The sequence below is a fragment of the Scyliorhinus canicula genome, chromosome 12 (assembly GCF_902713615.1).
Source record: "Scyliorhinus canicula chromosome 12, sScyCan1.1, whole genome shotgun sequence".
Classification (NCBI taxonomy): domain Eukaryota; kingdom Metazoa; phylum Chordata; class Chondrichthyes; order Carcharhiniformes; family Scyliorhinidae; genus Scyliorhinus; species Scyliorhinus canicula.
In genome coordinates, this window is record NC_052157.1 from 1,840,261 (window position 1) to 1,972,017 (window position 131,757).

The 131,757-nt window shown below is 47.7% G+C and overlaps 1 protein-coding gene across 2 annotated transcripts; it reads left to right on the forward strand.

Annotated features, from left to right (window-relative positions):
* The first annotated feature begins 11,605 nt into the window (after positions 1-11,605).
* Positions 11,606-94,323, forward strand: pde8a (phosphodiesterase 8A). Of its 2 annotated transcripts, XM_038813225.1 has the most exons (21): positions 11,606-11,662; positions 18,024-18,214; positions 23,796-23,855; positions 29,889-29,946; positions 35,143-35,231; positions 43,249-43,327; positions 48,259-48,399; positions 49,517-49,605; positions 50,806-50,854; positions 50,947-50,995; positions 52,832-52,906; positions 56,411-56,481; positions 56,805-56,969; positions 62,853-62,898; positions 67,026-67,161; positions 70,830-71,028; positions 78,926-79,143; positions 82,526-82,664; positions 89,096-89,263; positions 92,039-92,168; positions 93,480-94,323. In XM_038813225.1, the coding sequence occupies exons 1-21, from the start codon at positions 11,636-11,638 to the stop codon at positions 93,584-93,586; spliced, it is 2,286 nt and encodes a 761-aa protein (XP_038669153.1). In that variant the 5' UTR covers positions 11,606-11,635; the 3' UTR covers positions 93,587-94,323. The 2 variants fall into 2 exon arrangements, with proteins under 2 accessions (XP_038669153.1, XP_038669154.1); XM_038813226.1 differs by lacking the exons at positions 89,096-89,263; positions 92,039-92,168; positions 93,480-94,323 and adding an exon at positions 86,378-86,932.
* The last annotated feature ends 37,434 nt before the right edge of the window (positions 94,324-131,757 follow it).

Below are 131,757 nucleotides of genomic sequence, written 5' to 3' on the forward strand. Positions count from 1 at the left end.
GGAGCACTGTCTGGGGAGGGGAGGAGAGCTTGCTTTTTATGGGTGAGATATTAACCTCAATTCACCAGACTGTGGCAGGATGTCAGAGACCCAGTGGGAAAAGGCTAGCAGCCTGAGAGAAGTCTGTTTTCCTCGATTCAGCCACAAAACCCATCACCCTGGAGGCTCCCAGGCCCCACTGGACCTCTACCCACCACATCTGGAGTTTTGTGCATCTCCATGCAGCAAATTATGTGGTGTCGCTCTGACCCTCTTTGTGAGCTTTTCGCTCAGGCTTGTTGAGGTTCGGCTTCCCTCCTCTCAATCTTCCCTCTGCTTCCCATTCTTCCACTTCATCCACCACTTTGCTCCTCTATCTGTCATTGTGACTCCTCGTGCCCCCACACCCACCTTGCACAGCCCTCCTTCCCATATCACCCTCCATGTCTTCGCCAGGCCTCCACCACTAGCACACACAGACATGCCATACGCCCCACTCCTTCTCAAACTTCGGACCTTTGTTTTGGTGGCTGTGTGAATCTCTTAGCACAGTGCTGTCCAGGTGGACACTATTGTGGACGCAGTACTGATCTGACTTGGTGACACTAGAGGGTCCATGGGTCCAGCAGCACAGTGCTGCCCATGAAGACCAGTTCAACATGGAGATGGCGAGCAGGACCCGTCTGTCCCGGCAGAGTGGTGACCACCATATCAGGAGCGGTGCAAACACAATGACAAAAAGATTTGTTGCGCACACCTCAAATCTCTTGCCCGCTGAGGGCTGCCTTGTGGACACCGAACTTGAGCAGTCAGGTTTGGCTGGAATGTGATTTCCTGCTGGCCTGATGCAGGTTTGGAAGCCGTGACTGGATACTGGCAGGCAGCAGTGTTATGAGCATTCATAGAGATCCAAATGGAATTTGTGTCACCCTCCATTAACCCATTATTGGGAGAATCGTAAGGTAACTTTACACCGACTGGTTTCTGGGATTTTGGCTCCTGGCAGGTTCTCACTGCCCGCCCGCCATGGACTGGGTTGGAAGAATTCCACCCGTACCAGCCTCCCCGAACAGGCGATGGAATGTGGCGACTCACAGTAACTTAATTTGAAGCCTACTTGTGGCAATAGCGATTTTCATTTCATTTCAATTCAAAGAGACACTGAAATTGAGGAGGTTGAGTTAGGAGGTGTATTCTTGTAATGTTTCATTCTGCAGATTGAGCGAAGATAGCTCCAGTATCATTCTTCACCAACCAGGAGGGGGCGGCACGTGGCACAGTGGTTAGCACTGGGGACTGTGGCGCCGAGGTTCAATCCCGGCTCTGGTTCACTGTCCATGTGGAGTTTGCACATTCGCCCTGTGTCTGCGTGGGTTTCACCCCCACAACCCAAAGATGTGCAGGTTAGAACATACAGTGCAGAAGGAGGCCATTCGGACCCATCGAGTCTGCACCCAACCCTCACTTCCAGCCCATCCCAATAAGCACTCCCAACCTTTTTGGACACTAAGGGCAATTTATCATGGCCAATCCACCTAACCCGCACGTCTTTGGACTGTGGGAGGAAACCGGAGCACCCGGAGGAAACCCACGCGCACACGGGGAGGATGTGCAGACTCCGCACAGACAGTGACCCAAGCCTAGAATCGAACCTGGGACCCTGGCGCTGTGAAGCAACAGTGCAAACCACTGTGCTACCGTGCTGCTAAAGGTGGATTGTCCACACTAAATTGCCCCTTAATTGGAAGAAATAAATAATTGGCTCCTCTAAAAAATGTTTTAAATTCTTCAACCAACCAACTTGGCAGAGTAAAGCAAGCATAAGAGTTTGCTGATGTCATGGCCAATATTTATCTCTCAGCCAATATCATTAAAACAGATTATCTGGTCAATATTTCCTTGCTGTTTGTGGAACCTTGTGTATATTGATATTGTGTTTACTACATCTCAAAATGATTACATTTCATAAATACTTGTTTGATTGTGACGAGCATTTTGATGACCTGAGGCTGTTTCTAATCAAAAAAAGTACCTAATATAAATGTGATCTTTACTTTATCTCTACTTTGATCCTTTATTCTCCACATAGCCACACTTGTATCTGCAATTCTATATCACTGCCAGTTATCCCAACGAATGATGGTTCCAGATACATGGTGGTTGATGTGAGAGTATCCTAGCAATGAATCAATCATTACAGAAGCACGTGGCACAAGCACTCAGTGGAGTTGCCCTGAATGACGTTTCCCTTGAAATTGCAGCATTTGGGGGCAGCATACTGGTGCAATGGTTAGCACTGCTGCCATCACGGCACTGAGGGTCCCAGGGTTCGATCCCAGCCCTGGGTCACTGTCTGTGTGGAGTTGCACATTCTCCCCGTGTCTTGCGTGGGTATCACCCCCACAAACCCAAAGATGAGCAGGGTAGGTGGATTGGCCACACTAAATTGAAAATTGCTTATTGTCACAATATAGGCTTCAAATGAAGTTCCTGTGAAAAGCCCCTAGTCGCCACATTCCGGCTCCTGTTCGGGGAGGCTGGTACGGGAATTTGAACCATGCTGCTGGTCTGCCTTGGTCTGCTTTCAAAGCCAGCGATTTAGCCCAGTATTCTAAACCAGCCCCTTAATTGGGAATAAAATTGGGGTCCTCTAAATTTACAAAAAACAAATTGCAGCATTTGCTACATTGGCATTAGTCTGCTGGATGGCAGTGTCTACCAGGCGGGCAGTGTCTGGCTGGCTGGTGGGCAATGTCTGGTAGGGTGGGCAGTGTCTGGCGGGTGGTTGGGCAGTGTCTTGCGGGCGGGCGGGCAGTGTCTGGCAAGCTGGTGGGCAGTTCTGGCGGGTGGGCAGTGTCTGGCGGGTGGGCAGTTCTGGCGGGTTGGGCAGTTCTGGCGGGTGGGCAGTTTCTGGCGGGCGGGCAGTGTCTGGTGGGTGGGCAGTGTCTGGTGGGTGGTTGGCAGTGTCTGGTGGGCAGTGTCTGGCAAGCAGGTGGGCAGTTCTGGCGGGTGGGCAGTTCTGGCGGGCGGGCAGTTCTGGCGGGTGGGTAGTTCTGGCAGGTGGGCAGTTCTGGCGGGTGGGCAGTTCTGGCGGGTGGGCAGTTCTGGCGGGCGGGCAGTTCTGGCGGGTGGGCAGTTCTGGCGGGTGGGCAGTTCTGGCAGGCGGGCAGTTCTGGCTGGCGGGCAGTGTCTGGCGGGCGGGCAGTGTCTGGCGGGCGGGCAGTGTCTGGCGGGTGGTTGGGCAGTGTCTTGCGAGCGGGCTGTGTATGTGACTTGCTGATTGGTGCCCGCTGATCAGAACCACGGCACAGTTTCACGTGGGTTTGGGTTTTCTTGAGGGTTTTTCGGATGGTTTTCTGTACTTGTATGCAGATGGAGACTTGCTGGTCGATTGCTTTGTTCGAGGTGTTTGCACAAGATGATTAATGGCTATGACGTTAATGTCGGTTTATCACAGTCTGTAAGTTATCACAACCCAGTTGATTGGGAGTAAATTCCACGTGCAGTGTGTGCGTATGTTTAAAGCTGCAAGTAAGCAAAGATCTGACTGCTGGTGGTTGTAAATCCTGATGGACAGTGAGAATTACACTGAATATGGAGGCTCCCTCAATGGCTCAGCAGGTTCAGACCGTGAGTAGCAGTTTTTTGGTCTGTGTTATGCTAACTGCCTCAGGCAGTACATTTAAATTAGATTCAGCAAGCTGCGTTTGGGAGGTTACTGCTCCTGGTTGCTCGGTGGCTGCGATGATGTACTGGTGCTCGTGTTAAGAGAGGAAAGTGTTGGAAACTGAAATGCAGGAAACACTCAGCAGGTTAATCAGCTTCTGTGGAGACAACAGATGTGTTGACATTTCAGATGTAGACGCTTCAGAACTGCAAGGAAATGCCTGAGCAGCGTTTCAAATTGGGTAGAAGAAAGGGAAAAGCAGACATGAGGGAAGATGGAGAATATCCTGCAGTGTGCTTACATGAAATGAGTGATGTGTAAATGATATTGAGACATGAGCACAGTCGGAGGAATTGAGGGTTTGTACAAGATGCAGAACTTTTGAATAACCGAGGAGCAGGTGGGAAGGGGTCGATGCAAGCAAAAATATATTGAGGAAAAACTGAGTGGAACAGAATCCAGCAGCTTTGGATAAAACCCACAAGGTTGCAGAGTGATCCAATACCTGTTGTTGTGACTGAGGTTCCCCCGCCCTTGGTGCCAGCCCATTTCCCCACCAGGTATGAAATCAGCAACTCAGCATCTGGCACCATTCACTGGAGAGGAAATACTATTTTTTTCATTTAAGGATGTGGGCGTCGCCGGATGGGCCAGCATTTGTTGCCCATCCCTAATTACCCTCGAACTGAGCGTCTCGCTCGGCTATTTCAGGGCAGTTACAAGTCAACCACATTGCTGTGGATCTGGAGTCACATGTAGGCCAGACCGGGTAAGGGCGGCAGATTTCCTTCCCTAAAGGACATGAGTGACCCAGATGGGTTTTTACGACAATTAACAATGGTTTGATTGCAGATTTGTATTGAATTCAAATTTCACCATCTGCCCTGGTGCGATCAGAATCCAGGTCCCCGGTAATGGATCACTAGTCCAGTAACAAAGCTACGTCACCACCATCCCCAGTAAAATGAGAGCTGCAGTTATGGTCTGACATTCAATGTTAGGGGTGTAGAATCAGAAAGTTTACGGCACAGAAAGAGGCCACTCGGCCCATCGTCTCTGCATCAGCAAAAACAAGCCCCCCCAGCCTACATATTTGGTCCCATGGCCCTGCAGGGAACTGGTAAATGAGGTGTTGTGTTTCTGCCTCTACTTTGAGGCAATGACTTCCAGATCTCCACAACCCTCTGGATGAAAAGGTTTTCCCTAATTCCCCTCTAATCTGTCTATCAATCACTTTAAATCCATGGCCCCTAGTCACTAACCTCTTGATAAAGTAAATAGGTCCTTCCCATCCACTCCATCCAGGCCCCTCACAGTCTCCTTGTGAGAATAAGATTATTATTATCTCAATCAAATCTGCCCATTGCCACCTCTGTTCCATGGAGAGCGACCCCAGCCTATCCAATCTTTCCTCGTAGTTGCAATTTCCCAGTCCTGGCAACATCCTGGAAATCTCCTCTGTACCTTCCCGAGTGCAATTACACCCTTTCGGTAATGAGCTGATCAGAACGGCGCACACTACTCGAGTTGCAGCCTAACTAATGCTTTATACAGTTCTAGCATAACCTCCCGACTTTTATATTCTAACCCTAAGCTAATAACTGGAAGGCTCCATATGCCTTCTTAACCACCTTAACCTGTCTTGCTACCTACCTTCAGGATCTGTGGGCATTCACTACCAAGATCCCTCACTTCCTCTGCACATCTTTGCCACCTTGCTGCCCACCTGACTAGTCCATTGGCATCTCCTGCAGTTGACACTAATCCTCCTCACTTTCAACTGAGCAGCCAATTTTTCTGTTGTCTGCAAACTTCATGATTATTCCTCCTACGTTTACATTTAAATCAAACGGTTGGGGAGGGTTTAAACTAAAATGCCAGGGGGATGGGAACCTACGCAAGGAGTCAGAGAAAAAGGGAGCAAGGACAAAAGCAAAAGGTAGAAAAGTGAATAAGAAAAGTGATAGGTGGAGAAACCAAGGACACAATTCAAACAGGGCAGGAGAGAAAAATATTGGGAGCAAGCGAAGCATTGTGAAAAAGACAAACTTAAAGGCTCTGTGCCTTAATGCACAGAGTATTTGCAATAAAGTGGATGAACTAATCGCGCAGATAGATATAACTGGGGTATGATATAATTGGGATTACGGAGACATGGCTGCAGGGGGAACAGGGATGGGAGCTGAATGTCCCCAGGGTTCTCAGTATTCAGGAAGGACAGGCAGAAAGGAAAAGGTGGTGGCGTGGCACTGCTGGTTAAAGAGGAAATTAACACAATAGTGAGAAAGGATATTAGCTCTGACAACGTGGAATCTGTATGGGTAGAGCTGAGAAATACCAAGGGGGCAAAAACCATTAGTTGGTGTCATATATAGACCCCCAAACTACACTGGTGAGGTTGGGAATGGCATTAAACAAGAAATTAGAGATGCATGTAACAAGGGAATATCGGTGATCATGGTGATTTTAATCTTCACATAGATTGGCCAATTCAAATTAGCCACAATGCCGTAGAGAGGAATTCCTGGAGTGTATACAGGATGGTTTTCGTTGACCAATATGTGGAGGGAACCAACTAGAGAGCAGGCCATCTTAGACTGGGTACTGTGTAATGAGAAGGGAATCATTGCCAATCTGGCTGTATGAGACCCCTTGGGATGAGGCGACCATAACATGATAGAATTTTTATCAAGAAGGAGAGTGAAGAAGTTGATTCAGAGACTAGGGTGCTGAATCTTAATAAAGGGAACTGTGAGGATATGAGGCGTGAGTTGGCCTTGATAGATTGGGGAGAGTTACTTCAAGGGATGATAGTGGATAGACAATGGCAAACATTCAAGGATCGCATGGGGGAACTACAGCAACTGTTCATTCCTGTCTGGCACAAAAGCAAAGGGGGTAAGAGGGCCAATCCATGGCTTACAAAGGAAATTAGAAATAGTATCCAATCCTAGTATGAAGCATACAGATTGGCCAAGAAAAATAATAGGTCTGAGGATTGGGAGCAGTTTAGAATTCAGCAAAGAAGGACAAAGGGATTAAGAAGGGGAAAGTACAGTACGAAAGGAAGCTTGCAGGGAACATAAAGACTGACACTGAGAGTTTCTACAGATATGTGAAGAGAAAGAGATTGGTAAAGGGAAATGTAGGCTCCCTACAGACAGAAACAGGGGAATGCATAATAAGGGACAAAGAAATGGCTGAGCAATTAAATACATACTTTGGTTCTGTCTTCACAAATGAGGGCACAGGGTAGCACGGTGGTGCAGTGGTTAGCACTGCTGCCTCACGGTGCCGAGGTCCCAGGTTCGATCCCGGCTCTTGGTTACCGTCGTGTGGAGTTTGCACATTCTCCCCGTGTCTGCGTGGGTTTCACCCCCACAATCCAAAGATGTGCAGGGTAGGTGAATTGGCGACACTGAATTGCCCCTTAATTTAAAAAAATGAATTGGGTACTCTAATTTATTTTAAAAAACAAATGAGGACACAAATCAGATCCCAGAAATGCTGGAGAATGAAAGGTTTAGTGAGAGGGAAGAACTGAGGGAGATCAACATTAGTAGAGAAATGGTGCTGGGAAAACTGATGGGATTGAAGGCGGATAAATCCCCAGGGCCTGAGAATCTGCATCCCAGAGTGCTGAAGGAGGTGGCTCTGGAAATAGTGGGCGCATTGGTGGTCATCTTCCGGGATTCTATAGACTCTGGAACTGTCCCTGCAGGTTGGAGGGTAGCTCACGTCACTCCGATATTCAAAAAGGGAGGTAGAGAGAAAGCAGGGAATTATAGACCAGGAAGCCTAACATCAGTACTGTAGTGGGGAAAATGCTTGAATCCATTATCAAGGACTTTATAGCGGGACATTTGGAAAGCAGTGGCAGGATCAGTCAGAGTCAGCATGGATTTATGAAGGGAAAATCATGCTTGACAAATCTGTTGGAATTCTTTGAAGAGGTAACCAGTACAGTCGACAAGGGGGAGCCAGTCGATGTGGTATATTTGGATTTACAGAAGGGCGTTTGACAAAGTCCCGCATAAGAGATTATTGTGCAAAATTAAAGCACATGGGATTGGGGAAATGTATTGAGGTGGATAGAAAACTGGTTGGCAGAGAGGAAACAAAGAGTAGGGATTAATGGGTCCTTTTCAAATTGGCAGGCAGTAACCAGTGGGGTACCACAGGGATCGATGCTGGGACCCCAGCTATTCACAATATATATTAATGATGTGGATGTGGGTAACAATATGTAACATCTCAAAGTTTGCAGATGATACCAAATTAGGTGGGAGGGTGAACTGTGACGAGGATGCAGGGATCCTACAGCAAGATCTGGACAGGTTGGGCGAGTAGGCAAATCAATAGCAGATGCAGTATAATTTGGATAAGTGTGAGGTTATTCACTGTGGAAGCAAAAACAGGAAGGCAGATTACTACCTGAATGGTTGTATATTGGGAGAGGGGAGTGTGCAGCGGTCCTGGGTGTCCTTGTACACCAGTCGCTGAAGGTAAGCATGCAGGTACAGCAGGCGGTAAAGACGGCTAATGGTATGTTGGCCTTCATTGCGAGAGGTTTTGAGTAACGAGGCAGGGATGTGTTGCTGCAATTGTACAGGGCCTTGTCTGCCCCTCTTTCTTTGTCGGAACATGTTTACTCTGAACCTGTTAATTTAACCTTTGAATGTCTCCCATCCGCTCTGACACTTTTGCTAAATAACTCCTCAGCTTAATGAATGAGCCCTACCCCAATTTAGAAATTTATGTCCTGTTCTAACGTGGTCCTTTTCCATATTTATATTAAAGCTAATGGAACTATGAAATGAAAATGAAAATCGCTTATTGTCACAAGTAGGCTTCAATGAAGTTACTATGAAAAGCCCCTAGTCGCCACATTCCGGCGCCTGTTCAGGGAGGCTGTCACGGGAATTGAACCGTGCTGCTGGCCTGCCTTGGTCTGCTTTCAAAGCCAACTATTTAGCCCAGTGTGCTAAACAGCCATTAAAAGTTCACTTCATCTCCTGAAAATAAGTTGTACCACACCCTCTCTCGTTGGACTTGCTCGTAAACCATCCCTCCGCAAACCATCTACCAACAGTCCCTCTACCAACAGCCCCTCTGCCAACTGCCCATCTGCCAACCGCCCATCTGCCAACCCCCCCTGCCAACCGCCCCTCTGCCAACCGTCCCTAAAAATATTGAGCAAAATATTGGAAAGGATTCTGAGAGATAGGATTTATTATGATTATTGAGAAAAACATAGTTTGATTAAAGATAGTCAGCATTGCTTTGTGAGTGGCAGGTCATGCCTCACAAGCCTCATTGAATTCTTTGAGGATGTGACGAGACACATTGATGAAGGTCGGGCAGTGGATGTGGTGTATATGAATTTCACTAAGGCATTTGATAAGGTTCCCCATGGTAGGCTCATTCAGAAAGTTAGGGGCATGAGGTACAAGGAAATTTGGCTGTCTGGATTCAGAATTGGCTGGCTGAAAGAAGACAGCGAATGGTAGAAGATGGAAAGTATTCCGCCTGGAGGTCGGTGACCAGTGGTGTTCCGCAAGGATCTGTTCTGGGACCTCTGTTCTTTGTGGTTTTTATAAATGACTTGGATGAGGAAGTGGAAGGGTGGGTTAGTAAGTTTGCCGATGACATGAAGGTTGGGGTAGTTGTAGATAGTGTCGAGGGCTGTTGCAGGTTACAACAGGACATTGACAGGATGCAGAGCTGGGCTGAGAAGTGGCAGATGGAGTTCAACCTTGATAAATGTGAAGTGATTCATTTTGGAAGGTCGAATTTGAATGCTGAATACAGGGTTAAAGCCAGGATTCTTGGACGTGTGGAGGAACAGAGGGATATTGTGTCCAGTTCTGGTTGCCTCATTATAGGAAGGATGTGGATGCTTTGAAGAAGGTACAGAGGAGATTTACCCGGATGCTGCCTGGACTGGAGGACATGTCTTATGAAGAAAGGTTGAGGGAGCTGGGGCTTTTCTCACTGGAGCGAAGAAGGAAGAGAGGTGACTTGATAGAGGTGTACAAGGTGATGAGAGGCATGGATCGAGGGGATAGCCAGAGACTTTTCCCCAGGGTGGAAATGGCTGTCACGAGAGGACATAATTTTAAGGTGATTGGAGGAAGGTATAGGGGAGATGTCAGAGGTCGGTTCTTTACACAGAGAGTGGTGGGTGTGTGGAATGCACTGCCAGCAGGGGTGGTGGAGTCAGAGTCATTGGGGACATTTAAGCGACTCTTAGACAGGCACATGGACAGCAGTAAATTGAAGGGGTGTAGGTTAGGTTGATCTTAGATTAGGATAAATGGTCGGCACAACATTGTGGGCTGAAGGGCCTGTACTGTGCTGTACTGTTCTATGTTCTAAACCATCCCTCTCCAAATTATCGCTCTACAAATGGTCCCTTGTATAGGTTTGTGCCTGAGTGCGTTGGTTATGGTCCCTCTAGCGTTCTCTCCGGCCAGGTTTTCTATAAGGCCCGGTGGTGGTGGAGTCTCAAAGAATTTGGAACCAATTTAGGAAGCATTTATATTGGGGGCAATGTCACAACTGTGACCAATGTGAGAACCAGAGATTTGTGCAGTCCGGGATGGATGCGATGTACAAGATTTGGAGGCGGGAGGGGGTCGATAGATGCAGGGATTTGTTTGTGGAGGGTAGGTTTGTGGGACTGGAGGCAATAGTGGAGAAATTTCAACTCCCGAGGGGGAGTTTGTTTAGGTTTACGCAGCTGCAAAATTTTGGTCGTAAGGAACTGTCTTTGTTCCCTCGCTACCGGGACCTGCACCTATGGACAGGATGCTATGTGAAGGTGAGGTAGGGAAGGGAAGATAGCTGATAATATGGGTGGTTATTGGAGACGGTGAGACCACCGCTGGAGGAGGGAAAGGGGGAGTGGGAGGAGGAGCTGGCCTAAGGCTGGAGGGAGGGGTGTGAGGGAGGGGCGTGGAGGGAGGGGCGTGGAGGGAGGGGTTTGGAGGGAAGTGCGTGGAGGGAGGGGTTTGGAGGGAAGTGCGTGGAGGGAGGGGCGTGGAGGGAGGGGCGTGGAGGGAGGGACGGTGGAGGGAGGGGCGTGGAGGGAGGGGCATGGAGGGAGGGGTTTGGAGGGAAGTGCGTGGAGGGAGGGGCCGTGGAGGGAGGGGTGTGGAGGGAGGGGTTTGGAGGGAGGGGCGTGGAGGGAGGGGGCGTGGAGGGAGGGGCGTGGAGGGAGGGGGGGTGGAGGGAGGGGCGTGGAGCGAGATCTTGCACAGGGTGAATTCCACCTCTTGTGCCAGGCTGAGCCTGATACAGTTTAAAGTAGTTCACGGGACGTACTTGACTAGTGCAAGAGTGGATTCGTCCAGAGGACAGGTGTGCGCCTTGTTTGAAGATGCAGCAAACCATTCACATGCTCTGGTCCTGCCCTCAGCTGTTGGGTTTTGGTTCTCCACTATGTCGGAGATTTTGGGGTCAGGCTGGAGTCGTGCCCATTGGCGGCGATCTTTCGGGTGTCGGAGTCGGCGGCGCTCCTGGATGGGAGGAAAGCTGATGTCCACGCCTTCACCTCTCTGATAACCTGGACACGAGTCCTGCTTGGATGGAGGCCGTCAGCGCCACCTAAAGCTGGGGGACCTGTCCGAGATTCCGAGACTGGAAAAGATTGTGTCATTCGAGGGTCAGAGGAAGGGTTCTATTCAGGTGGGCGCCATTCATCACCTTTAAGGATTTGTCCATTGCCACTAACTGGGGGAGTTGGTTAGGAGCTGGTGTGGGGGAGGGGGTGTAGGTTGTTTTAAAATTTGTTTCCTGTTGGATTGTTATGCATGTGATATTTTGAAAATTTTTGGAATAAAATTATTTCTTTAAAAAAATAGAAAGATTAGAAGCCAATATGTGTTGTAATTTTGCAGGTTTCTATAAAATAAAGAGACGTGTTTCTAATTCGATGTTTCTCTCCTCTCTCTGTAGGGAGCAGTAACTGAAGTTCAGTTTGGACCAATGACAATGCATCAGGACCCCATTCAGGTACGATTAGTGCAGCTATAGATGCTGAGAAACAGAATCTGGTTCTGAAATGGACGTCTCGATCAATCCCTGAGCTTTGTTTAGAACAAGGAAGTCTGAAATATTGTGAGTTGGAATTTACAGAATATCATTGGCATGTGCAAGAACCTTGAATGTAAGTTGACATTTAACAGTCCAATGAGCCGAGTAGTTTGATGGATGTCACTGATTACTGTAAAATAGCCACAAAACAATGTCTCCCAATCTGATGGTACAAGTTGATTATTGTGATCAATACACTCCGGTTAAAATTGGTTTTGAGCTAATAGAATATCCTGTGCCACTCACAATGGGAGGAAATCTTCAGCGCATTCTTTCCTCCTGGAGTAGAAGCCTCTTCAACGAGGTGACTTTGTTTTTTGTATTTTATGTAGAAGCTCAGTAAGCTTATTGTGGCTGAGCTGAGCTTCAGTTGGAAGTGCTAGAATTGGAGGACAGGATGGTTATGTTGGGGGCAGTAGATGTGCTTGCTGGCAGGGTGGGAGATATTTGTCGGCCAGTTGTTAAGACATCTCACTTGGTGTTGACCTTTCAGCACTGCTTTCCCTAACTCTCCCTAAATGTCATAATCTTGAATTAACCCTTCTGGAGGAGTTCAGCTCCATTTGTTTTAGCTGGAGACTCAGGAGGTTACAAGTAGTAACGGTGGGAATATAGCCAAAAATAGACAGTAACAGTCTGTCCTGTGTTTAAACATGAAACAAGAGATTCTAACAACTTAAATGAAAATATTGTATAAGAACATAATTAGCAGCAGGAGTATGGTATATGACCCCTTGAGCCTGCTTTGTCCTTCATTACCATTGGGACTGACCTTTGACTGCCACACCTTTTCCACCTGACTCTTTTTTTTCAAATATATTGTTCACGAGATGGGAGTGTTGCCGGCAAGGCCAAGTTATTGTTTTCCCCGGATCACCCTGAAGAAGATGGTGAGCTGCCACCTTAAATCAGTGTAGTCCGTGTGGTACGATACACAATGCTGCTGGGAAGGACGTTCCAGGATTTTGGACAGCTGAAGAAATGGCAACATATTTCCATGATGTGGAGATGCCGGCGTTGGACTGGGGTGGGCACAGTAAGAAGTCTTACAGCACCAGGTTAACGCACCAACAACAGGTTTATTTGGAATCACTAGCTTTCGGAGCTCAGCTCCTTTACCACCTGTTTGTGCATTTTGGGGAGGAGGGAGAAGCGGGCTGTCCGGAGTTGCGAGATTCAGGTTGGACGCTGTGGATGGAAGATCTCCAGAGGAGGCGAGGTAAGTGACAGTCCTGGAAACAATGATTTGATGTTCGGTGATGGGATCATGGTCCAGGGGAGGTAGGAGGAAGTGTCTGAGAGTCATGAGGTAGAGGTCAGTACGCCACACAAGAGCCCCACCCTTGTCGGCAGGTCTGATGAGAGAGTCAGAGTTGGACCTGAGAGAGCGGAGTGAAGATATTCCGTCTCCGTGATTGTAGCTTTGGAAGATGCTGTTGAAGGAGTATTTGTATGGCTAGTCCAGTTCAGTTTCTTTTTTTAAATTTGTTTATTGGACGTAGAACAAGATTCCTAACCTCTCATCTGCTCTTGTAGTCACAGTATTAATATGGGTAGTCCAGTTCAGTTTTTGATCAATGGTAACCCCCCCAGGATGTTGATTGTGAGGGATTCAGCGATGGTAATGTCATTGAATGTCAAGGGGCAATGGTTAGATTCTCTCTTGTTGGAGATGGTCATTGCCTGGCACTTGTGTGGCGCCAATGTAACTTGCCACGTCAACCCAAGCCTGGATATTGCCCACATCTTGCTGCATTTGGACATGAACTGCTTCATTATCTGAGGAGTCACAAATTGTGCTGAACATTGTGCAGTCATCCACAAACATACCCACTTCTGACCTTATGATAGAAGGAAGGTCATTGATGAAGCAGCTGAAGATGGTTGGGCCGAGGACAAACCCTGAGGAACTCCTGCAGTGATGTCCTGGAGCTGAGATGATTGACCTCCAACCACCACAACCAGGAAAGACTCCAAGCACGGAGAGTTTCCTCCTGATTCCTGTTGGCTCCAGTTTTGCCACAGCTCCTTTATGCCCAGTCAAATGATGCCTTGATGTCAATCTCACCTCACCTGTTCAATTGTAATCTGCCAGGATGTTGATGGTGGAGAGTCAGCAATAGTATTGCTGTTGAATGTTAATGGTTAGATTCTTCTGTTGGAGATTGTCATTGCCTGTATGACACCAATATCCTTTGATTCCCTTAGAATCCAAAAATCTATTGATCTTGGACTTGAATATATTCATGATTTGAAGAGCAAGAGTAGGTAATTCCAAGCCTACACAATTCTCTCATCTCCGTCCTAACTGGCTAATCCTTTATCACCAGATTCTATCCCCAAGTTCCAACTAGGGGAGCATCTACCTTGTTGGCCCCTCTCACTATCTTGTTTGAAGAATCTTGTAAATGACGATAGGCACATTCTGCTCAGTCTCTCCTCATGAAACATCCCTCATCCCAGAAATCCATCTCGCAAACGTTGTTGCATTCTGTATAAGGCAAATATATCCTTGGTATGGAGAGCAAAGCTGTGTAATTCCTCAAATAGTAGAAGCAGCTCAGTTAATGCATTTAAGTACAGGGAATTGTTTTTGTGACCCAATATTATTTTCAGCGTTATATACACTGTGTCCATAAACACAGCAGGAAAGGCTTCTGGACAATCAAAGTATAAGTGAGGCACTAAATGCCTCAGATCTCTTTGTTATTAACCCCACTGAGCTACAGAGGGTCATAGGATATTCTCTATTTTAATAGCCATTGTTGAGGCCCTTGCAGCAATGCCTAACGTCCTTGACATAAGAAAAAAGCCAAAAAATATGAAAATTAAATGAAAATTGCTTATTGTCACAAGTAGGCTTCAATGAAGTTACTGTGAAAAGCCCCTAGTTGCCACATTCCGGCGCCTATTTGGGGAGGCTGGTACGGGAATTGAACCGTGCTGCTGGCCTGCTTTGGTCTGCTTTAAAAGGGGGACATTGGGGTGTGGAAAAGGTCTGGAAATTCCGACTCTTGGAGATGGAAGGAAATTGTTCCTGAGGGCTGCTCTCTATAAGGAAAAATAATTTTTCCTGTTTAGGTGGAGTCCATATCACCATCTCTGAGATAGACCCCGCATCGTCCAGTGACGAGTGTGGTAATCCTGGCCACACCAGCTGACCCTAATCACATTCCTCAGAGGACATGAAAATACCCAAGCTGTGGACCTCAGTCTCTCCTGCACTATGTCTTTATTTGGGACTGGTGGAGGCTATGCTATAATTGGCCAGTTAGATATTCTAAAGTTTGGTGCCAAAGTGTCTGAGCTCCAACAAGGAATCTGGGATTTCACCAGGAGCTCGGCAGGGGTACATGATCAGGACTGCAGATTCTGATTCTGTAATTTCGCAAACATTGTAGGGATGTGACTGCTATTTGTTGTCAGTAAGTAGAAACTTTTTTTGTTTTAGATTTAAAAAAATATATAAATTGAGAGTACTGAATTCTTTTTTTCCCAATCTTAATTGGGCAATTTAGCGTGGCCAATTCACCTAACCTGCGCATCTTTGGGTTGTGGGACTGAGGCCCACGCAAACACGGGGAGAATGTGCAAACTCCACACAGACAGTGACCCGGGGCCGGGATTGAACCCGGGTCCTCAGTGCCGGGAGGCAGCAGCGCTAACCACTGCACCACTGTGCCGCCCATGTCAGTCAGTAGAAAGTAGATTAATCCAGGCATAATTCACTTTGAATATTGTCGGATGGGCCACTTGCAGGTTACTGCTGGGAGCTGATGATCTGGGCTAAGTTTTCTTCCTGTTGTATGTATAATAATCAATGATTAGTATTGTAAATAGTTTAATTTAATGATCTTTATTGTCACAAGAAGGCTTACTACACTGCAATGAAGTTACTGTGGAAAGCCCCTAGTCGCCACACTCTGGCGCCTGTTCGGGTACACAGAGGGAGAATTCAGAATGTCCAATTCACCTAACAGCACGTCTTTCGGGACTTGTGGGAGGAAACCGGAGGACACCAACGCAGACACAGGGAGACCGTGCAGACTCCGCACAGACAGTGACCCAAGCCGGGAATGGAACGTGGGACCCTGGCGCTGTGAAGCCATAGTGCTAACCACTGTGCCACCGTGCTGCCCTGGTATTAATATAGATAGGATTATACCCAAACTGCAGGCAACCATGCCACATTCATTCAGCAATTTAATATCTCAACTTTTTATAATATTTTTCCAATATCTAATAACGAAAAGCTGTTGCTTTGTCTGCTACTTATGTACAATATTTACTCTTGCATCAAATAAATGGGCGCTGAGGTATTTCCCCATTGACCCTCTGCGGATCATGCAGAATTAAATTTGAACAGGAAATGTTATTGATAAATTAAGTGGGCTCTGATCAGGATCTGATGGTGCATGGCCTTTGTACAAGTCTTTGAGTTCAGATCACCTTACTGGGTGAAAACTTAATCCACATGCTCCATTTATCTGGACAGATTACAACAAAGGCTTGGTCAGGTTGTAATTGCAATTCTCATTTAAAAAATGAGTTGCTCAGTTTGCACATGGACCATGTGTGAAACTCAGCCAGCCACTGCTGACAGCGGCCTCGGTCTGACGGGTGTCTGGGATGGGCCAGAGGATATCCTGGTTTTTAATAATCGAACCTTGAACAATGGGCATTTTTCATAATGAGCTTGAGTGACCCTGGCTCTGAACATCCAGACAGGAATGCAGGAGTGAGAATTGGTGCTTTGTGCAGTCAGCGGGCAGGTGGCAACCTTGTGTGGTGCCATTTTCACTCCTGTGTGTAAGGAAATAGTTAAAGTTGAATTCAAGCCTCTGTCCTTTTACACAATCCTGCGCTTCATGTTCAATATTGTAAATAGTAATAATAATCACTTATTGTCACGAGTAGGCTTCAATGAAGTTACTGTGAAAAGCCCCTAGTCGCCGCATTCCGGCGCCTGTTCGGGGAGGTTGGTACGGGAATCGAACCCGCGCTGCTGGCATTGTCCTGCATCACAAGCCAGCTGTTTAGCCCACAGTGCTAAATCAGCCCCTACACAAGTAGTATTGTACCCAAACTGCAGGCAACCAGCCCCCATTCATTCAGCAATTAAGTGTTTCCACTTTTTATAATATTTTTATAATATCTAATAACTAAAAGCTGTTGCTTCACCTGATATTTTAGAAGTTGTGCTGTTTTTATTTTGGCCGTTGTTAGTCTTGTTAGCATTGGGTACGAGTTAGTCTTGTTAGCATTGGGCACGAGGCAGTGAGCGGAAGCGGTAAATCTGCCACTTCACTGTACTGGAACACCCTGAGGGCAAATTGTTTGAAGTTGAAACAAAAAGTTTTTAAAGCCATAATGGAAATATTTATCGTGGGTCTGATTTGAACATCTTTTTTGTGGATTCAACACCACTCACCTACCTGCTCACCATAACCCTTAATTCCTTTACTGTTCAAAAATCTATCTGTCTTTTCCTTAAAAACATTCAACAAGGTATCCTGAACTGCTTCACTGGGCAGGGAATTCCACAGATTTCTAATCCTTTGGGTGAAGAAGTTCCTCCTCAACTGAGTCCTAAATCTGCTCCCCCTTGTTTTGAGGCTATGCCCCCTAGTTCTCGTGTCACCCGCCAATGGAAACGACCTTCGTGCTTCTATCCAGTCTGTTCCCTTCATAATTTTATATGTTTCTATCAGATCCTCCCTTCATTCTTCTAAATTCCAATGAGTATAGTCCCAGTCTCTCCTCATAAAGGGATTAAGGTTTATGGTGTTCGGGCCAGAAAGTGGAGCTGAGTCCACAAAAAGATCAGCCATGATCTCATTGAATGGCGGAGCAGGCTCGAGGGGCCAGATGGCCTACTCCTGCTCCTAGTTCTTATGTTCTTATTAACCAATCCTCTCAGCTCCGGAATCAACCTAGTGAATCTCCTCTGTACCCCCTCCAATGCCAGTACATCCTTTCACAAGTAAGGAGACCAAAACTGTACACAGTGCTCCAGGTGTGGCCTCACCAGCACCCTATACAGCTGCAACATAACCTCACTGCTTTTAAACCCCATCCCTCTAGCAATGTAGGTCTAAACTCCATTTGCCTTCTTTGGACATTTCATCTTGGAAACCTGCCTCATTAGAAACCCTATCCTCTGTGTGTACTTTGTGTGGTTGAAATACTTTCAACAAACCCATTCTTCTCTCCCACTCCAGAGCTGCCATTCACTTTCGATCAGCATCCTTCAGCGTGAATCTTCTTTCCCTCTCTTCAGGTACTTCTAGTCTTTGCCAAGGAAGATAGCCAGAGTACTGGATTCTGCTGGGCGTGTGACAGGGCAGGGTACAGCTGCAATGTGGTACAGACGCCAGAGGCTGCACTGGAATGTTTCTTGGACAAGAATCATGAGATCATCGTCATAGATCAGAGACATTCCTTGTATTTTGATGCAGAAACTCTATGCCGGTGAGTGTTGCTCTTGATTGCGGTTTAGAGACCGTTGATTCATCACTAAAGTCTGGTCAGTTTTGTAAACACAGATGTTGGTGCCAGTGTCAGATTCAGTTTCGACCATTTGTATTAGGTTCAAATACCAAAGTCAAATAATGCTGTAAATACTCAGCAAGTTAGAATGAAAGGTCATAAACCAGAAATATGAACTGTTTCTCACTCTGTGAGTGCCGTCTGACCTGCGTCGTGCTTTCAGTGTTTTCTATTTTGAATTGTATTTGGTTTCTGATTAAACACTTGAGTATCTGTGTTGAGTTATCTGTTGGTGTCACTCAGTTTCATATGCACCAACCAGCAGCTATGGGAATAATTTCATCTTTTTGAGAGATCACTCTAGATTGAAATAATGCAGCAGATCAAAGCTCAAGTTGGCCGGGCTGGTTGGTAATGCAGAGCGAGGCCAGAGGCGTGGGTTCAACTCCCGTACCGGCTGAGGTTATTCATGAAGGCCCAGACTTCTCATCCCTGCCCCTCGCCTGAGGTGTGGTTACCCTCAGGTTAGACCACCACCAGTCACCCCTCCCCCTCAAAGGGAAAAGCAGCCAATGGCCATCTGAGATTATGGCGACTTTACTTTTACTAAATACATCACGGAGTTCCTTTTGTGAGGGCCACGAAAATCCAGCACGAGTTGAAGGATAGAAAGAAATAACATTTATTTACAATAACATACATATACAACAGCAGCAGCAACTTCCCTTGCTGCTCACTCTCTCGCCGGAGCTCATACTCCCGTAACGGTTGTCCATCCACGGCCCGTGGGCCCGAGGATTCCCCCTCTGAGGCGTCCTGTGTCTCCATCTCGGGAGTCGGAGTTTGCTGCCTCCGTCATCTCGGTGTCTCTATCTCCATGCGGTTCTGTAACGACCTGCGCAGGCTTTGAGTGAGGCACCAGAGGAAGATCGTGAGGAATACTCTCCACTGTGTCTGGTCTCTGCGGCTGTAGAAATGAGCGCCGGGTGCGGGGAATCTTTGGAAGGGATGGTCTTCTTGACCGAACATGGTCTACATGTTTGCGCTGGAGACGACCCTGGGCTTACACCTGGTAAGAGATAGGGCCCGTTTGGCGAAAGATTACGCCAGGGACCCACTGGGCACCACCAGCAAAATTCCGAAAGAACACTGGGTCACCGGATGCAAACTGCCGATTCGGCCGATGCCGAGAAAGGCCATGTCCCTGCCGTTCTTGTGTGCGGCGTACTTTTGCGCCAATGTCCGGGAAAACCGTGCTAAGGCGGGTGCGAAGTCTCCGGCCCATTAGGAGTTCTGCGGGAGCTACCCCAGTCACCGCATGTGGAATGGTCCTGTATGAAAACAAAAACCGAGCCAGTCTCGTGTCCATCGACCTGGAAGACTGCTTCTTTAGATCTCATTTCAATGTCTGCATTGCGCGCTCCGCCAACCCATTTGAAGCCGGGTGGTAAGGGGCAGTGCGGATATGGCGTATGCCGTTCATCTTCATGAACCTCGCAAACTCCTCACTTGTGAACAGAGTGCCGTTGTCCGTGACCAGCACCTCGGGGAGGCCATGCGTACTGAAAGACAAACGCATCTTCTCGATTGTTGCACAGGACGTTGTGCCTACCATCTTATGCACCTCTAGCCATTTAGACTGGGCATCGATTAATAGAAGGAACATGGATCCTTGAAAGGGGCCGGCGAAATCCGCATGCAAGCGCGCCCAAGGCCACCCTGGCCATTCCCAGTGATGTAGGGGCGCGGCCGGCGGAAGCTTCTGATGCTCCTGGCAAATGGAGCAGTTTTGGGCCACCTTCTCAATGCCGGTGTCTAGGCCTGGCCACCAGACATAACTCCGGGCCAACATTTTCATTTTGGTCACACCCGGATGCCCATTGTGCAGGTCTCTCAGTATCAGCTCCTGTCCTTTTTCCGGGACAATCACACGCGTCCCCCACAAAAGGATACCGTCTTCCACGCTGAATTCGGACAGCTTGGAGGAAAATGCCCGCAACTCACCTGGGAGCTGTCTATGCTGCCCACCATACAGGACTATGTGCCGAACCTTTGACAGGACTGGCTCCGTCTGGGTCCACTCACGGATCTGTGATGGTGACAGGCAAGGTGTCCATAAAATGTAGGGTTGCAATCACCTCACTGGTCATGGGGGTTAACATGTGCCCGGTCGATAAAGGCAATCGGCTCAGTGCGTCGGCATTCCGTATCTGGGTTCCTGGTTTGTGCTCCAGAGAATACTCGTATGCAGCGAGCAACAAAGCCCAGCGCTGGATCCGTGCGGAAGCAATGGGCGGTATTGGCTTATCCTCTCTGAAAAGTCCCAGCAGAGGCTGATGATCAGTCACGATAGTGAAGTGGCGGCCATACATGTACTGGTGGAAACGTTTCACCACAAAGACCACTGCCAGGCCCTCCTTCTCGATCTGCACATACTTTTTTTCGCTGCAGTCAATGTGCGGGAGGCGAAAGCTATCGGCTGCTCGGCCCCGTTCTCCACCTTGTGGGACAGGACGGCCCCAATACCATGCGGGGATGCATCACATGTGACGAGCAAAGGCTTTCCAGGGTCATAGTGGGTTAGTAACCCAGACGACGACAATTGTTGTTTTACCGGCCGGAATGTGGTTTCTTGCGGCTGACCCCAAACCCAGGTGTGATTCTTCTTTAGCAGAAGGTGCAACGGGGCCAGCGTAGTTGGCAGATTGGGGAGGAACTTCCCGTAATAGTTTACGAGCCCGAGAAATGAACGAAGATGCAACGTGTCAGTCGGGGCAGGGGCCTGTTGAATCGCGCGCACCTTCTCTGCGACGGGGTGCAAACCTTCACGGTCCACCCGTTACCTCAGGTAGACTACTTCCTTCGCCTGAAAGACGGATTCCAGCCTCCGAAAAGCGTCTAAGGACAGCCTCCAAATTTTCTAAATGTTCCTGCTCCGACGTCCCTGTAATCAAAACATTGTCTAAGTAAACAGCGACACGCGGTAAACCTCTCAAAATGTCCTCCATAATGCATTGAAAAATAGCGCAGGCAGAGGATACTCCAAAGGGCAAACGTGTATATTCATACAGGCCCCAGTGTGTATTAATCATTACATATGGCTGGGAGACAGGGTCCAGCTCCAAATGTAAGTAGGCGTGACTCATATCTAATTTCGTGAACGAGAGTCCGCCTGCAAGCTTCGCGTAGAGATCCTCTATGCGAGGCATTGGGTATCGGTCGAGTCGGGAAGCCGTATTCACTGTAAGTTTATAGTTGCCACACAAGCGAACTGTGGCATCTGGCTTCATTACAGGTACAATTGGTGCTGCCCAGTCAGCGAAATGGACGGGCCTGATGATACCCAAAGTCTCCAAACGAGTGAGCTCCCCTTCTACCTTCTCGAGCAAGGCGTAAGGCACCGGACGCACCCGGAAATAGCGCAGCGTGGCTCCTGGTTCGACTTGGATACGGGCTATGGCCCCTTTTATTTTCCCCAAACCGGGCTGGAATACATCTGGGTATCGTCCTAGCCCCTCAGTCAACCCTCCAGAAACTGTTTGGAGGATGTGCTGCCACTGCAGCCGCAAATAACGCAACCAGTCCCGACCCAACAGGCTGGGCCCATAGCCGCGCAACACGATAAGTGGGAAACGCCCCTCCTGGCATCCATAAACAACAGGGGTCATCGTAGTTCCTGCAATGTCCAATGGTTCCCCCGTGCCACAGGCCAACCTGGCCTGTGTGTCGGTTAATGTAAGGGTCTGTATACCCTGCTTGATGCGGTCGAATGTTGTCTGGGCGATCACGGAGACCGCTGCGCCAGTGTCCAACTCCATCTCAAGCGGGTGACCATTGACCCGTACTGTCACCTTAATGGGGGCCACACGGGGAGCTGTCTCACAATGCAGCTGCAGGCAGTCGTCCTCCGTCTCCATGTCCTCGGGAGTAGTCGCCGCAGGTTCATCCAAATGGAAGGTACGGCCCCTGGGCTGGCCTCAGTTTCTGTCGGAACGATGGCGCCTCTGGCGCCCCCAGGACCGGCGTCCGCGACGGGGTCGGCGCCTACAAGTCTGACACGGACATGGCTCCTCATACATTGGTACTGGAGAAGGCTCCCTTTGGGGAGGAATGTCCGACGGCCACTGGCGTCGATCCGACGTCGCCTCGCAGGGGTGTGGGGGGACGCTTTCGGACGGAAGGGGTTGCGCCCCAAGGCATGCACCTCCATTCCCTGTAGGCCCTGCACTCCCCGTTCTGCGCTTTCTCGGGACAATACTATCTGAATGACCTGTTGAACAGTCAATGTTGGCTCGGCTAACAACTTTCTCTGGGTGGCCGCATTGTTAGTACCGCAAACCAAACGGTCGCGTAACATTTCTGACAAGGTCTCACCACAGTCACAGTACTCCGCAATCCTGCGTAGCCTGGATAGAAAGTCAGCAAGGGATTCTCCTGGGGCCCTCTCAGCGGCATTAAACCGGTAACGTTGGACTATCGTGGATGGGGTTGGGTTAAAATGTTGCCCCACTAAGTTCACAAGTTCATCAAACGTTTTGGTGTCCGGCGCAGCTGGGTACGGAAGGCTCCTAATCACCCCAAACGTATGCGGGCCACAGGAAGTGACCAATATGACCGCCTGCCGCTCGTTTTCGGTGATATTGTTTGCCCGGAAATAGTAACGCATCCGTTGTGCGTACTGGTTCCAGCTTTCCAGCGCAGCATCAAAAACATCCAAACGTCCATACAGAGGCATGGTGTAATAGAAAACAACTTCCAACCTGTATCGAAAAAAATCCAGGGAGGTGGCTGCCGCAGTGTAGACATTTTAATCCTCGTTGCCAGTTTTGTGAGGGCCACGAATAATCCAGCACACGTTGAAGGATAGAAAGAAATAACATTTATTTACAATAACATATATATGCAACAGCAGCAGCAACCTCCCTTGCTGCTCACTCTCCTCTAGCTGGTTCCAAACTGGCCAGCTCTATTTATGTAGGGAATCTGCAAATGATTTCTCCGCCCCCTCATTGGGGAAGCTCATACTCCCAAAGGATTGTGGGATTGCCATTAGTCCCCGGCCAATGGTAAGCAGGCAGGTTATAACAGTTCCTAAAAATGGAACATTATGGCGTGAAAGTACTTTTAGTTTTAAATCTCCGTTTACCTCTGTAATTTTTTTAATCTAATGTCTATTTGACCGTGCATGATTGTGATGGTTTTTAACACACCTCGGTCTGTTGTTAGAATGATGTGATGTTTCCCAAACTGCTGAAACCTGTCAGATTGCAGAATAACATCCATCCCATACTCGGTACACAATGTTAGTTCATTTTCTCATAGCTTGTTTAGTTTGTGTAGTGTGTATGCGCGATTGAGTGGGGTATGGGGAGGTTGAGATGCTTCATATGAAATTATTTCAGGATCTGTGCCTTGTGCAAGGTTCCCTGGAATCAAGTGATCAGACTGAATCTTCCATAGATCACTGAGCATCCAATTCTATGGTCCAGCGTAACTGTGACTCTGATACCTGTCTGTACACTATTGTATGTGATGGCAAAGTAATTGTGGCTATTATTCATAGATCCATCAGAGCAACAAAATCGTCAGAAAATGCTGTCATTGTTGCTATTGCGAAACGACCGTAAGTACTTTTTTTTTGAATGGGAGCTGAAAGAAAGGCATCTTTTATTTAAGTAACTGGTCAGGGGCAGCACGGTGGCGCAGTGGGTTAGCCCTGTTGCCTCACAGCGCCGAGGTCCCAGGTTCGATCCCGGCTCTGGGTGTGTGGAGTTTGCACATTCTCCCCGTGTTAGCGTGGGTTTCACCCCCACAACCCAAAGATGTGCAGGCAAGGTGGATTGGCCACGCTAAATTGCCCCTTAATTGGAAAAGATGAATTGGGTACTCTAAATTTAAGAAGAAAAAAAAATGTAAGTAACTGGTTCACATTTGGTAAGCTGGGGAGATGGTGGAATGCTTTATGATATCAGAGAAGCTTAGAGTGGTGCAGCTTATGGCCCATTGTTCATGGAAGAATTAACCCCGAAGAACTGTCATATAGACCGGTTGGACCAAATTGATTAAAGCAGCTTGGAGGGCAAGTTTGTGGAATCCATTCAAGGAATCTTTTTCAAACAGTGTCAAGCAATCAACCAGGCTCATTCTGATCTGTAGTGAGGCAGGTAGTAGCCTTATAGTGAAGGCTGGGGTAAGTGATCATCATACGATTGAATTTCATATTTGTTTTGGGAGTGTTATGGTTACGTCCAAAATTAGGAGCTTAAATTTAATCAAAGCTACTTAATAGAAACATAGAAAAAACAGGAGCAGGAGAAGGCCATTCGGCCCTTCGAGCCTGCTGTGCCATTCATTACAATCATGGCTGATCATCCAACTCAATAGCCTAATCCTGCTTTCCCCATATCCTTTGATTCTCTTCGCCCTAAGTGCTATATCTAACTGCTTCTTGAAACCATACAATGTTTTGGCCTCAACTACTTCCTGAGATAATGAATTCCACGGGCTCGCTACTCTCTGGGTGAAGAAAGTTCTCCTCATCTCTGTCCTAAATGGTCTATCCGTATCCTCAGAATGTGACCTCTGGCTCTGGACACACCCCACCCATTGGGAACATCCTTCCTGCATCTACCCTGTCCAGTCCTGTTAGAATTTTATAGGTTTCTATGAGATTCCCTCACATTCTTCTGAACTCCAGCGAATACAACCTAACCCACCCAATCTCTCCTCGTACGTCAGTCCAGCCATTCCAGGAATCAGTCTGGTAAACCTTTGCTGCATAATGGGTATGAGAGGCAGGTTGGCTGAGGTACGTTTATAAATTAGATCCAAAGATAGCCAATGACAAACATTTAAATAATTCATCATTCTGAATATACATTCCCTTGAGGAACAAAATCTTCACTGGAAAACCAGTCCAACCCTAGATAGAGATGTTAAAGACTGCATAGATTAAAAGTAGAGCAATGTAATTTTGCCAAAATAAATAAGCCTGATGATTGGGAGTGTTTTTAAAAATGAACAAAGAAATGGATAAAAATAGGAGAGTAAACTAGCAGTAAATGTAAAATCTCTTATCTGTTTTTAGAAGTACAGTAAAGGGAATATGGGTCCCTTCGAGATAGTGGTATGATAAATTACAATGGGGAATAAGAAAATGACAAAGATATTAAACAAATATTGTTTGTCTTCATAACACAAGACACAAAGACTATACTAATGTTAGGGGGGATTGGCTGGGGAAATGGCTGCCAGGATGTAGCATTAAAGACATTAGAAAGGATTAGGAAGGTGGATAGCTCTAGGGTTAGAAATTGTTAGGTGGTTTTAGATGTAACAAGCAATGCAATAAGGTTTAAATTGGGTTTACTATGCATGTTGGTAAATGCACAAAGTGTGGGGTGGGATGTGATGTTGTGATGATGTAGCAGGCATATTTCAAAGAAGGGCAGAACTGGGTGCTAAAGAACCTTGGACAGGGGGGTGTTCTTTAAACTCGATAGAGCGCCAAGCAAAGCCGCCGCAATTCACAAAGAGCGGGAGCGCAGAGTGGTGAACTCACTATTAAACAGCGCTGGGAACGCCACGTGCAAAATGGAATCTATTTTTCTCAGTGGACCCAGAGGTCAGTGCCACCCTCATGAGCTTATGAGCCACCACTGCACTTTATACAAGGGAGAGAAGCCCCGTGGGAAGGAGAAAGGAGGACAGTAGGAGTATCAGAGCTTGTACGTCCTGTTTCCCATGCAGTGGAGCCTGGTCTCCAGTCTTCTTGGCTCCCCTTGCCACTGGACCACGGCTTTGCTCCATCAAGCCCATGTGGTAACTAATACGTAGTAACCACTCCACGTTTAAATAACTGGCATAGGAATCTTCCATCCCTTAAAATGAAGTTTGGGACCTGGAACATCAGCATCCAGAACATCAGAAATCGAAGACACGGTAAGAATATCTCAGAATTGATGTAGTGCAGTAGGAGGCCATTTGGCCCATCGAGACTGTACTAGCTCTCCAAACGAGCAACATGACTGATTGCCATTCCCCTGCCTTTTCCCCATACCCCTGCACATTGTTTCTATCTCAGTAATCATCTAACTCCCTCCTGAATGCTTTGATTGAACCTGTATCCATACACTTCCAGACAGTGCATCCATACACTTCCAGACAGTGCATCCATACACTTCCAGACAGTGCATCCATACACTTCCAGACAGTGCATCCATACACTTCCAGACAGTGCATCCATACACTTCCAGACAGTGCATCCATACACTTCCAGACAGTGCATCCATACACTTCCAGACAGTGCATCCATACACTTCCAGACAGTACATCCATACACTTCCAGACAGTGCATCCATACACTTCCAGACAGTGCATCCATACACTTCCAGACAGTGCATCCATACACTTCCAGACAGTGCATCCATACACTTCCAGACAGTGCATTGCCAACCCGGACCACTGGCTTTGCGATAAAGATTTTTCTCACAGCTGGTGATTGATGTGAAAGGGAGTCCAAAAATTGCCTTTTGATGTATAAATAATAAAATGGTACTGGGAGATGGGGTGGGAACAAAAGAGTGTATCTATTTATGGAGAAATGTTTTGGGCTATGGGCAAAGGGCAGGGGGGTGGGACTAGTTAAGTAGTTCTTACAGAGAGCTGCCATAATGGCCTCTCTGCTGCAGCCATCCTATCATTTTATTCTATAAATTGTGGTCGACCACATTTGAAAGTGAAGAGAAAGGTAACGGTCAAACCCCCTGCATCTTCAGATTTAAAAAAATATGGCTGCAGAGATAAGAGCCTCAGTTATGATTTTCCAGTCCTTGTGCATTGGAAGGAAGCAAATGTAGCCTCACTGGCAAAAAGAAAATAGAGCGAGACAAAATGAGAAACTAATTAGCCTGACCTTGGGGATATGCTGGAATCCATTATTAAAGGCATGGTAACAAAGCAATTGGAAAATCATTTTGATTAGGCAAAGACAACATGGTTTTTGGAGAGGAAAATTGTATTTGACAAACCTATTTTTTGAGGGTGTACATGTTTAATAATCTTTATTAATGTCACAAGTAGGCTTACATTAACACTGCAATGCAGTTACTGTGAAAAGCCCCTAGTCGCCACACTCCGGCGCCTGTTCGGGTACACAGTGAGAGAACTCAGAATGTCCAATTCACCTAACAGCACGTCTTTCGGGACTTGTGGGAGGAAACCGGAGCACCCAGAGGAAACCCACGCAGACACGGGGAGAACGTGCAGACTCCACACAGACAGTGACCCAGCCGGGAATCGAACCTGGGACCCTGGCGCTGTGAAACAACAGTGCCAACCACTGTGCTACCCTGCCGCCCAATGTGGTTAAGAGGGAAGGATATATGTTGGAAGGCATTTGATATAATGCCACATAAGAGGTTGTTGTAGATGTTCAGGGCTGTTTAACAGCCTGAAAACAGGTTATGGTAAAGAGAGTTATTTTTGGGTGGCAGGGTGTAATTAGCGGAGTGTCTCGAGGCAGTGCTGCATCTCTGCAATTTACAATCTAATACCAATGACCTGGGTAAGTGGACTAAGCCTAATGTATCCCAAGCCTGCTGATGATGCAAAGCTGTATGGACAGGTGAGCTGTCAGGTAGGTACAGACACAAAAGAGATATAGGAGGTTAAGTGCTGACATCAGAAAGGTGGCAGAAAGCCCGCAATGCAGTGATTTATAAAGTTATTCACAATGGTAGCAAGAATGGGAAAGCAGACATTTTTTTAAAGAGGTGAGAGAGGTCAATCTTGGGATTCAGTGTGATTTGGGTATATTTGTATATGAACCATGCAGGGGCAGGGATCAAATGCAAATGGTAAGTTTCCCTTTATTGCAAATGTGTTCATAGATCATAGCATTTACAGTGCAGAAGGAGGCCATTCAGCCCATCGGAGCAAGCTTGTCTGTAGTTATGTATGGCTCACGCCGAGGATATATCAACAGTTTGCTGACCTTGTGTAAGGAAGGAGGGTGATGGAGTGATGGTTCACAAGATTGATTGGTGGAGTGGGAGGGCTGCCCATTGATATACTCTGAACATACTGTGGAGTTCAGAAAAACAAGAGGTTATCCCATGGAAGGGACAAAGGTGGGAGGGTAGGGACTATTTTCCTTAGCTGGAAAGTCGAGAACTGGAGGTCACAGTCTCAGGATTAGGGGTCAGACGAGATTTCTTCCCCTCAGAGTTTGAATTGTTTGCTTTAGAAGGCTGTGGCTGCCCAGTCAGTGAGTATGTGCAAAACTCTGAGGTTGTTGGACACTAAGGGAATTGAGGAAAATGGAGGTGGCGCAGGAAAGTATTTTTTTAATTTTATAAATTTAGAGCACCCAATTAATTTGTTTCCAATTAAGGGGCAATTTATCGTGGCCAATCCACCTACCCCGCACATCTTTGGGTTGTGGGGTGAGACCCACGCAAACACGGGGAGAATGTGCAAACTCCATACGGACAGTGACCCGGGGCCGGCATTGAACCCGGGTTCTCGATGCCATGGGACAGCAGTGCTAACCACTGTGCCACCCAAGGAAAGTGAATTTGATGTGATGGTTCTGTCAAGGTCGTACAGAGTAGCAGAGCTGGTTCAAGGAACCACGCAGCTGATTCATCTCTTGTTTCTTCTGTTAATCTTTTCTCTTCGGAGATCAGCACCAGGTTTCCTAGTCTCCCCACATAACTAGCCTCTTTCATCCCTGATACCAGTTTAATAAGGGTCCTCTGCACCCTCTTGAAGACGCTTGCTGCCCAGACTCAATACTCCAACTGGAGTCTAACGAGAGTGCTGTTTTGCCCACTATTATCTGTGCAGTAAAGCTCTAATCTCAACTTTCTGTCAGAAGGTGATTCTGAGCACAGGAAGGGCAAAGGGAATTGGAGGCAAAGTTACCCAGGACTCCACTTGAACACCAGCCCAGCTATGCCGGCATTGTCTTGACTTGGGTACAGGAGACATGAAAAGGGAACAAAATTATAATTTAACAGTGAGGGTATCCTAATACGACTGTCATTAAGTGGCAAAGCTGAATAATACTCGGAAGCTGGCCAGGTTAAACGAAAGCACCAGCTTAGTTTAGGCGCTAGATCGTCTCCCTGAGGTAAAGCTCAAGGGTACAAGCCCTACTCCCAACACCTGAGTTGGCAATCCAGGTTGGTTCTCTGGTTCTGCGCCGAGGGAATACTCACCCACCGTGTTCAAAGGCAGCTTCTGTCCAGCCATTCCATTGGATATTCCCTCCGACTATCTAGGTCAATATTACTCCTTTAACTAATCCCACCTTCTTAACAACACTAACTGCTTATTTATCTCAATACTGGCTGTGTGATGATTAGATGCATCAGTTGCTAGAATAACAATAACGACACCTCAAACACAATTAATTGCTGAAATGCTCTGAGGTTTGAAGGATGAGAAAGCATCTATGTAAATGCAATGTTGGTTGTAACTATTGTGACCAACCCGAAACCTAATGTGTTATAACAGAAGTCCGTTTGTCTTTCAACAGCTGGGTTATAAAAATCTACCAATCCACATACATTTTTAATATAAAACAGATCATGTATTGAGGCTTTTTCAAAATTATTATTAATTTCACAATTGCATTGTTTTTGCAACTTAGACAGGGGGATCAGGAGGAGAACTCTGTGATGCCACTGATTGCTGCAGGCTTCACACGGGTAGGTTCCTGATTTGTTTTTTCTCTCCGTAGTTTATCTTTGTACTGCTGATTGTGAACATGATGAAGCTACTGTGGTTGAGTGGTCGTGGAAGTTGTCGTAGAGTCATAAATGTTTACAGCTTGTCCATATCGGCCAGTTTCTATCACTAAGCTAGTCCCATTTGCCCGCATTTGGCCCATATCCCTCTATACCCACCCTGTCCATGTAACTGTCCAACTGTTTTTTAAAGGAAAAAATTGTACCCGCTTCTACCACTGCCTTCGATATAGCTATAGAATTTACAGTGCAGAAGTAGACCATTTGGCCCATCGAGTCTGCACCGACTCTTGGAAAGAGCACCCTACCCAAGCCCACACCTCCACCCTATCCCCATAACCCAGTAACCCCACCCAACACTAAGGGCAGTTTTGGACACTGAGGGCAATTTAGCACGGCCAATCCACCTAACCTGCACAAGTTTGGACTGTGGGAGGAAACCGGAGCACCCGGAGGAAACCCACGCATACACGAGGAGAACGTGCAGACTCCGCACAGACAGTGACCAATCACTTTGTTTCAAATCACTAGCTTTCGGAGTACTGCTCCTTCCTCAGGTGAATGAAGAGGGAGGTTCCAGAAACATATATATAGACAAAATCAAAGATGCAAGATGATACTTTGAATGCGAGTCTTTGCAGGTAACTACGACTTTTCAGGTTCAGAGGGAGCAACTGGAGAGAGGTATAATCACAGGCTAAAGAGGTGTGAATTGTCTCAAGCCAGGACAGTTGGTAGGACTTTGCAAGCCCAGGGCAGATTGTGGGGGGTGAATGTAATGCGACATGAATCCAAGGTCCAGGTTGAGGCCGTACTCATGTGTGTGGAACTTTGTTTCTGTGTCTCCTTTAGAGTGTCTTCCTTTATTTTATACTGTCTGTCTACATTCTTCCAGCCAAAATGAATCACATCACACTTCTCTGCATTGAACTTCATCTGCCACTTGCCCACTCAGTCCACCAATATGTCATTGTCTTTTTGAAGTTCAAGACTATCCTCATCACCATTGACAACACGTCCAATCTTCGTATCATCCACAAATTGTGAAATCAGGCCTTGCACACCACAATCTATGTCATTAATGTACATCAGGAAGAGCAAGGGTCCCCTACACTGACCCCTGGGGAATTCCACATCAAACCTTCCTCCAATCTGAAATCAACTATTCCTCACTACTTTCTGTCACTCAGTCAATTTCTTCCCTTTTTATTCCAAGAACTGGAATTTTGCTTGAAAGTGTGTTCATAGATCATAGAATTTACAGTGCAGAAGGAGGCCATTTGGCCCATCGAGTCTGCACCGGCTCTTGGAAAGAGCACCCTACCCAAGCACACACCCCTACCCTATCCCCATAACCCAGTAACCTCACCCAACACTAAGGGCAATTTTGGACACTAAGGGCAATTTAGCACGGCCAATCCACCTAATCTGCACATCTTTGGACTGTGGGAGGAAACCGGAGCATCCGGAGGAAACCCACGCAGACACGGGGAGAACGTGCAGACTCCGCACAGACAGTGACCCAAGCCGGGAATCGAACCTGGGACCCTGGAGCTGTGAAGCAATTGTGCTAACCACTATGCTACCGTGCTACCATGTTGCATGGTAATATATCAAATGCCTTTTAAAAATCCATATACACCACATTAATAGCATTGCCCTTATCAACCTTCTTTGTTACCACCTCAAAACTCCAAGTTAGTTCAATATGATTTTCCCGTAATGAGTCCATGCTGACTTTCTTTAATTATCCTGCACTTGTCCAAGGGACTATTGTTTTTGACCCGAACTATAGTTTCCCAGAAGTTTCCCCACCACTGAAGTCAAACTGACTGCTTTGTGGTTGCCCAACTTTCTCCTTGTGCCCTTTTTTGGACGAAGGTTAACATTCTCCAGTCCTGTGTCTAAGGACGATTATCAGCAGTGTTTCTGAAATGTCCCCTCTTGCCTCCCTCTGTACCCTTGGACATATCTCCTCCGTCCTGGTACATTATCAATTTTAATTAAAGATGGACTTTCTAACGATCCCCTCCTTCTCCTATGTGTCAAAACTTAATTTTCCAGCCTTTCAGTTGGATCATTGATGCAACATATTATTATGGGCCAGGGTTTAGAGAACACCAAAGTATATCATGGAATTCACCTGACCCATAACTTATAATGGATTTTTGTTATGAGGTGCACAAGGGCCCACTTTCCAGATGTGATGCAACAGAGATCTTAAGTACTTTTAAACAAAACAATATTTATTCTTTGAATCCAGTTAATATTTTATAAACACACAGTAAACATCTTATAACCTATCAACACAGATACCCCCCCCCCCCCCCCCAAAGATACAGTACTCTATAGGTAACCCGTAGTAACTTTCCTAACAACATCCATAAGCCAAACACCCTTTTTTCCTACAAAACAGTAGGTTTGCATTCCTTACAGAAACAGGTATTACTGTGAAGTTATCACATGGTCTGGAGACATTCTTTAGCATGCAGAGAGAGAGAGACCAAAATACACTTCTTGGTTTGAATGCAGCTCCCCACCTGAAAACGAAACCACAAAAAAAGTCAGAGCCACAAAGCAGCTTCCAGCTCAAAACAAAAGTAAAAAGCACAGCCAGAGCCCAACTCCACCCACACAATGACATCACTGCAGCCATTTGAGAAGACCAACATTTCTCAAAGTGACATTCCCATGACACATATAATGTACTTACCCGACATAAGTTTAGCCTGTACAGGTTGTATTTCCTTTGTACATTTGGCTCTTTGCCCAGCCTCCCTGTGCTGATGTATCCATCGTATTTTTTGTACCTCATTTCCATCTGCCTTCTCCATGACCAGTTTGCTCCACTTCCAGCCTCATTGTTGTGCCAAAAATTGTTTCTGCTGTATTGAAGGACTACAGTTCTGGTACCAAGTTTGTTTTGGTTATCAGTATAAATATTGCCCGCATCCCTGCCAAATGGCAGAGATGAAAAAGAAATGACGTTGCAAAAATCTCCCTGGAAATAGATAACTTTGAACATTTAAACTGCACTTTGACCGTATTCAATGCACCCTTGCTCAATATAGATCATAGAATTTACAGTGCAGAAGGAGGTCATTCGGCCCATCGAGTCTGCACCGGCTCCTGGAAAGAGCACCCTACCCAAGGTTAACACCTCCACCCTATCCCCATAACCCAGCAACCCCACCCAACACTAAGGGACACTGAGGGCAATTTATCATGGCCAATCCACCTAACCTGCACATCTTTAGACTGTGGGAGGAAACCGGAGCACCCGGAGGAAACCCACGCACACACGGGGAGGATGTGCAGACTCCGCATAGACAGTGACTCAAGCCGGAATCGAACCTGGGACCCTGGAGCTGTGAAGCGATTGTGCTATCCACAATGCTACCATGCTGCCCATCTTAACGTTCAATGTAATGTGGTGATTGGGCAGCACTTACTTGACAATCCTGAGTGTGCTAAGAATTACACTAGAAACCAATTTAAGATCCTCAGTTGAACTCACAATGGAGTTCACTTAAGCTTGTCGAGGCTACATATACACATGCAGGGATCTGTCCTCTGCAGGCAGAAGGTCCAGACATTGCACAATGGCATTGGGGAAAATAGCTCCCTGGAGCATTTGCCATAAGCAACATCCTGACCAACCAGAGTCCACTTGGCAATCGGGGCCCTTTACTCATGCTGTATAAATAGTTGTTTCCTTTGAAAGTTGATATTCTTGCTTCAGTCCTAATTGAGTTCAAGGTGAAAAGCTTAATAGCGTGTCTTTTTTTTTCAACAACATCTCAATGTCATGGCACTCAACCTTTTAAACATAATTCTTTTAGATTTTGATTTAGTCGTTCTTACCCAGAGCTTGAAACAGCTTGCTTTCCTCTTGTGTTCAGCATGCATTAGATTAAGCATTGAGCACAGTGAGAGGCCATTTGGCCCATTGCCACGTGTTGGCTGTTTACAAAGGATATAAGACAGGGAGGGACGAGAAACCAAGATAGCCTCAACACAATATTGAGGATAACTGATGGAGAGATCCAGTGTATTCTCCACAATAAAGTGCCTAATTGAAGGTAGATGTGTTTTAGATAAGTGTGAAATAATGAACCATAAAGAGAGAAATGTTAAATGGAACAGCGACAGTTCATGCTGGTCAGAGAGACCTGGAGAATATCAGTGACTCCGTCAGCACTGTTACAAATGAGATTGTAGCAGTTGATGGACAATTTACAATTCATAAAAGATTATTTTTGGAGAACTGTATATTTCTGGCTGACTAATTTACCGGGTTGATCCATAAAGGGTTCATGTCACGTTTGTAGGAAAGAAATTTGGAAGAATGTTTTCTTAACATAAAGGCTAATAGGTCAGGAGAACAAGTGATAGAAATATTCAGGAACATTTGGCAGCAAATGATTTTCTGTCAGATTTGGAGGGTTGGAAGGGATGCTGAGGTGGTAGGATTGGGATTAATCAAAGGGCTGGATTGTTACATCAAACGCCCCTTTTCCTGTTCTCAAAGATTCCTGGATCTGGGTTCCCTCATGTAGTTATTCAGTCCTATTTCCCAATCTCCTTTTAATAGTAATTGCTTATTGTCACAAGTAGGTTTCATTGAAATTAATGTGAAAAGCCCCTAGTCCCCACATTCCGGCACCTGTTCAGGAATTCAACCCGCGCTGCTGGCCTTGTTCTGCATTACAAGGCAGCTGTTTAGCCCACAGTGCTAATCCCCCCTGCTGGTTTTAATACTTTCATTTTTGAATAGTTATCCCATTCTCTTGAAAGCTACAATGATTTCTGCTTTTTCCACAGTCACGTGTCATAACAACTTTCCCTGTATTTTTAAATGGAAACCTTAAAAACAAAAATTACCTTCTGTCATTGTTTTCAATTTTATTCAATTTATGTTCTTTAATCTCAAATCTGTGGAGCAATGGAAGTCGCTTTTTCTCAGTTTAAACAATCACCTTTTCCCGAGCTCTAATCTCTTTGCTGATTAGAGCGGAGTTTCTCTAGTCCTTTGTCATGACTTTGCAATTAACATAGACAAGGACAGTTGTAGACCTGAATCGCTAATTAACTTTTAATGTGAAACATTCGGGCTTTGTTTGTGCAGTTTCACTGTTGATGTGTTTGTCTTCACAGTGGTACATTGAAAATCCCAGTATCATTGCCTGTTACAATGAGCTAATCCAGTTAGAGTTTGGAGAAGTTCGTGCACAGTTCAAACTGAGGTATTTCAATCTGTTTCATTGGGTTATAGTGCTGGGTGGATGGCTAGGACATGTTTTTAATATCAAAATGTGCATGCAGTCCACCTTTGTGGAAACAGTAAGAATTACAGAATTGTTACGGTGCAAAAAGAGGCCATTTAGCCCATCGTGTCAGCACCAGCTCGCCGAAGGATCATCATGACTTAGTGCCAGTCACCTGCCTTTTCCCCGTACCCCTGCACATTGTTTCTATTCAAATAATCATCTAATGCCCTCTTAAATGCCTCAATTGAACCTGCCTCCACCACACTTCCAGGCCGTGCTTTCCAGGCCCCAACCACTCGCTGTGTGAAAAAGATTTTCCTTGCATCAAATTTGCTTTTAATTTCTTCCCTCTCGTTCTCGAATCTTTTACGTGCAGGAGCAGTTTCTTCCTGTCTACTGTGTCCAAACCCTTCATGGTTTTGAACATCTCTATCAAGCCTCCTCTTACCTTCTTCTCTCCAAGAAGAACAGTCCCAACCTTTCCAATCTATCCTCAGAACTGACAAACCAGACGGTCTGCACCTGGGCAGGACTGGAACCGATGTCCGGGGGGGGGGGGGGGGGGGGGGGGGGGGGGTGTTTGTTAGAGCTGTTGGGGAGGGTTTAAACTAATGTGGCAGGGGGGTGGGAACCGATGCAGGAAGTCGGAAGGTAGTAAAACAGGGACAGAAACAAAAGGCAGTAAGGGGGAAAGTGTAAGGCAGAGAAGCCATAGTCAAAAATCAAAAAGGGCGACAGTACAAGGTACAGTGACTGATGGGAGCTCAGTGAATAGGCCCAGTAATACTAAAAGGAATAAAACGGGAAGTAAAACATAAATGGTAAGCGACGCGGCAGGTTGTCACATGAAGATATGGGTTCAACGACAAGGAAATTTAGGAGAAAAGTTAAGAGGAAATATAACTTAGGAGAGGTTACTGATCGAGGTGTTAAGATTCAAAACAGAGGTAAAAAAGCCAACATAAGTGTACTTTACCTGAATGCTCGTAGTATTCGGAATAAGGTAAATGAGTTGATGGCTCAAATCATCGTGAATGATTATGATTTAGTGGCCATTACTGAAACATGGTTAAAGGATGGTCACGACTGGGAGTTAAATATCCGAGGGTATCAGACTATTCGGAAGGACAGAGTGGATGGTAAGGGAGGTGGTGTAGCTCTGTTATTTAAGGATGACATCCGGGCAATAGTAAGGGATGACATTGGTGCTATGGAGGATAAGGTTGAATCCATTTGGGTGGAAATCAGGAATAATAAGGCAAAAAAGTCACTGATAGGAGTAGTCTATAGGCCATCAAATAGTAACATTATAGTGGGGCAGGCAATAAACAAAGAAATAACGGATGCATGTAGAAATGGTACAGCAGTTATCATGGGGGATTTTAATCTACATGTCGATTGGTTTAACCAGGTTGGTCAAGGCAGCCTTAAGGAGGAGTTTATAGAATGTATCCACGATAGTTTCCTTGAACAGTATGTAATGGAACCTACGAGGGAACAAGCAGTCCTGGATCTTGTCCTGTGCAATGAGACAGGATTGATTCATTTTTTTTTTTAAAATTTAGATTAGCCAATTATTTTTTCCAATTAAGGGGCAATTTAGCGTGGCCAATCCACCTACTCTGCACATTTTTGGGTTGTGGGGGCGAAACCCACGCAGACACGGGGAGAACGTGCAAACTCCACACGGACAGTGACCCAGAGCCGGGATCGAACCTGGGACCTCAGCGCCGTGAGGCGGTTGTGCTAACCACTAGGCCACCGTGCTGCCCTGACAGGATTGATTCATGATCTCATAGTTAGGGAACCTCTCGGAAGGAGCGATCACAATATGGTAGAATTTAAAATACAGATGGAGGATGAGAAGGTAAAATCAAATACTCGTGTTTTGTGCTTAAACAAAGGAGATTACAATGGGATGAGAGAAGAACTAGCTAAGGTAGACTGGGAGAAAAGACTTTATGGTGGAACAGTTGAGGAACAGTGGAGAACCTGTTCCTATCTGCCCTCAATTTAAAGCTATATCCCCTCGTGCTAGACATCACCATCCGAGGAAAAAGACTCTCACTGGCCACCCTATCTAATCCTCTGATCATCTTGTATGCCTCAATTAAGTCACCTCTTAACCTTCTCTCTAACGAAAACAGCTTCAAGTCCTTCAGCCTTTCCTCGTAAGATCTTCCCTCTATACCAGGCAACATCCTTGTAAATCTCCTCTGCACCCTTTCCAATGCTTCCACATCCTTCCTATAATGTGGCGACCAGAACTGCACACAATACTCCAAATGCGGCCGCACCAGAGTTTTGTACAGCTGCAACATGACCTCATGGCTCCGAAACTCAATCCCTCTATCAATAAAAGCTAACACACCGTACGCCTTCTTAACAACCCTCTCAACCTGGGTGGCAACTTTCAGGGATCTATGGACATGGACACCGATATCTCTCTGCTCATCCACACTACCAAGAATCTTACCATTAGCCCGGTACTCTGTCTTCCTGTTATTCCTTCCAAAATAAATCACCTCACACTTTTCTGCATTAAACTCCATTTGCCACCTCTCAGCCCAGCTCTGCAGCTTATCTATGTCCCTCTGTAACTTGTAACATCCTTCTGCACTGTCCACAACTCCACCTACTTTAGTGTCATCTGCAAATTTACTCACCCATCTTTCTACGCCCTCCTCCAGGTCATTTATAAAAATGACAAACAGCAGCGGCCCCAAAACAGATCCTTGTAGTAACTGGACACCAGTCTGAACATTTCCCATCAACCACCACCCTTTGTCTTCTATCAGCTAGCCAATTACTGATCCAAACTGCTAAATCACCCTGAATCCCATGCCTCTGTATTTTCTGCATTAGCCTACCGTGGGGAACCTTATCAAACGCTTTACTGAAATCCATACTGGGATTTACTGGGCAGCACGATAGCATGTGGATAGCACAATTGCTTCACAGCTCCAGGGTCCCAGGTTCGATTCCAGCTTGGGTCACTGTCTGTGCGGAGTCCGCACATCCTCCCTGTGTGTGCATGGGTTTCCTCCGGGTGCTCCGGTTTCTTCCCACAGTCCAAAGATGTGCAGGTTAGGTGGATTGGCCATGATAAATTGCCCCTTAGTGTCCAAAATTGCTCTTAGTGTTGGGTGGGGTTACTGGGTTATGGGGATAGGGTGGAGGTGTTGACCTTGGGTAGGGTGCTCTTTCGAAGAGCCGGTGCAGACTCGATGGGCCGAATGGCCTCCTGCATTGTAAATTCTATGATATACACCACATCAACTGCTTTACCCTCATCCACCTGTTTGGTCACCTTCTCAAAGAACTCAATAAGGTTTGTGAGGCACGACCTACCCTTCATAAAACCATGTTGACTATCTCTAATCAAATTATTCCTTTCCAGATGATTATACATCCTATCTCTTATAAACCTTTCCAAGACTTTGCCCACAACAGAAGTAAGGCTCACTGGTCTATAGTTACCGAGGTTGTCTCTACTCCCCTTCTTGAACAAGGGGACAACATTTGCTATCCTCCAGTCTTCTGGCACTATTCCTGAATACAAAGATGGCTTAAAGATCAACGGCTCAGCAATCTCCTCCCTAGCTTCCCAGAGAATCCTAGGATCAATCCCATCCGGCCCAGGGGACTTATCTATTTTTACACTTTCCAGAATCGCTAACACCTCCTCCTTATGAACCTCAAGCCCTTCTAGACTAGTAGCCTGTATCCCAGTATTCTCCTCGACAACATTGTCTTTTTCCTGTGTGAATACGCACAAAAAATATTCATTTAGCACCTCTCTTATCTCCTCGGACTCCACGCACAACTTCCCACTACTGTCCTTGACTGGCCCTACTCTTACCCGAGTCATTCTTTTATTCCTGACCTATCTATCGAAAGCTTTAGGGTTATCCTTGATCCTACCTGCAAAAGACTTCTCATGTCCCCTCCTGGCTCTTCTTAGCTCTCTCTTTAGAGCCTTCGTAGCTAACTTGTAACTCTCAAGCGCCCTAACTGAACCATCACGTCTCATCATTACATAAGCCTCCTTCTTCCTCTTGACAAGTGTTTCAACTGCTTTAGTAAACCATGGTTCCCTCGCTCGACCACTTCCTCCCTGCCTGACAGGTACATACTTATCAAAGGACACGCAGTAGCTGTGTCTTGAACAAGCTCCACATTTCCATTGTGCCCATCCCCTGCAGTTTTCCTCTCCAGCCAATACATCCTAAGTCTTGCCTCATCGCATCATAATTGCCTTTCCCCCAGATATGACTCTTGCCTTGCGGTATATACCTCTCCCTTTCCATCGCTAAAGTAAACATAATTGAATTGTGGTCACTATCACCAAAGTGCTCACCTACCTCCAACTCTAACACCTGTCCTGGTTCATTACCCAGTACCAAATCCAATATGGCCTCGCCTCTTGTTGGCCTATCTACATACTGCATCAGGAAACCCTCCTGCACACATTGGACAAAAACTGACCCATCTAAAGTACTCGAACTATAGTGTTTCCAGTCAATATTTGGAAAGTTAAAGTCCCCCATAACAACTACCCTGTTACTTTCGCTCCTATCCAGAATCATCTTTGCAATCCTCTACATCTCTGGAACTTTTCGGAGGCCTATAGAAAACCCCTAACAGGGTGACCTCTCCTTTCCTGTTTCTAACCTCAGCCCATACTACCTCAGTAGTCGAGTCCTCATCAAACATCCTTTCAGCCACCGTAATACTCTCCTTGACTAACAATGCCACCCCTCCCCCTCTCTTACCACCTTCCCTGAACTTACTGAAATATCTAAACCCCGGCACTTGCAACAACCATTCCTCGCCCTGCTCTATCCATGTCTCCGAAATGGCCACAACATCGAAGTCCCAGGTACTAACCCATGCTGCAAGCTCACCCACCTTATTCCGGATGCTCCTGGCATTGAAGTAGACGCACTTTAAACCACCTTCCTTCCTGCCGGTACACTCCTGCAACTTTGAAACCTTACTCATGACCTCACTACTCTCAGCTTCTTGTGTACTGGAACTACAATTCAGGTTCCCAATCCCCTGCTGAACTAGTTTAAACCCTCCCGAAGAGCATTAGCAAACCTCCCCCCCCCAGGATATTAGTACCCCTCTGGTCCAGGTGTAGACCATCCCGTTTGTAGAGGTCCCACCTACCCCAGAATGAGCCCCAATTGTCCAGGAACCTGAAACCCTCCCTCCTGCACCATCCCTGCAGCCACGTGTTCAACTGTTCTCTCTCCCTAGTCCTCGACTCGCTAGCACGTGACACGGGTAACAACCCAGAGATAATAACTCTGTTTGTCCTGGATCTAAGTTTCCACCCTAGCTCCCTGAATTCCTGCCTTACATCCCTATCCCTTTTCCTACCTATGTCGTTGGTACCTATGTGGACCACGACTTGGGGCTGCTCCCCCTTAAGGATCCCGAAAACACAATCCGAGACATCGTGAACCCTGGCACCTGGGAGGCAACATACCAACCGCGAGTCTCTCTCGTTCCCACAGAATCTCCTATCTAGCCCCCTAACTATGGAGTCTCCAATTACTAATGTTCTTCTCCTCCCCCCTTCCCTTCTGAGTGAATTTAAAGGCCCACACTCACCTTCCCGATAGGCCCCTGCTCCTGCCGAAAATCCGGAGGCCGCTCCTGTTGTAGAGTAAGGTTGCTGCATAAGATAAAGATGCATGGCATTAAGGGTAAAGTAGTAGCATGGATAGAGGATTGGTTAATTAATAGAAAGCAAAGAGTGGAGATTAATGGGTGTTGCTCTGGTTGGTAATCAGTAGCTAGTGGTGTCCCTCAGGGATCCGTGTTGGGCCCACAATTGTTCACAATTTACATAGATGATTTGGAGTTGGGGACCAAGGGCAATGTGTCCAAGTTTGCAGATGACACTAAGATGAGTGGTAAAGCGAAAAGTGCAGAGGATACTGGAAGTCTGCAGAGGGATTTGGATAGGTTAAGTGAATGGGCTAGGGTCTGGCAGATGGAATACAATGTTGACAAATGTGAGGTTATCCATTTTGGTAGGAATAACAGCAAACGGGATTATTATTTCAATTATAAAATATTAAAACATGCTGCTGTTCAGAGAGACCTGGGTGTGCTAGTGCATGAGTCACAGAAAGTTAGTTTACAGGTGCAACAGGTGATTAAGAAAGCGAATGGAATTTTGTCCTTCATTGCTAGAGGGATGGAGTTTAAGACTTGGGAGGTTATGCTGCAATTGTATAAGGTGTTAGTGAGGCCACACCTGGAGTATTGTGTTCAGTTTTGGTCTCCTTACTTGAGAAAGGACGTACTGGCACTGGAGGGTGTGCAGAGGAGATTCACTAGGTTAATCCCAGAGCTGAAGGGGTTGGATTAAGAGGAGAGGTTGAGTGGACTGGAACTGTACTCGTTGGAATTTAGAAGGGTGAGGGGGGATCTAATAGAAACATATAAAATTATGAAGGGAATAGATAGGATAGATGCGGGCAGGTTGTTTCCACTGGCGGGTGACAGCAGAACTAGGGGGCATAGCCTCAAAATAAGGGGAAGTAGATTTAGGACTGAGTTTAGGAGGAACTTCTTCACCCAAAGGGTTGTGAATCTATGGAATTCCTTGCCCAGTGAAGCAGTAGAGGCTCCTTCATTAAATATTTTTAAGATAAAGATAGATAGGTTTTTGAAGAATAAAGGGATTAAGGATTAGGGGGCGCGATTCTCCGCTGCCCACGATGGGTTGGAGAATACGTAAAAAACGGCGAGCAGTGATTCTCCGCAGGCCGATGGGCCGAATACCGCGGAGTTTACGGCCGTTTTCACGGCCACGATCACACCTGCTTTCAGCGTTCGTGAAAACGGCCGCAAAGTGCCCGTCCCGGACAACCATGGCACCGATTGGCACGGCCGCACCACGGCATTGCCAAGGGTGACATGGGCCTGCGATCGTTGGGCACCAATCGCGGGCAGTGGGTCCGATACCCGCGCACTATTTGTTCTTCCGCCACCCCGCAGGATCAGTCCGCGGGGCAGCTGAGGGGCATGACGGCCCGCGCATGCGCGGGTTTGACGCATCTGCGTGATGACATCATCCGCGCACGCTAACTCCGCATTGCCGTGATTCCCCCGGCCCCGATACTAGCCCCACCCGGGGGAGGAGAATCGGGTCCCAGGACGGAGCTCCGAGGCTGGCGTGAAACACGGCCAGTTTCACGCCAGCCTTCACGGCACGCCGGATTTGCGGAGAATCGCGCCCACGGTATTCGGGCCGGAAAGTGGAGCTGATCCACAAAAGATCAGCCATGATCTCATTGAATGGCGGAGCAGGCTCGAGGGGCCAGATGGCCTACTCCTGCTCCTAGTTCTTATGTTCTTATGTCTCATCCTGGACCCTTCTTGTAAACCTCCTGCACTCTCTCCAATGCGTTCACATCCTTCCCATGGTGCGGTGCCCAGAACTGTGTGCACTCTGCCAGAAAAGGTCATCTTTAAAAGAACAATGTCTAAAATATTGTTGATGTGGAGATGCCGGCGTTGGACTGGGGTGAGCACAGTAAGAAGTCTTACAACACCAGGTTAAAGTCCAACAGGTTTGTTTCAAATACGAGCTTTCGGAGTGCAGCTCCTTCTTCAGGTGACTGGAGAGGTATGATCCAGAAACATTTATATTGACAAAGTCAGCGATGCCGGACAATTCTTGCATTCCAAGCATTGTCCGGCATCGCTGACTTTGTCTATATAAATGTTTCTGGATAATACCTCTCCATTCACCTGAGGAAGGAGCTGCGCTCCGAAAGCTCGTGTTTGAAACAAACCTGTTGGACTTTAACCTGGTGTTGTAAGACTTCTTACTGTAAAATATTGTTGTCCTTTTTTGTTTTGGAAATTCTGTAAACTCTGAATTAGTTTCATACACAAATTGAGTATAGCATGAATTGTCTGCTCTCTCTTGTACAGCTTTAACAGAATTATTGTCTCTCTGTCTCAGGGCAAGTAGCACAATCTTCACCGCTTTGGAGCAAAGTCAAGAATCAATAGAAATTACAAATGAAGATAATATTATTCAGGTTTGTTAATTGATGGCTTCAATCTCCTCACCCTGAACCTGGTAACAACCAGCAAATGTTTTCATATTTTCAATTGCTGCATTGCATCAATTTACTGTATTTTGTGCTTTTTTGGTCAGGAATTTAACACGATGTCGCTGACTATTCCACTGGTTTAGGTCGGGTCATTCAGAAAGGAGCTCTGAATTCTTCCAATGCCTTGTGCATTCCTCCCTCAGTGACCAAGAACAATAAAATTAATTATTTATTCCATTGTTGTCAGAAACACAGGAGGAGGCCACGAGGCTCATTGTTTCTGTGTTATCCAAAGAAAGAACTAATTGTAATTTCCACCTGTCACTCTGTAGACCTCTCGGTTATAGCACTTTAAGTGCATTTCCAATGTGATGAGGATTTCTGCCTCCACCACCCTTTCAGACACTGTGTTCCAGGTCCCCACCTTCTGGTTGAAAAATTCGTCCTCCTCTCTAAATTCTTCTTATCAATCATTTTAAATCTATATCTCCCGACTAATGATCTCTCGAAGGGAAATAGCTTCTTCCTATCCACTCTTCCAAGGTCCCTCACCATTTTGAACATCTGAATTGAATACTGCCTCCTGTTCCAAGCAAAACAAGTCCAACTTATCCAACCTTTCCTCATTGCTAACGTTCCCCATTTCTGATAATGATGTGGAGATGCCGGCGTTGGACTGGGGTGAGCACAGTAAGAAGTCTTACAACACCAGGTTAAAGTCCAACAGGTTTGTTTCAAACACGAGCTTTCGGAGCACGGCTCATTCACCTGAAGAAGGAGCCGTGCTCCGAAAGCTCGTGTTTGAAACAAACCTGTTGGACTTTAACCTGGTGTTGTAAGACTTCTTACTATTTCTGATAATATCCTTGTAAATCTCCTGTGTGTCCGATCTGGTGCTGTCACTTCCTTCCTGTAATGTGGAAAGAGCTGTCTGTACACAGTCCAGTGGTTTCTGAGAGCTGTGATGAGACAGGGTAGGCAGTGGCACGGTAACATTCTCACTGGACTAATAATGTAGAGACCTGGGGTAAAGCCCTGTTTCAATCCCACCACAGCCGATAGTGAAACTCAGTTTTAAAAAACCTGGAATTAAAAACCTAATGGGGACAATGCTGTTTTAGATTAAAATTTCAAACCCTCAACTTGATTTGCTCTTTACATTTCCACTCGAGCAGTAGGTGCTGCAGTGTGAAGGAATGATGTAACTTCATTGCAGTGTTAATGTAAGCCTACTTGTGATACTAATATAGATTTATTATTATTATTTGACAACAGAATTTTTTAAATATAAATTTAGAGTGACCAATTAAGGGGCAATTTAGCGTGGCCAATCTACCTTCCCTGCACATCATTTGGGTTCTGGGGTGAAACACAGGCAAACACGGGGAAATGTGCAAACTCCACACGGAGAGTGACCCAGGGCCGGGATTGAACCCGGGTCCTCGGCGTCGTGAGGCAGCAGGGCTAACCACTGCGCCACCGTGCTGCCCTAACAAAGGAAATGTTATGCATCATAAGGCAGTTGATAACAATGGGCAGCACGGCAGCACAGTGGTTAGCACTGTTGCTTCACAGCTCCAGGGTCCCACGTCCAACTCCCGGCTTGGGTCACTGTCTGTGCGGAGTCTGCACATTCTCCCCGTGCCTGCGTGGGTTTCCTCCGGGTGCTCCGGTTTCCTCCCACAGTCCAAAGATATGCAGGTTAGGTGGATTGGCCAGGATAAATTGCCTCTTAGTGTCCAAAAAAGGTTAGGTGGGGGTTACTGGGTTATGGGGATAGGGTGGAGGTGTGGGCTTGGGTAGGGTGCTCTTTCCAAGGGCCAGTGCAGACTCGACGGGCTGAATGGCCTCCTTCAGCACTGTAAATTCTATGATGCCTGATTCCATTTGGAAGTCTAATTATAGCAGAGTCTTGTGTATTCTTTGAAATGCGTTTTGTCTATTTCACATTTATATTTGAACGGTGAATGGCTGAGATGACAAATGAGTTAAATCAAGAATTGTGATTTATTTTTTTATGAGTAATTTCATTCTGCAGATATGGGAGTCACTGACCAACATTAACTGCCATATCCTTAACATTGACAAGACTGACAGTCGGCAACTTCAGAGGGCAGTTAAGAGTGACCCACGTTGGTGATGGACTGGAGTCACATATATGTGAGGGGATGGGAGTGTGGAGCTGATCCCAATTCTGGATGTGTTGCTTTTACTAATTAAGTGACACTAAATGTAGACAGAATTATCCACTAACTGAGGATTGATATTGTTCTGTTGTGTATGTGAGATGTTGTTGAGCTCGGAGATGGAATACTGATATTTATTTGCTAGTTTAAGCTTCGGCGATGGTTTAATGGGACGCTGGGGTGATGGTTTAATGGGACGCTGGGGTGATGGTTTAATGGGACGCTGGGGTGATGGTTTAATGGGACGCTGGGTGATGATTTAATGGCACACTGGGGTGATGGTATAATGGGACGCTGGGGTGATGGTTTAGAACATAGAACATAGAACAGTACAGCACAGAACAGGCCCTTCGGCCCTCGATGTTGTGCCGAACAATGATCACCCTACTTAAACCCACGTAACCCCTATACCCGTAACCCAACAATCCCCCCATTAACCTTACACTACGGGCAATTTAGCATGGCCAATCCACCTAACCCGCACATCTTTGGATTGTGGGAGGAAACCGGAGCACCCGGAGGAAACCCACGCACACACGGGGAGGGCGTGCAGACTCCACACAGACAGTGACCCAGCCGGGAATCGAACCTGGGACCCTGGAGCTGTGAAGCATTGATGCTAACCACCATGCTACCATGCTACCGTGAGGCCCGTGGGATGTTGGGGTGATGGTTTAATGGGATGTTGGGTGATGGTTTAATGGGTCGCTGGGATGATGGTTTAATGGGACGCTGGGGTGATGGTTTAATGGGACGCTGGGGTGATGGTTTAATGGGACGCTACGGTGATGGTTTAATGGGACGCTGGGGTGATGGTTTAATGGGACGCTGGGGTGATGGTTTAATGGGACGCTGGGGTGATGGTTTAATGGGACGCTGGGGTGATGGTTTAATGGGACGCTGGGGTGATGGTTTAATGGGACGCTGGGCTGATGGTTTAATGGGACGCTGGGTGATGGTTTAATGGGACGCTGGGTGATGATTTAATGGCACACTGGGGTGATGGTTTAATGGGACGCTGGGGTGATGGTTTAATGGGACGCTGGGGTGATGGTTTAATGGGACGTTGAGTGATGGTTTAATGGGAGCTGGGGTGATGATTTAATGGGACGCTGGGTGATGGATTAATGGGTCGCTGGGATGATGGTTTAATGGGATGTTGGGTGATGGTTTAATGGGACGCTGGGGTGATGGTTTAATGGGACGCTGGGTGATGGTTTAATGGCACACTGGGGTGATGGTATAATGGGACGCTGGGGTGATGGTTTAATGGGTCGCTGGGATGATGGTTTAATGGGACGCTGGGGTGATGGTATAATGGGACGTTGGGGTGATGGTTTAATGGGACGCTGGGTGATGGTTTAATGGGACGTTGGGGTGATGGTTTAATGGGAGCTGGGGTGATGGTTTAATGGGACGCTGGGTGATGATTTAATGGGACGCTGGGTGATGGATTAATGGGTCGCTGGGATGATGGTTTAATGGGATGTTGGGTGATGGTTTAATGGGACGCTGGGTGATGCTTTCATGGCACGCTGGGGTGATGGTTTAATGGGACGTTGGGGTGATGGTTTAATGGGATGCTGGGTGATGGTTTAATGGGACACTGGGTGATGGATTAATGGAACACTGGGATGATGGTTTAATGGGACGCTGGGGTGATGGTATAATGGGTCGCTGGGATGATGGTTTAATGGGACGCTGGGTGATGGTTTAATGGGACGCTGGGGTGATGGTTTAATGGGACGTTGAGTGATGGTTTAATGGGAGCTGGGGTGATGGTTTAATGGGACGCTGGGGTGATGGGTTCCAATTATAAACGCAGTGGGGTGGGGAAAGGGGTGAGATTGCCTGACATCCTGCACCAAGTTACACTTACAAGCGATGGTTTTGTCTCTTTGCAAATGGTTTGTTAATATAAATGATGCAATGTTTCTATTGCCCAACCTTTCCTTTGGGAGCCAAATTTGCATTTTTATTCTTACCCAAGGGGCTGGTGCGCAAATTTCAGAAAGTCAGAAAGGATCAAAAATATTTGAATTTCAAAAAAAATGTTTTAAGGAAGAAACAATTTTGGACCAAAAGTAAGCAGCGATTTTCCTGCCTTCTCCCCATAACCCCTGATCCCCTTATTGATCAAGAACCTATCTATCTCTGTCTTAAAGACACTCAGTGATTTGGCCTCCACAGCCTTCTGCGGCAAAGAGTTCCACAGATTCACCACCCTCTGGCTGAAGAAATTCCTCCTCATCTCTGTTTTAAAGGATTGTCCCTTCCGTCTGAGATTGTTTCAGTTCTAATTTCAGTTCTAACCCTAACCCTAACTAGTTCCTTCGCAAGTAAAGCAAATCAATTGGAACCCTTCTCCAAGCCTAACCCGCTCTGGCCGGCACCATAATTACATGGAGGATACCGTCCTGCCGGCTTGATTAAGATGGACTGATGTCTCTCTGCATAGATTGTATTTGCTTCGTGTTGGTCAGGAACAATAGGAAGGTTTATTCGCTCAGATGAAAGGGGCTGTGGAGTGCCACACTGATTATTTCCTGTTACAGTTGTTGCTAAGTATACATCAGTGTAGAATCTGAACAACCACAAAAGAACTTTGAACTTCCAATCATTTCGCAAACGCCGCAACCGACAGTCACTGAACCAAAAATCTTCCATTTGAAGAATGTACATCAGGTCTGAAATGTCTAACTGATATAAAATTTTGCTTGTGTTCCGCAGTATGTGAATCCTACATTTGAAGTGATGATGGGCTACCAGCGAGAGGAATTGATAGGGAAGGAGTTAACGGAAGTGCCTAAATGTGATAAAAATAAAACTGATCTTTTAGACACTATCAACTCCTATATTAAAAAAGGAAAGGTGAGTTATTGGCGATATGGCCCCCAGGGAATAGGGGATGTGATTGCTAATGTCAAATCCCCCCTCCTCCCCATTCCGCCTCTCTCACCCCCTTTGTCATCCTTTCTAACCCCTCCACCCCCTCTCCCTCTTGTGCAGAGTATTTAACAGACGGTCTGTCATAATAAATATAGTCCACATGGTGACAGGTAATTCCTTTTGGTGAAAGATGGTAGTGGGTTTGGAAGGTGCTGCCAAAGGAGCCTTGGGGAGTTCTTACAGTGCATCTTGTAGATGGTACACACGGCTGCCACTGTGCGTCGGTGGTGGAGGGTTTGAATGTTTGTGGATGAGATAACCAAGGAAGTCCCATTACCTAATCTGAAGTATGTGATGAATGTAGGAAATTGTTATATATTATATATTATATTTTGTAGTAATGTTAAAAATGCTGGGTGAAAATACAGTGTGTCTACTAAAGCTGCAATTAAAGTGAGGTAATGATTGATTCTAACCATTTACTTCTTTACTTATAGATGGATAATGGAGTATTGTTTATATTTAGACAGTTCCCTGGGGCATAGATAATTCATGACGGGTTGGTGTTTAGTGCTCGCTAAGCAGGTCATGGGACAACTTAGTGGGATATAATTAAGGGGAGTACCCAGGTCTGTCTGTAGTTTAGGTAGTTTTGTCATAGGATTTGAGTCTGACAAGACAGAACGATTTTCAGGTTTTTCCTGAAAGGGTGTCTCTCCAAAGTTTATACAGAGGACAGCAAGTAACCTGTTTTGTTAACTTTACTTATAAGTAGCATTTGAACTGTATTGGGGTTGCTTTGCTGGAATATTAACAGTGAAGGTATAGGGCATAAATTCAAGTTTTTCCTTTTATTTAAAAACTGTTTAACTGTTAGTTCTAAAGCTATTTCTTTAATTTTATTTTAAATTTAGAGTACCCAATTCATTTCATTTCATTTTCATTTCATTTTCAGTATCCTAACACAAATTGGGATCTGGTCCGGTATCCTGATGAGAATTCCTCACAAATAAATGAGGGGAAATGATCTATCCTGATCTCAATGCTCAATTGTATTTTAATTTGTTGAATTCTTATTTCAATCTGTTTGTGCTTACAGGAGTGGCAGGGAATGTATTATGGCAGAAAGCGAAATGGAGACAGTGTACAGCAAAATGTGAAGATAACTCCCGTCATAGGGCAGGGAGGGTGAGTAGGGTGTCTTCACTATCTGGTTCAATCTAAAAAGGTGACTGAAATATGAGCCCAACATGCAAACGGGAATTTAATTTACCTTGCCACCACCAGCCCCGCCCTGGCATGCTGAAAGGTTGCAAATTAATTATTTCTCGAGCTGAATGGTGCACATGGTTCGAGCTCTCTGCAGAATGGATGAATCAAGAGATGGAAATAACCCAAATTACCCAAAGTGATGGGGTGAATTTCTATCTGAACGCTTGCTTGCATTTCTCTCTGGGGTCTCAGTCTCTTTTACAAGATTTGGGGTGCAGTGGGAAAGGAACACCACAAGTGTTTTTGTACATGGATTATCATAGAATTTACAGTGCAGAAGGAGGCCATTCGGCCCATCGAGTCTGCACCAGCTCCTGGAAAGAGCACCCGACACAAGGTCAACACCTTCACCCTATCCCCATAACCCAGTAACCCCACCCAACACTAAGGGCAATTTTGGGCACTAAGGGCAATTTTTCATGGCCAATCCACCTAATCTGCACATCTTTGGACTGTGGGAGGAAACCGGAGCACCCGGAGGAAACCCACGCACACACGGGGAGGATGTGCAGACTCCGCACAGACAGTGACCCAAGCCGGAATCGAACCTGGGACCCTGGAGCTGTGAAGCAATTGTGCTATCCACAATGCTACCATACTGGAATCAAAAGCAATAAACAAACAATCCTATTTTGGTTTCTGTTTAAGGATTCATGTCCATTTTCAATGGCTGGACTTTATGTTGTGCAAAAAGATTAAAATTTGTTCAGTACGTAAGTGAGGATTTGGAATTCTGGCACCACAGCTGATTGGAACAGGCTGTGAACATGCAGACATGATGTTTTGTTGAAGAATAAGGGACTTGGTGGTGGATTGGAGACCTGAAACCATTTGTTGCCCTGACCAAGGTCAGAGTTGGGTCTGAACCAGATAGAATTTGTACCGTTTAGTATTTAATGATTTTCTGAAAGGATCTCTTAATTCAGGTAGTATGTTAATGCTGGTTAACTGCAGAAGCTGAATCTTTCCAAAGGGTTGTTACTGCACGCTCACTATTTTTCCTCGGCTCAGTTTATTTGATCAGCCCTCCCGGGGTTTAAATTATATTTGTTATCATTTAAGATCTGCTCTGCGAGAATTTATAAAATATTCTAATTAGAGCTTCTTTCTCAATAGGAAAATTAGACACTATGTGTCTATTAAGAGACCCTGTAATGAAAGTAAGGTAGGTATAAGATCTCTGCTTAACTTCCTGATCTCTGCTTCCCAAACGTATCTGGAGCACTTTTTTCATCCAGTCTTCTTATTGTTCTGCAGGCTGACAAGCCTCAATTATGTGATCGGGTTCAGGCCGAGTCGCAAACAGGTATCGTTGTTTGATGTACCTCTCATCTGTGTTCCCAAACTTTGTTTTGTACAACAAGTGAATAACGTGAATCCAGTGTGAGGGTCTCCCACTTCCTGATCAGAATCTGCTGAAATGGTCGTTTCCAATTAATCTTGAGGTCATAGAATTAGAGAAATTATAGTGCAGAAGGAGGCCATTCGGCCCATCGAGTCTGCACTGTCCCCTGGAGAGAGCACTCTACTTAAGCCCATCCTATCCCCGTAACCCATAACCCCACCTCACCTTTTTGTAACATTTAAGGGCAATTTAGCATGGCCAATCCACCTAACCTGCACATCTTTGGACTGTGGGAGGAAACCGGAGCACCCGGAGGAAACCCACGCACACACGGGGAGAACGTGCAGACTCCGCACAGTGACCCAAGCCGGGAATCGAACCTGGGACCCTGGAGCTGTGTGCAACAGTGCTAACCACTGTGTTACCATGCCGTCATATGGCAGAGGACGCAACTTTTCAAAGGGTGTCAGTCCTCCAGGTTTGGCTTCCAGATGAATCTCTGTCTTTATTGCTGAGCACTGGCAGGTTTCCTTTTTCTGTGGCACGTTACACACACACGCACTCACTCACGCTCGCACACACGCTCACACACACTCACTCACACACACGCTCACACTCACACACATGCTCACACTCACGCACACTCACTCACACACACACACGCTCACACTCACACACACACGCTCACTCACACTCTCTCTCTCTCTCTCTCACACTTGCACTCACACTCACAGTCTTGGGAAGTCTGTTGTTTGGTGGGGAAAGGTTGAGAAGACAGCATATATGTTACTCGATGAATGTGACTAACTGTCCTTCAGATGTTGAGACGTGAACACTGGTTTATTGTGCAGCTTTCCAACTGAAGTCCGAGTTTGTTCAGACTGATTGGAATCTGTACCGTTTAATATCAATAAAACGTTCCTGATTCAGGCCAGTTCAGAGTGCATCTCAAGCATTAAAGAGGTATTTGAGGTTTGTTTTCCTTAAAAAAACTAAATGCCAACATAATGAGTTCCTGAAATTGAACATGTTGATAAAATCATAAAGAATACAGTGGAGAAGGCCATTCAGCCCATCATTCTGTGCCAGCTGATTGAAAGTTATCCAATTAGTCACACTCTATTCTCCTTTCCCATAAGCCTGCAATTTGTTCCCCTTCATGTATTCATCCAGTTTCCTTTGGCAACTCTGTTTTCACCACCCTTTCAAGCACGTACAGATCACGGAAACATTATTTTAGTTCCCTCGTCTACTGGTTCTTTTGCCAATGACCTTAAAGCCATTGCCCTTTCACCACTGGAAACAGAGTAAATAAGGAGAAGTCATCAAAACCATTCAAACCTTTTCACCAACGTACGTGAACAAACCACTCTTTGTCCCTGATGGAAGAGCTGAAATGTAAAATGAAGTTACTGTGAAAAGCCCCGAGTCGCCACATTCCGGCGCCTGTCCGGGGAGGCTGGTATGGGAACAATGTACTGTTAGGGTTAGATTCACAACCACCATCCTGCAAGCTGACAGTCCGACTTACTGATGTCAGCTTGAAGCTTTTAACACTGAACTCCAAAGCCCATTTCAGACCCCGGTCTCTGCACTGATACTTTCAAGACAGGTACATTTTTGGTCTTTTATTAGGTGTATGTGGGTGGGAGGGAAGACTAAGTGGTTGGTTAAGGATTTCTATTGGTGGTGTCCATGGAGATATGTAAATTAGACTGCAGCATCCCATTGACAACAGGGGGAAGAGAGGGAAGGTTTTGTTCTGTCTGGTTTAATAGTTCATTGCTTGCTTTACAGACATCTATACTTGCAAACATAAGGACAGGCGGAAAAGTTCAGATGTTCGATCCAACACTTCACGGGGGAGTGATGGTATGTTAAGTGCTAAAAGGTCGCAATAACTTCTATCGATTTATCTCGAAATGTTTTTGTGGAGTGGGTGGCCTTGGAAAGCATCAGTCAAAACTGCAACAAGTTCCAGAAGTTGAAGTATTGGTTAAAAAGGGCAAAAATGCTTTTTGAGGCCTCATCAAAAGTAACTGAAGCCCAAATTTTGATCCTTGAAGTACCCCACTAGTTATACAGCCTTCAGGGATCCCCCACGTTCCTATATTGTTTGGAAACTTGGATGGCACTGGAGAGGTGCCTTTGCAATATTCCCCACATTCGGTGGAAAGAAAAGTGGTCCAACAGCAGCACCCTCTCCCATGCCAATATGCTCAGCACCAAGGTGTTAGTCATCAGAACCACTTCCCCTGGGCAGGACATGGCGTTTGTGTGCCTGGCACCAGAATCCTGAAGCAACTGCTCTACTCAGTACATGGTCGTGGCAGGAGACTCTCCGGGGGGGGACAGGGAAACACTTTAGGGATGTCCTGAAAATGTCCCTTATACATCCTGCTGGGTACCTTTACAAACATTTCTGAGAAGATTCAACATGAGTTGATGACCGATTCTGATTTCCCATGTGTCTGTTCCCAAGTCCTTAATTATAGATTCAAACACTTTCCCCTTCTACTGATGTCAGGCTAACTGGCTGATATTTCCATGTTTTCTCCATCCCTCGTTTTGTGAATAGCTGGGTTACATGTGTTACTTTCCAACCCAATGACAACTGTTGTCGAATCTGGGGAATCTTGGAAGATTTTTCTTTTTGTTCATTTACAAGGTGTGGGCGTCGTTGGTCAGGCCAGCACTTATTGCCCTTCCCTACTTGCCCTTCATAAGGTGGTGGTGAGCTGTTTTCTTGAACCGCAGCAGTCCTTGAGGTGTATGTAAACCTACTGTGCTGTTAGGGAGAGAGTTCCGGGATGTTGCGACAGTGAAGGAACGGCTGATATATTTCCCAGTCAGGGGGGTGAGTGACTTGGAGGGGAACCTCCAGGTGGTGGGGTTCCCAGGTATCTGCTGCTCTTCTTCTTTCATATGGTAATGGTTGTGGGTTTGGAAGGTGTCGACTAAGGAATCTTGGTGAGTTACTGCAGGGCATCTTGTAGATGGTACACACGGCTGCCACTGTTCGTTGGTGGTGGAGGGTTTGAATGTTTGTGGAAAGGGGAATAATCAAGCGGGCTGCTGCGTCCTGGATGGTGTCGAGCTTCCTGAGTGTTGTTGGAGGTGCACTCATCCAGGCAAGTGGAGAGTATTCCATTACACTCCTGACTTGTGCCTTGTAGATGGTGTACAAGCTTTGGGGGGTGAGGAGGTGAGTTACTTGCCGTAGGATTTGACCTGCCCTGGTAGCCATGGTATTAATGTGGCTAGTCCAGTTCAGTTTCTGATCAATGGTAACCCCCCAGGATGATGATTGTGGGGGATTCAGCGATGGTAATTCCATTGAATGTCAAGGGGCGATGGTTAGATTCTCTCTTATAGGAGATGGTCATTTCCTGGCACTTGTGTGGCACGAATGTAGCTTGACACTTGTCCGCCCAAGCCTGGATATTGTCCAGGTCTTGCTGCATTTGGACGTAGACTGCTTCATTATCTGAGGAGTCACGAATGGTGCTGAACATTGTGCAGTCATATGTCAGCATTCCCACCTCAGACCTTATGATGGAAGGCAGGTCATTGATGAAGCAGCTGAAGATGGCTGGGCCGGGGACACTACCCTGAGGAACTCCTGCAGTGATGTCCTGGAGCTGAGATGATTGACCTCCAACCACCACAACCATTTGGGCTGACAAGTGGCAAGTTATATTCACACCACACAAGTGCCAGGCAATGACCATCTCCAACAAGAGATAGGATTGAAGGTGGACAAATCTGCAGATTATTTAAGGAAGTGGCCCTAGAATTAGTAGATCCATTTGTGATCGTTTTCAAAATTCTTTGGACTCTGGAATGGTTCCTACAGATTGGAGGGTAGCGAATGTAACCCCGCTATTCACAAAGGGACATAGAGAGAAAACAGGGAACTATAGACCAGTGAGCCTAACATCGGTAGTTGGGAAGTTGCTGGAGTTCATTATCAAAGATTTCATAGCGCAGCATTTGGAAAGCAGGGGTGTAATCAGACAAAGTCAGCGGGGATTTACAAAAGGAAAATTATGCTTGACAAATCTACTGGAATTCTTTGAAGATGTAACTAGTAGGGTTGACCAGGGAGAACCGGTGGATGTGGTTTATTTAGACTTTCAGAAGGCTTTTAACAAGGTCTCACATAGCAGATTAATTTGTAAAGTTAAAGCGCATGGGGTTGTGGGCGGCGTCTTGAGATCGATTAAAAAGCTGGTTAGCAAACAGGAAGCAAACAATTGGAATAAATGGATTGTTTTCTGATAGGCAGGCAGTGACTAGTGGGATACCACAGGGATCTGTGCCAGGACCCCAACTGTTCACATTAGAGATTAATGATTTGGAGAAGGGAACTAAATGTATTATCGCCAAATTTGCAGATGATACAAAGTTGGATGGGGCAATGAGCTGTGAGGAGGATGCAGAGATGCTTCAGCGGGATTTGGACAGGCTGAGTGAGTGGGTACATGCATTGCAGATGCAGTATAATGTGGATAATGTGAGGTTATCCACTTCGGTGGCAAAAATAGGAAGGCAGATTATTATTTGAGTGGGTGTAAATTGAGAGAGGTGGATACTCAGCGAGACTTTGGTGTCCTCGTGCATCAGTCGCTGAAAGTAAGCGTGCAGGTACAGCCGGCAGTAAAGAAGGCAAATGGTACGTTGGCCTTCATAGCGAGAGGATTTGAATGTAGGGATAGAGATGTTTTACTGCAATTGTGTAGCGGCATTATTGTGTACAGTTTTGGTGTCCTTATCTGAGGAAGGATGTTTTTGCTACGGAGGGAGCGCAGCGAAAGTTTAAGGGGCTGATGCCTGGGATGGTGGGACTGTCAGATGAGGAGAGACTAAGTCGGTTAGGAGTTTGAGAGGGGATTGCTTAGAAACTTATAAAATTCGAACAGGTTTAGAGACGGTGGATTCAGAAAGAATGTTCCTGATGGTGGGAGAGCCCAGAACTAGGGGTCATGGTTTAAGGATAAGGGTTAAGCCTTTTAGGACTGAGGTGAGGAGAAATGTCTTCACCCAGAGAGAGGTGAATCTGTGGAATTCACTCCCACAGAAAGTAGTTGAGGCCAAAACGTTGTGTAATTTTAAGAAGGAATTAGATGCAGCTCTTGGGGCTAAAGGGATTAAGGGATATGGGGGGAAGGCGGGATCAGGGTATTGAACTTGATGATCAGCCGTGATCATAATGAATGGTGGAACAGGCTCGAAGGGCCGAATGGCCTCCTCCTATTTTCTGTGTATGTTTCTTTGTATGGCAGATCTGATTGGGGCCTTGGTTCTCGTTTCCTGGGAAAGAAATTTCACAGACTCTTATCTTTATTAAGCTCTCGTGTTTTGTTCAATCCACAGGTAGCTCCCAGCCCAGAAGAGCCTCTATTGCGAGGATACATTCCATGACCATTGAAGCTCCCATTACCAAGGTACAACTGAATTGGAAATCTAATATTCAAGTAATGCGATGCAGCCCAGTTTTAAAATATTTTCAGAATGTGAAATGTTCCCGTTTTTAGTGGTATTTCAAGAATGAACTGCGAAGGAGAAATCGGGTTGATTAATTTGCATGTTCTTTGGCTTTAACTCACTGGTGGTCCTTGCAACTTGATGGAAGGGCGAGGGTTAAAATCCCAATCCAAAGACAAATCAAAGCAACATTGTTTCTGCGAAGCTGTCCACACGTAACTCGAGCATGAAGCATTTATTGTGCATTCCTCGTGGGATTATTTTATTAAACTTTGTCTTTAAGGTAATAAATATCATAAATGTTGCACAAGAGAGCAGCTCTGAGCCGGTGGCTGAAGCTTTAGATCGTGTGCTAGAAATTCTCCGGACCACAGAGCTGTACTCTCCGCAGCTTGGAAACAAGGATGACGACCCACATGCCAGCGATCTGGTCGACGGACTGATGTCTGTAAGTTATGTTTGAACCCCACCTTTCAGAATCGTTTAACAAAGCTCTGTGAAATGTTAGTAGTTATTCCGCACCTTTGTTAGACTGGGTTTATGCACATGGGGGGTATGCGGGTGGAAAGATCTGTAATGCATGCGCAAGGCACCTGTTATATAGGAAATTTAGTAAATTTCGATGAAGCTGTTCAAACCTTTATTACCTGTGTCCTGCTTGATTTCTTCTCCACTTCGCTCAGTTGTCAACTCAAGTTTAGCATTAACACACTCATCTCCAGTTCAGAAGATTGTGGGTTCAGGTCCTACTCCAGGGACTTGACACTGCGCTGACACTCCAGTGTAGTACCGAGGGAGTGTTGCATTGTCAGAGGTGCTGTCTTTCACACTGCGCTGACACTCCAGTGTAGTACTGAGGGAGTGTTGCATTGTCAGAGGTGCTGTCTTTCAGCATGTTAAACCTAGGCCTGGATATCCTATGGTGGATACAAGAGCTCCCATGGCACTATGTTTGAACAACAAGGGAGTTATCCCTGTGACTGGACCAATGTTTATCTCTCTATGAGAAACATGATCTGTTGTTATCACATTTGGTTAGTGGGATTTGCCTGTGCAGAATTTGGCTGCCAAATTTCCTAACAGTGGCTGTATTTCAGAAGCGCTACATTGACTAACGCACTTTGGGGTGTTGATGGTTGTGTAGAGGACTATATAAATGTTTTACCATCCCAGTTGTTGATATAACCGGATGGGAAGGTTCCAGAATGGAATCCTGACTCAAAAGAATGCAACGTTTACGTTTTTTTAATAAACGCGCAGGAACAGAGTCACAGAACTTACTGCAAATTAGTTTTTACACGAAGAAGCATGATAAAATTGGATTAAATTACAAGAGTCCTTTACTCCCCATTTAGTTGAACGATTCCACACTGGTTTTAGGATTAACACAGATTACAAAATGCATCTTAGTCAACAATGGTCTGATTAATACAAAGTCCCTTTTAAGCACACAAGGTGACTGTGGGTAAATACACTCTCCACTATCAACCCAAGTTAGTGTTTGAGGATGTCACCTCCGGATACCCACAGATGATTGTCACGTGAGAGTTTCCAAACTTCCCTTCCAAACACGCTTTAAAATCTTGTCTCATAATCCCTTTGCATTCCTAAATCCAGACTAGGCATTCCAAATGACAACTTTTAAACAAAGCTTCCACTCCACTTCTAACAGTGAATCCAGTCCAGGATTTTGCACCAACCCCTTCAGGATTTTATTGTCTTGACTGCTGACTTCTTACAGAATCCCCACAGTGCAGACAAGGCCATTTAGCCCATCAAGTCTGTACCAAGCCTCTGAAAGAGCACTCTACCTAGATCCAACCCCCCACCCCAACCTGGAGCCCCACCTAAACTGCACATCTTTAGACTGTGGGATGAAATCCACGCAGACATGGGGACAATGTGCAAACTCCACACAGACACCCACCCAAGGCTAGAATCGAATCCAGGTCTCTGGCGCTGTGAGACAGCAGTATTAACCACGTGCCACCGTGCCGTGCTTTAACTCTGAATTTCCAGACTATTAAAATGGCATCAGACGTTTCATCTACTTCCTGAACTCTGATGTTCCACTTTAAATCTAGTTACTGCAATTGTCTCTTACTTAGAACACTTTGATACTCTTCCTTGAACTCTCCTGAACAATGCCTCAACATAAAGTGGCATACCTAGGGCAGCATGGTAGCACAGTGGTTAGCACCATCGCTTCACAGCTCCAGGGTCCCAGGTTCAATTCCCGGCTTGGGTCACTGTCTGTGCGGAGTCTGCACGCTCTCCCCGTGTCTGCGTGGGTTTCTTCCGGGGGCTCCGGTTACCTCCCACAAGTCCCGAAAGATGTGCTGTTAGGTCATTTAGACATTCTGAAATTCCCCTCAGTGTATCCGAACAGGCGCCGCATCGTGGCGAATAGGGAATTTTCACAGTAACTTCATGGCAGCGCTAATGTAAACCTACGTGTGACACTAATAAAGATTATTACTAGGTGTCTCAAACATTGTTTCGGGCCTAATTCCCTGGTTATCTGGACTGTAACTTGTACTTTCAGAATCCTGCCTCTTCACAGCTCCAGACCTGTCCAGTCTTTCTTCTGACTGAGTTCAGATGTTTACTCCCCACGGTCCAGTGTACAACTGCCAACAAATTAGCTAAACTAGCAGGTCGATAGAGTGGTCAAGAAGGCATACGGAGGGCAGCACGGTGGCGCAGTGGTTAGCATTGCTGCCTACGACGCTGAGGACCCGGGTTCGAACCCCGGCTCTGGATCACTGTCCGTGTGGAGTTTGCACATTCTCCCCGTGTCTAAATGGGTTTCACCCCCACAACCCAAAGATGTGCAGGATAGGTAGATTGGCCACTCTAAATTGCCCCTTAGTTGGAAAAAATTATTGGGTACTCTAAATTTTTTTTTTTAAAGAAGGCACACGGCATGCTTTCCTTCATTGGAAGGGGTATTGAGTACAAGAGCTGGGGCAGGTCATGTTACAGTTGTATAAGACTTTGGTTCGGCCACATTTGGAATACTGCGTACAGTTCTGGTCGCCACATTACCAAAAGGATGTGGATGCTTTGGAGACGGTGCAGAGGAGGTTCACCAGGATGTTGTCTGGTATGGAGGGTGCTAGCTATGAAGAGAGGTTGAGTAGATTAGGATTATTTTCATTAGAAAGACGGAGGTTGAGGGGGGACCTCATTGAGGTCTACAAAATCATGAGAGGTATAGACAGGGTGGATAGCAACAAGCTTTTTCCCCAGAGTGGGGGACTCAACTACTAGGGGTCACGAGTTCAAGGTGAGAGGGAAAAGTTTAAGGGAGATATGCGTGGAAAGTTCTTTATGCAGAGGGTGGTGGGTGCCTGGAACGCATTGCCGCCGGAGGTGGTAGAGGCGGGCATGATAGTGTCATTTAAGATGTATCTAGACAGATACATGAATGGGCAGGGAGCAGAGGGATACAGATCCTTAGAAAATAGGCAACAGTTTAGATAGAGGATCTGGATCGGCGCAGGCTTGGAGGGCCGAAGGGCCTGTTCCTGTGCTGTAATTTTTCTTTGTTCTTTCCTCTTCTCTACCTTACAAGGCCCAGTTGCTAAGCAATACCCACATACTGATGCCTTTTTTTATTCTTCACGCTGCCACTCTCTCTAACGCAGTAGAAAGACAATTAGAACTTAATAAAACCCTCACGCATACACCTTTGTCCAGCAAGAATCTAACTATAGGTATTAATAATAATAATCGCTTATTGTCACGAGTAGGCTTCAATGAAGTTACTGTGAAAAGCCCCTAGTTGCCACATTCCGGCACCTGTTCGGGGAGGCCAGTACGGGAATTGAACCTGCGCTGCTGGCCTTGTTCCACATTACATGCCAGCTATTTAGCCCACTGTGCTAAACCAGCCCCCGGTATTAATCTGCCAGGCACAAAAACATTAAATTAAAACCACTTAAAACTACTATACCTTATTTCTAATGTCTACCAGTACAAATACGTGGATACGTGGGTTTGAGTAGGGTGATCATGGCTCGGCACAACATTGAGGGCCGAAGGGCCTGTTCTGTGCTGTACTGTTCTATGTTCTATGTTCTAAATATAAATCCCTTAAAACTACCTTTGTTTTCCTAACAAATGCAAGTCTCGGTCTTTCTTTCTTATTCATCAGTTCCATATTTCCTCTGTTTCCTTCTTGCCTCAACTGATTGTGGGTTTAGTGTTTATTGGCAGAATTTTTAAAATGTGGACTAACTGGTGATTTGCTCCCAACTACAGAGTTCCAGATAGATGGGCTGAATGGTTTGCTTCTGGACTGTCTCTTAATCTCCTGTGATTTTCTAGCAATTGTCCCTGCAGCTTCTCTGCCCAGTAATTTGTGTCTATCCTCACGAGCAGTCAGAATGGGAGGTTCTTACTGCTAAGGCACGCTGTCAATCCCTTTTATTCTTGTGGACCTTCATTTTTGTGTTCTGGGGGCTGATGGCCCATCTATATACCGTCCACCTACTGCAATACTAAATACAAGCAGCAGCTTTGTCATTGGACAGAACATAGAACATAGAACAGTACAGCACAGAACAGGCCCTTCGGCCCTCGATGTTGTGCCGAGCAATGATCACCCTACTCAAACCCACGTATCCACCCTATACCCGTAACCCAACAACCCCCCCCTTAACCTTACTTTTTAGGACACTACGGGCAATTTATCATGGCCAATCCACCTAACCCGCACATCTTTGGACTGTGGGAGGAAACCGGAGCACCCGGAGGAAACCCACGCACACACGGGGAGGACGTGCAGACTCCGCACAGCACAGAAAGAAAATGTGCCAATCTTGATCCAGACTGCTATTAGGAGGCCCCTGCTGCTCTTGTCTAAAGACCTTGAGAAGATTTTTGACCCTCCACTTGAATACTCTGCCAACATTCCTTGGCTGGGCTGAAACGTGAAAAAATGACTTTAGCAAGGTGTTGGAGAGATAGAGATATCTCTAGCAGAAAGCACCAGTGCTTCTGATGTGGAGTAGTGTTAAAGTGGATACAAATTAACACGATAAATGTTACGTCAGTGGAGTTATGATCAACGAGTGCTATGCACAGACTGTGGGCCAGCCAGGAACTCGTGTTGAGCAGTTGCCATGTAGACTTAATTATCACAAAGGGACCAACATTGAATCAAACCTAAAACATGACAGCAGAACATTTATATCAGAATTTTATGCACGAGCTGACGTGAGATTCAATGGGCCGAGTGGCCTAATTCTGCCCCTATGTCTTATGGAGATTAAAATGTGTTCAACAGGTCTTCAGTGGCCTGGTTCCCAGATGTTACAGTCTCTCTCTAAGTATCCACTGTGGGTTTATTCACTCTATGTAGATAGGGAAGACACATTTAACTGTTGTATATTGTATGATTCCAATTCTGTAGAAATGAGCATCTCCTGCTGTGACTAACACACGTTGGTATGGACTGCTGAACCATTCACTTAGGATCCCATTAGCTTGAGCCGAACTGACCACATGCTAGCACTTGTTTAAGACAGAAAACAAATAAGGTTACTAAGCAAAATAGAACTTATGGTGCTGGAAGTAACGTATTAGTGGGGAAAAGGGATTGATTAGCTAATGGAAAGCAGAGAGTTAGGATAATAGGATTGTTTTCAGGCTGGTAAACTGGAACTAATGGAATACCACAGGGGTCAGTCCTGGGGCCTCAATTATTTTCAATCTGTTTTAATGATTTTGATGAAGGGCCGGCGTGTTAGTAGGCAAAGTTGCTGAAGACAAAGATGGATAGGAAAGCAAGTTGTGAGAAGGATACAAAGAGACTTGTCAAGGGATAGAAACAGATTAGGTGAGTGGGCAAGAAATTAGCAGATGGAGTATAATGTGGGAAAATATGAAGTTGTCTGCTGTAGAAAAGCGTAGCATTATTTAAGTGGATTGCATAACTCTGCAATACAGAGGGATCTGGGTGTTCTAGTGCAGAAATCACAAAAACTTAGTATGCGGGCGTAGCATAATCTTCGCCATTTCTTCCCCAGAGAGCTGTGGAAACCGGCTCATTGAAAATATTCACGTCCGAGTTTGACAGATTTTTGATCAATAAGATTAAGGTTATGGGAAAGGGCAGGACATTGCATTAAAGGCCACAATCAGGTCAGCAGGAGCTTATTGAATCGCGGAGCAGGCTCGGGGGGGCTAAATGGTCGACTCTTGCTCCTATATTTTATGATTATATTCTTAGAAACAATGCTGGGATGGAATTTTATCAGAGGCCATTGTAACAGCTTGTTTGTAAATTGCGTGACCACTCTAACTCCTCTCTTGCTACCTACAGGACGGTTTGCGGAGACTGTCTGGAAATGAATATATCTTCACTAAAAGTAAGTAGGACTTGTTTCCAGATGGACCTTTGGGTTCATATCAGATTCTGGGAGAAATATTTTTTAATGCAGAGTTAGATTGATTCTTATCGGGAGGAGGCAGGAATGTGGGGTTGAATTACAGTCGGATCAGCCGCTATATTATTGAATGGCGGAACAGACTCGAGGGGCCGAGTGGCCTATTCCTAGTTTGTTCATTTGTATGTGTGGTAACTTGGTCACAAAAAGGTAGTCGAAATGCGTTAATGTTAAAGTTAATCACCTTTAATATATAAAAATAACAAAGTTTAGAATACAGTATGGACTCAAAAATGGGAGCGGCATGGTAACGCAGTGGTTAGCACTGTTGCTTCACAGCTCCCGGGTCACGGGTTCGATTCCCGGCTGGGTCACTGTCTGTGTGGAGTCTGCACCTTCTCCCCGTGTCTGCGTGAGTTTCCTCCGGGTGCTCCGGTTTCCTCCCACAGCCTAAAGATGTGCAGGTTAGGTGGATTGGCCATGCTACCTTGCCCTTCGTGTGCAAAAAGGGCCCAGGTATATCTGTGCAGAGATCATTGAAGGTGCCAGGACAGGTGGAGAGAGCTGTGAATACAGCAAATAGTATTCTGGGCTTTATTAATAGGGACAGAGAGTACAAGAGCAAGGAGGTTATACTGAACTTATACAGACACTAGTTAGACCTCAGCTGGACTATTGTGCACAGCTCTGGGTGTCACACTATAGGAAGGATGTGAACACATTGGAGAGAGTGGGGAAGAAGTTCACAAGAATGGTTCCAGGGATGAGAATCTTCAGTGATGAGGACAGATTGAAGAGGTTGGGACTGTTCTCCTAAGAGAGAAGGTTAAGAGGAGATTTGATCGAGATGTTCAAAATCCTGATAATCTTTATTATTGTCACAAGTAGGCTTGCATCAACACTGCAATGAAGTTATTGTGAAAATCCCCTAGTCGCCACACTCTGGCGCCTGTTCAGGTACACCGAAGGAGAATTCAGAATGTCCAATTCACCTAACAAGCACGTCTTTCAGGACTTGTGGGAGGAAACCGGAGCACCCGGAGGAAACCCACGCACACACGGGGAGAACGTGCAGACTTCGCACAGACAGTGACCCAGCCGGGAATCGAACCCTGGAGCTGTGAAGCAATTGTGCTACCACACTATGCTACTGTGCTGCCCTCAGTATTGAGGGAGTGCCACACTGCCAGAGGGGCAATGCCGAGGGATTGCCACACTGTCAGAGGGTCAGTGCCGCACTGTCAGTGGGTATTCAGTTAGTCCATTGAGATCTCTGGCCTTTCAAGGCTATTTCACTTTTTTCAATTGTTGCTCAGAATAAAATGGTTCCAACAGTTCAGCAAACTGAAAAGTGATTTCTTATTACTGAAATACTTTGGAATGTTTCAGAAAGTTGTTGCATAAAAAGCACTTATTTCATTTGTGGTATAAATTTGTTGTTGCGATGGCTATAAAAGCGGAAGATGAGTTGCTGTACAAGAGAACAACATCGTGGGCAACAATTACACACACAAAACACATAATATAATAATAATATTTATTAGTGTCACAAGTAGGCTTACGTTAACACTGCAATGAAGTTACTGTGAAAAGCCCCTAGTCGCCACAATCTGGTGCCTGTTCGGGTACACCGAGGGAGAATTCAGAATGTCCAATTCACCTAACAGCACGTCTTTCAGGACTTGTGGGAGGAAACCGGAGCACCCGGAGGAAACCCACGCAGACACGGGGAGAACGTGCAGACTCCGCACAGACAGTGACCCAAGCCGGAAATCAAATCGAACCTGGTACCCTGGAGCTGGAACCAACAGTGCTGACCACTGTGCTGCCGTGATATACCAATCTAAATATATATCCCTTAAAACTATCTATTTTTTCTAACGCAAGTCAAACATGGGCAAGGAAACGTCCTGCTGATTACCATGGACAAAAGAGCTGAACCCCAGGGGTCAGGTTAGAGTGACATCAAGGAGCCTTAGCTAAACTGGATTCAGGGGTGAAATTCTCTAGTGGTTGGAGAGAATGGATGTGGTTATTTATCCATAGAATCCCTGCCGTGCAGAAGGAGGCCATTTGGCCCATCGAGTCTGCACCAACCCTCCGAAAGAACACTCCTCCTAAGCCCACTCCCCCACCATATCCCCGTAAACTGTGGTTTGATCATGGCCAATCCACTTAATCTGCACATCTTCTGGAGATGATTGATGATCAGTCATCTCAGTCACGGACAACACTGCAGGAGTTCCGTGGATGGTGTTCTCACTCCAACCGTCTTCAGCTGCTTCATAACTGACCTTCCGGCCTTGGAGACCTCGGGCGAGTGCCGTCCACAAACGGGGACGAGACGGAACGGTGCTCGTGGGGGTCTCCCAGAGCATGCTGGACACCCTGGCAGTGCTACCGATGTGCCAGCCTGGCACTGTCCTGGTGTCCAGGTGGCACGAAGTGCAGCCTCTGCCCCGCATTCCCCACTGAGGCCCCGGGAAAAAATAGAATAAAGAATCACTGACCTTCCCTCCATTATAAGGTCAGCAGGGGATGTTCGCTGATGATAGCAAAATGTTCAGCACTGTTCATGACTCCCCAGATAATGAAGCAGTCCATGTGGAAATGCAGCAAGACCTGGACAATATCCAGGCCTGGGCTGACAAGGGGAACTAGCATTAACATCACATGTGTAGCAGACAATGACCATCTCCATCAACCCTTGACATTCAATGACATTATCATCACTGAATCTCCCACTATCCAACATCCTGGGGGTTACCATTGACCAGAAACTAAACTGGACCCAGACATATAAATACTGTGGCTATAAGAGCAGGTCAGAGGCTGGGATTCCTGCGGTCAGTCCCTCACCTCTCAACTCTGTCCACCACCTAAAAATGCACAAGTCAGGGGCGTGATGGGAAACTCTCCACATACTAAGATGAGTGCAGCTCCAACAACACTACGTTTGACTGTCTCTAGGGCAATTAGGGATGGGCAATAAAGGCTGGGCTGGCCAGTGGCTCCACACCCCAATGCTGGGCCTGGCCAGGGGCTCCACACCCCAATGCTGGGCCTGGCCAGGGACGCCGGACCCCAATGCTGCCTCGCCTGGGGCTCCACACCCCAATGCTGGGCCTCCACACCCTACCTCTAACCATAGCCATCACCCCTAAACTCTGTACCCTACCTCTAACCATAGCCATCACCCCTAAACTCTGTACCCTTCCTCTAACCAGTGCTGATCCAAACCAATAAGCTGCCTCCAATCGTGTTGCCATTTTCAGTAACAATCTCGGATATGGAACCTTGTCAAATGCCTTCTGGAAATCCGCAGACACAGCCTTATCTACCACTCTCATCTCAGATTCAGCATTCAATTAAGTTAATTAAGCATCCTCACCCAAAATAGAATAATGCTGGTTCTCTCTAATCAACTCATTTTTTATTCAGATACATATGGGCGGCACGGTAGCACAGTGGTTAGCACTATTGCTCACAGCGCCAGTGTCCCAGGTTTGATTCCCGGCTTGGGTCACTGTCTGTGTGGAGTCTGCACGTTCTCCCCGTGTCTGCGTGGGTTTCCTCCGGGTGCTCCGGTTTCCTCCCACAAGTCCCGAAAGACGTGCTGTTAGGTGAATTGGACATTCTGAATTCTCCCTCTGTGTACCCGAACAGGCGCCCGAATGCGGCGACTAGAGGCTTTTCACAGTAACTTCATTGCAGTGTTAATGTAAGCCTACTTGTGGCAATAATAAAGATTACTATTACTTTCCGAATGACAGATACCAGTATCTTTTCCACAGTTTCGTTTTAACAATAATTGCCTAGAATTTCTCTCCTACTATACGAAATAATGAGTGACATTATTCACCATTGATAAATATTCTGACTTTTATTTCTCAGGATTCAAAGCGCATGATCTCCCTTCTCCACATTGCGCTCCCATCTGTCGATATCCCTTTGTAACTTCCTGCTCCCGTCTGTACAATTTGCTGCGTTTTCCTCCATTGTTGTCATCTATAAACTAGATCTGTATATAACTATTCCTCTGGTGATTTAGGTGTGGTCTAATACGATCCTTTGATTATTGATTTTCTTTGCGTGTCTTTTCCCCTCAGATGCCCACACTATTCACGCTCATTTCCATATTCCTGTCTCACTTCATGACATCCCTCCGAGGATCACTGAAACAATGGAAAATGAGGATTCCTGGGACTTTGATATATTTGAATTGGAAGCTGCAACACACAAAAGGTAAATTTAAAATATTGGAGCAATAAGCATTTTGGATAGAGACTAGGAACTTGTGATAATTGGAATGTCACAGTTCAGCTCATATTTTTGGGGAAGTATTATCAGTTGAGGATGTGGACTGAATGTCTTATTGCGAGACTAGAATCCCAGGAAGTATATAATTGGGAATGGAGACGAGTGATATTCTGCAGATCACTCACTGCAGTGGGAGAACAGACCTGTCACAAACAGGGTCACCAAATGGATTCCGTTTCTGACCTCCCATTGGGAAGCCGGCATGTGGACTGGAGAGTTTTCATCACTGATCGTACAACTGTTCCTATTGTTTCACTGGGTGGTGATGATTCTGGTTAAAGATTTTGTGACCGAATAAATTTGTAAAAATGGTCATACTAAATGGGCTCAATCTAACCAAATAAGAACAGAACATAAGAACTAGGAGCAGGAGTCGGCCATCTGGCCCCTCGGGCCTGCTCCGCCATTCAATGAGATCACGGTTGATCTTTTGTGGACTCAGCTCCACTTTCTGGCCCGAACACCATAACCCTTAATCCCTTTTTTCTTCAAAAAACTATCTATTTTTATCTTAAAACATTTAATGAAGGAGCCTCAACTGCTTCACTAGGCAAGGAATTCCATAGATTCACAACCCTTTGGGTGAAGAAGTTCCTCCTAAACTCAGTCCTAAATCTATTTCCCCTTATTTTGAGGCTATGCCCCCTCGTTCTGCTTTCACCCGCCAGTGGAAACAACCTGCCCGCATCTATCCTATCTATTCCCTTCATAATTTTATACATTTCTATAAGATTCCCCCTCATTCTTCTAAATTCCAACAAGTACAGTCGCAGTCTACTCAACCTCTCCTCGTAATCCAACCCCTTCAGCTCTGGGATTAACCTAGTGAATCTCCTCTGCAAACCCTCCAGCGCCAGTGCGTCCTTTCACGGGTAAGCAGACCAAAACTGAACACAATACTCCAGGTGTGGCCTCACTAACACCGTATACAACTGCAGCATAACCTCCCAAGTCTTAAACTCCATCCCTCTAGCAATGAAGGACAAAATTCCATTTGCCTTCTTAATCACCTGTTGCACCTGTAAACCAACTTTCTGTGACTCATGCACTAGCACACCCAGGTCTCTCTGCACAGCAGTATGTTTTAATATTTTATCATTTATCTACACCTGATCTAACCCTCACCAAGCCTCATTCACCAGTCACTCCTCTGCACACTCACCTACTTCGGCCAGTCGTCCAGAATCATCTTGATTTTCCTCCCTATACCTGCCTTAATCTCCTTGTGTGGTTCACTGCCCAAGTGACTGCAGTGCTGCAAAGCACCTGGGAACAGTTGCAGTGTTAAGAGTGCTATAGAAATGCAAATTATTATCTTTCAAGGTAACATCAGTCTCATTTCTAGCTATCTGAAACTTTAATTTATCTAATTCAAGCCTGTTTGAACACCCCTGATTTTAATCACACCCATTGGCAGCCTGGGTTCTATGGTCTGGGATTTTCCTCCCAAAACCTCTACGCCCCTCCATCTCACCCCCCATCCTCTCCTCTTCCCCCCATCTCTCTTTCCTTCTTTAAATTCATAGAATCATCGAACTTACAATGCAGAAGGAGGCCATTCGGCCCATCAAGTCTGGACCGGGCCCTGGAAAGAGCACCCTACCCAAGCCCACACTTCCACCCTATCCCCGTAACCCAGTAACCCGACCTAACCTTTTGGACACTAAGGGGCAATTTAGCATGGCCAATCCACCTAACCTGTACATCCTTGGACTGTGGGAGGAAGCCGGAGCACCCGGAGGAAACCCACGCAGACACGGGAAGAACGTGCAGACTCCACACAGACATTCACCCAAGGCTGGAATTGAACCCGGGTCCCTGGAGCTGTGAGGCAGTAGTGCCAATCACTGTGCCGCCCCAGCTCTTTGACCAAGTTGGCCATTTGCCCTCATTGCCTTACGTGACCTCCTATCAAATTGTTCTTTATAACGTTCCTGTGAAGCACTTTGGGATGTTTATATTCTATTTGCAGAGTTGCAGAAATACAAGTTGGTGTTTATCGTGACATGAGTCCTGCTCTTTCCAAAAGTGCTTTGTGGTCTGGTTCCGTCCAGAACATCCACCGATAATGGCTATTTTCACTCAAAGTCAGCAACTCCATCCATCCTTCATTAGTAGACCACTCACGCTATTGGTCACTGATATCAGATCCTCACATGAGGTAGAAATACCCAGCATGGTTATAATGTGTCAGTGTGAAGCCTGGAGCAAACCCTGGCCTATGTGGAAACCATTTCTGAACCTACGATTGGATTACTGCCATCCACCCCTGGGTACAACTTATTTATTCTTTTAAACAAATTTAGATTACTCAATTGTTTTTTTCCAATGTGGCCAATCCACCTATTTTGCACATCTATTGGGTTGTGGGGGTGAAACCCACGCAGATACGGGGAGAATGTGCAAACTCCACACAGACAGTGACCCGGGGCCGGGATCGAACCCGGGTCCTCAGTGTCGCGAGGGACTGGGTACAGCTTATTAGCCAGTTTCAAGTTGAATATGGCCAAAAAAGCCAGGTGATCAGTCTGTAGCCTTCAAGCTGTTTACAGTTTGCAGCTTCAACAGACTGGCTGTTTGGCTGTAATAACTAACTCCTTGTGCATCAATGTAATTGGACCCATGTCAGCAATATATTTGCATTTGTAGCTGCATTCGTTGTAAGAAATATTGACGGCAATGCTTGTTTGAACTTTGGAATGCAGGTTAATAGCTGACGATATATGATGTTGATTGACGGGCCAGGTTAATGAGCTGGTCTACATCATTGAGCAATATAATGCTTGGCTTGGGGCCGACATCCATCGGGTGAATTGTTGGCTAGAGATTTACATGGCAGGATGCATTGCCTGAGAAAGGGTGACTTAGTGGGATCCATCCCGTTTCCTGACACGTTAATCCCACTGACATTGCACTGCCTACATACAGAGTCGGAAGGTGAAGTGCTGCAGTAAAGGTCCCTCCCCGTTATAGAACATAGAACAGTACAACACAGTACAGGCCCTTCGGCCCACGATGTGCTGACCATTTATCCTAATCTAAGGTCAACCTAACCTACACCCCTTCAATTTACTGCTGTCCATGTGCCTGTCTAAGAGTCGCTTAAATGTCCCTAATGACTCTGACTCCACCACCTCTGCTGGCAGTGCATTCCGCACACCCACCACTCTGTGTAAAGAACCGACCTCTGACATCTCCCCTATACCTTCCTCCAATCACCTTAAAATTATGTCCTCTCGTGACAGCCATTTCCACCCTGGGGAATTTCCCGTAAATGAATGTTATCTGGAACAGAAGCAGGAAAACTGCTGAAGCCTTAATATTTTTAGCTTTACTTTTTTTTTAAAATAAAGTTGAACTGAAATTATTCTTTTCCTGAAAGGTTAAGACTCCGTGAAGCAAGGTTATCCTCGCATTAACACTGCTCCGTAATCATTTAGGATCAAGAATGTGACTTGTGGTCCGGGGGATGAAGAACAGGAAAAGGATTTCAACTGAAAAATTATACAAGTGGATACGCCCAGCGCTTAGTCCATGACAAAATAAAATCTGTTGGCAGACATCGTCTCTAAACCTCTCATCCTTTTATCTAGGCCTCTGGTCTACCTTGGGCTGAAAATATTTTCGCGCTTTGGAGTTTGTGAATTTTTAAACTGTTCTGAGTCAGTATTACGGTCCTGGTTACAAATTATTGAAGCAAATTACCACTCCTCGAATTCCTACCACAACTCGACACACTCGGCAGACGTGCTGCATGCAACTGCTTATTTCCTTCGTCAGGAAAGAGTTAAGGTGAGTTGGGACATTTTCTAAATTACTAGAATTTATTTTCCTTCAAAGGGACCTCCCACTCCCAGTGACCCACCTCCGCTTTTGACAAGCGTGCTGATTTTTAAAAAAAAAATTGTTCTTGGGATGGGGGCTGTAAGAATCTTGGAAAATCCCAACCTTTGATTTCTTAAATCAGTGACTGCCACCTATTTCTTTCATCCTGCTTTTGTAATACATCCCTGGGTAAAAGAGGCTGAGAGATGACTTGACGGGCGATTATGGTTTGGGTCTTTGTTGATCCATGTGTTTTTGAACTGCAGGATTTTGGAAGAGTCCAATCATAAAAAATTAACTTCAGAAATCTAGCAAAAGAGTTAAAGGGGCAGCCTCCTGCGAGAACTGAAAGATCAACGCCTCTAATCTGAGGAAAAGATGGGTGTGTAGCCCAAGGGAAAGAGCAGAGTCTCCAGTTCACCATATTGTCCTTGCTTTAATGAAGCTTGGTATTGAAATATTTGAGTTGCTGAGAGTTAGATATTGAGCATCTGTCCTGGTTTGGGAAGGCAGATGGTTAAGTGACATCTTCTGTAAGAAATAATAGCAAGGTAATAATGGGGTTAAATCAGCATCCCAGAGGCTTTTCTGTGCAAAGAAAATATAAGAGAAGACTCCTCAAGCAGAGAAATTGGAGAGCTCTCACGTGTCACATTGACTGACATTTTTATATTCATTTACAGGATGTGGGCATTGCTGGCTTGAATAGCATTTATTGCCCATCCCTAGCCGCCCTTCAGAAGGTGGTGGTGAGCTGACTTCTGGAACCGCTGCAGTCCCTGCGGTGTAGGTACACCCACTGTGCTGTTAGGGAGGGAGTTCCAGGATGTTCCCAGTGACAGTGAAGGAACAGCGATATATTTCCCAGTCAGGGTGGTGAGTGACTTGGAGGGGAACCTCCAGGTAGTGGGGTTCCTAGGTATCTTCTGCTCTTGCCCTCCTAGATGGTAGTGGTTGTGGGTTTGGAAGGTGCTGCCTAAGGAACCTTGGCAAATTACTGCAGGGCATCTTGTAGATGGTACACACGGCTGCCACTGGTTGCCTGTGGTGAAGGGTTTGAATGTTTGTGGAAGGGGGAGCAATCAACTGGGCTGCTTTGTCCTGGATGGTGTTGAGCTTCTTGAGTGTTGTTGGAGCTGCACTCATCCAGGCAAGTAGAGAGTATTCCATCACACTCCTGATTTGTGCCTTGTAGATGGTGGACAGGCTTTGGGGGGTCAGGGGGTGAGTTACTCGCATTAGGTTCCTAGCCTTTGACCTGTGCTGGTAGCCACAGTATTAATATGGATAGTCCAGTTCAGTTTCTGATCAATGGTAACTGCCAGGATGTTGATTGTGGGGGATTCAGCAATGGTAATGCCATTGAATGTCAAGGGGCGGTGGTTAAATCATCTCTTGTAGGAAATGGGCAATGCCTGGCTTTAGGTGGCATGAATGTTATTGTCACTTATCAGCTGAATCCTGGATATTTCCCAGGTATTGCTACATTTGGACGTGGACTGCTTCATTATTTGTGGAGTCTGGAGTGATGCTGAACAACTACTGACATGATGGCAGGGAGGTTATTGATGAAGCAGCTGAAGATGGTTGGGCCTCGGACACGACCCTGAGGAACTCCTGCAGTGATGTCCTGGAGTTGAGATGATTGACCTCCAACCACCACAACCATCTTCCTTTGTGCCTGGTATGGCTCCAACCAGCGGAGAGTTTCCCCCTGATTCCCATTGACTCCAGTTCAGCTAGAGTTCCTTGATGCCGCACTTGGTCAAATGCTGCCTTGATGTCCAGGGCAGTCACTCTCACCTCACCTCTGGCATTCAGCTCTTTTGTCCGTGTTTGAACCAAGGCTGAGTGACCCTGGCGGAACCCAGACGGAGCTTCCGTGAACCGGTTATTGCTGAGTAAGGGCTGTTTGATGGTGCTGTTGATGACTCCTTCCATCACTTTGCTGATGATGGAGAATAGACTGATAGGGCGGTAATTGGCTGGGTTGGATTTGTCCTGTTCCTTGTGTACAGGACACACCTGGGCAATTCCACATTGCTGGGTCAATGCCAGTGTTGTAGCTGAACTGGAACAGCTTGGCTAGGGGTGCAGCAAGTTCTGGAGCACAAGTTGTCAGTAATATTGCTGGGATATTGTCAGGGCCCATCGCCTTCGCAGTATCCAGGGCCTTCAGCCGTTTCTTGATATCACGTGGAGTGAATCGAATTGGCTGAAGACTGACATCTGTGATGCTGGGGACCTCCGGAGGAGACCGAGATGGATCTTCCACTCGGCACTTCTGGCTGAAGATTGTTGCGAATGCCTCAGCCTTGTCTACTGCACTGAAGTGCTGGACTCCATCATTGAGGATGGAGATATTTGTGGAGCCTTCTCCTCCAGTGAGTTTAATTGTCTTATCACCTTTCAACACTGGATGTGGCAGGTCTGCAGAGCTTAGTTCTGCTGCGTTGGCTGTGGAATGGCTTAGCTCTGTCTATTATAAGGGCAGCACGGTAGCATTGTGGATAGCATCATGGCTTCGCAGCTCCAGGATCCCAGGTTCGATTCCAGCTCGGGTCACTGTCTGTGCGGAGTCTGCACATCCTCCCCGTGTGTGCGTGGGTTTCCTCCGGGTGCTCCGGTTTCCTCCCACAGTCCAAAGATGTGCAGGTTAGGTGGATTGGCCGTGATAAATTGCCCTTAGTGTCCAAAATTGCCCTTAGTGTTGGGTGGGGTTACTGGGTTATGGGGATAGGGTGGAGGTGTTGAACTTGGGTAGGGTGCTCTTTCCAAGAGCCGGTGCAGACTCGATGGGCCGAATGGCCTCCTTCTGCACTGTAAATTCTATGATCTATTACTTGGTGCTTATACTGTTTGGCACACGAGTAGTCCTGTGTTGTTGCTTCGCCAGGTTGACATCTAATTTTTCAGTCTGCCTGATGTTACTCCTGGCACGCTCTCCTGCACTCTTCATTGAATCAGGGTTGATCCCCTGGCTTGGTGGTAATGGTAGAGTGGGGGATATGCTGGACCGTGAGGTTACAGATTGTGGTTGAATACAATTCTGCTGCTGCTGATGGCCACAGCGCCTCATGGATACCCAGTCTTGAGTTGCTAGATCTGTTTGAAGACTATCCCATTTAGCACAACACGATGGAGGGTATCCTCAATGTGAAGACGGGACTTTGTCTCCACAAGGACTGTGCGGTGGTCACTTCTGCTGATGCGGTCATGGACAGATGCACCTGCAGCAGGCAGATTGGTGAGGATGAGGTCAAGTATGTTTTTCTCTCTTGTTGGTTCCCTCACCAACTGCTGCAGTCCCAGTCTAACAGCTATTGTCCTTTAGGACCCGGCCAGCTCGGTCTGTGGTGGTATTACTGAGCCACTCTTGATGATGGACATTGAAGTCCCCCACCCAGAGTATATTTTCGCCCTTACCATCCTTAGTGCTTCCTCCAAGTGGTGGTCAACATGAAGGAGTAACTGATTCATTAGTGAGAGGGAATGGTACGTGGTAATCAGCAGGAGCTCACTTGCCCATGTTTAACCTGAAGCCATGAGACTTCATGGGGTCCAGAGTCGATGTTATGGGCTCCCAGTGCAACTCCCTCTAGACAAGACGTAGCTTGGGATAATGATGGTGGGGTCTAGGGCGTTAACTGTACGGTATGATTCTGTGAGTATGACTATGACAGGCTGCTGCTCGAGTAGTCTGTGAGGCAGCTCTGCCAATTTTGGCACAAGCCCCCAGATGTTAGTAAGGAGGACTCTGTAGTCGATAGAGCTGTGTTTGCTGTTGTTGTTTCCGGTGCCTCGATTGATGCCAGCAGGTATGTCTGGTTGCAATTCTTTGTTTCCTTTGTAATGGTTGAATACAATGGCTCACTGGCCCATTTCAGAGCCAACCCTGTGGGTCTGGAGTCAGACCGGGTAACAAAATTAGTGGTGGGTTTTTACGACAATTGGACATTTAATTTCAGATGTTTTTATTAAGTTTAAATTCCACCTTCTGCCATGGTGGGATTTGAGCCCGGGTTCCGGGAGTGTCTGTGGATTACTGAACCAGGGACAATATCACTGCACCCCTGCCTTCCCTTGACCGCCAGTTATCAGGATATTTGCTTCTCCCCAGACTACAATGGCAGTGCTGTTGTGCTTTAATACAACTGCTCAGAGATATTAGTCTGTATGAAATCTTACTTGTACTGAGTAAATTATAACTAGTCACCAGTAAAGATTATCACTTTGAATGTTCAGAAGGTGAGAATAAGTGTTCATTAATCCTGATACCCTGGGTACCAACAGGATGTTGTTTGGCGGGTCAGCGTTTATTGTCCATCTCGAGTTGCCTCGAGCAGCTGATGTTGGACCATCTGGAACTGCTGCATCCTCTGTTGGTGATGTTGCTCCCATAACAGTGCTGGGGGTTAGTTCTGGCTGCAGAGCTACACAATATCAGTTAAAGCACACCTTGAATACCATGTCCAGTCTGGTCACTGTATTACAGGAAGGTATGGTAACACTAGAGAGGGTGCTGAGGAGTGACGAGGGTAATGCCAAGTCTGGAATCTTTTGGCTATGAAGAAGGATTGGGTAGGCTGGGGTTGTTTACTCCTGAACAGAGGGTGCTGAAATCTATGAAATTTAAAGGCCTAAATCCAGCAAATAAAGTCTCTGTTTACCCTGAGAGAGGCCTCATAAAACAGGAGATATTGATTTAAAGGTAGATTGATTAGAAAGGAGATGGTGAAACATTTTATACTCCGAGGGTGATGGGTCTGGAACTTGCTGCCTAAAAATATGTAGAAGCAGAAAATTGTTAGACAGAAGAAATATCAAAGATCCTTCCACCATCATAGAATTTACAGTGCGGAAGGAGGCCATTCGGCCCATCGAGTCGGCACCGGCCCTTGGAAAGAACACGCTACTTAAGCCCACGCCTGCACCCTATTCCCGTAACCCCACATAACCTATTGGACACTAAGGGGCAATTTAGCATGGCCAATCCACCTAACCCGCACATCTTTGGACTGTGTGAGGAAACCGGAGCACCCGGAGTAAACCCACGCACATACGAGGGGAGCGGAACGTGCAGACTCCGCACAGACAGTCAGAATTGAACCCGGGTCCCTGACGCTGTGAGGCAACAATTATAGCCATAGTGCCGCCCCGAATCTGCTACTTGTCCAGATTTCCATAGAGACCATCGAGTGACACAAGTCAGGAGTGTAATGGAATACTCTCCACTTGCCTGGATGAGTGCAGCTCCAACAACACTGAAGAACCTCAACACCATCCAGGACAAAGCAGCCCCGCTTGATTGCTCCCCTTCCACAAACATCCAAACCCTCCACCACTGAAAAACACTAGCAGCCGTGTGCACCATCTACAAGATGCCCTGCAGTAACTCACCAAGGTTCCTTAGACAGCACCTTCCAAACCCACGACCACCACCATCTAGAAGGACAAGAGCAGCAGATACCTGGGACCCCCACCACCTGGAGGTTCCCCTCCCAGTCACTCCCCATCCTGACTGGGAATATATCGCCATTCCTGCCCTCGCGCTGGGGCAACATCCTGGAATTCCTTTCCTAACAGCACAGTGGATGTACCTACACCTGATGGACTGCAACCGTTCAAGAAGGCAGCTCACCACCACCTTCTGAAGGGCAACTAGGGATGGGTATTAAATGCTGGCCTAGCCAGCGATGCCCACATCCCGTAAATAAATGTTTTAAAGTAGGCATTTGTTCCCTCTAGCCTACTCCACCATTCTATACATATATGGTTGTCTGGTTTACTTTCCTGACAGCCTGTCTGTCCCTGTAACTGTTTCTGTATAAATGAAGAATTGAACCTGACACTGGTTCTTGTATGTGTCTGTGTGGTGGTGGGGTGTGTGTGTGGTGGGGTGAGTGTGTGTGGGTGTGTGTGTGGTGGGGTGTGTGTGTGGTGGGGTGTGTGTGTGGTGTGTGTGTGTGTGTGTGTGTGTGGTGGTGGTGGTGTGTGGTGTGGTGTGTGTGTGTGGTGGGGTGGGTGTGTGTGGTGGGTGTGTGACGTATATGGTGGAGTGTGTGGTGGGTGTGTGTGTGGTGGGGTGTGTGTGTGGTGGGGTGTGTGTGTGGTGGGGTGTGTGTGTGGTGGGGTGTGTGTGGTGGGGTGTGTGTGTGGTGGGGTGTGTGTGTGTGGTGGGGTGTGTGTGGTGGGGTGGTGTGTGGGGGTGTGGTGTGACGGGGTGTGTGTGGGGGGTGTGTGTGGTGGGGTGTGTGTGTGTGGGGGTGTGTGTGGTGGGGTGTGTGTGTGGTGGGGTGTGTGTGTGGTGGGGTGTGTGTGGTGGTGGGGTGTGTGTGTGGTGGGGTGTGTGTGGTGGGGTGTGTGTGTGGTGGGGTGTGTGTGGTGGGGTGTGTGTGGTGGGGTGTGTGTGTGGTGGGGTGTGTGTGGTGGGTGGGTGTGTGGGTGTGTGGTGGGGTGTGTGTGTGGTGGGGTTGGTGTGTGGTGGGGTGTGTGTGTGGTGGGGTGTGTGTGTGGTGGGGTGTGTGTGTGTGTGGTGTGTGTGTGTGGGTGGGTGTGTGTGTGGTGGGGTGTGTGTGTGGTGGGGTGTGTGTGTGGGTGGGGGTGTGTGGTGGGGTGTGTGTGTGGTGGGGTGTGTGTGTGGGTGTGTGTGGGGGGGGGTGTGTGTGGTGGGGTGTGTGTGTGGTGGGTGTGTGTGTGGGTGGGGTGGTGTGTGTGGTGGGGTGGGGTGTGTGTGGGTGGGGTGAGTGTGTGGTGGGGTGTGTGTGTGATGGTGTGGGTGTGTGGGTGTGTGTGACGGGGGTGTGTGTGGGTGGGGGGTGTGTGGGGTGGGGTGTGTGTGGGGTGGGGTGTGTGTGTGGTGGGGTGTGTGTGTGGTGGGGTGTGTGGTGGTGGTGGGGTGTGTGTGTGGGGTGGGGTGTGTGTGGGGTGGGGTGTGTGTGGGGTGGGGTGTGTGTGTGGTGGGGTGAGTGTGTGGTGGGGTGAGGTGTGTGGTGGGGTGTGTGTGGGGTGGGGTGTGTGTGGGGTGGGGTGTGTGTGGGTGGGGTGTGTGTGGGGTGGGGGTGTGTGTGGGGTGGGGTGTGTGTGGGGTGGGGTGTGTGTGGGGTGGGGTGTGTGTGTGGTGGGGTGTGTGGGGTGGGGTGTGTGTGTGGGTGTGTGTGGGGTGGGGTGTGTCAGTGTCAGGAACCCGAATTGTTCCTGACACTGATGATAGTATAGCTGCCCTTCACTGACCATGGATTCAATGGGTTAAGTAGCTTCCTGTGTTGTAAGAAACATAGAATACACAGTGCAGAAGGAGGCCATTCGGCCCATCGGGTGTGCATCGGCAATTGAAAAGAGCACCTCACCCAAGCCCACACCTCCACCCTATTCCGCAACCCAGCACCCTACCTAAGAGCAATTTAGCATGGCCAAACCACCTAACCTGCACACCTTTGGACTGTGGGAGGAAACCGGAGCACCCGGAGGAAACCCACACAGACACGGGGAGAGCGTGCAGACTCCACACAGACAGTGACCCAAGCCGGGAATCGAACCTGGGACCCTGGAGCTGTGAAGCAACAGTGCTAACCACTGTGCTACCGTGCTGCCCGTTTCTATGATTCTCGTTCAAAATAAATGTGTTAACTTTCACCTGAACAGGCACAAAGTTTTCTAATGTAACGATAATCATTCTGCACATCTAACTGTGTCCTGGCTCTGCCCGGTTTTTACTCCATTCATCATTCTGCGTGAAAGCGCAGTGCAGCAACTGCCCTCCCTCCATCGTGAAATAAATCTGTTCTATTGTTTAAATTTTACTTTCACTCTTCAGCCAAGAGCATCTTCAGATTGTTTTGAGCACTTTCTGTCCATTTTTCAGCAAAGTTTGGAGCGGACTGATGAGGTGGCGGCTCTCATCGCAGCCACAGTGCACGATGTTGACCATCCAGGCAGAACTAACTCTTTCCTGTGCAACGCAGGCAGTGAGCTCGCGCTTCTTTACAACGATACGGCCGTACTGGAGAGCCACCACGCAGCGGTGGCATTTCAACTGACCACGCGGGATGACAAGTGTAACATCTTCAAGAATATGGAGAGGTAAGGAGCCTGAGGTCCATTGGAATAGGGGCCAGTTCTTGGCTGCCCTGGGAGATTGGCTCTGTCGCTTTTACTGCTTCCTGCTGCAGTTTGAGGAAGGATAATTCCTCACCCTCTTGTGGGCGAATCCAGAACTAGGGGGCACATTTTTAAAATTAGGGGTCACACGTTTAGGACCGAGATGAGGAGAATTTGTTTTTAGGGTTTTGTAACTTTAGAACTTTACTGTCTCCGAAGGTGACAGTATTTTTGAGGCGGAGGTGGATAGATTCTTGGGCAAAGAAATTAAAGGTTTTTGGGGCAGATGGGAATGTGGAACACCCCCCCCCCCACTCCCACCACACACACACACCCCCCACCACACACACCCCCACCCCCACCACCCCCACAACCCCCCCACCCCCACCACACACACACCCCCCACCCCCACCACACACACACCCCCCACCCCCACCACACACACCCCCCACCCCCACCACACACACACCCCACCCCCACCACACACACACACCCCCACCACACACACACCCCCCACCCCCACCACACACACACACCCCCACCACACACACACACCCCCACCACACACACACACCCCACCCCCACCACACACACACACACCCCCACCCCCAACACACACACACACACCCCCCACCACACACACCCCACCCCCACCACACACACCCCCCCCCACCCCCAACACACACACACACCCCACCACACACACCCCACCCCACCACACACACACACCCCCACCCCCAACACACACACACACCCCACCACACACACCCCACCCCCACCACACACACACCCCCCCCACCCCCAACACACACACACACCCCACCACACACACCCCACCCCCACCCCACACACACACCCCCCCCACCCCCAACACACACACACACCCCACCACACACACCCCCCCCCCCACTCCCACCACACACACACACCCCCACCACACACACCCCCACCCCCACCACCCCCACAACCCCCCACCCCCACCACACACACACCCCCCCACCCCCACCACACACACACCCCCCACCCCCACCACACACACCCCCCACCCCCACCCACACACACCCCCACCCCCACCACACACACCCCCCCACCCCCACCACACACGCACCCCCCACCCCCACACCACACACACACACCCCACCCCCACCACACACACACCCCACCCCCACCGCACACACACCCCCCCACCCCCCACCACACACACACACACACACACACACCCCACCCCCACCACACACACACACACACACACACCCCACCCCCACCACACACACACACACCCACCACCACCACACACACACACCCCCACCACACACACACACACCCCCCACCCCCGCCACACACACACACACCCCACCCCCACCACACACACACACACACACCCCACCCCCCGCCACACACACACACACACCCCACCCCCACCACACACACACACCCCACCCCCACCACACACACACACACACCCCACCCCCGCCACACACACACCCCACCCCCACCACACACACACCCCCCACCCCCACCACACACACACACACCCACCACCACCACACACACACCCCCCCACTACACACACACACCCCACCCCCACCACACACACACACAACCCCACCCCCGCCACACACACACCCCACCCCCACCACACACACACCCCCCACCCCCACCACACACACACACACCCACCACCACACACACACACACACACCCCACCCCCGCCACACACACACCCCACCCCCACCACACACACACACCCCACCCCCCACCACACACACACACCCCACCCCCACCACACACACACACACACCCCACCCCCGCCACACACACACACACACACACACCACACACATATATGTCACACACACACTTTTGTGTGGAGATGATTTTAGATGAAGGATCTACAGCGCAAAGCTTATAATCGGTTTAAATTTCGTAATCTCACAGGGCAGCCTTGTCTGTTAGCCTAATATAGACGGGATATACTTTATAGGATAGCGATAGATATGTGAATAGGTTGACCCTGCATGTGTGACCTCACATTGCCAGGTGAGATAATGGGGAGGAGTTTGTAGCTTAGACCTGGTCTAAGAACAGACTGGCAGAAGAGAATTTGCATTGTGAAACGGGCTACTTTGATGTGTAGATGCACCCTGACCACGCAGAGTATAAAGGCTGATCAATAGTGGATTGCACCTCCCACAGCTCGGAATTGTCTAACAGGCAAACGAGCTGCTACACTGTCAGTTCCAGATTTGATCTTTGGTGCCCAGCACACCAAAGTGAACTCTTTAATCTTTACTAACAGGATGGGAAATGTGAAGTCCAATGTTCACTATGTGGCCAGACATTCCCAACCAGGCTGCTGTACTGAGTAACAGTTTGATGTCATGTCGGCTGAAGAATTCTAACTGAGTAAAGCACTAAAAGGAGAGGGTATTATCCCACCTTATTGATGCTGGAACAGCGGTTTACAATCTTAAGCAGCCAGATGTTCTTGCTGTTGCTCTTATTGTGACACATTCACCCTGTAAATTAGTTATGGGAGCTCTTTCACTCCCTTTCTACCCAAGCCCTGCCCCAGCCTTCGTGTTTATGCTGGGATGGCGGAGTTACTGAACTCTACCTGACAAATCTGAATTACGGGCTCTAACTGTCAGTGTTTCAGCTGAACCGCTAGATTCCAGCGCTAATGTGTTTCGCACAATTAACAATTCGAGTCCCTACACCTCGGTGTTGCTACCTTATCAATTGATTCAAATTATGTATTTAATAAAGCCAATTAATCTGGTTCTGGCTTCTGGCAATTAGAGTTGATTTTTATTTGTACTTTGGCATTGAAAGAACACCCCGTAGCTTTATTTTGTGGCTAAGTAAGTAAGAGACAGGTGGTGTTTACCTTTGGGTGTTGCTGCGAATGCGATTATTCCGATGCTTCACCCTTCAGCTCACCCAAAGCTCTGCTACCCATTCTCAAACTCGCACATCACCTCTGTGGTTGCTGGCCTGTATTCACACACACGTCACCAACACCTCTACGTTAAAGTTCTCAATATTATTCTGTTCAAATGCTTCCATGACCTTGCCCTTCCTATCTCTGTAACCTCCTCCAACCCCACAACCCTCAAGTCTTTACATCCCTCCAATTTTGCTCTCGCTCCCTCCACCATGCCTTTAGCGTCTGAGTTCCCTTCCGAAACCCCTCCATCCCTCCACCTTTAAAATGCTGCTTAAAACCTACCTTTTGGTTAGCTGTCCTAACAGCTCTGTGTGGCTCAGTGTCTGCTAATTGCTTCTTGGGTCATTCCTTTACATTAAAGGTGTGACATAACTCACATTTATTGTTGAATTGAGAATGAACATTTTTGGGCAGGAATGAATACCGGACGCTCCGACAAGCTATCATCGACATGGTTCTCGCGACAGAGATGACAAAACACTTTGAGCACGTCAACAAATTTGTAAACAGCATCAACAAACCTTTGGCTGGAGTGGAGGAGAACAGTTTTGGGGTAAGAAGTGGGAGACAATCTGTAACTGTGTATGTGTGCGAGAATGTGTGTGCATGCATGTGCTCATGTGAGTGTGTACATGCACATGAGTGTGTACATGCGCATGAGTGTGTACATGCGCATGAGTGTGTACATGCGAGTGAGTGTGTACATGCGAGTGAGTGTGTACATGCACGTGAGTGTGTACATGCGCATGAGTGTGTACATGCGCATGAGTGTGTACATGCGAGTGAGTGTGTACATGCGAGTGAGTGTGTACATGCGAGTGAGTGTGTACATGCGAGTGAGTGTGTACATGCGAGTGAGTGTACATGCGAGTGAGTGTGTACATGCGAGTGAGTGTGTACATGCGAGTGAGTGTGTACATGCGAGTGAGTGTACATGCGAGTGAGTGTGTACATGCGAGTGAGTGTGTACATGCGAGTGAGTGTGTACATGCGAGTGAGTGTGTACATGTGAGTGAGTGTACATGCGAGTGAGTGTACATGCGAGTGAGTGTGTACATGCGAGTGAGTGTGTACATGCGAGTGAGTGTGTACATGCGAGTGAGTGTGTACATGCGAGTGAGTGTGTACATGCGAGTGAGTGTGTACATGCGAGTGAGTGTGTACATGCGAGTGAGTGTACATGCGAGTGAGTGTACATGCGAGTGAGTGTGTACATGCGAGTGAGTATGTACATGCCTGTGAGTGTGTGCATGCCTGTGAGAGTGTGTACATGCGCGTGAGTGTGTACATGCGAGTGAGTGTGTACATGCGTGTGAGTGTGTACATGCGAGTGAGTGTGTGCATGCCTGTGAGTGTGTGCATGCGTGTGAGTGTACATGCCTGTGAGTGTGTGCATGTGTGAGAGTGTGTACATGCGTGTGAGTGTGTACCATTACATGAAGTAATAGCTTGGGGAAGCCAAATGCACGAGGTGGCAGAAAGCTGGCCTGTACCTACATATCTAAAAGATTTGCTGTCTGACAACAGCTTGAAGGTGCCGGCGGCAGCCAGGGTTATATTGATGCTACTTAGACTTTCACAAGATCCTTGTGCAACACTGAAGTGAGAAAACCTACAATTAATTTATCTGGGAAATCATCCAGTCACACCTCCCTTCACCAGAACCTTGAACTCCCCACTTGGTGTCTGTAACCCTTTCAGTGTTTGTGACAGTTCATTCTGGGAGGGGGCTTTCAGCAGCTACTGCAGTTGTGTATCGTTGAGGTGTTTGCAGCCCTGGAAGTGATTGTGGGAACCATTCAAAACCAGTCAGCTCCCAGCAAAAATATAAATTAAGAATTCATGCTCGGGCAGTTAGGAATGGCTGTACCTGTAACAAGCTTTCATTGACTTGGTTAACTTGGAAACAGAATACTTTGAGCACATTCTCACCATGTTTCTGCCACTGGAGAGGGTTAGCTCTGCTCCAGCAGCTATGATTCTTCTCTCCCTCCGTGCCCACCCCACCTCACCCCTCTGGTACAAAAGGTGAATTCACACGGGATCAGGGGTGAGGTGGCAAGATGGATACAGAACTTGGCTAGGTCATAGAAGGCAGAGAGTAGCAATGGAAGGGTGCTTTTCTGATTGGAGGGCTGTGACTAGTGGTGTTCCGCAGGATCAGTGCTGGGACCTTTGCTGTTCGTAGTATATATAAATGATTTGGAGGAAAATGTAACTGGCCTGATTAGTAAGTTTGCGGACGACACAAAGGTTGGTGGAATTGCGGATAGTGATGAGGACTGTCAGAGGATACAGCAGGATTTAGATCGTTTGGAGACTTGGGCGGAGAGATGGCAGATGGAGTTTAATCCTGACAAATGTGAGGTAATGCATTTTGGAAGGTCTAATGCAGGTAGGGAATATACAGCGAATGGTAGAACCCTCAAGAGTATTGACAGTCAGAGGGATCTAGGTGTACAGGTCCACAGGTCACTGAAAGGGGCAACACAGGTGGAGAAGGTAGTCAAGAAGGCATATGGCATGCTTGCCTTCATTGGCCGGGGCATTGAGTATAAAAATTGGCAAGTCATGTTGCAGCTGTATAGAACCTTAGTTAGGCCACACTTGGAGTGAATTCTGGTCGCCACACTACCAGAAGGATGTGGAGGCTTTAGAGAGGGTGCAGAAGAGATTTACCAGGATGTTGCCTGGTATGGAGGGCATTAGCTCTGAGGAGAGGTTGAATAAACTCAGTTTGTTCTCACTGGAACGAAGAAGGTTGAAGGGTGACCTGATAGAGGTCTACAAAATTATGAGGGGCATAGACAGAGTGGATAGTCAGAGTCTTTTTCCCAGCGTAGAGGGGTCAATTACTAGGGGGCATAGTTTTAAAGTGCGAGGGGCAAGGTTTAGAGGAGATTGCGAGGCAAGTGTTTTTACACAGAGGGCAGTGGGTGCCTGGAACTCGCTGCCGGAGGAGGTCATAGAATCATAGAATTTACAGTGCAGAAGGAGGCCATTCAGCCCATCGCGTCTGCACCGGCTCTTGGAAAGAGCACCCTACCCAAGGTCAACACCTCCACCCTATCCCCATAACCCAGTAACCCCACCCAACACTAAGGGTAATTTTGGACACGAAGGGCAATTTACCATGGCCAATCCACCTAACCTGCACATCTTTGGACTGTGGGAGGAAACCGGAGCACTCGGAGGAAACCCACGCAGACACGGGGAGGATGTGCAGACTCCGCACAGACAGCGACCCAAGCCGGGAATCGAACCTGGGACCCTGGAGCTGTGAAGCAATTGTGCTAACCACAATGCTACTGTGGTGGAAGCAGGGACGATAGTGACGTTTAAGGGGCATCTTGACAAATACATGAAAAGGATGGGAATAGAGGGATACGGACCCCGGAAGTGCAGAAGATTTTAGTTTAGACGGGCAGCATGGTCGGCACAGGCTTGGAGGGCCGAAGGGCCTGTTCATGTGCTGTACTTTTCTTTGTTCAAACCCACCCCTCTTCTCTTCCCCCACTGGTGCGTATCCATGTCTAGTATGGCAACCAACATCCTCTTCATGAACGCTACAGCGTTTCAGTTAGCAGCGTGCGCTCTCGCTAAAACCACCGAATTACCCACCAATATCCCCGTAACTATGACATACCGACCACTCTGCTCTGCTGCGACTCTCCCCATCTGAAACCAAACTCTTTTATTAATTAGTATCGTCACTGCACCCCCCTCTCAAACCCCACACATTCCACATAACCAATAGAATCAGGGATCTCTTTCCTTCTCCCCCCCCACTCCCCCCACCCCCTCCTTCAACCCTGAAACTGCCTACCACCAATACTCCCTCCCAACCATAAAGCCCTCCAAAAAGAGGGAAAAAACCCAAACATAACTCCCCAAGTAACAGCAACTCTGGACGAGAAAGTAAAAGAGAGAATGGGAACACGGGAAAAATAAGAAAAATACCCATCTTTACAACAACAACCCCATACAAACCTGTCCCAGCCACCGGCAAAGTCAATTTCAAACCCCCTTAATTCAGTCCAAGTCCTTGAGCTTTAATGAATGGTCTTTAGCATTATCAGCTTCACCGGGTACACCACACCAAAACACACCACACTCTTAGCACTGACTGTGTCCTGTTAAAGGCTGCCTCTCCTTGCCAATTCTGAAAATGAAAAATGAAATGCAAATTTCTCTGACGACATCTTGGTAATTTTGAACACTGATGCCTTCCCACCTAACCTCTCGATTCTCCTTGTCCCAATTCAGGACCCCCTCCTTTATCTGATATCTGTGACATGCCATCATCGCTCTCAGTGGCTCATTCGCCCCCATGGCTTCACCCGGAGCAGTGGGCCCAATCCAACTCAACGGGACTGATCCTCCTCTCTCTACACCGTCGTAAACATTGACTCTAAATATTCAGTCGACCTTGGACCCTCCATCCCTGCGGGAAGTACTACAATCCTCAGGTTCTGCTGTGTCAACCTCTTCTCCAGGTCTTCGACCTTAGCTCTCAGGCCCTTATTTTTGCCCTCCACCCTCCACAGCTCAGCTTCCAGCGAGGCCAACTGCTCACTGTGTGGCGACAGTGTCTCCTCACCCCCTTCAGCACCTCACCATGCTCCCGCTCTGTCTCCGAGGTCTCTCCCAGCGCATCCTTTATCAGGACCAATGCGTCTTACACCGACTTTTTGAGCGTCCCCAGCATCTCCTTCCCTTGCCACCCCAAAGAGAATAGATAGAATTTACAGTGCAGAAGGAGGCCATTCGGCCCATCGAGTCTGCACCGGCTCTTGGAAAGAGCACCCTACCCAAACCCACACACCCACCCTATCCCTATAACCCAATAACCCCACCTAATACTAAGGGCAATTTTGGATACTAAGGGCAATTTATCATGACCAATCCACCTAACCTGCACATCTTTGGACTGTGGGAGGAAACCGGAGCACCCGGAGGAAACCCACACACACACGGGGAGGATGTGCAGACTCCGCACAGACAGTGACCCAGCGGGGAATCGAACCTGGGACCCTGGAGCTGTGAAGCAAATGTGCTAACCTCAATGCTACCGTGCTGCCCAAATGTTTGCCGAATTGCCTTTCAAATTCGACAGCCATTGCCTCCATCAGCTTATCCACTGTAATAGGTGTAGCCCCACCCAATGAGCTTTCCTCCGCCATCTTGGATCCCCAGGACCCCACACTTTGCTCAGCTCTTCAGAAGGGCTCCTGCTCACCCCTTTCTTCCCAATATTCTTTCTTGTGTCTTTTGACATCGTCTAACAATCGCTCTCAAATGGGAGGGGTTTGTTCACCAATTACCCCTCGGAACCGGGTGAAAAGACTCTAGTGGGAACTACCTTAGTGTGACCTCCTTCTACATTAGGGGCAGCACAGTAGCATGGTGGTTAGCATAAATGCTTCACAGCTCCAGGGTCCCAGGTTCAATTCCCGGCTGGGTCACTGTCTGTGCGGAGTCTGCACGTCCTCCCCGTGTGTGCGTGGGTTTCCTCCAGGTGCTCCGGTTTCCTCCCACAGTCCAAAGATGTGCGGGTTAGGTGGATTGGCCAGGCTAAATTGCCCGAAGTGTCCTAAAAAGTAAGGTTATGGGGGGGGGTTGTTGGGTTACGGGTATAGGGTTGATACGTGGGTTTGAGTAGGGTGATCATGGCTCGGCACAACATCGAGGGCCGAAGGGCCTGTTCTGTGCTGTACTGTTCTATAAGGTCGATGTAGATTTAACATAACTTGCCTATTTTTCAATCCTGTCCCTCTAGGAATAAAACTGGGTGCTTGGTCCGTGACCCTTATGGCCTGGCTAACTAAATGCTGCGATTTTTAATTATTGTTCAAGAATCAGATCATGTTGCTTAGTTAATTTATTCTACCACACAGTGCACATGTCTGTTATTAATCAGCTGCTCCGGCTGTGTTCTGGGAGACTTTATGCAAAGTTAAGAGTACAGAATCCTGGGTTTCAGATGCGGTTGGAAGTGCCAGACGGTTGTTTTTCCAGCCTCTCCATCCACTGCTGCTGATTGAGAAAATTGATACCCTGTGACGTGACAACCTCACCCCCCCCCCCCCCCCCCCCCCCCCCCCAAATTACCCAGCCAACCTGCTGGCCAGGACCCCGGTGTAGTAATCATTCTGTGTGCAAATTGCTATGAGGAAGGTGGGCGATGAGGGTGCCGTGTATAAGCTGTTCAGTTGGCATTAACATTAAAAATTCCGATTTATATTGTTGTTTGTACCATGTTTCAGATATCATTGCAGCAACCAACGAAGGTCTGTTAGAATGTTAGAATATAAAACTGAGGGCGGCAGGGTGGCGCAGCGGTTAGCACTTATGCTTCACAGCATCGAGGACCTGGGTTCGGCCCCGGGTCACTGTCCGTGTGGAGTTTGCACATTCTTCCCCCTGTCTGCGTGGGTTTCACCCCCACAACCCAAAGATGTGCAGATTAGGTGAGTTGGCCACGCTAAATTGCCCCTTAATTGGGGAAAAAAAAAGAATCCAAAGCTAATAGATTGTTATAATTTACTGCAGGGGAATGGACTACAAAAGTAGGGAGGTTATGCTTCAGTTGTACAGGACATTGGTGAGACCACATTTGGAGTATTGTGGCCAGTATTGGCCTCCTTATAGGGCAACATGGTGGCGCAGTGGGTTAGCCCTGCTGCCTCACGGCACCGAGGTCCCAGGTTCGATCCCGGCTCTGGGTCACTGTCCGTGTGGAGTTCGCACATTCTCCCCGTGTTTGCGTGGGTCTCACCCCCACAACAGAAAGATGTGCAGGGTAGGTGGATTGGCCATGTTAAATTGCCCTTTAATTGGTAAACATGAATTGGGTACTCTAAATTTATTTTTTAAAAAGAATATAAAACTGTGCCAAAGTATATTTGCCCCCTGCCGTGTCCTTTGAGTGCTTTGTGTTTCTGCTCAGTGCTGTGCAGTGTACTCTCACTGATTCCATTCCAGAACGCTGGCAGTAATGAAGATTCATTCAACACCATCCTCACCTCTCCTGAAAACCGAACTTTGATCAAACGTATGTTGATTAAATGTGCGGACATCTCCAATCCATGCCGACCCCTCAAGCTCTGTATCGAGTGGGCTGCCCGCATTTCAGAAGAATACTTTGCTCAGGTGAGACGCTGAATTTTTTATCTTCTTTCTCTCCTTATCCTCCAACGTTGATTGTATTAAAATGTAGCAAACTAAGAATAGCACTGGCAATTTTTGTGAAGTACACATTTTACAAAGGTTGCAGCTGGTTTCTTTAATGTCTGCTCTTGTTAACTGCCCTCCCCTCCCCTTCACTGGCAGGATCACACCCACCCCCTCCCCTCCCCTTCACTGGCAGGATCACACCCACCCCCTCCCCTCCCCTTCACTGGCAGGATCACACCCACCCCCTCCCCTCCCCTTCACTGGCAGGATCACACCCACCCCCTCCCCTTCACTGGCAGGATCTCACCCACCCCCTCCCCTCCCCTTCACTGGCAGGATCTCACCCACCCCACCCCCTCCCCTTTCCTTCACTGGCAGGGTCTCACCCACCCCCTCCCCTCCCCTTCACTGGCAGGATCACACCCCCCCCCTCCCCTCCCCTTCACTGGCAGGATCTCACCCACCCCACCCCCTCCCCTCTCCTTCACTGGCAGGGTCTAACCCACCCCTCCCCTCCCCTCCCCTTCACTGGCAGGATCACACCCAACCCCTCCCCTCCCCTTCACTGGCAGGATCACACCCACCCCCTCCCCTCCCCTTCACTGGCAGGATCACACCCACCCCCTCCCCTCCCCTTCACTGGCTGGATCTCACCCACCCCCTCCCCTCCCCTTCACTGGCAGGGTCTCACCCACCCCCACCCCCTCCCATTCACTGGCAGGGTCTCACCCACCCCCATCCCCTTCACTGGTATTATCTCACCCACCCCCACCCCCTCCCATTCACTGGCTGGATCTCACTCACCCCCACCCCCTCCCCTTCACTGGCAGGGTCTCACCCACCCCCACCCCCATCCCCTTCACTGGTATTATCTCACCCACCCCCACCCCCTCCCCTTCACTGGCAGGGCCTCACCCACCCCCACACCCTCCCCTTCACTGGCAGGGTCTCACCCACCCCCACCCCCTCCCCTTCACTGGCAGGATCTCACCCACCCCCACCCCCTCCCCTTCACTGGCAGGATCTCACCCACCCCCACCCCCTCCCCTTCACTGGCAGGATCTCACCCACCCCCTCCCCTCCCCTTCACTGGCAGGATCTCCCCCACCCCCTCCCCCTCCCCTTCACTGGCAGGATCTCACCCACCCCCACCCCCTCCCCTTCACTGGCAGGATCTCACCCACCCCCACCCCTTTCTCTTTCTAATTCCCTGGTTCTCTTCAAACCCATCCCTCAAAGACCTGTAATCCAATGCCTATTGTTTGGCAAGAGTTTTCTATCTCCTGAAATACCTTGAGACATCATGAATTAAAGGCAATATGCAGATATAAGCTGAAAGGTTTTTCATTATTTAGTCTTCATGCTTTTCTCTCAGTTCTTTTAGAAACAAAGTAATTCTGAAACATGAAGAGAACTACCATAAGCAAAACTACCTGAATCACAGGATCCATCCCACCACTTATTCACTTTGAATACTCCCACACAGAAATCCACATATGCGTTTGTTAACACGTTTCCAAAGCCGTTGTCCATTAGTAACTAGTCAGTGTGTCTTTGAAAGAGCCTTTTGGTGCTTTTTAGTTTGGTAAAGGGTCCTATAGGAAAAATGTATCTAATTGGATACTTCCTGTCCTCTATTGCCCAACCTGACCAATTGCTGTCACCAATTTCTGTCAACTTGTTCTGAGGAGCAGAGGAGAATCGAGAGGCTGCACGGTAGCATTGTGGATAGCACAATTGCTTCATAGCTCCAGGGTCCCAGGTTCGATTCCGGCTTGGGTCACTGTCTGTGCGGAGTCTGCACATCCTCCCCGTGTGTGCGTGGGTTTCCTCCGGGTGCTCCGGTTTCCTCCCACAGTCCAAAGATGTGCGGGTTAGGTGGATTGGCCATGATAAATTGCCCTTAGTGTCCAAAATTACCCTTAGTGTTGGGCGGGGTTACTGGGTTATGGGGATAGGGTGGAGGTGTTGACCTTGGGTAGGGTGCTCTTTCCAAGAGCCGGTGCAGACTCGATGGGCTGAATGGCCTCCTTCTGCACTGTAAATTCTATGATAAATTCTATGAAACCCGTGTCCCTGGCAGAGAGTGTTTTGTGAGCCTGGGTTTTCCTCCCTGGCTGAGCTCTTCAAACCTCCCCTTGTTTTTTCATGAAATACCTGCAAGTGCCACAATTCTCTTGCTCTCAAAGGCTGATGGAGCCACTTATCCGTAGCCCGTGCCAACCATTATGTTCCACGGTGTTGGATAGTCAATCTAGACCTTGTCATGTCTCATTTCTACCTTGTTCCTCCCTGTATTCTTTAAAGTTTAAGGGAGATGTGCGTGGAAAGTTTTTTACGCAGAGGGTGATGGGTGCCTGGAATGCTTTGCCAGGGGAGGTGGTAGAGGCGGGTACGATAGCATCATTTAAGATGCATCTGGACAGATATATGAACGGGCGGGGAACAGAGGGAAGTAGACCTTGGAAAATAGGCAACAGGTTTAGATAAAGGATCTGGATCGGCGCAGGCTGGGAGGGCCGAAGGGCCTGTTCCTGTGCTGTAATTTTCTTTGTTCTTCTTTGCAAGGTAGTTCAGCTCCACTGAGATCCGAAAGATTGTGTACAGAAAGCTGGAGACTGAGTAACCACGTTCTACCAACATGGACTATGTTCATGAACATGGTGGCCGCCATGTCTATGTATTGCATTTTTTGACATGCAAGATGTTATTGGAATTAGTTGAACTTTTTCACCTTTGTCTTGTTCACAGACAGATGAGGAGAAGCAACAAGGATTACCTGTGGTAATGCCTGTGTTTGATCGAAACACCTGCAGCATCCCCAAGTCTCAAATCTCGTTTATTGATTACTTTTTAACAGATATGTTTGATGCTTGGGATGGTAAGTCTCTTGATTTTTCCCTAACAGATTTGTACTCTCACCAAAACTGTCAATATGTTCTTTCGTTCAAAAGATAATGTGGCACGGTCATTGAAATGATGTTACATCACTGACATTTCTTTAATCATTTTTATTCTTTGTCTTCACATTTTGCCATCTTATTCCATTCCTCCTATTTAGCAGTCTGTTGTTCCTCTTAAGTGTTGATTGTTGCACTCTGCAAAGACCATGGATGAAACAGCCCGTACCGGCCTCCCCGAACAGGTGCCGGAATGTGGCGACTAGGGGCTTTCCACAGTAACTTCATTGAAGCCTACTTGTGACAATAAGCGATTTTCATTTAATTTTTCAGCTCTACTGTACCACGTGCTGCAACTATCCAGTGCTGTTGAATGGAGCTGAGTGTAGTCCTCTTTACCTGGAGCCCATTGTGCACAAGATTCTGTACTGAGGCACAGACCGTACCTCTCTCAAACCCATCTGTAGCCTGATGTTTCTACTGATGTACATTTTCAAGATAATAATTGCTGTTACTCTGCGCACACTGCTGTTTTTCTCTGTCTCTGTCAAATTAGTTAGCACGGAACCAAACCATTTTGTGCCGCCAGTCTATGTTGCCGGCTGTGCTCCATGTGTGCATCCTGCCACACTATTTACATCATCTACCCAATCAATCAGTTAGTCCAGCAAACTCTCAAAAATAACAGAGATAAATCTGTTTGATTGATGTTTGATTTTATCTATAGAGCAGAAACTAGCCATTCTGCCCAATGTCAGCGTTTATGTTGAACACAAGTTGGCTCCTACCTTCCCTTCATCTTAACTCAGTCATTCTATCCCTCTATTCTATCCATCTATTCTATCCCTCAATGGGCTGGTTTAGCTTAGTGGGCTAGACAGCTGGTTTGTACCAGCTCACCCGAACAGGCGCCAGAATGTGGCAACTAGGGGCTTTTCACAATAAATTCTTACTTGTGATAATAAAAGATTATTATTATTATTTTCTCCTTCATGTATCCCCTCGAACACATCTGTATTCTCCTATTTTAGTGAGTTCCACATTCTAACCCTAACCATTCCCTGATTATGAATCTTTGGACTTTTCAGTGACTCTCACCTCTCGCCTGGAGTTTTGGACTGTCTGCAAATGGAAAGATCTTCTCTGCCCTATCTGCCCTTGGTTTTGAAGAGCCCTAACAGATTACCCTCATCCTTCTCTCTCTCTCTCTCTAGTGAAAATAACCCCAGTCTCTTTAATCTTTCTAATAATCAATTATTTGATTTGAGTCTTCACTTTTGTTTTGATTATAGTGTTTGCTGACCTGCCTAACTTGATCCAGTACTTGACAACTAACTTCAAATATTGGAAGTGTCTGGATGACCAGAAGCTGCACTCTCTCCGTCCTGCTGAACAGTGACCTGGCCATGGACTGCCCCCCGGACATATCCAGCCTCACCGCCATTTGGACAAGTTCTGCGCTGCTTCCCATTGGATTTCTTCAAATTGGGGCAAAGCCAAATGTGACATCCCAGTGAAAATGCGGAAGTAGGGAAGCTTTGCTCCTACTTGGCTGTCTGTTTTTGAATGTTTTGACGCTGGGTTGATGCTGTGTAATCCCGCTCCAGTGTAAAGTTCCCTCGCTGGACGGACAAAGTTTGTGTTTGACCCTCCGAATCAGCTGCTGAAGGGCATTGTTCCTCACTTTTAAACAGTCAGACTGGCTGCTTCCTTTCAGTGTTGGGAATGTCCTGGGTGTCTGTACGTTTATCATGGAGCAGTTTGAGTAGAGGTTGTCTGGCCACCTGCACAGAGAGACCCAGAAAACAAAGCTGCCACCGAGAAATGCAAAGAAATGAAGGAAACCGCGTTAATGAAAAGTCTATTTTTCAGATCCATTTGAAGAAGCACTTCCTCCTCCCTGAGACCCAACTACTGATCCTGGTTTATAAGTTTGAAGAAAAAAATATATATATATATATGTGAATCTAGGAGCAAATGTTTAAAAAAAAAAAGCTTTTCAAACATTATCATTAACTATTATGATTTAGATGATCTGTTTATTTATTTTGTTAGATGTTTAATATTTTCTATGAATTTATATAAATACTAAAGCCAAAGCCAACTTTCAAATAATATCATAAAATGACTTGATTCCGATGTGCTGATGTACAGACCTTTTTATTTCCACAATACAAATACAGAACCTTCAAGAAATGAATCTTTCCATTTCCCTATATGGATGGATGTGTCTATTAATGGGGATTTACATTGACGGCTGTGGTATCCGCAAGGTTGCCTGAACTCTAGTTACACTACGTTGCCCTCTAAGCTTTGATAGGATGACTTTTAATTTATCAAACTCAAAGGACGGCGCAGTGGTGCAGCGCAGCCTCACGGCACCGAGGACCCAGGGCAGCCTCACGGCACCGAGGACCCAGGGCAGCCTCATGGCACCGAGGACCCAGGGCAGCACGGTGGCACGGTGATGCAGTGCAGCCTCACGGCACCGAGGACCCAGGGCAGCCTCACGGCACCGAGGACCCAGGGCAGCACGGTGGCACGGTGATGCAGTGCAGCCTCACGGCACTGAGGACCCAGCGCAGCCTCACGGCACCGAGGACCCAGGGCAGCACGGTGGCACGGTGATGCAGTGCAGCCTCACGGCACTGAGGACCCAGCGCAGCCTCACGGCACCGAGGACCCAGGGCAGCACGGTGGCACGGTGATGCAGTGCAGCCTCACGGCACCGAGGACCCAGGGCAGCACGGTGGCACGGTGATGCAGCGCAGCCTCACGGCACCGAGGACCCAGGGCAGCACGGTGGCACGGTGATGCAGCGCAGCCTCACGGCACCGAGGACCCAGGGCAGCACGGTGGCACGGTGATGCAGTGCAGCCTCACGGCACCGAGGACCCAGGGCAGCCTCACGGCACCGAGGACCCAGGGCAGCACGGTGGCACTGAGGACCCAGGGCAGCCTCACGGCACCGAGGACCCAGGGCAGCACGGTGGCACGGTGATGCAGGGCAGCCTCATGGCACTGAGGACCCAGGGCAGCCTCATGGCACTGAGGACCCAGGGCAGCACGGTGGCACGGTGATGCAGGGCAGCCTCACGGCACCGAGGACCCAGGGCAGCCTCACGGCACCGAGGACCCAGGGCAGCACGGTGGCACTGAGGACCCAGGGCAGCCTCACGGCACCGAGGACCCAGGGCAGCCTCACGGCACCGAGGACCCAGGGCAGCCTCACGGCACCGAGGACCCAGGGCAGCCTCATGGCACCGAGGACCCAGGGCAGCCTCACGGCACCGAGGACCCAGGGCAGCCTCACGGCACCGAGGACCAGGGCAGCACGGTGGCACGGTGATGCAGCGCAGCTTCACAGCACCGAGGACCCAGGGCAGCCTCACGGGTGGGGTTACTGGGTTATGGGAATAGGGTGGAGGTGTGGACCTTGGGTAGGGTGCTCTTTCCAGGAGCCGGTGCAGACTCGATGGGCCGAATGGCCTCCTTCTGTACTGTAAAGAAAAAAAAAAACAATTTCTGTCGTATTTTAGACAATGTTCTGACCAGCCCCCTGACAAGGTCACCCTGTCTGTTACCCTCCATCCTCTCTGTGAGAACTATGATGGCACAGACCCAAATTCTGGATGGGGTACCCCCCCAAATTGTCCTGCCCCAGGTGAGGAGGGCTGAACTGGCTTCCTTTCTTTATTCAATCCGTTCAGTTGGTCACCGCAAGATTACTTCAAAAATGATTCCTTCGCTGGCAGATTCCTATTCCCAGTCCCAATGTTTCTGTTTTAAAATGAGCCGGACTTTCTTGAGTTCAGCAAGACTTTATTAGCTACCAAACATTTAAAAAAATAAAACATGTTCACACAGATTAACAACGAGAACTGAGTCCAAAATTGTGTTTTAAAAGATATGACTCTGTCTTTGATTGGTCTGTGAGGAGGACATGGTGAAATCTGGCAGCCATTTGAAATTCGTCATTCCAGTGGCGCTGACTAGTTGGTTTGACGATCCCAGAGTCCTGCAGTTTAGCTGACGAATTGTCTTGCTTCCTTTTGCAGCTGTGGCTTTGCTGACATATCTTGCTTCAGCAATTAAAGAGAGCGAGCAAGGCTTGCATCTTTACCTGCCCGGGGGGGGGGGGGGGGGGGGGCACTCTGCTGTTTTTGTTTCTGTATCACACTCTCTGACCCAGTTCTTTTCCCCAGATTTTTATCCCTGTCTCTTGTGTATTCCTGGAACGTGAAAATCCACAAACCAGTCTAGGACATAATCTACGGGATATAATTCTGCTGAGATGATACTCCGCTTCCATTATCTCCACAGGAGATTGCGATTCAGGTTTGCCTGGCTCCTTGCTTTCAAATGACTGAGGTGGGGTGTGACATTCCATTGTCTCTCTCTTGGTACCACCCACACGGGAGAAATTCAGACACTAACTGAATATCCAACCTTGGCCATCTCCAGCTTGTATGTCCATTGTTAAAAACACGTGTATTACTTAAAAGTTTAATATGTCCATAAGTAATTTGGGGGTTTTCTCCATCATTGTGACAATATATAGCACATTCCAGTCTACTCTTTGATTAGAGGATTTTTATTCATTGGAGATGTTTGTCTTGCCATTGGCTATGTCCTTGTTCCTGGTTAAACAATGCACCCTTTCTTTCTCTTTCCTCCATTGTATGACCAATTAGTGACGTGCTTTCCTTCTATCTCACTTATAGACACGTGATTTAGAAGTTAGCATCCCTTGGTAAATTGTCTACATTTCAACGTTACATTATATCTACAGCATGCAAGATCCTGAATGGCCTCTACAAGGTGGACGTGGAAAGGATGTTCCTCTGTGGGTGAGTCTGGATCTAGGGGGCACTGTTTTAAAATTAGGGATCGTCTTTTTCGGACTGAGGTTAGGAGAATGTTTTTCTCTGCATTACAAGCCAGCTGTTTAGCCCACGGTGCTAAACCAGCCCTCTGACCTGTTTAAGTTAAACTCGGTCCATTTACAATATCCATCTCTTTGGTATTTTAAAAACCTGATTAGTGCCCCCTGTAAAATGAAAATGTTCAGCACTCGGCAGAAGTGACACTTCTTTCCTCAAAAAGGATTTTTGCTCCCAGTTTGTTTAGTCATAATTCAGAATGTCCAAATTACCTAACAGCACGTCTTTCGGGACTTGTGGGAGGAAACCGGAGCACCCGGAGGAAACCCACGCAGACACGGGGAGAACGTGCAGATTCCGCACAGACAGTGACCCAAGCCCGGAATCGAACCTGGGACCCTGGAGCTGTGAAGTAACAGTGCTAACCACTGTGCTCCTAGATAATTTGAGAATGCCATTAGTTTTCCTTGTAATGTTTGAAGCTCACGGTCCTTTATCTGGATTTGTATGAGTTACATCCAGAGTAATTTGCTATCTGACGGTGTTTAATGCTCTTTGAATTACACAAGGAACAGGAAGAGGCCATTCAGTCCCTGGAGCTTTCTTTTCCCGAAGAGCATAGAACATTACAGCGCAGTACAGGCCCTTCGGCCCTCGATGTTGCGCCGACCTGTGAAACCCCTCTAAAGCCCATCTACACTATTCCCTTATCGTCCATATGCCTATCCAATGACCATTTGAATGCGTTTAGTGTTGGTGAGTCCACTACTGTTGCAGGCAGGGCATTCCACACCCTTACTACTCTCTGAGTAAAGAATCTACCTCTGACATCTGTCCTATATCTATCTCCCCTCAATTTAAAGCTATGTCCCCTCGTGCTGGACATCACCACCTGAGGAAAAAGGCTCTCAATGTCCACCCTATCTAATCCTCTGATCATCTTGTATGCCTCAATTAAGTCACGTCTTAACCTTCTTCTCTCTAACGAAAACAGCCTCAAGTCCTTCAGCCTTTCCTCGTAAGATCTTCCCTCCATACCAGGCAACATCCTTGTAAATCTCCTCTGTACCCTTTCCAATGCTTCCACATCCTTCCTATAATGCGGCAACCAGAACTGCACGCAGTACTCCAAATGCGGCCGTAACTGCAACATGACCTCATGGCTCCGAAACTCAATTCCTCCACCAATAAAAGCTAACCCACCGTACGCCTTCTTAACAACCCTCTCAACCTGGGTGGCAACTTTCTATTGACATGGACACCGAGATCTCTCTGCTCGCCTACACTACCAAGAATCTTACCATTAGCCCAGTACTCTGTCTTCCTGTTATTCCTTCCAAAATGAATCACCTCACACCTTTCTGCATTAAACTCCATTTGCCACCTGTCAGCCCAGCTCTGCAGCTTATCTATGTCCCTCTGTAACTTGTAACATCCTTCCGCACTGTCCATAACTCCACCGACTTTAGTGTCATCCGCAAATTTACTCACCCATCCTTCTACACCCTCTTCCAGGTCATTTATAAAAATGACAAACAGCAGCGGCCCCAAAACAGATCCTTGTGGTACACCACTAGTAACTGGACACCAGTCAGAACATTTCCCATCAACCACCACCCTTTGTCTTCTTCCAGCTAGCCAATTTCTGATCCAAACTGCTAAATCACCCTGAATCCCATGCCTCTGTATTTTCTGCAATAGCCTACCGTGGGGAACCTTATCAAACGCTTTACTGAAATCCATATACACCACATCAACTGCTTTACCCTCATCCACCTGTTTGGTCACCTTCTCGAAGAACTCAATAATGTTTGTGAGGCTGATCTGATTGTGGGATTAACTTCACCATCCTGCCTGTCCCAGTAACCCGCAACTCTCACCAAGCTCAGGAACTCGGCCTTGAATATGTTCAATGAAAACCCTCACTGCTGTCAGCGGAAGAGAATTGCAAAGATTAACAACATTTGGTAGACCTCCTCTGTCAGATAGGCAGGACATGGGAGTGGTGAAGAAGTATAGGATATTGGCTGAAGGATATAATTTGATGAGTGTGACTGTGTCAGGCTGTTAATTGATTGGACTGTGGGACAGTCCTCCCAATTTTGGTACAAGCCCCAAGAGGACTTTGCAGGATTGACTGAGCAGGGGGTACCTCCAGTCAATGCTGGATGGTGCATCCAGTTTTATTCTTTCTGTAATTTTTGTAGAGGGTTTTGTGCAACAGAATGCCTTGCTCAGCCATTTCAGAGAGTATTTAGCAATCATCCACGTTGCTGTGTGTCTGAAGAACCATGTAGGCCAGACCATCTGATCACCTTCTCAAAAGGGTGTCAGTAAACACATGGGTTTTCCCAATTATCTGGTTATTTCATGATCGTTATTACTGATATGATTAAATCAATTGCGAAAGAGAAAATGCTGGAAAATCATGGCAGGTCTGGCAGCATCTGTAAGGAGAGAAAAGAGCTAACGTTTCGAGTCTAATGACTCTTTGTCAAAGGGGCTTTGACAAAGAGTCATCGGAACAAAGAAGAACAAAGAAAAACTACAGCACAGGAACAGGCCCTTCGGCCCTCCAAGCCCACGCCGATCCAGATCCTCTATCTAAAACTGTCGCCTATTTTCTAAGGATCTGTATCCCTCTGCTCCCTGCCCATTCATGTATCTGTCTAGATACATCTTAAATGATGCTGTCGTGCCCGCCTCTACCACCTCCGCCGACGATGCGTTCCAGGCACCCACCACCCTCTGCGTAAAGAACTTTCCACGCATATCTCCCTTAAACTTTTCCCTCTCACCTTGAACTCGTGACCCCTGGTAGTTGAGTCCCCCACTCTGGGGAAAAAACTTCTTGCTATCCACCCTGTCTATACCTCTCATGATTTTGTAGACCTCAATGAGGTCTCCCCTCAACCTCCGTCTTTCTAATGAAAATAATACTAATCTACTCAACCTCTCTTCATAGCTAGCGCCCTCCATACCAGACAACATCCTGGTGAACCTCCTCTGCACCTTCTCCAAAGCATCCACATCCTTTTGGTAATGTGGTGAACAGAACTGTACGCAGTATTCCAAATGTGGCCGAACCAAAGTCTTATACAACTGTAACATGACCTGCCCCAACTCTTGTACTCAATACCCCTTCCGATGAAGGAAAGCATGCCGCATGCCTTCTTGACCACTCTATCGACCTGCGCAGCCACCTTCAGGGTACAATGGACTTGAATACCCAGATCTCTCTGTACATCAATTTTCCCCAGGGCTTTTTCATTTACAGTATAGTTCGCTCTTGAATTGGATCTTCCAAAATGCATCACCTCGCATTTGCCCGAATTGAACTCCATCTGCCATTTCTCCGCCCATCTCTCCAATCTATCTATATTCCGCTGTATTCTCTTACAGTCCCCTTCACTATCTGCTACTCCACCAATCTTAGTGTCATCTGCAAACTTGCTAATCAGACCACCTATACCTTCCTCCAGGTCATTTATGTGTATCACAAACAGCAGTGGTCCGAGCACAAATCCCTGTGGAACACCACTGGTGACAGTTCCCCATTTTGAGAAACTCCCTTCCACCACTACTCTCTGTCTCCTGTTGCCCAGCCAGTTCTTTATCCAGTTCTCCAGTCCTCCGGTATCTCACCCGTGTTCAAGGATGCTGCAAAGATATCTGTTAAGGCCCCAGCTATTTCCTCTTTATCCATCTAGCTAGTACACCCTGGACCCCATGAGACTTCACTTTCTCCATCAGCCTACCATGGGGAACCTTATCAAATGCCTTACTAAAGTCCATGTGTATGACATCTACAGCCCTTCCCTCATCAATCAATTTTGTCACTTCCTCAAAGAATTCTATTAAGTTGATAAGACATGACCTTCCCTGCACAAAACCATGCTGCCTATCACTGATAAGCCCATTTTCTTCCAAATGGGAATAGATCCTATCCCTCAGTATCTTCTCCAGCAGCTTCCCTACCATTGATGTCAGGCTCACGGGTCTATAATTACCTCAATTATCCCTGCTACCCTTCTGAAACAAGGGGACAACATTTGCAATTCTCCAGTCCTCCGGTATCTCACCCGTGTTCAAGGATGCTGCAAAGATATCTGTTAAGGCCCTAGCTATTTCCTCTCTCACTTCCCTCAGTAACTTGGGATAAATCCCATCTGGACCTGGGGACTTGTCTACCTTAATGCCTTTTAGAATACCCAACACATCCTCCCTCCTTATGCCGACTTGACCTAGTGTAATCAAACATCTATCCCTAACCTCAACATCTGTCATGTCCCTCTCCTCGGTGAATACCGATGCAAAGTACTCATTAAGAATTTCACCCATTTTCTCTGACTCCACTCATAACTTTCCTCCTTTGGCCTTGAGTGGGCCGACACTTTCTCTAGTTACCCTCTTGCTCCTTCTATATGAATAAAAAGCTTTGGGATTTTCCTTAACCCTGTTTGCTAAAGATATTTCATGACCCTTTTTAGCCCTCTTGATTCCTCGTTTCAGATTGGTCCTACATTCCCGATATTCTTCCAAAGCTTCGTCTGTCTTCAGTCGCCTAGACCTTATGTATGCTTCCTTTACGTTCTCCCCGTGTCTGCGTGGGTTTCGCCCCCACAACCCAAAAATGTGCAGAGTAGGTGGATTGGCCACGCTAAATTGCCCCTTAATTGGAAAAAATAATTGGCTAATCTAAATTAAAAAAAAAAAAAAAAAAATGTATGCTTCCTTTTTCCTCTTAGCTAGTCTCACAATTTCACCTGTCATCCATGGTTCCCTAATCTTGCCATTTCTATCCCTCATTTTCACAGGGACATGTCTGTCCTGCACTCTAATTAACCTCTCTTTAAAAGCCTCCCACATATCAAATGTGGATTTACCTTCAAACAGCTGTTCCCAATCCACATTCCCCAGCTCCTGCCGAATTTTGGTATAGTTGGCCTTCTCCCAATTTAGCACTCTTCCTTTAGGACCACTCTCGTCTTTATCCTTGAGTATTCTAAAACTTACGGAATTGTTATTCCTTTGTTTAAGAAGGGTAGCGAGGATAATCCAGGGAACTACAGGCCGGTGAGCCTAACGTCAGTGGTAGGGAAATTACTGGAGAGAATTTTTCGAGATAGGATCTACTCCCATTTGGAAGCAAATGGACGTATTAGTGAGAGACAGCACGGTTTTGTGAAGGGGAGGTTGTGTTTCACTAACTTGATAGAGTTTTTCGAAGAGGTCACAAAGATGATTGATGCAGGTAGGGCAGTGGATGTTGTTTATATGGACTTCAGTAAGGCCTTTGACAAGGTCCCTCATGGCAGACTGGTACAAAAGGTGAAGTTTCACGGGATCAGAGGTGAGCTGACAAGATGGATACAGAACTGGCTAGGTCATAGAAGGCAGAGAGTAGCAATGGAAGGGTGCTTTTCTGATTGGAGGGCTGTGACTAGTGGTGTTCCGCAGGGATCAGTGCTGGGACCTTTGCTGTTCGTAGTATATATCAATGATTTGGAGGAAAATATAACTGGTCTGATTAGTAAGTTTGCAGATGACACAAAGGTTGGTGGAATTGCGGATAGCGATGAGGACTGTCAAAGGATACAGCAGGATTTAGATCGTTTGGTGACATGGGCTGAGAGATGGCAGATGGAGTTTATCCAGACAAATGTGAGGTAATGCATTTTGGAAGGTCTAATGCAGGTAGGGAATATACAGTGAATGGTAGAACCCTCAAGAGTATTGAAAGTCAGAGAGATCTAGGTGTACAGGTCCACAGGTCACAGATAGGGGCAACACAGGTGGAGAAGGTAGTCAAGAAGGCATACGGCATGCTTGCCTTCATTGGCCGGGTCATGGAGTAGAAGAATTGGCAAATCATGTTGCAGCTGTATAGAACCTTAGTTAGGCCACACTTGGGAGTATAGTGTTCAATTCTGGTCGCCACACTACCAGAAGGATGTGGAGGCTTTAGAGAGGGTGCAGAAGAGATTTACCAGGATGTTGCCTGGTGTGGAGGGCATTAGCTATGAGGAACGGTTGAATAAACTCAGTTTGTCCTCACTGGAACGATGAAGGTTGAGGAGCAACCTGATAGAGGTCTACAAAATTATGAGGGGCATAGACAGAGTGGATAGTCAGAGGCTTTCCCCCAGGGTAGAGGGGTCAATTACTAGGGGGCATAGGTTTAGAGTAGATGTACGAGGCAAGTTTTTTACACAGAGGGTAGTGGGTGCCTGGAACTTAGTGGGTGCCTGGAACTCGCTGCCGGAGGAAATGGTGGAAGCAGGGACGATAGTGACATTTAAGGGGCATCTTGACAAATACATGAATAGGATGGGAATAGAGGGATACGGACTCAGGAAGTGTAGAAGATTGTAGTCGGGCAGCATGGTCGGCACGGGCTTGGAGGGCTGAAGGGCCTGTTCCTGTGCTGTACTTTTTTTTTGTTCTTTGTGATCACTATTCCCAAAGTAATCCCGACTGAAACTTCAACCACCTGGCCGGGCTCATTCCCCAACACCAGGTCCAGTATGGCCCCTTCCCAAGTTTGGACTATTTACATACTGCTCTAGAAAACCCTCCTGGATGCTCCTTACAAATTCTGCTCCATCTAGACCCCTGACACTAAGTGTATCCCAGTCAATGTTGGGAAAATTAAAATCTCCTATCACCACCACCCTGTTGCTCCTCCATCTTTCCATAATCTGTTTACATATTTGTACCTCTATCTCACGCTCGGTGTTGGGAGGTCTGTAGCCCCAACATTCTTACCGCACCCTTCCTATTTATGAGCTCTGCCCATATCGCCTCACTACTCGGGTCCTCCATAGTGCCCTCCTTCAGCATAGCTGTGATATCCTCTCTGACCAGTAATACAACTCCTCCACCCCTTTTACCTCCCTCTCTATCCCGCCTGAAGCATCGATATCCTGGGATATTTAGTTGCCAATCATGCCTTTCCCCCAACCAAGTCTCAGTAATAGCAATAACATCATACTCCCAGGTACTAATCCAAACCCTACGTTCATCTGCCTTACCTACTACACTTCTCGCATTAAAACAAATGCACCTCAGACCACCAGTCCCTTTGCGTTCATCATCTGCTCCCTGCCTACTCTTCCCCTTAGTCACGCTGACTTCATGATCTAGTTCCTTACAGTCTTTTGTTACTACCTCCTTACTGTCCACTAACCTCCTCATTTGGTTCCCATCCCCCCGTCACATTAGTTTAAACCCTCCCCAACAGCATTAGCAAACGCAGCCCCACGGACATTGGTTCCAGTCTGGCCCAGATGTAGACCGTCCAATTTGTAGTCGTACCACCTCCCCCAGAACTGGTCCCAATGTCCCAAAAATCTGAACCCCTCCCTCCTGCACCATCTCTCAAGCCACGCATTCATCCTGCCTATTCTTTCATTTCTACTCTGACTACCACGTGGCACTGGTAGCAATCCTGAGATTACTACCTCTGAGGTCCGACTTTTTAACTTGGCTCCTAACTCCCTAAATTCTGCTTGTCGGACCTCATCCCGTTTTTTACCTATATGCACCACGACAACTGGCTGTTCACCCTCCCCCTTCAGAATGTTCTGCAGCCAATCTGAGACATCCCTGACCCGTGCACCTGGGAGGCAACATACCATTCGGGAGTCTCGTTTTCGACCACAGAACCGCCTGTCTACTCCCCTTACAATTGAATCCCCAATGACTATAGCTCTTCCACTCTTTTTCCCACTCTTCTGTACAGCAGAGCCAGCCACGGTGCCATGAGCCTGGCTACTGCTGCCTTCCCCTGGTAAGCTATCTCCCCCAACAGTATCCAAAACGGTATACCTGTTTTGGAGGGAGATGACCGCAGGGGACACCTGCACTGCCTTCCTGCTTTTTCTCTGCCTTTTGGTCACCCGTTCCCTTTCTCCCTCACCAATCCTAATCTGTGGTATGACCAATTCGCTAAACATGTTATCCACTACCTCCTGAGCATCGCGGATGCTCCAAAGTGAGTCCATCCGCAGCTCCAGAGCCGTCATGCGGTCTAACAAGAGCTGCAGCTGGACACACTTCCCGTGAAGGAGCCAGGGACATCAGCCACGTCCCTGAGCTCCCACATTGAGCAAGAGGAGCATAACACGGGTCTGAGATCTCCTGCCATTTTTAATCTTAAACTTAACTTAGTCCAACAATAATATCAAATAATAGATAAATGAAAAAGAAAAAAAAAGAAAAATTGTTACCAATCGCACTATAAAAAAATAGAAATAAAAAACCTTATCAACACACCTCAGGGAAAAGAAAAACTACTTACCAGTCACCTGCCAATCACTTGCCTGCTGGCTGTGACGTCACAGTTAACTGTCACTTGACAACAGCACCTTCACAAACCACCTTCTGGATACAGTGACCGCAATGCACTGATGCAAATTTTCCCCGCAACAGCCAATCAGCGGCTCCGCTCTGCTGTCCTCTTATGGATGCCTGCCTCCACTTGAACATGGAGGGTGTCTTGCTCAGGTACACCTGGTTACAATGTCCGAAACGCACTGATGGAAATTTTACCCGCAACAGCCAATCAGTGGCTCCGCTCTGCTGCCCTCTGCTGGATGCTTGCCTTCATTTGAACACTGAGGGTGTCTTGCACAGGTACACCTGGTTACAATGTCCGAAACGCACTGATGGAAATTTTACCCGCAACAGCCAATCAGCGGCTCCGCTCTGCTGCCCTCTGCTGGATCTCGGACTCGAAACATTAGCTCTTTTCTCTCCCTACAGATGCTGCCGGACCTGCTGAGATTTTCCAGCATTTTCTCTTTCGTTTCAGATTCCAGCATCCGCAGTAATTTGCTTTATGTTTAAATCAATTAACTGACTTTAAATTACCCAACACTGTGGTAAGACTTTCAACTCCCACCATTTTTAGGTCAGTCTTTTGGATTATAAAACTCGTAACATAAACAAAATGATTCAGTTCCTCTATCCATAAAGAATGGAGCTATTTAATCTTAGATTGGCCTCCAAACACCTGCCATCCATCAGTGACATTCCTTTATTGTTACAGGGGCACTGGTTGATTCATCATTTGAGTTTGCAGTGGAAAGACTCAGTACAGTGTAACTAAGCTATAAATCTTTGGAAGTGTTTGGAGTTATTTCTTGGCTTAATTCAGGTGGAAGAGGTCATACAATCCATGTCAATTTACAATGCTGTGTGGTACAGTGCCACCCATTTAGTACCAGTTGATTCATAGTTTAATGAGACTGTTACTGTCGACTGAAAGGTGCGGTTTAGAGCATTTGTTAATCTAACAATTGGTGCCAATTTCAGAGTTCAGGAAACAAATTGATAGTCAGAGATTCTGGTAAAGATTTCAGCGAATCAAACAGGGGTTTCTTTGACAACTAATCTTTCTCTTTTCATCAATGACATTTTGATCAATTTTAGAGAGTAGAATAGATGCTGACAATTACCCTTCCCCTCACCCATAGTCTGGGCCTAATGCGGTCATTTATGCAACCGTGAGATTATAATAATGATAATCACTTATTGTCACGAGTAGGCTTCAATGAAGTTACTGTGAAAAGCCCCTAGTCGCCACATTCTGGCGCCTGTTCGGGGAGGCCGGTACGGGAATTGAACCTGCACTGCTGGCATTGTTCTGCATTACAAGCCAGCTGTTTAGCCCACTGTGCTAAACCAGCATATCTGGTTTGTTCACCTAAAATAGATAAATAACTAACTGTGCTGTGATGAGGGCAGCATGGTGGCGCAGTGGTTGGCACTGGGACTACGGCGCTGAGGACCCAGATTCGAATCCCGGCCCTGGGTCACTGTCTGTGTGGAGTTTGCACATTTTCCCCGTGTCTGCGTGGGTCTCACCCCGACAACCCAAAGATGTGCAGGCTAGGTGGATTGGCCGCGCTAAATTGCCCCTTAATTGGAAAAAGATAACTCTAAATTTATTTTTAAAAGATGCTGTGCTGGTAGAGCTGACTAGCACTTTGAGAGCAGTTTTTAGGTTGTACAGATCTAGATTCCTGTTCTTTGTTGATTGGACTCACAAGGCTGCAACATAGACAACATATTTTAATAACACATTAAAGGTCCAGTATCTCTCCCAGCTGATGTGATAGGAGGAGTGGGAGATCCTGAGAGTCTTTATTTTTACATGTATCTCTCTGTCTGTCTGTCTCTCTCTCTCTCCTTGGGGGATATGGGGAATGTCCTGTGGTGAGCCTCTGAACTTGCATAGCTGAATTAATGTTACATTGCTCTGTGTGGACATCTGGAGGTATCTTGTATTAATTTGAAATAGCGTATTTTTAAAAAGCTTTGTGTAACCTTAATCTTGCTGGATAATCCATGTGCATTGCTACAACTTGGGGTCAATGTGAATGCCTGTTGTGGCATTTAGCAAGCATGCATGGGGCAATTGGTGTTTCCTAAATTGGGGCACATATTGCACAATGAGAGTTGTGATGAACCTATTTAACCATCCTGTTCTATGGCTGCTGGCAGCACACTTTCCCCTGGATGTTGAGCATGTAATTGAGCCTGATGTGACTCTGACCAAGGTGTTGTTTGAAAGACCATCCATTCACTGATATCTCATCCAAAGCTCTGTATTTATTTTCAGGTTACGGTAGATGTTAAAATGCTCCATTGTGCCATTTGAAAATTGGAGTTAACCTGACCAATCCTTGTTCCTTTACTAATGACAGCAATAACTGATCATCTGGTTATGATTGAAGAGACGCTCTGTGCACACACTGGCTTCTGTCCATAACATAATTACTATGTTAAAGTATTTATTCCATATGAACTGTTTCAGATATACAAAGAGGGAAAGAACAATCCGTCCTGTCTATTTTTGATTGACTTGGGGTATAAAGGTAGACAGCGCTAAGGTGGATAAATGGATTTTGGGAACACATTATCCAGGGTTTAATTGAGTCGAGGAGCAGTCTCGAGGGGCTGAATGGTCTTCTATTCCATTTTCTGCCTCCACCTTGTCAACACCTGTTGGACTTTTGGAAATTGAGGTCAGGGGCGGAATCGCCCGGGGCCGGCGTCAATCCCGCCCCCGCCGTGGCCCGAATTCTCCGCCACTGACAGGCCGTTCCCACCGGCGGGAATCAAAGCACGTCTGGTGCCGGCGGGATTGGCGGTGCGGGCGGGCTCCGGGGTCCTGGGGGGGGGCGCGGGGCGATCTGGCCCGCGATCGGGGCCCACCGATCGGCGGGTGGGCCTGTGCCGTGGGGGCACTCTTTTTCTTCTGCCCCGCCATGGCCTTCACCATGGCTGGGGCAGAAGAGAACCCCCTCCCCTGTGCATGCGCCTGTATGACGTCAGCAGCCGCACCTTTGGGGAGGCCCGACGCCGGAGTAGTTCACGCCATTCCCGCCCGCTGGGAACCCTCCGCCCCCTCTCCGCCCCACCGGGTCGGGGAGAATCCCGGCCCAGGTCTGAGTGAGTTTGTGTTTCAGAATCCCTGGTCTCAGCCTTCATGGGAATTGAAACCAAATTAAGGATTCGAGGTTTAACATAATGATCATCTTGTGACTATTGTGGTGGTAATTTCTCCAAATAATTTTATCTACTGTTAATGAATTTAGAACAGGCTTAAGGTGTTTAAAACTCTTTCTGCAATCTCTGTGGTCAATGTCATATTTACAAGGACAACGAGAGGCTTGATACAAAGAAACAGCACAGGAACAGGCCCTTCGGCCCTCCAAGCCTGCACCAACCATGCTGCCCGTCTGAACTAAAATCTTCTACACTTCCTGGGTCCATATCCCTCTGTTCCCATCCTATTCATGTATTTGTCAAGATGCCTCTTAAATGTCACTATCGTATCTGCTTCCACCACCTCCTCCGGCAGCGAGTTCCAGGCACTCACTACCCTCTGTGTAAAAAACTTGCCTCGTGCATCTCCTCTAAACCTTGCCCCTCGCACCTTAAACCTATGCCCCCTGGTAATTGAGCCCTCTACCCTGGGAAAAAGCCTCTGACTATCCACTCTGTCTATGCCCCTCATAATTTTGTCGACCTCTATCAGGTCGCCCTGCGAGGGGGGGAATTTGATAAATTATTATTAGACGGAAAATATTGCGATGGTAAGGAAATGGGCTGTGGTGGAGAGGTGGGACTGGGTGGCGGGGCGTTGTGTAGGGAACGCGTTTGAGGGGCGTTGTGTAGGGAACGCGTTTGAGGGGTGTTGTGTAGGGGAACGGGTTTGAGGGGGGTTGTGTAGGGAACGCGTTTGAGGGGCGTTGTGTAGGGAACGGGTTTGAGGGGCGCTGTGTAGGGAACGGGTTTGAGGGGCGTTGTGTAGGGAACGCGTTTGAGGGGTGTTGTGTAGGGGAACGGGTTTGAGGGGCGTTGTGTAGGGAACGCGTTTGAGGGGTGTTGTGTAGGGGAACGGGTTTGAGGGGCGTCGTGTAGGGGAACGGGTTTGAGGGGCGTCGTGTAGGGAACGGGTTTGAGGGGTGTTGTGTAGGGAACGCGTTTGAGGGGTGTTGTGTAGGGAACGCGTTTGAGGGGTGTTGTGTAGGGGAGCGGGTTTGAGGGGCGTTGTGTTGGGGAGCGGGTTTGAGGGGCGTTGTGTAGGGGAGGGGGTTTGAGGGGCGTTGTGTAGGGGAGGGGGTTTGAGGGGCGCTGTGTAGGGGAGCGGGTTTGAGGGGCGTTGTGTAGGGGAGGGGGTTTGAGGGGCGTTGTGTAGGGGAGGGGGTTTGAGGGGCGTTGTGTAGGGGAGCGGGTTTGAGGAGCGTTGTGTAGGGGAGCGGGTTTGAGGAGCGTTGTGTAGGGGAGGGGGTTTGAGGGGCGTTGTGTAGGGAACGGGTTTGAGGGGCGTTGTGTAGGGGAGGGGGTTTGAGGGGCGTTGTGTAGGGGAACGGGTTTGAGAGGCGTTGTGTAGGGGAACGGGTTTGAGAGGCGTCGTGTAGGGGAGGGGGTTTGAGGGGCGTTGTGTAGGGGAGCGGGTTTGAGGGGCGTTGTGTAGGGGAGGGGGTTTGAGGGGCGCTGTGTAGGGGAGCGGGTTTGAGGGGCGTTGTGTAGGGGAGGGGGTTTGAGGGGCGTTGTGTAGGGGAGCGGGTTTGAGGAGCGTTGTGTTGGGGAGGGGGTTTGAGGGGCGTGTAGGGGAGCGGGTTTGAGAGGCGTTGTGTAGGGGAACGGGTTTGAGAGGCGTCGTGTAGGGGAGCGGGTTTGAGGGGCGTTGTGTAGGGGAGGGGGTTTGAGGGGCGTTGTGTAGGGGAGGGGGTTTGAGGGGCGTTGTGTAGGGGAGCGGGTTTGAGGGGCGTTGTGTAGGGGAGCGGGTTTGAGGGGCGTTGTGTAGGGGAGGGGGTTTGAGGGGCGTTGTGTTGGGGAGGGGGTTTGAGGGGCGTTGTGTTGGGGAGGGGGTTTGAGGGGCGTTGTGTTGGGGAGGGGGTTTGAGGGGCGTTGTGTTGGGGAGGGGGTTTGAGGGGCGTTGTGTTGGGGAGCGGGTTTGAGGGGCGTGTAGGGGAGCGGGTTTGAGGGGCGTTGTGTTGGGGAGGGGGTTTGAGGGGCGTTGTGTAGGGGAACGGGTTTGAGGGCCGTTGTGTAGGGGAACGGGTTTGAGGGGTGTTGTGTAGGGGAACGGGTTTGAGGGGTGTTGTGTAGGGGAGCGGGTTTGAGGGCTCTGTTGTTGCCGCCTGTTCCAGTCTCGCCGTCCAGGTACTCCGTGAGCCCAATGGTGGTGCCAGCATTAAGGGTGTGGGATCACCCGCAACATTGTGGGCGGGTGGGCATGCCGTTGTGGGCGCTGATATACGACAGCCGTAGGGTGCGCCAGCGGGGGCTGGACAAGAGATTCCGGGCTGGTGGCAAGTGGATATCAAGCATTTCAGGGACTTGTTTATTCACAGGGCTGGAGGAGTTGGAGGAAGTGTAGGAGCTGTTCATGGGGAATGGCTTTAGGCAACTGCAGGTGAGGGATTTGGTGAGGAGAGGGATTTGGTGAGGAGAGGGATTTGGTGAGGAGAGGGATGTTGTCCTTCCCGGGCTGTCGCCTCTGGTGTTGCAGGACAAGCTGTTATCAGAAAATGATATAGGGGAGGGTGTTGGATATACATAAGGAACTGATGGCGAGGGAGGATGCCCCCAGTACAGGAGATCAAGTGGGAGGGGGAGGAGTGGACCGGGATGTGGGCAGAGGCCTTGCGGAGGTTGAATGCGGCCTCACCGTGTGTGATGTTGAGCCTGACCCAGTTTAAGGTGGTGCAGAGGGCCACATGACGGTGGTGGGGGTGAGCAGGTTCTTTGTGGGGTTGGAAGATAGTTGCAGGCGGGGCCAGAAAAAAACGTTCACGTGTTCTGGGCGTGTCCGAGACTGCGGGGGTTCTGGCAGGGGTTCTCAGACGTGGTGTCCGAGGTGCTGGATGTGAGGGTGGCTCCAAGTCCAGAGGTGGTGATATTCAGTGTGTCGGAAGACCCAGGAATCCAGGTGGGGAGAGAGGCCGATACATCGGCCTTTGCCTCCCTGATAGCCCGGAGACGGATCCTGTTGGGTTGGTGGGACTCTGAGTCGCTAAAGGCAGGGGTGTGGGTCTGCGACCTGGCAGAATACCTGAGGTTGGAGAAGATCAAGTTCGCTGTGCGGCATCAGTAGAGGGATTCGCCCGAATGTGGAAACCGTTTATCAATTTCTTCAAGGAGGATTGAGGGGGTCAGCAAGGTGGGGGGTGGGGAGGGGTGTAAATGAGGAAGACAGGATGTGGTGGGCTGTTGGTATCAGGGGAGGTTGGGGTTCTGCGGTTCTATGTTTGGGTTGATGTGTTGTCCTTCTGATATTTTGTGTATGTGTGTAAAAAGCTTTGAATAAAAATATTTAAAAAAGAAATAAGGTGTACCAATGAAGATGGAAATTCGGAGAATTCTCAGAGTGTCAAATCAGCTGACAGGGAGATCACCTGCCTGACAGGGCCTCACTCGCTGAGCGATCACGACAGGAGGTGATGGTGAGGAGACATTTACCTTGGAGCTTTTAGAAATAATTCAGCAGCAGCAGCAATATTGCTTAATATAACTTAATGCATTCTATGCTACTTAATGCATTCTATGCTCGGTTCGAGCAGGTAACCAACAATTCGCTGTCGAGTGCCCCAGCAGCCCATAACTCACCCATACCCACCATCACAGTTTCCAAAGTCAGATCGGCCTTACTGAAAGTGAACCCTCGGAAGGCGATGGGCCCGGACGGGATCCCTGGTCGTGCACTCAGAGCCTGCGCGGACCAGCTGGCAGAGGTATTCACAGACATCTGTAACCTGTCCCTACTCCACTCCGAGGTCCCCACCTGCTTCAAGAAGACCACCATCATACCGGTACCAAAGAAGAACCAGGCAACGTGCCTCAATGACTACCGCCTGGTGGCCCTGACGTCAGTTGTAATGAAGTGCTTAGAGAGGCTGATCATGAAGCGCATCACCTCCATACTCCCGGAACGCCTTGACCCACTTCAATTCGCATACCGTCGCAACCGGTCCACATCAGACGCCATTTCCCTGGCCCTACACTCATCCGTAGAGCATCTTGAAAACAAGGACTCCTACATCAGACTCCTATTCATTGACTACAGCTCCGCTGTCAACACCATAATCCCAGCCAAGCTCATATCAAAGCTCCAAAACCTAGGACTTGGCTCTCCACTCTGCAACTGGATCCTTGACTTTCTAACCAACAGACCACAATCAGTAAGAATGAACAACAATACCTCCTCCACAATAGTCCTCAATACCGGTGCCCCGCAAGGCTGCGTACTTAGCTCCCTACTCTACTCCCTGTACACACACGACTGTGTGGCAAAACTTGGTTCCAACTCCATCTACAAGTTTGCTGACGATACGACCATAGTGGGCCGGATCTCGAATAAGACGAGTCAGAATACAGGAGGGAGATAGAGAACCTAGCGGAGTGGTGTAACGACAACAATCTCTCCCTCAATGCCAGCAAAACTAAAGAGCTGGTCATCGACTTCAGGAAGCAAAGTACTGTACACACCCCTGTCAGCATCGATGGGGCTGAGGTGGAGATGGTTAGCAGTTTCAAATTCCGAGGGGTGCACATCACCAAAAATCTGTCCTGGTCCACTCACGTCGACGCTATCACCAAGAAAGCACAACAGCGCCTATACTTCCTCAGGAAACTAAGGAAATTTGGCATGTCCACATTAACCCTTACCAACTTTTACAGATGCACTATAGAGAGCATCCTATCTGGCTGCATCACAGCCTTGTACGGCAACTGCTCGGCCCAGGACCGCAAGGAACTTCAGAGAGTCGTGAATACCGCCCAGTCCATCACACAAACCTGCCTCCCATCCATTGATTCCATCTACACCTCCCGCTGCCGGGGGAAAGCGGGCAGCATAATCAAGGATCCCTCCCACCCGGCTTACTCACTTTTCCAACTTCTTCCATCGGGCAGGAGATACAGAAGTCTGAGAACACGCACGAACAGACTCAAAAACAGCTTCTTCCCCGCTGTCACCAGACTCCTAAATGACCCCCTTATTGACTGACCTCATTAACACTACACCCTGTCTGCTTCACCCGATGCCAATGCTTATGTAGTTACACTGTATATCTTGTGTTGCCCTATTACGTATTTTCTTGAATTGTGTTTAATTCCCTTTTCTTCCAAGTACTGAATGATTTGCTGAGCTGCTTGCGAAAAATACTTTTCACTGTACCTCGGTACACGTGACAATAAACCAATCCAATCCAATAAACAAATCCAATATTGCGAGGTTGATTACCAAGCCAACTTCGGAATGGTCCGTTTGGGATAATTAAAGGTTTTGATTGAAAAGAAACAAAAACAAGGTGAGTTCAGAGCAATGAGACATGGACGTTAAAACCGGAGAGAGGTTATTCAGGTGTGACGCGAAGAAGCATTTCACCTGGAAACCTCTTCACTGTTACCACCAACAGCACCCGTCCCATCCTCAGACCACACACACAAACTATGGCTGCGGAATCAACTGCATATGTTGAAACCAGGATTAATACATTTTTGTTGGGCGAGGCTATTGAGGGGTTATGATACCAATGCAGGTGAATGGAGTTGAGAAACAGCGCTGAGATGATTGAACTGAAAACCTGTGGTTTTCATGGGAAGTTGGTTTAAATTTTGGATTGAGTCAAACGTTAAATTTCAATGTGTCCTCGAGACACCTCATTCACGTTTCCCAACCTCTCAATCCTTATGCCCTCTAACAAATATGTTGAACTGATCCAAATGAGAATGAATCAACGCCACCAGCCTGCCTTACTCTTTGCTCAATGCATTTTTCTGCAACTTCTTCACAGTAATCACAGAAAAACAAAATCTTGCATATTTGAGAGGTTCTAAGCCCCGGCATTGGTCACAGGAGAGCTGGAACTCTCCAGAGCTCCAATCATTATTCATTAACACTCCATCTGACCCACTGATCTCATCACAGGTTTGACCCCACCAACAAAGCATTGCTGAAATATTCCTCTCCGTTTCTGAGTTGTCAACCAGCTTGTGAACTGTCTGCTACCATGGGGACTATTTGCTTTGTTTCCTCGCTCAGGGCTCTTGTCTGAATAGCATCACTTTCATGACAGAAACCCAATGGTCAAGCTGAGCTGAACAGGCCAATTAATGTCTGGAAGGGCTTGTGACTGGCCTTAGGGTGGAAAGGCAGCACAGTGGTTAGCACTGTTGCTTCACAGCTCCAGGGTCCCGGGTTCGATTCCCGGCTTGGGTCACTATGCGGAGTCTGCATGTTCTCCCCGTGCCTGCGTGGGTTTCCTCCGGGTGCTCCGGTTTCCTCCCACAGTCCAAAGATGTGCAGGTTGGGTGGACTGGCCATGATCAATTGCCCTTAGTGTCCAAAAACGTTAGGAGGGGCGACGGGGATAGGGTGGAGGCGTGCGCTTAATTAGGGTGCTGTTAAGAAGAGAAGGCGCAGATACGATGGGCTGAATGGCCACCTGCACTGTAAATTCTATGATTGTTAAAATCATTACTCTGAGCTGTTTACCCTGGTGGGGTAAATGTGCTTCATTTTCCTTACCATTGTCCCCATTGCCACTTCTCTCCTGAAGGTGCTGACTCTCACTGGGGTACAGGGTCCCCCTCCTCTCCTGAAGGTGCTGACTCTCACTGGGGTACAGGGTCCCCCTCCTCTCCTGAAGGTGCTGACTCTCACTGGGGTACAGGGTCCCCCTCCTCTCCTGAAGGTGCTGACTCTCACTGGGGTACAGACTCCCCCTCCTCTCCTGAAGGTGCTGACTCTCACTGGGGTACAGGGTCCCCCTCCTCTCCTGAAGGTGCTGACTCTCACTGGGGTACAGGGTCCCCCTCCTCTCCTGAAGGTGCTGACTCTCACTGGGGTACAGACTCCCCCTCCTCTCCTGAAGGCGCTGACTCTCACTGGGGCACAGGGTCCCCCTCCTCTCCTGAAGGTGCTGACTCTCACTGGGGTACAGACTCCCCCCTCCTCTCCTGAAGGTGCTGACTCTCACTGGGGTACAGACTCCCCCTCCTCTCCTGAAGGTGCTGCCTCTCACTGGGGTACAGACTCCCCCCTCCTCTCCTGAAGGTGCTGACTCTCACTGGGGTACAGCGTCCCCCTCCTCTCCTGAAGGTGCTGACTCTCACTGGGGTACAGGGTCCCCCTCCTCTCCTGAAGGTGCTGACTCTCACTGGGGTACAGACTCCCCCTCCTCTCCTGAAGGTGCTGACTCTCACTGGGGTACAGGGTCCCCTCCCCTCCTGAAGGTGCCGACTCTCACTGGGGTACAGGGTTCCCTCCTCTCCTGAAGGTGCTGACTCTCACTGGGGCACAGGGTCCCCCTCCTCTCCTGAAGGTGCTGACTCTCACTGGGGTACAGGGTCCCCCTCCTCTCCTGAAGGTGCTGACTCTCACTGGGGTACAGGGCCCCCCTCCTCTCCTGAAGGTGCTGGCTCTCACTGGGGTACAGACTCCCCCTCCTCTCCTGAAGGTGCTGACTCTCACTGGGGCACAGGGTCCCCTCCCCTCCTGAAGGTGCTGACTCTCACTGGGGTACAGGGCCCCCCTCCTCTCCTGAAGGTGCTGACTCTCACTGGGGTACAGACTCCCCCCCTCCTCTCCTGAAGGTGCTGACTCTCACTGGGGTACAGACTCCCCCCTCCTCTCCTGAAGGTGCTGACTCTCACTGGGGTACAGGGTCCCCCTCCTCTCCTGAAGGTGCTGACTCTCACTGGGGTACAGACTCCCCTTCCTCTCCTGAAGGTGCTGACTCTCACTGTAGTACAGGTTTCCCATCCTCTCCTGAAGGTGCTGACTCTCACTGGAGTACAGGGTCCCCTCCTCTTCTGAAGGTGCTGACTCTCACTGGGGTACAGGGTCCCCCTCCTCTCCTGAAGGTGCTAACTCTCACTGGGGCACAGGGTCCCCCTCCTCTCCTGAAGGTGCTGACTCTCACTGGGGCACAGGGTCCCCCTCCTCTCCTGAAGGTGCTGACTCTCACTGGGGCACAGGGTCCCCTCCTCTCCTGAAGGTGCTGACTCTCACTGGGGCACAGGGTCCCCTCCTCTCCTGAAGGTGCTGGCCCTCAGGAATCAGTGAACTTGATGCCAGCTGTCATCTTCCTGTTGAGCAGTTTTGAGAGTTTGAATGCAAAGGTCAGCAGAAACATCACATTTTGCTGTAGTACCAGATCTTGCAATGCTGTTTCCAGGAGACATAAACAAGTGTGGACTCTGAGCCAAGGGAAGGGCTAAAGATTTAGTGATTACGCACTTTGGTCAAAGGGTTGACTGGGTTATGACGATGGCCTTAATGGAGCAGAAATTCAGAGCCCAGGATCAGAGTGGTAAAGGGCACGAGTGGGGTAAAAGCACCAGATTTGTGATCAAGGAATGAAGAATATACAGAGGGGGCAAATATAATCAGATACGGGGGATGAGGCCATGATGGAATTTAAACCACGACAAGAATTTTAAATTTGAGATGTGGGAGGACCGTGTTTTGGGATAAGTCTTTCTCCCTCCGCTGGGGGCTGCGAATCAGCATTTCCTGTGGGAAAAGGGAACTCTACGAACATTGGAACAATGAGAGGGAGGCGGCCATCCAGCCCCTCCATCGAGTGTTAATGTAAGCCTACTTGTGACAATATAGATCATTCTAAAAGGTCATGGCTGGGCAACAACTAACTGATGATGGAACATGTCCATTTCTATGATTTTATTAAACCTCGCCATATCCCTCCAAACAACACATACCAATAGCGTTTTTCTGTTTAAATGTATGTGTCAGAGAGATTGTATTCGGACCTTTCCCTTAGCTTCTCCTTGCCTGGTCCTGACCCCCCCCCCCCCCCCCCCCCCCCCGCCACCAACCCACCCCCCCCCTTCCCGGCAAAGAATCCCAGCATGAAATCTGCTTTTACATTGGAGAGAACTTTACCAACAGCTGTTTCTTCAAATCGATTCTTAAAATTAGTGTTAATTTTCATTTTTAAAAACTGTTTCAGTTAGTTTAATAATTTCCATAAAATTAGATGGCACAATTTAACAAGCTAAATGTAAAATAAGAATGTGTGAGTGACTATGTCCCAGGCGGGGCTGCTTTGTCCTGGATGGTGTTGAGCTTCTTGAGTGTTGTTGGAGCTGCACGCATCCAGGCAAGTGGAGAGTATTCCATCACACTCCTGACTTGTGCCTTGTAGATGGTAGACAAGCTTTTTTTGGGGGGGGGGGCATCAGGAGGTGAAAGAACGGTGATGTATTTCCAAGTCAGGGTGGTGAGAGACTTAGAGTGCAACTTCCAGGTGATGGTATTCCTGGGCGACACGACAGCACAGTGGTTAGCGCTGTTGCTTCACGGCTCTAGAATCCTGGGTTCGATTTCCAGCTTGGGTCACTGTCTGTGCAGAGTCTGCACGCTCTCTCCGTGTCTGCGTGGGTTTCCTCCGGGTGCTCCGGTTTCCTCCCACAAGTCCCGAAAGACGTGCTGTTAGGTGAGTTGGACATTCTGAATTCTCCCTCTGTGTACCTGAACAGGCGCCGGAATGTGGCGACTAGGGGCTTTTCACAGTAACTTCATTGCAGTATTAATGTAAGCCTACTTGTGACAATAAAGATGATTATTATCTGTTGCCTTAGTCCTTAGAACATAAGAACTAGGAGCAGGAGTCGGCCATCTGGCCCCTCGAGCCTGCTCCGCCATTCAATGAGATCATGGCTGATCTTTTTGTGGACTCAGCTCCACTTATCCGCCCGCTCACCATAAACCCTTAATTTCTTTACTTTCCCAAAATCTATCTACCTTTGCTTTAAAAACGTCCAATGTGGTAAATTGAACTGCTTCACTGGGCAAGGAATTCCACAGATTTCCAATCCTTTGGGTGAAGAAGTTCCTCCTCAACTCCGTCCTAAATCTGCTCCCCCTTATTTTGAGGCTATGCCCCCTAGTTCTAGTTTCACCCACCACTGGAAACCGCCTCCCTGCTTCTATCCGATCTATTCCCTTCATAATTTTAATTGTTTCTACAGGATCTCCCCTCATTCTAAATACCAATGAGTATAGTCCCAGTCTACTCAGTATCTCCTCATAAGCCAATGCTCTCAACTCCGGAATCAACCTAGTGAATCTCCTCTGTACCCCCTCCAATGCCAGTACATCCCTTCACAAGTGTGGAGACCAAAACTGTACACAGTACTCTAGGTGTGGCCTCACCAGCACCCTGTACAGCTGCAACATAACCTCCCTGTTTTAAACCCCATCCCTCTAGCAATGAAGGCCAAAATTCCATTTGCCTTCTTAATCACCTGTTGCATCTGCAAACCAGCTTTTGCACAAGGACACCCAGGTCCCTCTGCACAGCAGCATGCTGCAACTTTTCACCATTTAAATAATGGTCTATTTTGCTGTTATTCCTACCAAAATGGATGACCTCACATTTACCAACATTGCACTCCATATGTTTAAACTATCTATATGCCTCTGCACTCTCTGCTCTACCATTCATCTTAGTGTCATCTGTGAACTTTGACACATTACACTAGGTCCCCAACTCTGATGTAAATTGTAAACAATTGCGGTCCCAAAACTGATCCCTGAGGGACACCACTAGTCACTGATCACCAACTGGAAAAACACCCATTAACCCCACTCTTTGCTTTCTGTTAGTTAACCAGTCCTCTAACCATGCTAATACATTCCTCACCGTGCACCCTTATCTTATGCAACAGCCTTTTGTGCGGCACCTTGTCGAATGCCTTCTGGAAATCCAGATACACCACATCCACCAGTTCCCCATTGTCCACCGTGCTCGTAATGTCCTCAAAGAATTCCACTAAATTAGTTAAACAGGAACCCATGCTGCGTCAGCCCAATGGGACAGTTTCTATCCAGATATCTCCCTATTTCTTCCGTGATGATAGATTCAAGCATTTTCCCCACTGTGGAAGTTAAGCTAACTGGCCTATAGTTACCCACCTTTTGCCTACCTCCTTTTTTAACAGGTTTATTTCAAACACGAGCTTTCGGAGCACAACTCCTTCCTCAGGTGATTGGAGAGGTATGTTCCAGAAACATTTATATAGACAAAATCAGAGATGACTTTGTCTATATATATGTTCTGGAACATACCTCTCCAATCACCTGAGGAAGTAGCTGTGCTCCCAAAGCTCGTGTTTGAAACAAACCTGTTGGACTTTAACCTGGTGTTGTAAGACTTCTTACTGTGCCCACCCCAGTCCAACGCCGACATCTCCACATCCTTTTTTAAAGAATGGCACCACATTTGCTTTTTCCAATCTGCCGAAACCGCCCCAGAGTCCGGTAAATTACCACGAGCGCATTTGCTATCTCCCCCGCCACGTCTTTTACTACCAGGGGTGCACTCTGTCATGGGCCTGGAGGCTTGTCTACCTTCAGCCTATTAACTTGCCCAACACTATCTCCTTAGTGATAATGATCGTTTCTAGGTCCTCCCCGTCATAGTCTCCTTGCCATCAATTATTGGCAGGTTATTTGTGTCTTCCACTGTGAAAGCCGACACAAAATACCTGTTACATGCCTCTGCCATTTTCTCATTTCCCATTATTAAATCCCCCTTCTCATCCTCTGGTTTAGCTCAGTGGGCTAGACAGCTGGTTTGGGGATGAGAAACATATCAGCTATGATTGAATGGCAGTGTAGATGGTACACGTGGCTGCTACTGTGCGTTGGTGGTGGAGGGATTGAATATTTATGGATGGGCCGCTAATCAAGTGGCCTCCTTTGTCCTGGATGATGTTGAATTTATAATCTTATGGTCTAACTTCCTGAGTGTTGTTGGAGCAGCACTTATCCAGGCAAGTGGGGCATATTCTATCACACTCCTGACTTGTGGCTTGTAGATGGTGGACATGCTTTGGGGGGGGGCGTCAAGAGGTGAATTACCCGCTGTGGGATTCCTAGCCTTTGACCTGCCCTTGTAGCCACAGTATTAATATGGCTAGCCCAGTTCAGTTTCTGATCAATGGTAACCCTCAGGGTGTTGTTTGTGGGGGATTCAGTGATGGTTGGGCTGGTTTAGCACAGTGGGCTAAACAGCTGGCTTGTAATGTAGAACAAGGCAGCAGCACGGGTTCAATTCCTGTACCGGCCTCCCCGAACAGGCACCGGAATGTGGCGACTAGGGGCTTTTCACAGTTACTTCATTGAAGCCTCCTTGTGACAATAAGCGATTATTATTATTGGTAATGCCAGTGAATGTTAAGGGCCGATGATTGGAGCCTCTCTTGTTGGAGATGTTCATTGCCTGGCTCTTGTGTGGCACAAATGTAACAGGCCTCTGCTCAAGCCTGGATATTGTCCAGGTCTTTCTTCATATTGACATGAACTGCTTTATTATCTGAGGAGTTGCAAATGGTGCTAAACATTCCGCAGTCTTCAACAAATATCCCCACTTCTGACCTTATGTTAGGGGAATGGTCAATGATGAAAGATTTTCTTCCATTACACTCCGCCTGCCACTTACTTAACCTTCCTACACCCTTTCCAGACTCCTAATATCCTCTCCACAACTTACTTTCCACCAATCTTTGTCTCATCAGAAAATTTAGCAAGCCATACATTCCGTTCCTAAATAGCTGATCTTCGCACTTCATTACAATTTACCAATCTGAAAATGACCTACATATGCATACTCTGTGTCCTGTTAGCTGACCAATCCTCTAACCCATGTTACCCTCGACACCACAAGCTCTTATGTTGCGCCTTCAGGAAATCTAAGTACGCCACATCCACATGTTCCCCTTTATCCACCTTGCTTGTTACTTCCTCACAACATTTAAGAAGCATTTAGATGAGCACATGAAGCACTGTAGTGTACAAGGCTACGGAACAAGTGCTGGAAAATGGGAAAATAGATGGGTTGATGGCTACCACTGACACAATGGGTCAAAGGGCCTCTTTCTGTGCTGTAAAAGCTCCGACTAAAGAACCCCATAAATTAGGCGTACATGATAAAAATGGACCTTCTGAAATAAATCGACACGGAATAGTTTCTGAAGAAAGGTCATTGGCCTGCAACATTAATTCTAGTGTTGCCTGACCTACTGAATATTTCCAACATGTTCTGTTTTTATTTAATTATTAGAGAGAATTGGGGGGGATGAGCACTGGGTTCCAATTCCTTTGTGTATATTGGGGGGGGGGGGGTTACAATTTTTAATGTATCCTGTGCCTTGGCTATAAGTCCGGTAGCAACAGAAATGTCGGCTTCTAACATCATTCTGCTGAAAATGATGCAAGATTTCTCACTCAGCCGGGACTTATGTTCCAAATCGGCACAAGGCTGAAGTAATTTACAACATTGTTGTTATGTGTTTGGAGCTGTAACTCTAATAATGCTGACCCAGAGACGCTGACTACAGCTCGCCAATCTGGCACCTTCCACTACAGCCAGGGGTTGAGGGCATTGACGCACTTTATTCCCCAAAGTGTCAGCTGTTCAAATTCATACCCTTGCTTTTTTTTTGTAGGTCAGGAGCGCTGTCTTCTCTCTGCCCATAGACCGGAGCCAGCTTGTACCAGCTGCTGCCAGTGATTCTGGGGGTCGCACTCGCACAGGGGTCTGGGCATTCCACCCCCTCCCACACACACACACACACACACACACACACTGCACAGGGGTCTGGGCATTCCACCCCCCCCCCCCCCCCCACACACACACACACACACACACACTGCACAGGGGTCTGGGCATTCCACCCCCCACAACACACACACTGCACAGGGGGTCTGGGCATTCCACCCCCCAACACACACACACACACACACACTGCACAGGGGTCTGGGCATTCACCCCCCCCCCCCCCACACACACACACACTGCACAGGGGTCTGGGCATTCCACCCCCTCCCCTCCCCCCCCCCCCCCACACACACACACACACACACTGCACAGGGTCTGGGCATTCACCCCCTCCCCCCCCCCCCCCCACACACACACACACTGCACAGGGTCTGGGCATTCCACCCCCCCCCCCCCCCCCCACACACACACACACACACTGCACAGGGGTCTGGGCATTCACACCCCCCCCCCCCCCCCCCCCCCCCCCCACACACACACTTCTCATTGCTAAAGGTTCTCAAGATGTAGAAATAACTTGTTGTATGGGTGCAAAATCTGTCAGGAAACACAATCAAAATATTTGAGCCAAATCCTTTTGGAATGAAATTCGGACTTGGAGGGCGGCTGAATGGCCTCTTCCTAATTCCTATATTTCCCTAAACGGTGGGAAAAGTTTGGAACTGTCTTCTGCAAATGACAATTGATTCTCAATCAATTGTTAATTTTAAATCTGAGCATGATCAGTTTCTGTTCGTCATGGATATTATGGGATATGGGATAAATCTGGGATATCAAATTGTGGGATAAATCTGCGATATCAAGGGAAATGGGATAAATCTGGGATATTATGGGATATGGGATAAATCTGGGATATCGGGATATGGGATAAATCTGCGATATCAAGGGAAATGGGATAAATCTGGGATATTAAGGGATATGGGATAATTCTGGGTTTACGAAGTTAGGTCACAGATTAGCCGTGACTTCGTTGAGTAGATGAAACAGACTTGAGGATCTAAATGATCATCTAATGTTTCCAAAAGGGAGACTTGGCAGTGTGTCAGATCATTGGGATCCCCGATAAAATGTAATCAAACCTTTGTAAATAGATTGGGGAACAGCTTTGAGCCGAGTGATGTGTGGAGGAATCTGGGATAAACACGACTGAGCCAATGCTGGTTGAATCTCAGCCTCTGCTGTTTTATCCTCGAAAAATAACCTTCATAACAAATCATCCAGAAATAAATTGTTACCCTCAAACTGCTCTCAACATCTTTGATAAAACTAATGTTTACTGACTAACTGTGAAGACAAGGTGGCAGAATGGTAGGGTCAAAGGTTACATAGGGTCAGAGTGAAGCACTCTGAACAGGGTCCTACCAGTCCTTCGTTTTTACATAATTCCACGAATACTGACCTTTGACTCACCTGTTTTAGGGCAGACGTAGATTGACACCAGTGTTGACAATTATAGACCAGTAAGCCTAACATCGGTAGTGGGGGAAATGCTTGAATCCATTATCAAGGACTTTATAGCGGAACGTTTAGAAAGCAGTGGCAGGATCAGTCGATGCTTTCCTCGGAGTATTTGGGTGTTCAGGACGTGAAGAGTTAATGTGGGTCTGGGGAACGCACAAACAGCCAGGTTAATGCATAGAGAGTTATATGGGAGATGTAGTGATGTAGGAGTGATTCTGGAAATGGTCCTGATCCAGTCCTCTCCATGTGAAAACGCATGGGACAATATCTTAATGTTCATGAAGTTTGAGCTGTGAATTGAAACAAAATATTCAGCTCCTTGTGCCTGATGTTATCAATTTGGTTCTTGCAAATGGAGCGATTTCCTGAGGAATGTTAAACTGCGGGCGACAGAGATTTAATAATAATAATCTTTATTAGTGTCACAAGTAGGCTTACGTTAACACTGCAATGAAGTTACTGTGACAAGCCCCTAGTCGCCACATTCCGGCGCCTGTTCGGGTCACAGAGGGAGAATTCAGAATGTCCAAATTACCTAACAGCACGTCTTTCGGGACTTGTGGGAGGAAACCGGAGCACCCGGAGGAAACCCGGCAGACTCTGCACAGACAGTAACCCAAGCCGTTTTCATATCATATCATAGAATTTACAGTGCAGAAGGAGGCCATTTGGCCCATCGAGTCTGCACCGGCTCTTGGAAAGAGCTCCCTACTTAAGCCCACCTTAAGCTCCGCACAGACAGTGACCCAAGCCGGGAATCCAACCTGGAACATTGGCACTGTGAGCAACAGTGCTAACCACTGTGCTATCGTACATTCATGCACACAAATCACAAAGCTAATGAACAGGTATACCTTTATCTTGAAGGAATATTACAATTCAAAGGTTAGGAAGTGAATGTCCTTGGGCTGACCCTTCAAGTGTAACTGCATTCAGTTTTGGGAGTCACATCTCAGGAGAAATCACTGACTGACCCTGAGGGGGCTTCACAGAATGGTTCTGGGACTAAACGGAGGAGAGATTGCACAGACCAGACTTGAGTTGCTTTGAGTTTGGAAGGTGATTGAGATATTTAAACAGGCAAAGGGATTGATAGTGTGCGTACAGAAACTATTTACTCTGCTGTGGGAATCCAGGTTGTTAAAATGTTAAAATTAGAGGCGGGTCACAAGAGGGAAATGAGAATGACATTCTTCAGCAAAAACATATTTGAAATCTGGAATACAGTCTGCCAGACGGTCGTGGACACTCTCAATGTGAATCAAAAATTTTCAGCCTGAGTTTGATAACATTCTGTTGGGTAAAATTATCGAGGAACCTGCAGTGAAGAGACTGTGGAGTTCAACATAGAACATAGAACAGTACAGCACAGAACAGGCCCTTCGGCCCTCAATGTTGTGCCGAGCCATGATCACCCTACCCAAACCCACGTATCCACCCTATACCCGTAACCCAACAACCCCCCCCCCATTAACCTTACTTTTTTTTTAGCACACTACGGGCAATTTAGCATGGCCAATCCACCTAACCCGCACATCTTTGGACTGATACAGTTGATACAGTTGAGATACAGATCCGCCTGTATCATCAGGTGGAACAGGCTGAAGGGGCCGAATGGCCTCCGGCTGCTGCTCCGCTGGCACCAATTTTAATTTCCTAACTTGTGAACCACAGAGAGAACCTTTAAAGCAATAAGTAGATTTTCTGAACATTCATCTTATATTTCTAATTAAACTGCCTCATTGACTAGTCACTGTTTATTTTCTATCAAACAGATTGTCACAACTTTAAACGTAGAGTCTCAGTTCCTCGGAGTTTGTGCTGGATATCCGACATCACTAACACATTCACACTGCTATCTCCAGCGAGAATGGAGATAGTCAGCACAGAAGGAGGTCATTCAGCCCATCTAATCCGTGTTGGATGATTAGATAATTTCCTGTCAATCAGACCTGGACAGCACCCCATGGAAAGTGACGAATCAATTTTAAACACATTGTATTTCTGTAATGTAACTCTCCTCCACTCACTGCATCGCACTGGAAAAATCACCGTGTTTATCATGAGGCCTTGCTGTAGTCTTACTTTGCTGCAGTTCACAGAGCCACTTGTCAAGTAGACTCTGCAGACTGTTTGCTGGATGTCCCGCTCTGTGTCCACAGTGGTTACAATACTCACTTTGTTGTATAAATTGACAGATCCTCTCAGAAGAAACAGTGTGTTGGGTTTTAGAGACCAGGGGTTAATGATCACTTGGGGAAAGGAAAGCGAAGATTGCCCTCCGAGCGATGCTGTTAGGTGTGGCCATTGGGTGAGGGTTAGGATCAGATTTTCACAACTACCTTGGGAAAGGTGAATGAAGACAGGAGGGGGGAACCTGTCCCAAGACAGTAACAAATGGGCTGCAATACCAGTTTCCACCACTAGGCCAATGCTCATTGGGTCCCCCTGGTGGTAAACCTGCGCCACTGCAAACCCACAGACCCCATCTCATCCCCACTACTGTAATAAGAAACATTCATTGCACATTCAAACCATAGAATTCCTACAACGCAGAAGGAGGCCATTCGGCCCATCGAATCTGCATGAACTCTCTGAAAGAGCATCCTACCTAGGCCCACCCTATCCCCATAACCTCCTAACCTAACCTACACAACTCTGGACACAAAGAAGCAATTTATCACGGTCTAAAAATATGTAGAAGCAGAAAATTGTTAGAAGAAATATCAAAGATGCTGCCACCATCATAGAATTTACATTGCGGAAGGAGGCCATTCGGCCCATCGAGTCGGCACCGGCCCTCGGAAAGAACACGCTACTTAAGCCCACGCCTGCACCCTATCCCCGTAACCCCACATAACCTATTGGACACTAAGAAGCAATTTAGCATGCCCAATCCACCTAACCCCCACATCTTTGGACTGTGGGAGGAAACCGGAGCACCCGGAGGAAACCCACACACACACGGGGAGGACGTGCAGACTCCGCACACCTTCACCTTCACCTGGAATTGAACCTGGGTCCCTGGCACTGAGGCAGCAGTGCTAACCACTGCGCCATCGTGAAGGGATCATTTCCTTTGAACTAAAACCCTATCCCACACAACGTTTGCTGCAATACAAACTGAGGGAGACTTCACGGCAATTTGGTAAACTCGGGGATGGGAATACCATGACAGATTTTTAACATGCCAGAACATTCCAAAGCAAAGAATGGGTTGACGAGATTCTGAAACTGTTGAGAAAAAGTGAAGAGATGCTGAGAGATGTCAGCATTGAAGAAGGAGATTTTTCCCGTGTCATAGTCCAGGAGAATTGCGATTCTCTTTGGGGGCACAGTGATTCTCACGTCTGGGCTGATCCCATTGTGAAGGAATTGAAACTTACTCCTACAGATTTAAACAAAAAGGAAAATTAGAGCATCAGCAGAAACCGCTCCCAAACCACTTCCCATTTCATACAAACACACCTCATTGCAACACGCATATTCAGCAAGGGCAATGCATCAGAAAAAGTAGCAAAGCAGGTCCCGCCCCTCAACCTTGTTTTAGGTATTGTTCAGAGTTCACGGACTATGGTTCAAACATCTACTTCCCCGCAATCTGGCAGGGCCAGAGGGAGAGGTAAGGTAAAGGGAAAGTTCCCTTCTGAACCCACAACCACTACCATCTAGAAGCAGATACCTGGGAACCCCACCACCTGGAGGTTCCCCTCCGAGTCACTCACCATCCGGACTTGGAAATATATCACCGTTCCTTCACTGTTTCCTGGAACTCCCTCTCTAACAGCACAGTGGGTGTGCCTACATCTCAGGGACTGCAGCAGAAGGCAGCTCACCACCCTCCTGAAGGGCAATTAGGGATGGGCAATAAATGCTGGTCTAACCAGCGACTCCCGCATCCTATGAAAGAACATTAAAAAGCTAAAGAGGAGGAGACCAACGTCAGGGTGAGCATTCTACCAACAGCTCCTGTCAAATACAGTCAATTCAGACGCCAGAATTATTTACAACTCCTCCAGCCAGGTTCTGACTCAATAACAAGGGGATGGAGTAAGGTGGGAGTAGCTGCAGTCACTACCGGCAGGAAAGCCTCCATTTCCCTTCGCAGCCCCCCACCCCCCCGTCTCCCACTGAGTGAGTGACCAACAGGGGGTCACATTCCCCAACAGGCCGCACTCCGGTTTAATGCTGAAGCTGCCGCGTATTGATTAGCCACACACCTGCCCGAATAATCAGCAGCAAGTGAGAAGGAATTCGAGAAAGAGACAAAAAGATCAAAGACTGCTGGAAGAGAATTAATGAAAAAATATTCTGAGGGTTTCTCAAACCTTAACTTAGTTGATTTCTCACAGATCCTGTGGGAAGGAGCAAAACTGACAGAAGCACATCTCCACTAACCAGGGAGTGTTAACTCCAAAACAATCCCCAGAGTTCAGGCCCCATTACTCATGATTTATAGATTAAACAGTTTTTATATAAATAATTCTGAGGAAGAGAAGCAGGAAAAGGATGTTAACGTTGTGACTCTTGGTGAAGGATGATTTATTGGTGGAGTTTCTGACACTGAATGAAGTTGTGATCTCTCTGTACCTGGATGGTGTGAGTGTGTGTCTCATACACCACGATGTGATGTTGGATCCTGGGTAGCTGTCCCGTGGGATGTTTGGAGAGGCCACACCAATCCGATACTCCTGGTGTTCACTCACTTCGACCTCCCAGTAATGTTTGCCTTTGACAGGAGTTAACTGTCCCAGGACAGCAGCACAGCTACAGAAAGAAGAGGTCACAATTAGTGAGTTCACACCTATCACTCTCACAATTACTGAGCTCACACCTATCACTGTGACAATCAGCAAGTTTGCATCTCTCACTGTCACAGTCAGTGAGGTCATACCTATCACTGTCACAATTAGTGAGTTCCCATCTATCACTGTCACAATGAGTGAATTCACACTTATCACTGTCACAATCAGCAATTCACACCTATCACTGTCACAATCAGTGAGTTCACACCTCTCACTCACAATCAATAAGTTCACACCTATCACTGTCACGGTCAGCAAGTTCACACCTGTCACAATCACTGAATTCACACCTATCACTGTCATAATTAATGAGTTCACATCTATCACTGTATAATTAGTGAATTCACATCTATCATTGTCACAATTAGTGAGTTCACATCTGTCACTGTCACAATCAGTGAGTTCACACCTGCCAAAATCAGTGAGTTCACATCTATCACTGTCACAATCAGTGAACTCACACCAATCACTGTCACAATTAGTGAGTTCGCACCTATCACTGTCACAATCGGTGAGTTCACACCTATCAATGTCACAATCAGTGAATTCACACCTATCACTATCACAATCAGTGAGTTTCGACCTATCACTGTCACAATAAGCAAATTCACACCTATCACGGTCACAATCAACAAGTTCACACCTGCCACAATCAGTGAGTTCACACCGATCAATGTCACAATCGGTGAACTCACACCTATCACTCACAATCAGTGAGTTTCGACCTATCACTGTCACAATCAGCAAATTCACACCCATCATGGTCACAATCAACAAGTTCGCACCTGTCACAATCAGTGAGTTCACACCTATCAATGTCACAATCAGTGAATTCACACTTATCACTATCACAATCAGTGAGTTTCGACCTACCACTGTCACAATCAGCAAATTCACACCTGTCACAATCAGTGAGTTCACATCTATCACTGTCACAATCAGTGAGCTCACACCAATCACTGACACAATCGGTGAGTTCAAACCTATCACCGTCACAATCAGTGAGTTGACACGGGAAATGGGACTACTGGGAGAGTGGGGGAGGGGGAATGGGTCTGTGGGGGAGGGGGAATGGCTCTGTGGGGGAGGGGGAATGGGTCTGTGGGGGAGGGGGAATGGGTCTGTGGGGGAGGGGGAATGGCTCTGTGGGGGAGGGGGAATGGGTCTGGGGGAGGGGGAATGGGTCTGTGGGGTGGGGGAATGCGTCTGGGGGGAGGGGGAATGGGTCTGTGGGGGAGGGGGAATGGGTCTGTGGGGGAGGGGGAATGGGTCTGGGGGAGGGGGAATGGGTTTGTGGGGAGAGTGGGGGAGGGGAAGGGGCAGTGCATCGGGCTGGGGAAGGGGAATTGGTCTGAGGGGGAGGGGGAATGGGTCTGCGGGGGAGGGGGAATGGGTCTGTGGGGGAGGGGGAATGGGTCTGTGGGGGAGGGGGAATGGGTCTGTGGGGAGGGGGAATGGGTCTGTGGGGGAGGGGGAATGGGTCTGTGGGGGAGGGGGAATGGGTCTGTGGGGGAGGGGGAATGGGTCTGTGGGGGAGGGGGAATGGGTCTGTGGGGGAGGGGGAATGGGTCTGTGGGGGACGGGGAATGGGTCTGTGGGGGAGGGGGAATGGGTCTGTGGGGGAGGGGGAATGGGTCTGTGGGGGAGGGGGAATGGGTCTGTGGGGGAGGGGGAATGGGTCTGGGGGGAGGGGGAATGGGTCTGTAGGGAGAGTGGGGGAGGGGAAGGGGCAGTGCATCGGCTGGGGAGGGGGTCTATTGAGATTAGTCACAGCTTCAGAACCACTGCTAATTGTTTAGTAGCAGTGATAGGTGTGAACTCACTGATTGTGACAGTGATAGGTGTGAACTCACTGATTGTGACAGTGATTGGTGTGAACTCACTGATTGTGACAGTGATAGGTGTGAACTCACTAATTGAAAGTGATAGGTATCCCACTCTCTCCCCCGACCCACGTTCCCCCTCCCCCCGACCTACCTCCCCATCGACCCACATCCCCCTCCCACTCCCCCCTCCCCCCTCTCTGCCCAGACCCACATCCCCCTCCCCCACTCCCCCCTCCCCCACTCTCTGCCCAGACCCACCCCCCCCCTCCCCGCCCCACCTCCCCCTTCCCCACTCCCCCCCTCTCTGCCCAGACCCACTTCCCCCTCCCCTTCTCCCAGTGATATCTGCTTCCAATCATTGTTCTTCCTGCATTGTTGCTGCCTGGAGAGTGAATCATCTCACAGTCCAGCCAGTAACCAGTGCGCAGTGAGGCCCAGATTTCCACTCAGTCTCTTCTCATCTCTCTGTCTTACCCGCAAACACACAAAAAGCTTTCAGTTCACACATGTATTCCATGAGAATAACTGTTGGGATCACATGACTAATGTGAGTATTACTATATTCATTTATTTATTAAAAATGCAATTAGCCACATCTGGATTTCCAATGGGCCAGCTGTGACTGGCGTGCATTTATCTTGTTTCTCTCACTCCTCCCTGTAACATTTCAAAGGATTTCACACATTCATAGAATCAGATTTACACTGCAGAAGGATGCCATTCGGCCCATCGAGTCTTTACCGGCCTTTTACCAAAACCCAGTAACCCCACCTAACCAATTGGACACTAAGAGCAATTTAGAATGGCCAATCCACCTAACCTGCACATCTTTGGATTCAATGACATTGAAATTCAGTTCTTTTTCTGTTGACTAATTAACAAAATGAAATGAAATGAAAATCGCTTATTGTCACGAGTAGGCTTCAATGAAGTTACTGTGAAAAGCCCCTAGTCGCCACATTCCGGTGCCTGTCCAGGGAGGCTGGTATGGGAAGGGGGCAAAAAGGGGGCAATAGAGGAATGGCCATGTCAACAGATTTTGGATGAGGGACGAAGTTTGGCCAAAATACCAAGAGTTCTCTCAGGAACAATATCATGAATTTCCACTCTGTACCTGGCAATACGGAACAGATAACCAGCACTTCGGTAAACATCCCATCCAAAACACAGCCTCTCTGACAGTGCGGCACTCCCTCAGTACCGACCCTCTGACAGTGCAGCACTCCCTCAGTACTGACACTCTGACAGTGCAGCACTCCCTCAGTACTGACCCTCTGACAGTGCAGCACTCCCTCAGTACTGACACTCTGACAGTGCAGCACTCCCTCAGGACTGAACCTCTGACAGTGCAGCATCCCCTCAGCACTGACCTTCTAACAGTGCAGCACTCCCTCAGTACTGACCCTATGACAGTGCGGCACTCCCTCAGTACTGACCCTCTGACAGTGCGGCACTCCCTCAGTACTGAACCTCTGAAAGTGCA

What these genes read in the sequence shown, in the direction of transcription:
- pde8a (XM_038813225.1), top strand. Translation starts at nt 11,636, where the DNA reads ATGACAATGCATCAGGACCCCATTCAG. An exon ending in CGTGCACAGTTCAAACTGAG is followed by an intron (nt 35,232 to 43,248) that starts GTATTTCAATCT and finishes TCTCTGTCTCAG; the next exon opens with GGCAAGTAGCACAATCTTCA. An exon ending in TTCGTCAGGAAAGAGTTAAG is followed by an intron (nt 71,029 to 78,925) that starts GTGAGTTGGGAC and finishes TCCATTTTTCAG; the next exon opens with CAAAGTTTGGAGCGGACTGA.